General features: G+C 41.7%; 1 protein-coding gene and 1 pseudogene across 7 annotated transcripts; both read right to left on the reverse strand.

Moving 5' to 3' along the window:
• Window positions 1–8,790: 8,790 nt before the first annotated feature.
• NEK10 (NIMA related kinase 10) lies at window positions 8,791–119,847 on the reverse strand. Of its 7 annotated transcripts, XM_066627294.1 has the most exons (37): window positions 119,765–119,847; window positions 117,307–117,405; window positions 116,911–116,971; window positions 114,555–114,688; window positions 112,578–112,676; window positions 111,248–111,332; window positions 110,534–110,575; window positions 109,330–109,408; window positions 108,898–108,965; window positions 105,734–105,813; window positions 103,688–103,774; window positions 101,918–102,142; window positions 100,461–100,600; window positions 98,699–98,760; window positions 98,017–98,094; window positions 95,212–95,276; window positions 93,349–93,451; window positions 92,858–92,986; window positions 91,846–91,983; window positions 90,242–90,287; window positions 89,478–89,599; window positions 87,789–87,891; window positions 70,134–70,209; window positions 56,350–56,479; window positions 52,272–52,342; window positions 51,687–51,900; window positions 51,078–51,258; window positions 50,896–50,982; window positions 39,682–39,730; window positions 38,037–38,074; window positions 37,786–37,926; window positions 30,881–30,981; window positions 20,852–20,962; window positions 14,220–14,328; window positions 11,686–11,738; window positions 11,537–11,592; window positions 8,791–9,645 (listed from the first exon to the last, which is right to left on the reverse strand). In XM_066627294.1, exons 2-37 carry the CDS (start codon window positions 117,366–117,368, stop codon window positions 9,597–9,599), a joined length of 3,474 nt encoding a protein of 1,157 aa, XP_066483391.1. In that variant the 5' UTR covers window positions 117,369–117,405; window positions 119,765–119,847; the 3' UTR covers window positions 8,791–9,596. The 7 variants fall into 7 exon arrangements, with proteins under 7 accessions (XP_066483391.1, XP_066483394.1, XP_066483393.1 ...); XM_066627297.1 differs by lacking the exon at window positions 37,786–37,926; XM_066627296.1 differs by lacking the exon at window positions 20,852–20,962.
• On the reverse strand, window positions 39,865–39,981 carry LOC136654705 (5S ribosomal RNA; annotated as a pseudogene).
• Window positions 119,848–121,896: the final 2,049 nt, after the last annotated feature.

The raw sequence follows: 121,896 nt of genomic DNA on the forward strand, positions 1-121,896 counted from the left end.
AGACAATCTCACAGGAGATTTTCTGTATTGCTAGGGGTATTTTTTTGTGCGTGTGTGATTATTTTTCCCAAAATTCTTGATTAAAATAGCAAATAGCAGTGTTATGTGTTTTTATCCAAATTCTTATTCAAAACTGTACAAACAGCACAATAAAGCACAGTAAGCATTTCAACTGTGAGCTCTGTAGCATTTTAGACCTTTACTAAACATATATACCTACATACAAATTGGTTATCCAAGCTTCTCAGAAGTGCAGCGCCACATAGTGCCACGGTGCCAGAAGATTGGAGGATAGCAAATGTCATGCCTATCTTTAAAAAGGGAAAGAGGGGGGACCCGGGAAACTATAGGCCGGTCAGCCTAACATCCATACCGGGTAAGATGGTGGAATGCCTCATCAAAGATAGGATCTCAAAACACATAGATGAACAGGCCTTGCTGAGGGAGAGTCAGCATGGCTTCTGTAAGGGTAAGTCTTGCCTCACGAACCTTACAGAATTCTTTGAAAAGGTCAACAGGCATGTGGATGTGGGAGAACCCGTGAACATTATATATCTGGACTTTCAGAAGGCGTTTGACACGGTCCCTCACCAAAGGCTACTGAAAAAACTCAGGGAATTAGAGGACAGGTCCTCTCATGGATTGAGAACTGGTTGGAGGCCAGGAAGCAGAGAGTGGGTGTCAATGGGCAATTTTCACAATGGAGAGAAGTGAAAAGCGGTGTGCCCCAAGGATCTGTCCTGGGACCGGTGCTTTTCAACCTCTTCATAAATGACCTGGAGACAAGGTTGAGCAGTGAGGTGGCTAGGTTTGCAGAGGACACCAAACTTTTCCGAGTGGTGAAGACCAGAAGTGATTGTGAGGAGCTCCAGAAAGATCTCTCCAGACTGGCAGAATGGGCAGCAAAATGGCAGATGCACTTCAATGTCAGTAAGTGTAAAGTCATGCACATTGGGGCAAAAAATCAAAACTTTAGATATAGGCTAATGGGTTCTGAGCTGTCTGTGACAGATCAGGAGAGAGATCTTGGGGTGGTGGTGGACAGGTCGATGAAAGTGTCGACCCAATGTGCGGCAGCAGTGAAGAAGGCCAATTCTATGCTTGGGATCATTAGGAAGGGTATTGAGAACAAAATGGCTAATATTATAATGCCGTTGTACAAATCTATGGTAAGGCCACACCTGGAGTATTGTGTCCAGTTCTGGTCGCCACATCTCAATAAAGACATAGTGGAAATGGAAAAGGTGCAAAAGAGAGCGACTAAGGTGATTACAGGGCTGGGGCACTTTCCTTATGAGGAGAGGCTACGGCGTTTGGGTCTCTTCAGCCTAGAAAAGAGACGCCTGAGGGGGGACATGATTGAGACATACAAAATTATGCAGGGGATGGACAGAGTGGATAGGGAGATGCTCTTTACACTCTCACATAATACCAGAACCAGGGGACATCCACTAAAATTGAGTGTTGGGCGGGTTAGGACAGACAAAAGAAAATATTTCTTTACTCAGCGCGTGGTCGGTCTGTGGAACTCCTTGCCACAGGATGTGGTGCTGGCGTCTAGCCTAGACGCCTTCAAAAGGGGATTGGACAAGTTTCTGGAGGAAAAATCCATTACAGGGTACAAGCCATGATGTGTATGCGCAACCTCCTGATTTTAGAAATGGGTTATGTCAGAATGCCAGATGCAAGGGAGGGCACCAGGATGAGGTCTCTTGTTATCTGGTGTGCTCCCTGGGGCATTTGGTGGGCCGCTGTGAGATACAGGAAGCTGGACTAGATGGGCCTATGACCTGATCCAGTGGGGCTGTTCTTATGTTCTTATGTTCACAGACAAGTCCCAGAAAAGGCATTTACAGAGAGTGGCTTGGGGCAGAGGGGAGATCCAGACCCAAGCACATTCACCTGATCACGGATCACATACAGATCAGTTTAGAACTCAATCGCCTCACCTCCAGATTACAGTACAATGAAGTGAAGCAAAAAGAGAGCAAGGCACATTGGAACTGCAGGCTTAGTTATTCCTTCTCAGTGCCTCTGCTCAGACATTTCCTTTCTCCTCACCCACTCACACCCCCAGCTGCCACACATGCCCACACGCTCTAGCAGATACTTTTACTCAGCCGCTCCACCATTGGAAACGCTTCAGGGGCTTGCTGCCTTAGTGAAAGCTACTTGTATATTCCGTAAAAGTGGTGTTATTTCATTGAATGAGAGGTTTTTGTGTTTTGATCTTAGTATCATTTTATACTGTAATTTGAGCAGAAATTCTTATTTCGCATTCTGAGTTGGTCACAAAGAAAAACACCCCTATGTATTGCTGTTTTGGATACTGTCCTCTCTGAGGACCATTCTACAAATTGTGGAGCTACAGCCACTCCTAGCCTTCTAATGAGACACCTGTTTCCAAACACACGTGCCTCATTCACACATTACATTTTTGGATTATACACTTGAATGACTTAGGTGCACAGTACAAATGGAATGTACAAACTGGGCTCCAGTCTTCCTTATTTTGTACTCATCATGCCCTGCTCAGAGACTTCTGAAAGGCAAGTGGTTGATCATGGTTGGAAACAGGCTGCAGGACTAGGTGAACTCTTGGTCTTATCCAGCAAGACTTCTCTCATGTTCTTATGATGCCACCAGGTGACAGCATGCCATTCCTAGCCAAGTCAAATTTCAATCACTGCCAAAATATGTTTGTTGATTCCCCTCCTCCCTGCCAATTCATCTGGTATTCAAATTTCTAAATGAATGCCTGCTGCCAGGGGAGCAATGAATAAATCAAGGGGAGAAAAAGTTTCACTGGAGAGAAACCAAAATGCCTGAAAAATAATTTGCCCAGCCAAGTGAGCAAAAGGTGGCATTGGGTCAGCAGCAGCTCAGAAATCTTAGCCATTTTTGCAATTGATTACACAGTATAATGAATTCAAGTGGAAATTCTGGTAGCCTAATTAATCATGTGTGTCTAATTGGAAGCTCTGGCTGCCTTTTTCATGTGTTAAGAGTGCCTTCAGACCAGGGAGCAGTGTGGCAACAGACAAGGCAGGATATGGTTCTAGGAGGGAAAGAAGGACCTACTGAACCTTCATCCATCTCCTCTAACAGAGTTCTCTTTCATTAACCAGATACAATAAAGATTTCTCATTCTTTTCTTGCTCCCAGAATAAATGATCTGGGTACTGGTATTATGATCACACATCCATTCATTCTTGCAGCACTTGCTCCAGGCTTTCATTACATTAGTGAGTGGAAAAATGCCTTGTGAGTGTCGCAGCATTTCCATCGTGTAGTTGGTGCCTGGAGCTGCAACTCACAATTGTAAAACATTGACAAAATCTACTGTAACGTGATGTTTAAGCACTCTAGCTTTCTTTGGGCTGACAGACTCAGCCTCTCTCCATTCTTACAACAGAGGCAACCAATATGCAGTTTCATCACCTTTAAGAAAGAAGAATCTTGACAGTAGAACTGGGGGAACTTCACTACAAACCCATATAAAAATGAAGATTTCTGGCAAGAGGCAAATATGTTTTAAACATATTCAGAAAAGAAAAAAAAACACCACCATAACATGCTTGTGAGTGCCAGGCAGGTTTGCTAGACTGAATAACCTTGGAATAAACATCAGGTAAATGTCATATCTCCAGGATCAAGCTGGCTCCCTTTTTAAAATTCAGGTGGACAAAATTGCCTCAAGCAACAAACTGCAGATCCATCTCCATATTTTTAAACACCCCACTGTCCAGTGTGGCTGAGATCAGGTTTATTTCCAGCTTCCAGCTGCACTAAATGTTCCTAGCAAGAAAATGCATCCATGGAGAATCTCTAAAGAATGCTGCACACCAGCAAACCACACACTGTGTATCAGAGATTTTTGGCTGGTTGAGCGTGGATTGCATCTTCACCCCCAATCCATGCTGGTTTAGAGGGAATGCTTATGTCAGATTCCAAATGTCCCTTTGCAGTACTGGAACTCCATGGGGCAGTGACTAAGGTCATACACCAATGCAAGTCACAAAGAACTAATAGTCTTTTTTAAAAAATTCAGATTTTCAAGCAATGAACTGAGAAATTAACCCCATTTTCTCATGGATACAGAACTCTGAAATAAAAGCAACTTTCCCAGAGGCTGGTTCTTGATAGGATACAGGGATTATTTAGGGCCCAATCCTATCCAACCTTCCAGCTCCTGTGTAGCCACAATGCAGCCCATGTTCCCATACCTTAAGAAGATCCCAGTGACCTCCCGTCCACCACAGGATGCAGCGCACACCTCACTGGCACAACTGCGACAGTACTGGAAAATTGGATAGGATTGGGCCCTTAGATGGCTATCATTACAGTTCCACTCCTGCTAAAAGCGATTGCAGCAGGTAAACATGTAATCAAGGAAGTGATGCAATATTTTGGCAGCAACTGTGCAAATTTAATCTGCAACAGAGCCTAGGATCACAATGAACCACCTGCAGAGAGATGACTCATTTTTCAGATTAATGGGTGAAAAGCCTGCCAATTTATACAGGAAAAGGATGATTTGTAATGTGGAAATGGGTCATGCAGAATTTGCACAAATTCGGGAGAACACAGATTTATTTACAAGATTTATATTCCGCTTTTCCAATGCCAAAGCAAATACCTTGAACATTCTCTTTACAATCTAACAAAATTTCCCCCCCCCCGAAAGTAAAGTGTATGTTTAACAATGTAAACTAGAGACTAAACATTTTCACAAAACATTAATAGTTTAACAAAACAGAATAACATGCTTGTCTTTGTTTTGAACCAATGTTCAAGATTATACATGTACATGGAACCAACAGCAAGGTCCTCCAAGGCCAGTTTACTTGGGCTAACTGGCTATTTTTTCTCTTCACACAATCATCTGAAGCATAGATCATATAGAAAAATGTACACTGGGCCGTTCAAGGGCACAGCTTGCAGGGAAAACATCTCTCCTAGAACATATGCATGGTGCTCTCTTTTCACCATTCTCCTCTAAAACAATTTTTTTCTGTGTACTGTTGAAATTTATTGTACACTTCTTGGCCAGGGACCTATTCCTTTTGCTAATGCTATTCTTTGAAGCACCATGTAAATTGATGGTGTAATATCAACACAGTTACTGAATATTAACAACAAAAACCATTTCTGCTGCTGTGGTGTCTTTTTCCAGTTGCCAGTCACACAAATGACTCTAGACTGTAAACAAGCATATCGACATATTCCATGCAATCCCAAGAAGGAAATAAGCTGTTTTTAAGTGGTCTTAAAAGGTACCATCGGTACTCAGAATGGTCTACTGATAAGATCACAAATTCTTCTTCAGTATTGGGGAATTATTATATATATTGGCAACCTTCAGTCTCGAAAGACTATGGTATTGCGCTCTGAAAGGTGGTTCTGGCACAGCGTCTAGTGTGGCTGAAAAGGCCAATCCGGGAGTGACAATCCCTTCCACACTGGGAGCAAGTGCAATCTGTCCCTGGTCTGTCTCCCTGGCTATGTGCCTTCCTTCTTTGCCTCTATGCCTCAGTCTGTTGGCCAAGTGTCTCTTCAAACTGGGAAAGGCCATGCTGCACAGCCTGCCTCCAAGCGGGCCGCTCAGAGGCCAGGGTTTCCCACCTGTTGAGGTCCACTGCTAAGGCCTTCAGATCCCTCTTGCAGATGTCCTTGTATCGCAGCTGTGGTCTACCTGTAGGGCGCTTTCCTTGCATGAGTTCACCATAGAGGAGATCCTTTGGGATCCAGCCATCATCCATTCTCACGACATGACCGAGCCAACGCAGGTGTCTCTGTTTCAGCAGTGCATACATGCTAGGGATTCCAGCATGTTCCAGGACTGTGTTGTTAGGAACTTTGTCCTGCCAGGTGATGCCGAGAATGCGTCGGAGGCAGCGCATGTGGAAAGCGTTCAGTTTCCTCTCCTGTTGTGAGCGGAGAGTCCATGACTCGCTGCAGTACAGAAGTGTACTCAGGACGCAAGCTCTGTAGACCTGGATCTTGGTATGTTCCGTCAGCTTCTTGTTGGACCAGACTCTCTTTGTGAGTCTGGAAAACGTGGTAGCTGCTTTACCAACACGTTTGTTTAGCTTGGTATCGAGAGAAAGAGTGTCGGAGATCATTGAGCCAAGGTACACAAAGTCATGGACAACCTCCAGTTCATGCGCAGAGAATTATTATAAACAAATTGTATCATCATAACCATGTGCAGGACCATAACATATGTGAATCCTAGGTTTTCTAAAACATTGAATACAGCATAATAAAAAGAAGGCCCCTGATACAGCATCACAGCAAGTAATCAGATGTGTATTTATTTATTTTATACATTTATGTTTCATGCCTTCTCCTCCCATTAAGAAGGCACTCAGAATGGCTATCTGTGTCAAGTTTAAAAACAGTATATGCAGTGCCAGTTGAAACTCAGGCTAATAAGATAATAAAGACAGCAATACAATCCTCAAAGTCTGCTATCTGCTAATGACCATCACCCTCAACAGGTAAAACCTGTTCATCCCAGCTAGGCAAACATTGGGATACAATTAGCAATGGCCATGAGAATATTTACCAATAAAAATGCTTTCAGGTATCATCTGGCTTAATATATCACTCATAGCCCAATCCCCAAAATGGCTACCACTGCATTCGGGGGGGGGGGGGGTAGCAGAGGTCTCTACCAGGTAAGAAAGAGACCTCAACAGTGCAGAGGAATTTACTTGGGCCAGCACTAGTGAAATCACAGGTTTGTATGGACGCAGATCATGGGATCAGTTCCAGGAAGGACTCTAGAAAGCGTCAGCCACCGCTGATACCTTCCTAGAGCTGACCCACCCATCCGCTGCCCCATCGCCTCCCCCTTTCACCCTCCCCTGCCCCCTTTGCCACTTCATTCAACACTCCACCACCTGCCTAGGCAGGTCCTGATGGGGCTGCTGCAGTGTGCTAGACAGCTGCAGTCTTCCTGACAAGTTTCCAAGTGTCAGGGTGTCTTTCATGTCTGCCATAACACGGATGGAGCTTGCCATGTGCCAGCAATAAAGCCCAATAGGAATGGGCTGTCAAACTAAGCTAGGAAACTAATACCTCCACAATACTCTACTCAAAATGAAAATTAACAGTTCTAGAATAAGAGGTCGTCTTGTATTATTCCTTGCCAACTTCTGAAAACAAAATGGTAGTTAAGACTGTTAATAGCAAACTGCAAACAGATTTAGGGTGCAATCCAAAGGGCGCCTTATGCCGGCCCAAATCCCTTGGGCCGGCATAAGAGGGTTGCAAACGTGCCATAAAGCACGTTTGCACCTCCTTGCAGGGAAGCTAGGTTGGTGCTCCGAGAAGCGCCGGCCTGTGGAGGCTGGCATAAGCTTGTGCTGGCACAAGCAGCAAAGGTAGGTGTGGCGGGGCAGGGAGGAGGAGGGAAGGAGACGTTTCTGGGCAGGGGGAGGGTGGGCGATGGGCTGCCCCAGGGGCAGGTGCATGAGGAGCCGGAGGCGGGGCTGGGACCTGGCAGCCTGAAGCCTCTCCGCTCTCCTCAGACTTGCGCTACCTCCAGAGGTGGTGCAGGTCCGAGGAGACCCATTGGGGCCAGCAGCCCTTACCCAGGGGTAAGGGGAAGAGTTTCCACTTGCCTCTGGCTAAGCCACTGCTGCCCACAAACCCATGTTGGATACAGCCCAAGCCTCCCGGCTTGCCTGCTCCAGCACGGGTTTGGATTGCCCCCTTAGGCTTTTCCATTTCTTGCAAATACAAAGTAACAGTATTGAAGGGCAAAACTTGAAGAAGGATTTTATGGCCTTCTGTCTCTCTGACTGTCTTCCCTCCACTAGATGATACTTGAAATCAAAGCCATTACAAATGCAAATTTTTCTGCTCTCCAGTGATTGTGGTGTCTACTATTCTAAAAACAGTAAGATGCCATGATTACCCTAAAATTCCCAAGATGATGAATGCTGAGTTCTGAAGGCTGTTGGTATAATTACACACTTTTTCTTTTTCTTTTCAGCAATCAACGTACTTTATTATTTGCAATTTCAAAATGTGTAATCACACTTTGAAATGGTTCCTATTTCACAGGGCACTACAGATGGCACTGGAAGGTGGTACTGGCTTCGTTATAGAAGCCTTTGGCAACAAAAATTAATGGCAACAAAAATTGAAAGTGAAATGATACATATGTATAGGTTTCATGGAAATCTATGGCACCCCATACATTTTCTTGAGATGAGAGAATGATGAACTATGTTGTGGCATTTTTCAAAGAGCCGGAGGGGGCCTTCAAAGTCTTCTAGTTCGAGGAGCCTCAGGGGCATGCTGGGCTGGGAAAAGAGGGATAGGATTCTGGTGCATGTGACTGTAGCGGAGATCCACTCTTTCCTGCCCTCAAACCTCCCCACCCATCAGGCCCTGAATTGCTTACAACCCACCCCTGCAGTCACCTTAACTGCTTCAGTGCTGCCTGTGAGCCACTAGCAAGCACACAGGGCCCCTGGTCATTTGTGCTGATGCTATTGCAGCACACAACAATAGCACACCTTTCGCAGTGCCACACTAGGACTTATAGCAGCAGATTGCAAGATCTGCTGCCATAAGTTCCCAATAGGATTGGGCCATAAATCTACTCAATTGTCTACAGGGGTTATTCTAAAAATGATACTGTACATCTATTCAGAATTCAGTAGAAAAAAAATCTGAAAATATGGCTAAAAGTCTTAATAACAATGACTCAAGGAAGTGCACACTTTCGTACATAGTTCCAGAAATATGTTTATATTTTTTCCAAAGTGCATTAAGTGCGGCAAACATAACTAGCAATAAAAAAGTTACATTTAGCTATTTATTCCCTTCTAGTTCTACGTGCATGTATATAACATTGAATACAAATGTACACTTTAGAAGTTGCATATATACATATAAACACCACCATTTATCTTATAAAATCTAAACATACTTTAAGTTTTCCTTCTGAGATTATTTGAACTTGTGCCATAAATACTGTCTAATGTACCATACTTGCAGCAGAAATCCCAAATACCCAAAAGACTAGTGTGTGTGTGTGTGTGTATATATATATATCTAAAGCAACTCTTTTGGAAATATTCTTCTCTTCCAATGAATTTCAGGCAATGCTTAACTTTGATATACCAAAGATGTTAACTATCTCTCTCTCCCACCTTAAACAGTCCAATTTTTCTCTCCTTATAAAAAGTATTATTATAAAAGATAAATCTGATAGAAGCACATCTCTAAAACTTTAAAATATATTTCCAACAATCCTGAGTATTTTTCAGTTAATTCAAAAGGATATAAAAAGCAGCAAGAATTCACTGGGGAACATTGTGTCATCCTCTTAAGACAGGCACCTGGAAGAACTGTCACAAGCAGGCAAAAATGTATTGCAAATAACTATTGTCACAATTGCATGCTTGTGTTCTGTGAACTGGAGCACTCTTTGCAAACTACCCTAAATTTTTAAACATCATTTTCCTTCCTTGTTCTTTAAACAAAAAGTATCTTTGGCAATAAGACAATAATAGCTGGAGTCAAGGCAGTTAGACCTCATTAGCAAACTTGCCACTAGTCAGAATTACAGGTTCTCATCTTCTGGCTGGATGATTCCTTGTTCCCCATGGATAGAACTGATACCTGAAAAGATTAAAGAAGTTGTATTATGGAATGTGAAATTCTATTTTATTTATGGTACTGGATCTTGGTGCTCTCCAACTGGTACGTTTCAGAGATGTAACATTAGGGAAAAGAAGAAATGGAACCTCTTAAAACCGGCGAGGAGAATGAGACTGTCCACCTCCCAGTCTGTGGAACGTTTGCAGTCCCAAAACAGAGCAGCGAAATTCCAAGCTAAGTTCTAGGTGCCAATGCACGTTTAATGTATCTGTCACTGAAATTAACAGATGATTAGCACCTCTCAGAGATATTTTACTTGGGTTTTAAAGGGTTTATGCTGTTTCAGAAACTTTGAAAAGGTTTGTCTATGGCTAAAAAGCAGCATTCTGTCTCTATCCAAAATGCTTTGTTTCTTAAAGAAATGTGAGCTGTAGCCATATTGTATGTGTGAATATGGACAGGACAAACATTTGATTTTAATGTAAAATGTCAATTGGGGTACTTGTTTAATCTCCTTTTTCTGTTTTTCACTGGCTGGCTTGAATCCTCTTTAAACTGATGGATTTCGGGACATCCCATCAGTCCACTAAATGCACTCCAGCTGCTATTGAAAGGCCTGAAGGAACCACTAGGGTAGCAAAGGCTGGGAAGAGAAATAGATACTGAAATTAAAGTAGCAGCTCTGTAAGACATTGATGTAAGTTCTTTCAAATTCTTTCATTTATTTACTTATTTTAAATTGTTTGCTTCCTTATGCATCAATATCTGCTTGTCAGGCCCAGACCTCAGGTCATCTGCCTGTATAGATACCAAGGACAGTGCCTTTTCTGTGATGGTGCCAAATCTGTGAAATTCCCTTCATCAGGAAATCTATCAAATCTGATCAAACATCTGAGGAGTGTTCAATGGGCATTTTCATTTCACTTGGCTTTTAATTGCTAATTCTGCTTATTTTATGTTTGCTGTTTTATCTATGCTGTCATACTGCTGCATGCCCTGACAATATGTATTTTTGGTGAAGAAAAACAACACCCAACAACCCTTATAAAATACTTATAACAGGGTTTTGGGTGTTGTTTTTCTTCACCAAAAATACATATTGTCAGGGCATGCAGCAGTATGACAGCATAGATAAAACAGCAAACATAAAATAAGCAGAATTAGCAATTAAAAGCCAAGTGAAATGAAAATGCCCATTGAACACTCCTCAGATGTTTGATCAGATTTGATAGATTTCCTGATGAAGGGAATTTCACAGATTTGGCACCATCACAGAAAAGGCACTGTCCTTGGTATCTATACACCCAAAACCCTGTTTTGATCACTTCACGTGTTCACGGCCTTGTGAAGCACTTTGTGCTAACGTAAACAAGGTTGTTTACAATACTAATAATTCCCTTTGATGTTCACCCTTTTGTTCTACATCCAAACAATGCATCAACAAGACTAGTTTGCAGTCTTGAAATTCTTTATCAGTATTTGTTTTCTCATGACAGTTTTTGTAACATATTCCCACCCATCAAAGTGAATAGAATGGCGGTGCCTTTCATTTCAAAATGTGCTTTTACAGGAGGAGGGGTGGGAAATAATGAGAAGAACTGGCTATATAATCCATGCTGTTCTGTCAGGATGCAGCAGCTGTGGCCATCAAAATACTGACTCAGATGTTCTCTAGTAGTTGTATCCACCATAGGCCTATGCACTATAAAGCCAGGTACTGCATTAATGGAAAGCGAACAGCACAAGCTTATGCATGTCTACTCAGAAGTAAGCCTCATTTATTTTCATGGGACCTACACCCGGGAAAGTGTGGACAGGATTGCTGCCTAATGTTAGGAAACTGAATAAAAAGATATTTATCCCTAGTATGCTATATTGTAGCTTCTCTCTTTGAAATGAAACTCAGACTCACCTGTTTGAAGAGAAACTGTAATACCCACATTCCTCCAAAACTTCTTCAATCACCGTCTATGAAAGCAAAGGCCAATTTTTGTTATTTGCTATAAAAAAAACAACTAAAAGATTTGAACAAAACCTGCCAGAAACAATGCATTGCCTGACCTGCATTTGTTCATATGTCATTCCTTCGTCCATGTCAAAAGTGCTAGGGAGACCTACAAATAAATCATCATACCAGATAATGTTAGAAAACTGAATAGATTTTCCTGTTTTATAAACAGACCACTACAGAGCCGGTTCTTAAACAGAAAACACTGTCATCGTTTTAAGATATAGCGGACGATTGTTACGCGTTCATTACCAGGTTTATGGGTTAATAACTGATTTGCGCACATGATGAAAAACCTCCCTCACAACTCTTTTTCCTTTGTTTTAATCACACTTACAGTTAATTAAGGAGAATGCAAAAGGCAGAGAGCGATAGTGAGATAAAGGCAGCAACTACATCATATCCACAGATTTGTCCTGGGCTTGGAAGGTGCAACATGTACATTGGAGTTTCTATGGCAGGACCAACTTTCAGATTTATTTCAACAGAGCTTGAAACTGCATGTGAACTTGCTCTCTCCACTGCAGGTAGTGGGAATCCCTGCATGTACAAGAGACCAATATGCATGTTCGAGCACCTGTAGATGTCTCTGTCAAGACGACTGCTCTGTTTTCATGGTGATATTGAGAACCGGAAAGCAGAAATCTCATTAATGGCCTGATTCCAAGACTTTCAGCCCATTCCTATGGTTCCCCCCTCCTGCCAATGCAGCAACACTAAAATGGCTACTGCTGTATCCTGCAGGGAGGTGTTAATTCCCGTACTTGGTGGTAAGCCTTGTAGCCAAATGTACTTGAACCTGAGTTAGCGAAATTGCTGACACATATCTGAGTGGACCCAGGTTATGGGATCAGAACGCTTGTTCTACCAGTGCTAATGCCAAATAGGATTGGGCTGTTTCTCTGATAACACTGGCACTCATAGGTACTAGTATATTCTATGGTCTGTGCATCATCACACAGAAATGCTACCACTGGCAAGTACTGGGTTACTTGGCCATTTGGCAACAGATCACAATACGTTCATTCCAAAGGCCAGGACAAACAGCTTAATTTTCTCCTCACAGCCAAGCTACATATTAAGATAAATACATAATTTGGCCCGCTTGTGTTCTTGTTTTATCATTGCAAATAGCAATTAGAATGTTAAGAGGGCAATCAGCACTGGGAGTGCAGTGAACAAAGGGCTTTAATCCTTGCCCCTTGCACCTAGGTATCTCCCCAGAGCTCTTTGTCTCTAATAGACACCAATGGCAGACACATACCCCTTTGCTTTGGTTCTTTTTCATAGAGTGAAACTGTCAAAAAGACTACCAATGGCCTGACATTTTTGTTGTAGTATTCTAAATTGTAAATCACCTTGAGTGCATTGGCAGAGAGACAACCTAAATACAGCAATGAAACAAGCATGCTTCCCATGAGGAGTAACTAGGACCATTATTATAGCAATGAAAATTGCAAACCTGTGAAGCTAAATCAGTGTTTTGAATGACATTATACAAAAACCACAGCATACACCATTCTTTCAAAATTATCATTGGTTTGGCTAACATTCTTTATTTACCAGCTTACATGGGCTCAGTACAAAAGAAATAATCTCCTCCCAGCAGGCCTTCCCTCCTTCCATCTCTGCTCCTCTTCTGCCAATTCAGAATGTTCCTGCTAAAATAGTTTTTCCGGTTCTGCTGTGACCATGTCACTCTTTTTGATAAGGCTTTACACTGCTAGCTACTTATTCTAGGTATTTTGCATAAGCTCTCCGACTATATCTCATCTTTTATTCCCCTCAGAAGTGTAGCTGTTCTCCGTTTCCCCTGCTACCTTACTCCTATGTGGTCTTTTTTGTTTTGTTTTTTTTGCTGTGCTGCTAGTTGTGTTTGGGAAACCTCCCTCTATCAAGTGACCCTCATTTCCCCCATTTTAAACCTCCCTTTTTCTAGCCCTCCTATATAGTCCTCCTCCACCCCCACCCCAGTATATTTTAATATTATATTCTTCTTGATTACTCTTGCTAGAACTAGACTCTCAAAACTGATTATTATAAAACAATGTAGCATATCAAATTCTGACCTTGGGTTCAGCAGGGGGAGAGATGACCATCTCCATGAGGCCAAATGAGGTGGTCATCTCAAGTTAGCGGACTGGCAGGACAGGCCTGCCTCCATCCAGCTATTTCAACCATTCCTCATTTTCCTGCCCCCTGGATTGAAAATGAAGAGAGAAATGGTGCACAAGATGAAGTGCGGGGAAGAGGACAGTGGTAGAGTGTCAATGAAAGACTTATCACCTTTCCCCCATACTTCCTCTTCCACTCTATAAACATTTTTGAATCCCAGGAGCAACAGAGAAAGTAGTAAACCTTCTACTGGGTAAGGGAGAGCAGTGTTTGGTGCACTTCCTCACAGTCTTGGCCAGCCCTGATCTCCCCATGTAGTTAGAGTCACCATGTGGGAAAGGTTTAAGGAGAAACCATGCTGTAAGCAACTATAGATAAATATTAGCAGTTATTTGCCTTTTCTGAACATTGCCAGAGTCAAGAGCACAAGCTAATAGGAAAGGATGGAAATAATTTCTTTTGCTAGACTTACCTGGTCTGTCATCTGGGACCATGACATTTCCCCCTGAAGATTGAAGCAACAAGTGGCAATCTGCTGTGAAAAAGTTAGGCTCAATAAGCTCTGGAGAACCTTGGAGAAGCTGCAAAAAGGCAAAGCATGAATGTCAACCCCATTCTTCTCTACTGAATTATTTAGTCACAGATAAAAAGCTCTAAGCTAGAAGTCTAAAGTGGAGGAAGTGTCAAACCAGACTGAATACCTTGATCAGAATGAGGAACCCAACTGAGATCTCTGCTGAAGCGAAAGTCATAGTGGTTCACAGAGACAGAGAGAGTATATATTGGGGTCCTTGGAGAACCACAGAATACTCTGTGAAGGGGTATATGGTTCCAGGGATGAACAGAATCCTGATGCAGATGGAACTTTTCTCACCCTAGTAGCCATTGTGTTGAATGCCTGAGCTGAGGATGCAATGTGAATCAATGCAGATTCAATAGCTTGCCCCAATCATCTCAGTCTGATTTGGGAAGAACTACGGCATTGTTATAACGTCATTTCCCTGGGTATGTTATTAGGAGGGATTAATTATGTATCATTCTATTCTGACACCAACATTGGAGTAATATCCTCTCACATATACTCGTACAATATTACCTACAGGTTTCATACTGAATATAAAAAATTTTGATCCAGGGAATTGAAACATAAAAAATTGGGTTTGGATTCTGTTTGACTCCCTGCTTGATGTAGGTGATGTAATTTAAAAAAAAAATCACAAAATGATCTTACAAGTCAGGAGAAAAATGTTTGGACCTTTTTTAAAATGTGCAGTTCTATATCCATTATTCACCTACCACAAAGGGATTAATTTGTCTCTGAAATCATGAGTAAGAAAACACATCCGCTTTTCTTTCTTTAAAACAAATAAACTGGAAGTTGTCAAGATTTTCACAAGAGCCTTTAAACCTCATGAGCTAACCACCTCTCAGATCCTGTTCTATGCAGAGTCATGTACCAAATATGATCTGTCGCTAATGCTTTTTTGACATATCTCATGAGGACAGGGGAGAAAGATGTACCTCCAATTTACTAAACTAATGCAGTAAACTGAACTCTTATCATGCAGTAAACTGAATTCTTAGTATTAAGTCTGAGAATCTATCTGCAGGCACTGGCCCTATTTTCACTGCAGCAGAGTGCTTAGCAGCACCCACTGATGGGTCCTTCGATTTCAGCCATTTTGATCCCTCCAGGGTGCTCAGTCCTTTTGAAGTTGCTTGGAAAAAGTGACAACTGTCACATCAGATGAAATGAGGGAGAAATGTATAATCCTCAAAGTGTCAGGTACTCACCCAAGCACAGCTGGCCTTGGCCAGGTGAACGGATTTCAGTGAATTTAAATTATGGAAGGTTTTCATATTATACACTATCTGCTTCAATTTACAGTTACGAGTTCAAACCAGTCATCTGCCATTTACAGCCGCAGAAGTAAAAGTTCACAACTGAGATGCTGCTCTCTGGCTTCAACGCTACTTAGGGTTGGGTATTTAACCCAGGCAAGAGAGCAGATGCCCCTGCTGTTTCTTATGGATCACTCTTACACTTTCAGAAAAGCTTTTGCTCACTCCTATCAGATTTGTACAGCAGAATTTCCGGGCAACCATTTTTCATCACATTTAAAACCAGCCACACCAAAATGAGAATAATGAAAATAAGGGGTTGGATATTAGACAACCCAGAGGCGTAACTTGGATGGAACCTGAGGGGCACATGCCCCAGGTGCTGCACCACAGGGGTGCATGACTGCCCCCAGGCTCCGCCCAGTCTCCTCTGAGTTCTCCCCAAGGGCATGGCGCAGCTGGCTTTGCATGCCCCGCTCCAATTTCTGTGAAGGCTACCAGCCCCCACAGAAGCCAGAATGGGGCACACAAAAACAGCAGTGTCCGACCCTCCGGGGAGAACCCGGGACAGTGACATCACATGATGTTGCGATGCCACTGCCCAGGCACTGGGGCAATATGTTACATTACTGATTAGACCTAAAGATGTTGTTATTTCTATCAAGAACACAAACACTGTCTCCAACTTTTATCTAACTTCCTAGATAACATTTGTGCTACCCTCACTCTTCCCAGAGTTGGAGTATACATTTTATATAGGAAAATGTATCTTTTATGTGGTCTATCATCTCCTCCTACCTGATTCAGTCACTGGAAAGAAAAGTAAAATGCACAAAAGTTTCCAAATACATTCACTGAAAACATATTGGGTAGCAGATTGTTATGGATACTGGGAGACAATCCTTTGTTAGGCAGATGGCTGACTAATAGGCCAGGCTGATCTGCCTGGATGTTTCATCAATGGAAGTTAATGACAGAAGACAGTCTTCTGGTACCTGGAAATCTTTCTCCAGTTTTGGGATTCAATGATCCATCAGAGTTTAGGAAAACCTGTGGTTTAGGGTCAAGCTACATCTTATGTCTAAACACAGAGTTTGGTTCTTGCATCTTGGTTCTTGCATTTTTTTTTAAATAACTACAGGGAGTGGGGTGAGATGAGAGATGCCTGAATTGGATCAGGGTGGAGGGTTGCTTTCACCCATCTCCTCTGCTATAAGCCCGATATTTTCTTGAAAAGGGAGCCAGTCTGGAGCCAGTCTTGGAGCCAGTCTGGCAGTTTAAGCAAGAAGGAAGCAGACGCATAGAGCACTTGGCACTGTGAGTTGGCTGAAGATGAAGGAAGCAGGGTCTCCCTCTGGGAATCTGTTTCAAGACTAGCAGATCTAATGCCTGCTGTTGGAGCGTCTCTTTGTTTCTACTGAGGTCTGCTTGTATAGTTGTAAATCAAACAAAAGTTACAAAGATACCATAAGCTTTCAGTGCTCTCTCAGACTTAGAAAACAGCACTGCTCCTGGACTTCTCATCACATGGAAGAAGTGGAAGACACAAAACATTATTTTTTTAGAATCAGTGCTACAGCTCCAATCCAGAAATGGTCAAATGCAACAAAGGTAATGTTAATTGCTGTCAAGGGAAGATACACAAGATCACCCAAGCTATGGATGTCTGAGTTAGGGACATCTGCAGTGATTCTATTGCACAATGCTCCTGGGATGTCAGTGAATCTCCCTGGACCTGCAGGAGCAGGTAAGGCAATGGCGGGAGGGGGCAAAACTGGGCAGGGAGAAGGGACGAACGGGGCAGGGAGGCTGTGGGAGGGAGTGGATCTGGCAACAATGGTGCACTTCAGATTCTATCCTCCCTTTCCCCTTTCTCTCCGTGGACTTGTGCCAGCTAAAGAGCTGGTGCAGGTCCAAGGAGATTCGATGCAGAGCAGGAGGCTTAAAAGGATTTAAATCCCCTTTTCCCTCCAAAGTAATTCAATCCCCCACAATACAGCATGTGCCTTTTCAGTGTCTCTGCACCGGGGGGGGGGGAGGGTAGGATTAGTGTAAACCAATGATAGTGCACAAGACCTTCTTTATCAATCCTGTGTTGGGGTTACCTGGCAAAGGCCGTCATCACATGTTTATAAATGGATCCACAAAAACATCCAACAATTACCTAATCTAGTGACCACAGAAGACCTCGTGATCTGCTTTCTTTTTGTTGCACCAAGTAGGGCAATTCAGCAGGGGCTTGTATGTGCAGATCTCCTGCTACTGCCGTACACAAAAAGTGACAGGTGGATCCAGTTGCCTGCCTACTGATTCATGTAATAGGTTACACATCTGAAATATCTGTGACCAACCAGAAAAAATGCAGTCTAAAGCTGGACTTTCTGTTAATAATAAAGCAATGTAAGAAGTTTTATTCCAGCATAAGGTAGTTGGGGATAAATACAAGGTAAGGAAAATGTTGTGACTGTCTGGGTAGGTGGCACATGTTATTACTCCCCTTTAGCCTGGGTGATGGAAATAAAATAATGGAAGAAAATACATCTGAAGTTACCTCCATCTGTTGGGACAACTAGAAAGTGGCTGCTATACAATTTAATGTGCTGGTAGTGTGTTTTTGGACTTGTGCGCTAGTCTTTGAAGAAGAATTTTCAACAGTTTCCAAAATTATCCACAGATATACTTTCTGTACTGGACAGGATCCAAAATAGCATTTATAAACAGATGCACATCTTGCAGAGCTTGCAAGAATGCGATAGCTGAAAAGTACAGTTGAACCTCTTTAAGTTGACCACCCAAGGGACTGAAGGAAATTGGTCAACATAGGGAGGTGGTCAACATATGGAAAAAGGCATTTAAATATTATCATGTTTAGCTCCCAGGACAACAAATGCAAGGCCAAGTTATTATTTAGATTTGATTTTTTAAATGTTTTATTGCAAATACCAATGAAAATTGATCCTCTTGTGTTGCTTACTATTTATATCATCTATATCTATATCAAGAGACAGAGAATAAACAGCCCACAATCAGTGTTTAAAAAAAACCCTGAAAATTCATAAGCTTAAAAAAATTGTAAGTTAAAAAAAAATACTTGGTTTCATAGCAGACAGGCAGACCAATGCTATCCCTTGCCAGTCCATAGCATGTAGCATCTTACATAGCCCCAACAGCTAAAAAAAAACAAAACAAAAAACACTTTTTTACTTAGGCTGCCTGGCCTCCACTGGGTCTCCTCAGATTCACTAAATGCCAGAAGGTGTTTGATACGGTCCCTCACTAAAAGCTGTTGAGAAAACTCCACAGTCAGGGAATAAGAGGACAGGTCCTCTCATGGATTGGGAACTGGTTGAGGACCAGGAAACAGAGAGTGGGTGTCAATGGGCAATTGACAAAAAACGTGGAGAGAGGTGGAAAGTAGAGTGCCTCAAGGATCTGTCCTGGGACTGGTGCTTTTCAACATCTTCATAAATGACCTGGAAACAGGGATAAGCAGGGAGGTGGACAAGTTTGTGGATGACACTAAACTTTTCTGAGTGGTGAAGACCAGAAGGGATTGTGAAATGCTCCAGAAGGATCTATGCACAAGCAACCTCATGTCCCTCACAGCTTGGTACACGTCCAGGTACAATCGGCAGCCGGTGCAGGTCTGTTGGCTAAGTGCAGTGTGCCCACATATAAAAACCCTTTCGCACACACGCTAGCAGGCGTAGGGGAGGGATTGTCGCATGGCTTCTTGCTTTTCCAAGATGGGACAAACCAGACAAAACACAGGCCCACAGTATCATGTTTAGTGGGCAACTTACGGAGGGTAAATTAATACTCTGTGCATTGGTCTGTGCAATGGTCGAAGTGGTCAAGATACAACTTACGGAGGTGGTCATTATAGAGAGGCTGGTCTCCCATAGTGTATATGCAGTGTCTGTCCATACTGTGAAAATTAGGTCAACTTAAGGAGGTGATCATTATAGAGAGGTGGTCAACTTTGGAGGTTCTACTGTAATGATCTGAATTAAGGCCTGCTGGGCTATGTCAAGATTATCTGGCACTGAAATACATCTGAATGGTTTCAGTACTTTTTGGTCAGGTTGAGAAAAATGTTAATGGTTAAAGATCACAGCTCTCCCCCTCTTAATCTCTGAGCACATCTTTTTCTTTTAACTTTTGCACCCCTCTGGCTTCTCTGGTTGACCCAAGATCATGACCTGTTGTCTCTGGAGACAGACACCTGCTTCTATTCATATTAAGATGGGGCAATATTTAGAAGGCAAAAATAGATTTTTTCTAAAGTGACTGCTTACAATAAAAAGGATTTTATGTAAAGAAGAGTTTAGAATCATTTACATAAAATACTCAGAATTTTTCAGAACGATCTTTCAATGTTGAGGGTTTGTTCTCTCTTCAAGTTTTGTTTTTGATTCTGTGTAGCTCAATCCTATTCACTGATCTCCACCAGCAGAACATGTGTCCCTCCAGCAGAAGAGCCAGGATCCAGGTGGAAGTGCACATTAGCCAGTGGCAAAGACAGTCTGATCCACCAGCTCCAGGTGAGTTGGTTGCTGAGGTGGGTGGTGGGAAGGTCAGGGGAGGGAGTGGGAGGAAATGGGACATTCCTAGGCAGGGAGGGAATGCCACACCTTTGTCAAACTTCCCCACCCTTTCCTTGGATATAAGCCACCAAAATAGGTGGCATACGTCTGAAGAGAACCATTGGCAAACAGGCTGCCTACCAGGATGTAAGAACAAAATATTTTTACTTGCCTCCTGCAGGCTGTCTGATCACCCACGACTATCACCATAGGATGCAGTGTGCACCTTTCTGTGTGTGGCTGCATCAGCACTGGTGGCAGTGGATAGGATTGGGGCCATACTTTATATTAGAAATTAGGCTTAGAAATTTTGTTTCCTCATGACTGAAACATGAAAACAAAACTCCCATTGGTTATCCCCAAGTTTTTAATAGTTATTAAAATAAGGTCAGATTCATTTTCTGTTTAATTTCCTGTTATAAATACAAACATGCATTCAAATTAAATTCAAATCATTTTTAAAACAACTAGATTAATAGCTTTGGATGAGCTGTTGTCTGCAAGCATGCATTCTTCATGAAAAAAGATTAGTATGGGTAAACTAATGGGTATGGGCAAGCATCTTGCTTGCTCTTTAAAAATATGTCCCTATGCATCCTACCACCGAAATATATGGTTCACATTTCAAACAGAAGAAATCATGACACCCCTGGAAGTGACCTGCAGAATACCGCACCTTTTTGATTTCGGACTTCAAGTTACATGGATTGCTCTGCTGACTGAATAGGGATTTCTTGAATCTCTCAATGACTCTTCTTTTCAAGTTGCTGTGTAAAGTTGGTGGAAGCTGTTTGAGGGGGTAGAAATGGTTAGCTTGGGTGTTGGTGTTCTTCATATTGCAGATGGTGCTGTACAGAAATGGGAAATCATCAACAACTGACAACTAACTAGCAAAGTGGCAAGCAAATAGTAGGCAACAGTTTACATATAGGATAATGGTAGAAAATGTAGTTAGGATTTGCTCTTTTACCACCTTAGATAATACTGTTTGCATACATATAAATTCCCCATATTCTGAGCACAGAGATGCTATTCCTCCTTCAACAGCTAGAATTTGTATAGCACTTTAGAACATTCAAAGCACTTTCTACACATTATCTCAGACTTGTGTAATAGCTTAGTATTATTATCTCCATACTGCAGGTGAAGTGCTTAAACAGAGAGGCAGTGCCTTGACTAAGGGTAATCGAATAGCAGAAATCCAAGCTGGGGGATTCCTAGTTCACATTCTAAGTCATATCACTACACCATAATAGTAAATATGATATAAAAGAATGTGAAATACTGCTGTGGCCAAGTATGAGTACTTCAGAAATATTGAAATTTACTTTGTTAAAATGAATTTAAATCATAATGAAAACTTTCCACCTTCAAATTGCTGAGCATCTCCTTTATCCATTCTGTTACTTAAACCCCAATCCCAAGTATTCCGGCAGCTGAGGGGACTAGCAGTGCAAGGTCCTTTATGGTGGTGCTAAAGCCAGGCCAATGAGGTACACCGCTGGATTGCTGCCTTAAATAGCAAGAACTGCGGCATGTACAGCAGTGGCCCCGGGAGGCTCTACAGGCACTGGAAAATTAGCAGCAGGGGCAGGCCATGGGCAGGGATGGGAGGTAATGGGGCATTTGGAGGGAAGAACTAGGGCAGCATGCCAAGGGAGAAGGGGTAGATCTGGCAACAGTTGAGCACACCAGATCTTATCCCCCATTTTTCTGCTGGCCCTGCCCCTGTCTCTCCTCAGACTTGAGCCAGCTAGATAGCTGGCATAGGTCCGATGAAACCCATAGGTGATAGGACAGCCTACCAGCGGGTAAATAAATATATGTATACTTATATTTAGTGTATTGATTTATTAAGTAAATATTTTACTTACCTGTCTGATCTCTCCCCCCCCCCCCCCATAGCATGTGGCATGTGTTCTACTGGTGCATGCTATAATGTGGTGGGAAATAGGACGGGGCAGTAAGTGCTGACTTACAAAAATGGGTTCTTATTTTCTTTTCTTGTACATTTCTTACAAATATTCTCTCCATTGTTCATTGCTGCCTCTTTTGCCCAAAACTTCCTCATCCTGCCAAACACCTATGCACTGCTCCTTCTCTTAAATTGTTTCTGCAAGTCCATTCTCAAAACTCAACAGTGAGACTGTTGGCATACCCCCTTAGACTTCACCCCCAATTTCAACAGAAGCCCCTTACATAATTTCCTCATGTGTTCACACACAGGGTGTGACATCATGGAAACAGGCTCCATTCCCACCCTATATGCATTCCTCAAATTGTATGTAGGTTGCTCCATTTGTACAGCTCAATGTGCTGTCTCCACATAATGGGCTCTCTCCACATAATTAGGAATCCCTGAAAGTAGGATCCTTGATGACATGGAGATTATTTACAGATAAACAAATGTGCGTACATCAGGGTGGACACTTGTTTATGATAGCTATTCCTTATATGCACAAAGAAACAGCACCACCTTATGCTGCCCAGAGTGTGGGACTGCCACGGCACCAAAAATGGCTGCACTAATTGAGCACTAAAATGGCTGCATCTGAGCCGGGCAGCACCAGCGGCATCTTAGGAAAAGGGGACTTTCGTCCCCTTCCCCCGGGTAAGTCGAGTAGCCCTGCAATGGGGCTACTTGATTCCATGGCAACCCTTCGGTCGCTGTAGAATCAAGAGCCTCCATGTTGGGCGGCGAACCTGACATGGAGGCTCAGGATTCAGTGGAGCTGAGCTCCACTGGTTCTGCCTCCCTTCCGCTCTGCCCCCTCCCCCAGCATACCTCCTCCCCACCCTCTCCTCACCCTCTTCCTGCCTCAGAATGCCTCCTTCCCGCCTCCCCCCCAAGCCCCACCTACAGGCCTGGCCAGTGCTGAGCTAGTAATGGCACTTTATGGCATGTTTGTGACAGTGCGTGCCGGCAGTAAGCCCACGTGCACTGTTTAGGATAGGGCCCAAAGTCTGTAAGGGCTTTCATGTAAATGCATTTGCTCATGTTCATGTCTCCCTTATTTCTGCTAAAAATTTCGATTGTGAGCACATAGCGGCAGGGAAAGGATTTTATTTTTCAAAACTTATGTTTAATACACATTGGTGATACTGTATCAGTTATAATTTAAGAAGCTGCAGGCTGACTTCATTTGTTCAGTCTATTGATTATATATATCTTCACTTGCAGATTTTTAAATGGATGCCAGCTACTTGGGAAAGTCACAAACCTTGCAGAGCAGCTGTTTTTGCATGCCAAAAGCAGGGCCAGCCCAAGACCTCCTGGTACCTGAGGTAGTGTGCCAAATGCTGCTCCTATCCTTAACAGGTAATGTGGCAGCCTTCCCCGTGGTGGCAAGTAGGGGGTCAGAAATGGACTTCCCTCCACCAATCTGCTGCATGAGGAGAGCACGTCAGTTGACCTCATAGATGGGGCAGTCACATCCAAATGTATTCTTGCCACAGCAAAAGAAAATGGAGCACCCCCAAAAAATCCACTACCCTTCTTAGAATTAAGCTATTTTCATTTAGTTTTTACTTTGGAAATACTTTTTTCTTGCTTTCCACAAGAATCCATGATGCCAACACAATCTCATCTATTAAGTCTTTCTGAACAGGAAATAACAATGATGGTTACGCTGATTCACGTCTGCTTGTATCATTACAGGAGAATTATTCTTAGGGCTGCTTCACAAGTTAGGCAGCAGCAAACACATTTTTTATTATGTGTCCAAGCAGCAGAGAGTTACAGACAACTTCCATTCCCCAGCAACCCACACTTCTGTTTGGAACATGCTTCGAAACCCATTTTGCCTCACGTGCAACACCAAGTCTGTAACATTTTCAGCCATATATGTAGTACATATCAGAGATACATCCTAAAGACTTAAAACATGTGAAGCGGCCTTTAACCAGTACTAACAAACTGAAATCAGGATTGTAGCTTAATGTGAGCTCAGCCTAGGCATCTGTTCTCATTGACAGGGCTTTTAACTATGGAAATCTAAAGAAAAAAAGTATCAAACTGGCAGTGTTGGAAACTTGAGTCAGTGACTTGGACTTGAGTCACAAAATGTGTGATTTTGGGTGACTTGGCAACTTGTGAGTTACACGCGTGGAAGACACTAAAAAAGACTTGCGTCTGCCTGTGTCTGTGCTTGCTTACTGTTTCCATGGCATGGAAAATCACGTAGGGCCAGCATTCTGATCGGTGAGCAGCAGGGAGTTCCAACCGGGAGGCAGGAAAGGGTGAATGTGAGCAGGAGGGGGAGGCAGGACTGGGCACTCTTTTCCCATCTCTGATAGGAAGGAACGGATGATCATTGGATGGGCATTCTCATATTTCCATTGGCTGAGGGAGGGCAGGAGGAGGAGCCGCCAACATGGCTGGTGGGTGGGGGTGGGAGCTTCACTGAATGACCGGCTGCAGTGAGACTACTTCTGAGTATGGCTGCAAAGGAATGGGTTGTTCTGGTAAGCCTCCCAGTTGCTGCTTGTGACCCTCCTCCCTCTCACTGCTTTTGTCCCAGCTCTCACACAGCCCCTCCCACCCCCTCCTGCCCTGTTTACAGATGGAAGGGGGCAGCAGGGAAATAGTTAAAGGGAACTCCCACACACACACAGAACCTGACAGCAGCCCCATTTTTCCCAAGGCTGGCTTTTTAAAGGGGGCAACTCAGCCCAGGGAGAGAGAGGAGGCAGGGAAGGAGTTCATAGTGATCACGCTTTGCACAGCATAGCTCTGTTGTTAATTGGGAGGGGGACCCTCATTGAATGATCTGCGACAGAGGGACTACTTCTGAATAGAGCTGCAAGGATTGGGTGGTCCTGGTAAGCCTCGCAGCTGCTGCTCGTGACCCTTCTCCTCCTCCCTCTTGCCGCTTCCATTCCCACTCTCTCGCTGTCCCCTCCCACCCTGTTTACAGATGACATGGACAGCAGGGGAGTAAAGAGAACTCCGACACGCATGCACACACACCCCTTGGCAGCAGCCCTGTTTTTTTCCACGGTGGGTTTTTTAAAGGAGGGGAACTTGACTCAAGTCCATTAGTCACTAAAGGGTGACTTGGAGACTCAGAAAGTACCCTGTTATAACTCTTTTTTGAGTTGAGTTGCGGGGGTGGTGACTCGAGTCACGCTGGGTTTTCCCATTCTTGCAAACTGGTGTAGCAACATGGTCATTATAGAGTTAAAACCTAGAATCTCTGTTATGGGATGGAGGCAGACTCCACACTTAGACTTTTCTTTCTTCCTTTTAGTTTTTGGCTTATTTATTTTTTTGAAAAATTTATATCCTGCCTTTCCCATGCCAAAGCAAATGCCCATGGTGGCAGTTGTGTACTGCCCTACAGTAAAAAAGCATGTTTTCTTGCTTGGTGGCAATAGAGTAAACACTAAGAGCTATTCCTTCTGGATCATGAGGCCTTATACAAAAGTGGCTTTGAGCAAGAGCAGAATGCACTCATTTCACCACTGAGATAACTACACATAATTCTATACATCACAGATTAAGGGGAGCAGTTTCTAGATGGACTTGAACCAAACCTCTTGAGTCTTCTATTGTCTCACCTCTTTCCTGCACTCTATTCCAGAGTGCCTCCAAAATTTCTCCTCTCTTATTTCTTTAAATCCTTCCTCAGATCTACCTTTTATGTCAGGGGGTCAACAACGTTTTTCTTTAATGGGGCCAGACGTTTGGAGGTGATGTTATCATGTCAGCACCAAACTTGCAGGTTGCTGAGCACACTGAAGTGACCTGCATGGAGCTTGGCTTGGGAAGCTTGACTGCGCAAGTCTGCTGCGCATGAGATGGGGAATGGTGGAGCTGCCCAACCAGACTTGTGGAGTCCCTAAGTTGCTATGCCATTCCCCATCTGACGTACAGCAAACTGGGTGGGAGGCAAAGCCTCCCAAACTGAGCTCTGCATGGGGTGAACTTCAACAGGCAGGCTGAATAGCTGGTGAGCCAGATTCGTCCTGTGGGCCATAGGTTGACAACCCGTTTTATGTCATTCATTGGACCAATTCCCTAGTCTCTATATTCTATTGGAACAAGTCTTAGTATGTGCAAATTAAATAATCACATATTCTTCCTCAGGTACTTTCTACTCCCTCTCTTCCTCTGATGTCTCCTGTGGGTTGATTTCAAATTGTGAGCCCATTGGAATGGGCACCTGACCTCTCATTCTTTGGAAGGCAGTGTGCACACAGATGGACATAATAATAATAATACTGATGAAGACTCTTTTGCTTGGACAAGAGGCTGCCAACATATGTCATTTGTTTCAGGATGTTTCTCAACCAAACACGTTATGTTGGGATGATAAGTTGCCTGCATATACTAATGCCCTTGGTAACAAGTAAAGTGGGCTGGAAGGCCAAGTGCCTGTAAAAGAAATTGAACAAAGTTGTCTCAGCCACTGGCTTTTCATTCCTGCTTCAGTTTTCAGGGACTCGGATACCAGATGAGTGGAAATAAGGTAAGCGGCTTACATAATCGTTTTTAAAAAGCTTACATGATTTTTCTCAGATCCGAATGAAACCTGTTGCCATGGAAACTGAATGGGAAAGGCTGTTGGCAGCCAAGAACTAACAATGAGAACTCTCCCCTCTTGAACTTCAGCTTCTGCTCATTAGAGAAGATCTGCAAGTGATCGCTTTAAATAAAACATCCTACATATTTTAAAAGTGTCCCACTTCATATCGGCTAAGACCACATTAAGGGAGGTGACCACTAGAAGGTCTGGGGACCATGACAATGGACTGGTCAGTGAGTTTATGTACTTCTCAGTTCCTGTTTTAAAGCCAGCCAAGAATGAAAGTGCAAAGCATACTTCTTGCTTGAATGGGACGTTTGATGACCTGGGAATTAGTTTGGTGGGTACAACTCATAGTAGACAAGCCCACAAAAGTATTGATTATTATGTTGGAAGATAATGTGCTGGAAAGGGCTGCCCAAACATTCTGCCTCCCAAGGCCAAGAAAGATCAGCAAATCCAGGCCCTCTGATACATTCCATAAGGACTGTCATGGTGCATCACCATTTCTCCTTCAACAGTACATTTGACAGTTTTGATATTACACATGGAGGCCTGCAAAATGTGCAGATGTGGTGTGCTTTTCTTTTTTAAATATTACACTGTTCTTTTCTTTCATCTTTCCTAAATACACACTAACTCTTCAGAAGCTCATTTAGCACTCTGCCTAATGGTATATTAGAAACATCTGCATTCAGTTTTGAAGTTTTATTTATAAATCCCTGCAGCTTGTCTAAGCAATCTGAAATGTCCCCTGACAATATACACCTCTCATCAGATTTTAACACAGAATTTGAATGTTAATAGAGTATTTCACAAAGCACTGAATTATACTTAGCGATTTCAACTTAATCCCCAAATTCAACAAATCCCCAATAGCATTCTGAGTTATTTTACCCATCTGATGCTGAAATTTAGAAGATTCCTAGTTTTGGGCATGGAAACTGTTGGGGGGGGGGGCGATTTATATAAAGCTAAGTTGTGAACTAGACTTGGATTATATTTGGAAAAAAATCCTGTGATGTGGAGAGCAGAGTTATTTCACAGGTTTAGCAAAACAATCCATACAGGAGAAGATATAAATAGTTTTTAAATTCTGCAGTAGGCAGTGCCATTCAGTATGAAAGCTTGCCTTGTCAGCATGTTTCAAGACCTTTTCCCAAGCCTCGTGAACAAATTCCAAAACTTTTCCTAATTAGACTTTGGGTGCAACCACTCCCTTTGGTCACATTAATCCACAAAAACTAGCCAAGCACAACTCTAAACTGAAGGACACCAGGATATCAAAAATGTCTTCAGAGTATGTAAACAGTGACAAATTTCTCTTGCTTCAGACCAGGTGATAAGAGAGTCAATGCAGCCAGGTATGGTACTACTTTTTTTAATTTAGAAAGGATCAATGAAATTAATAATGAATATTAATTATAGGACAAGGAATATATTTTAGCAAAAATCTGCATAAATTAACTTAAGGCACAATCCTCACCCCTTATGTTATTACTTTCCAGCACTGGCACAGCGGTGCCAATGGGACGTGTGCTGCATCCTGCAGTTGGGGGGCAGTCATGGAGGCCTCCTCAAAGTAAGGAAATGTTTGTTCCCTTACCTTGGAGCTGCGTTGCCCTTAAGTCAGTGCTTTCCAGCACTGACATGAGGGGTTAGGATTGCACCCATAGTTTGCCAGTATGACTCTTGCTCTGGAAAAAAATGTTTCATCCATTCAAAAGGGGGAAGTTGGTAACCCCTGATAAAAGAATTAATAGGTTTAAGATACAAACAAGGGAAGTAAGAAATCTTACAGCATGTGATAACGCTGCCCTAGCAAAAATGAGGTCTCAAACAAAAGCAACATCAAGAACACTGAATCACAGGATGACCACAAGGCATAAAGGAAAGATGGCCAAATGAAAAGATGGCCAATGACAATGAGTGAACGTTGAGAAATGGGGGAGAGAGTAAGAGTTACAGTTATAAACTGGGCTGAGATATCAGTATACAGGTGTGTGCCACATAACGACGGGGATATGTTCTCCTATCCCTGTTGTTATGGGATTAGGTCATTAAGTGAACATTCAATCCAATCTATTGCCTTTGTTGCGTAAACAGACACTCCCTGCCAGACACTAGTGGGCTGCACAGGCTCCTGGAGATAGACTGCCTCTTCTTTGCATTAAGAGTCTCTCTGTTGTGTAAACAGACACCCTGCTATGGTTATGGGAGATACAACTGCCTCATTAAGAGCATCTTTATTGTGCTTTGACCACCATCATATATGTGATCCGTTGTTAAGAGAATGGTTGTTAAGTAGTGCATACCTTTATTCCAATGTTCATTCTGCATTTAGAAATTACCAGTTAGTCCTAGATATAGAAAGCTGTTTAGTAAGCATAGAATCCAGAGTTGCTTGCTCTAGAGAGCAAGGAAGGAATTCTTGCTTAGAAAGAGTAATTCTTGTTGCTGCCCGAAAAGCACAGGTGACAGAATGAGCAGGAATGTATATAGAGATCTGCCAAAGGATAGGAATTTCAAGACAAATTCATTAAGACTGAGAATGTGGTAGTGTGGTTATCCTCTTCCAACGCTCTTTTCTTCTCTGCTTCTTCTAACTCAACTTTGCACAATTTATGCTTAAGCATCCTATTATTACCATAAATATCTATATGATCTACGCAATATAAAAAGTCTCTCAATTCACCAATGTCCTTCCTTTGGCACAATCCATTTGAATCAAAACATCATGGAGCCTGAAATTGTCTTGAAGAGGAATTATTTCAAGGTGCATGTATTAATTTTGTGATCCTATTGAATACAAAAGCTGCATAAGGCTAAAATCATCCATCCAGCTTTCCAGAATCTGCTATCTTTGTTCTTGAACATATAAGCATACCAAAATCTATTATCTGCCCTCTGTTTGAACTTGGTACTTTGTTGGTACTCATGCTAACACTGTATCATCATATTAATAAAATTGGCTTCAAAAGAACCTGCAGATAACCCCGTGAAGTTTTGTGATGTCACTCTGTTTGATCCATAATGAAAGAGTCTTACCTGACACAGAGCCATCATTGCTCATGACTCTAAGTACTGCTTGTAACAACATCTGAAAGGCTGGAAGATATGCTGGCATTTGCATTACATATACAGTGGGGCCTCCTTAACTGTGGGTTTAGCACCTGCAAATTTGACCCAACGTGCCGACCCATGTTGGAGAGCCTCATGTGACCTCCCAGATGCAACCAGGATTTGTGAAAACTAAAAGTGCCTTTGAGACACCTCTGGCAGGCTTTCTAAGGCCCAGGGCACCTGTGCATGAATGGAAGGATTGTTCCACTCAAGTAAGGATTCCTTCTGCTTGGGCAGAGACACACAACATGAGCAGAACGCTTGTTTCTGTTCATGAAAGGACCTCCTGACAGTGGAAGTTCTTGTTGGGATGCTACTCATGGAAAGTTATTCATGGACTATAATTCAGAACAGAACATGGTTCCTACCTAGAGGAAATTACAACAGTAGTTAATCAACATACTATTTTATATTTCGGTTGATGTGCTTAACATTACATTGTCCCCTTGCCCCACCAAAACCTCTAATTTATGTTCTGCCCTGAAGTAGTCTACATCTGCTCAAAAAACCCCGTCTAAAGACTGGGAATATTTTACAAGGAAGATAACAATGGGTTGTATTTTAGGGTTTCCTTCTTCCAGAGGAAAAAAACTCCTTTAGGAAGAAGGAAATCTTAGGATGCAACCCAACCTAATTTGGAAAATCACCTGAAAACAGGGAGAAAGGTTTGCAAATTTGCTCATCACCTTATCAAAGTCGAGGGATTGTCTGTGGACTAGGACATATAAGAAGCAGCAGTACAGGCTGAATAGCAGAATGAACAGTTTTTTTTAAGGGCAAAATTATTTTTAAAAGGAAAACAAAAGCATACTTTGGAGAATGTGTCCATGGTTTTCAGATTGACAGAATCAAAGGCTGCAGTCCTTTGAGCACTTTCCTGGGAGTAAGTTCCACTGAACTCAGTGGAACTTGCTTCTGACTAGACATGCACAGGCTTGGCTGCAAGGCCATAACTAGTGAAAGCAAAAATAAATGGCTCCGTTGAGCATACAGAGCCATAGCAACTAACAGAAAAGGATGAGCTATAATATTAAAGCAAAACCGGCTACACGCACCTGGGTGATGTAGATAATCTTGTGCAGCTGGATTAGAATCTGCTGAATAGGATCACTGATCTGGCGCACCTTTCGTTGTGACACAGCAATCCCTGCAGATGCTGCAGATGATAAAGCAATGAAAACCCATTTTGGTGTTTCCAGCATCTCTCTCAAATATGCGAACAGATGTAGAAGGCAGACAAGGAAAGCAGCATTCAGATCTTGCCACTGAATCTACTGCTTCCTCCCTTCCTTCAGAAAACAGAAATATTTACAAAAATTTCAACTAAACTCTGAAATAAATTCTAAAAACACAGTCTCTTTCCAGCGTTCCACAGGAAATGTCCTTACCTAACAGCAAAATATGTAATAACTAATAACCACAAACACAAAATGAGAGTCCTTAAAGAGCAGAACATTTGATGCTGTTTCATAAAAGTTGTCAGATACCCATTTTTTGTGTGTCCTTTCAGCATTCTGGAAAAAAAGGCAAAATCTTTTTTCTAGTCTTTCAAAACTATACAAGATCATTTTATGTTCGCTTTGCAAGTAGATGTAAAAATCCATAAAAGCAATTCAACTTTATTCACAGAGTTGCCTAAAGCAGAGTAAATTGAATCATTCCATTTTCTTTCTGAGTCAGTACTAGTGTATGAAAAAAAACATGCAACAAGATTTTCTATTTTTTTGTTTGCTTGTTTCTAAGATCAATTAGAATGCTTTACATAAACAGGAGTTCCTGCACATGACTCTTGGGTTTAAAATACAAATGTAGCAACTAATAACACATGGGGTTTTCTGAGTCGGTACGCGTAGATCAGGTTAGCCTTTTCTCCGCTGCTATTTACTGTTAGAATCTGTCATGAAATTAATCCCCGATTCTTGCAGCCACTTTTTGTGACACAAAGGCACTACAAGATGATTTTCATTTATCAGTTTTTCATGACTAGCCTTTTTTGTGTTAGCACTACCACACAATTGAATGCAAAGTTACCACCAGATAAACCACTAATTCATACATTCACAAGTTAGGTGCAAAGTATCTCTCATCAAATTGTCATATTAATTTTTCTACAGATGTTAGAATTTCAGATAAGCAAAACCAGACATTTTTGTAGGTTAGATTATTGCAACATGCTCTATGTGGGGCTGCCCTTTGAAGATGGTCTGGAAACTGCAGCTAGTGCACAATGTGGTGACTTGTATGGTTGCTGGAGGTTTGCAGTTTGACTCTGTTGGACCGCTGCTTTGGCAACTGCACTGGCTGCTGTTTCCGGGCCCAATTTTAGTTTTGACCTGTAAAGCCATTTACGGCTTAGGACCAGCGTATTTGAGAGACTGCCTTCTTCCATACAATCTGGTTCATTCTCTTCAGTCATCAGAGGGCCCTGCTGGTTGTTTCACCATCAAGAAAGGTTAGAGGGATGGTGGCCAGAAATAGGGCCTTCTCGGTGGTAGCGTCTATACTGTAGAATTACCTCCCCTTTGAGTTGAGAACAGCTTCTTCACTACTAGCCTTGTGGCATGGCTTGAAGACTTTTTTATTTTGGAAAACTTTTGATGCCCAGTAGAGGATATGATGGCTACTTTTTTAGTAACTGTTTTTTAACTGATGGTTTTTATCACTGCTGCTGTTTCGCTTTTATTCTCTACTTTATAGTTTTATTTGTATTCTATAGTTTTTTATGCATATCTTTTATTTATTTTAATTGCTGTTAGCACCTTGGATGAGAAAGGCAGGTTACAAATCAAGTAAATAATAATAATAAAATAATATTATCCAAGCAGCCATTTAGACTTTTGGCCTATGCCTTTAACATTTATTATGAACCCAAGTCAATTACTGCCTTTTCTGATAACACTCTGGATTCTGAAGAAAATTGGTTATGGCACTTAGGGAAGGAAATTTTAAGAGTTCTATTCTGTCAGACTAAAAAACAGAAGTCATCTGGAGATGACTGAGGAATGGAAAGAAAGAAAAAAATTTGGAATGGGAGAGGACAGAACCCCGGTTTTAAAATCCCAGACGCAATACAAGCCACATCTAACCTGCTCCTGAATTTTGTCTTAGATCATAATGGCTTGGCACCAGCCCTTCTATCAGTCTACTTGCCTCCTCCCACATTTTCATGACTGCTCATGATCAAAGGAGCACCAAAAAGTCAAACAATTTTTTAAAAAAATTCATTCAGAGGGATGTTGAATGGATTTCACAATACAGAGAAGTATTGCAATACTGAAGAAGATTGCAAATACATGAGAAAATGTAAGTATTAAAAAGAAGGTAAGCATTATGCCTCTGTCCAAGGACACTCATTTTACACTGACATCTGCAAGTATTCTTATGTGACAAAGCTAAAATATCTTATCAAGGCAGATTATCAGGGTATGGCAGAGCTGCTCCACCTGACTGATCTGGAGATTTTTTTTTTTACCCTTTCAGCATTGATTCTACAGAAAGATACCATTACTAAGTCTTTTCTTGAAAAAATAAGTATTCCTTTCAATGTTTCTGAACCAAAAGTCTGTCCACTGATAGCCTAAACTCCTTTGTGACTTCTTTCAATAAGATTTCAGACTATGGTCCAGTATATGCAGCCTGAAAACAAGTGAATCACCTACCTAAGCAAACAAGTACTACAACAATTCAGCAGACAAAAGTATACTTACAGCCCAATCCTATTCCAGACTGTGCTGTCAGGGGCAGGCCATTATAATAGCAGAAGAGCCTTCTGCGATTGTTAAATGGCTGCTGATGGACCAAGCAGCGGAGTGCTCCTTGGCAGTCACCAGAACTTGCTGTGCCCACTGGAGAAGGTAAGGTAAAGCAGTGGCAGGGCTGGGTGGGGAGTGATAAAATCTAACAGAGAGGGGGGGAACGGGGGTGGAGCGCTGCGGGAGGGGTGAATCCAGCAGTGAAGGTATATGCTGGATCCTATCTACCCTTTTCACAGCCTCCCTGCCCCCTCTGTCTCTTTGGACTTGTGACAGTTACAAAGATGGCACAGGTCTGAGGAGACTCATTGCGGAACAAGACTTATGGAGCCGTAAGGGGAAATAATTCCCTTTTCTCCTCCAAAGACTCCTGATCCCCCCCCCCCCGTTGAATAGAGTGTGCTCCTTTTTGGTGTGGCTGCACCTGTGGGGGAAGGGGAAAGGATAGGGACTTTAAACAAACCACAGGTAGTGAAAGCATTGACAGATTTGCAAAATCTGCAATTGCACTTGCCTCTTGACCAAAAAAAAGAAAAGAAAAGCGCAATAACCCTGATCTTTATTAGGGAAGAAGCTGCCATTTAGCTGCCAATACAACCCATAACTATTAAGAACAGTAAAATGATAATTAAGCATCTATTTATACAACTAAAGATACTAGTTTACAAAAAGTGAATAGAAACACCTAGCAATTCAAGCATGAGGTAGGTCCTAATCCTTGCATCTGTTAACATCACTTTTATATCATACTTTTATACCATAAGAACAGCCCCACTGGATCAGGCCATAGGCCCACCTAGTCCAGCTTCCTGTATCTCACAGCGGCTCACCAAATGCCCCAGGGAGCACACCAGATAACAAGTGACCTGCATCCTGGTGTCCTCCCTTGCAACTGGCATTCTGACGTAGCCCATTTCTAAAATCAGGAGGTTGCACATATACATCATGTTTTGTAACCCGTAATGGATTTTTCCTCCAGAAACTTGTCCAATCCCCTTTTAAAGGCATCTAGGTCAGATGCCATCATCATATGCTGTGGCAAGGAGTTCCACAGACCAACAACATGCTGAGTAAATAAATATTTTCTTTTGTCTGTCCTAACCCTCCCAACACTCAATTTTAGTGGACGTCCCCTGGTTCTGGTGCTGTGTGAGAGGGTAAAGAGCATCTCTCTATACACTTTATCTCTCAATCATGTCCCCCCTCAGGCGCCTCTTTTCTAGGTTGAAGAGGCCCAAACGCTGTAGCCTTTCCTCATAAGGAAGGTGCCCCAGCCCAGTAATCATCTTAGTCACTCTCTTTTGCAACTTTTCCATTTCCACTATGTCCTTTTTGGAGATACCAAAAGTGTATCTGTGATGGTCGCTTCAAGCAGCAAACTAGCAGGGAGACTGCCCACCTCCAAATGCTGACTCATCCCCACTGTGCCTCCTCCTCTTCCTCCCTGGATTGGAAAAACACAAGGGGGATGAAGCAGGAGGAGAGTGTTGGACTGATGCTCTGGTACACCACTCCACTTCCTCTTTCACTGTTCCCTTCTTCCAATCTAGGTAGTGGGAATGGCACAGAGGCTGGTACAAGGAGTTACACTTTCCCTACATTTAGATCTTTAATGTTTTGAGGAATTATTCTTACATGTGAAAAAAATCCAACTACCCCACTTTTCAGGGATGGGAACTCGAGTCAGGTGACTCGAGTTCAAGTTGCAAAAATCAGTGTTTTTCATTGTCTTGTGTACACTTGAGTCACATGTGTTGAAGACTCAACAAAACACTCGAGTCAAGGGCTCCTTGACTTAGCACTCATCCTCACACATGCAGACTCAAGTCTGTCTTTGTCTGGATGTGCTTGCTTACTTTTTTCGTGGCATGAAAGACCTTGTGGGGCCATCATTCAGACCAAGTGAGCAGTAGGCACGTCCTAGCCAGGTAGCAGGGAAGGGTTAATGTTTTGCTTTTGCATAGAGTGGGGGGCGGTGGGAGTGGGCTCTCTTGCTTATCTATGTAGGAACTGATGGTCAATGGATGAAGGATGGGCGGTCTGATTTGTTTCTTTGTATGAGGGAGAGCAGGAGGAGGTGCCCAAGGGGGTTCTTGGCTTGGAAGCCCAGGGAAAAAGGAGGCAGGGAAGTGGGAGGGGGAGGTTCGGAGAGATCACATTTTCCAATCGCGTGACTGCTGTGAGCTCCATTGTTACTTGGGAGAAGGAAGCCCCATTGTATGACCAGCGCAAATGGGACAACTTCTCAGTAGAGCTGCAAGGGATTGAGTCATCCCGGTAAGCCTCGCAGCTGCTGCATGTGACCCTCCTCCTGCTTCTGTCTCTGCTCTCTCGCCGTCTGTCCCACCCCCTCCTGCTCTGTTTACAGATGGGATGGGGCAGTAGGGGAGTGTTTAAAGAGAGCTCCAGCACACATACACAGCCTGGCAGCAGGTCCATTTTTTCTGCGCCTGACAAGTGTATCAAAAAGACTTGTGACTCAAATTCTGGGCTCTGGGCAACTCGGAAAGTGCCCCTGTTAGGACTCACCTTCGAGCTGTCGCAGGGGCAGAGACTTGTGACGAGTCAAGCCATGCTGGATTTGCCCATCCCTGCTGCTTCTTTGAAATGTGTTCATATGTGAAGAGGGAGGCAATATTGTAACAGAAAAGCAGTAAGTGAAGTGAGATCCCTTGGCTGATTATTAGCTGACAATTATGCCTCCCAATCATTGTTTTTAAAGAATTGCTGTATTGGTTGTTGGAGGTTTTCTTTACATGTGATTATGTGTAATATGTAGTTTGGATTTGACAGAGCCTACGTCACTGTTTTTATTAAACAGAGCTTTTATTAAAAAGCTCTTAGCTTTTTAAGATCTTTTTTCTATTTTTCTTGCAACACGCCAATATGGTCAATGTCATAAACCAAGAGTAATGCCTGGCTCTTTTGAATCACATACAAATCATAGAATACATCTGGTCAGTTTTTTTTCCTCAGAGAGCCCTTCCTGGTTACTTCCAGAAATGAAGTTGGTGGTGATGGGGAAGAAGGATTTTCAGCTGTGATGCCTTGATTGTGAAATATTCTCCCTAGAGTGGCTAGCCTGGTGCAGAATTCAATGTCTTTTCAGTTCGAGGTGAAAATTCTTTTGTCTATACCGTTTAGACTTGTTTGAACTTTTTTTACACTGTTGTTCCACTGAGGCCTTTTGTTGTTCATTTTCATTCATTTTATTTAACTTACGGTTATTGTTTTTAACTGCTTGTTACCACTCTGGAATACTCAAGAGCAGGATATTTACTTATTATAATACATGCATATGCACCTACCTACTTATGTGCTATTCTTTCCTTGGCCTAGCCCATCCCCACTTCCCTTATCCTTTCCTTCCTTGAACTACCCAAATATATAGCTAGTGAAATCAAATTGGCATCCCTCCCCTTATTTCCTCTTTGTATTATATTGTAATGTGTCAAAGTTTTTAACTTAACCCATTTCTGTGCAGCCCACAGGTGTACAAATTTGATCCCTGTTGCATATATGCAACATTGGGCAGAAATGACTTAAGTGAAAAACTTTTAAAGCAAAGATTCTAAATTGAAACTACCAAATTCCTATTCAAATAAAGTTCTTTTTTTTGCCAAGAAAACATCTACACCAGTGTTTCTCAAAGCGGTGGGTCGCAACTCACCACAGGAAGAGAACGGGTGCCCCAACAACATTGCAGTAATCATGGCACCGCGAGACCCAGGGGTATGTAGACATATCTGAAGGAGTAGCGAAGCCCCCCAGAGGGTCCTTGAGGCTCGTAGCCACCTTTGCAAGCCTCCCCTCTGCAGCAGTGAGCTCCATTTTGCAACTGGAGCTCACTTCCGGTTTTTGATCGGAGCTCCGACTGAAAACCGGCATGAGCTCCAATCGCAAAACAGAGCTAACTGCAGCAGAGGGGATGCTTGCGGAGGGGGCTGTAAGCCCCCAGGACCCTCAATGGGGCTTCCCAACCCCACCCCAGTGTGTCTACATAACCCTGGGTCCCCACAGTGCTGCAACTGCTGTGGCACCATCAAGACACACTCCCCTCCCAGTCCCCACCCCAGCCAAAACTTACCAGAGGTTCTCAAACTCCTGGAGAGTTTGAAAACCACTGATCTACACTATAACTAATGTAGCTTTCATTCTGTGTTGTCTTACAACTAGTTTGAGTGCAAAATTATACTATTAAGTACTACCATGATCTTTCAGATTGCGGAGAATCACTGCTGGAAGGCTATGAGATTTCCACCCTGTCACTAACGAGTCCTCTATTTTCATAACGTGGGGCCTGAACATGAACGAAGGAGCTTTCAGAAGCAGATCAAGAGGCAGCAAAGCTGAAGAAATAAAAGAAGAAACTGTATATGAAACTATAAAAAGTATTTCTTAAAGGTTAGAAATGGTAAGATGAGTTCACATTCAAGTCTAGTTGCAGCTGTGAAATTACCTGGTCTTGGTCTGGATCCTGGAATACCAATATACTCTCTAAAAAAGAGGAGAGAGTTTTGATAAGAAAGTTGTTCCAAAGTGAGACGAACAACCTCATGCAAGAAATTCAGTCCACCAGCCTTGTGGCCGTCTGCAAATATGAAAAGAGGAAGACTCCATGGCACCAAATCTTAACCACTGCCGCAAGCGTAACAAAAATAATCATAGGCAGTGGAAGAATTTTCATCCTGGCTCTTTAAGATACTATGAGACTCTCTAAGTTGCACAAAAGAGGAAGGGCATCAAAAACAAAGTAAAGGTGCTCTCTCTCTCTTTTTATTTAAATGAAAAAGGTTTAGTTTACCAATGTTGCACAATGGTTGTTACTCTAAAACAGGGGTGCCCAAACCCCTCAAGCCCTGGCCCTGGGGCCACTTGCAGCCTCAAAGACTCCTAATCTGGCCCTCAGGGAGCCCTCAGTCTCCAATGAGCCACTGGCCCTCCAGAGATTTGCTGGAGCCCACACTGGCCTGATGCAACTGCTCTCAGCGCAACAGTCAACTCTTGCATGAGCTGTGGGACGAGGGCCCCCTCCACTGCTTGCCATTTCAAATCTGTGATGCAGCAGTGGCAGCAAAGGAAAGGCTGGCCTTGCTTTGTGCAAGGCCTTTTACAGGCCTTGAGCTATTGCAAGACCTCCATTCAGTCATACAAGTTCCATCTCTAATATAATCATTTATGTAAATTTATTCAAATTTGAAATGTAAATTAATTCATTTTTTCCCAGCCCCTGACACAGTGTCAGAGAGAAGATGTGGCCATCCTGCCAAAAAGTTTGGACACCCGTGCTCTAAAATAAGCATGCATAGAATTGTAGCCCTGTAGCCACATCCTCTAGTGGATTACTCAGAAGTAAGTAAACCCAGGTAACTGTACAAAAGATTGTAGTCCAAGGTAACTGTGTTTATTGAACTAAAATACACACTTGCATTTGATTTTGCAGCAAATAGCAACTTATGCGGATTTTTGGCAAGAAAACAGCATCTCCCCAAGCGCCAAAGTTTCAAACCAGATTGGGCCTCCACAGCTGCTTTTTGACAGAAAAGGGATACTTCTAGAATACTTGTTTTAAGCCTACTGCTTAAGAACAGGCTGAATGTAATATGTAATAATATGTAATGTGTTGTAATTATGAGTTTATACCAAGTATTTTTTTCCTCACAATGGCTTTGAATGAAATCACTACCTCTCACTGTTTTCTACTATTAATTCTTATTAAGGACCATATTGAGAGTCAAAGTAATGATGCATATTAATTCAATATGTATACTGACAAAAATGACAATGAAAGATTCTATATATTTATTTCATGCCAATAAAAAAAAACCCAGAAAAAACAACAAATTTGGCTGGGAGGAACTTGGTGTGAACTTATTATTATTTTTTTAATGTATGTTAAATTAAATTTTGTCCCTTTTGTTCATGACTTGAGAACTATCTGACATCATGTTGAATTGCAAGCTTGCTATTCAGACCACTGGAAAAATATTGCGCCATTTCACGCTTTTCAAAGTTACTGTGCACTATATTCTCACCATGTGGCAGAAGTGAGTAAAAGAACCAAATATTTGACATTTTTCATTAATTTTACATTTCAGACTTGCCTTGCTTGAGGTTGTCTTTCAGAAGCGCTAAAGCTTCGTTTTATAATACCTGTAACAAAAGCACAATGGGTATATTCTTAGTGCTGAAAATATTTTAAATGTCTGAAATAGATGCAGTCTCCCAACATTTTGGTCCTGTCACAGCATGGTTGGCAACCTTCAGTCTTGAAAGACTATGGTATAAGCCTACAGCACCCGGTATTCCCAGGCGGTCTCCCATCCAAGTACTAACCAGACCTGACCCTGCTTAGCTTCCGAGATCAGACGAAATCGGGCATGTGCAGGGTAACAGTTGCAAGCTTTAAAAGAAACTGGTAATAAAAGTCAGTACTAAATATAATACGTATAGCATTGTAAGTAGTGCATGACCCCAAATATCACATTTTAATCAATTTGCAACTTTAAACAGAACGTTCTACCAACCTGCCATAAGATCTTGAATGAATTATTATTAAATGCATTTCTACTCTACCTTTTGAGCCCTCAGTACCTTCAGGGAAGCTCAGAAATGTGTAAGGGAAAAATGTAAAAAGAACAACTGTCACCTGGTTAATCTTTTCTTATTTCAAGGCATGTATGGAATATTTATGTGCAAATGTGTATTTGGTGCTGAGTGCCTGTTGGGAAAGCACAGACCAGGCCAGTAATGTGATTTTTCATGGATTGATAGTGAGGCTTCAGATCCACAGGTGAAAAGAAAGTCCATATTTTTAATTAGCTGACCAATCACTCTCCTGTTCTGTCTAGCTGCCTCAGATGGAGATTGCCTGCTCCAAAAATCAAATTACGCAACTGCACTTTGCTGGTGCAGCTGCGGCCACCACCTCTTAGGGGGTTCCTGGTTTGGAAAAAATAAGCTGTTAACAAAATCAAAAGGAGTATACCCAACTTTAGCTATCCATGGCAATTAAGGAGGTACATTAATGAACCAAGGACCTGGTCACTGCACCCTCAGCCAGGTGCAAAAACAAACATCCATCAAAGACCCTCAACTAACAAAGAAATGTCCCTTGATGAGTTCACCTCACAAAGGATCTCATTGGATTCTGTGGGTGAAAAACCTAAAGATACCTTGGTTGCTAGACCTTTGTGATTGAATTGTTGTTTCTTGGTCCTTAACTGATTTTTCACCCTACCTTACATCTAGTCTGTGGAGTGTTTAACCAAACCCTTGTGCTGAGTGGCACCACCCCAATTCCAATCACAAACTAAGGACCATGGTTCCAGATGACACCCAGGATTGGTAACTCCTATTCCCCCCTTTTCTTTCCACTCTTTCTCCCTGAGTGCAACTGAAGCTGCTATGCCAGTGCAGATGGACAGTTAACCTTTTTGGGCCACTTTCCAACATGCCCATTTTCATCCAGGAAACCAGCTCTGGCTCTCTTGCTCCCCTTCCTTTGTTTAAAGCTTCTTCCTAAGTGTTTTGGACTTGCTTCACAAACCTTTTTATGCTTTTAACCCCCTCTTTAGTTAGTGGATTCTCTTGGCAACCTTGCCCCACAAATTCTTGCAATGCATCACACTCAGGCTGCAATCCTAACCACACTTTCCTGAGAGTAAGCCCCACTGAACAACATAGGACTTACTTCTGAGTAGACCTGGTTAGGATTGTGCCCTCAGACTCACACATACAGAACATCAACCTTGGTTGTTGGTGAGGCCTTGTTACCAATCCCAAAACTCCCCTCTAACTTTCAGTATCTGTCTTGTCTGTAATCAAACTGAAGACATCCTTGGTGCCTGCGATATTCCTTCTCTCTGTGTCAATGTTGCATGTGAGTGTTCATTATAGTTTCAAACTGCTTTGGGGAGGCCCATGATCTCAGGCTGCCATCAAACAAATCCCCTTAATCAAGAATGATAAGGTCAAGGAAAATTCTATCCTCCAATTCTTTTGAGAGGCATGAGACATCGGTTAAGAGGAGATATTCATTGGGATAGACTAGCTCCCCCAGTGCAAGTGGGTGAAGTGGCTTCATTGCTTGCCTCAGGGCTCATGCCTTGCCTATAGCCCTTCGTTCAGGCTACTGAGAGTAGCTCTCCAGCCATGGTTCTTCACTATCCAAAATGCAGGGAAATTTCCCTTTTCTCTGGCCCTTAATCTCCTGATTTCCTCTCCTTCCTTCCTTCATCTCTTGAGTTCCCCATTTTCCTAATTCTGGATCTCTCTGAAGAGTGTGTTGGCATACTTCAGTCTCGGAAGACTATGGTGTCACGCTCTGAATGGTGGTTCTGGAACAGAATGTCCTCTCCAGTGTGCGAAGCCTGGGTAAAGTAGGTATGGAGGATAGGCTGTTACCCATGCAGCAAATCCCCCCTCTCCACGTCGCTAAAATGGTCCAATGGAAAGGCAGAGGCCAATACGGTTGGTTCCAGCGGCGTCGCAGGAGTTGCCAGAACGTGACTGTGTTCAGCCATGAACTGCCTCAGGGACTCCAGCTACGGATTTTGCCTCGAGGTTGACTCCTGAAGCCTTTTCCATAACTGGATGTAGCCACAAGGCAGTAGAGGTTTGGGACCAGAGTTTTGCTTCTCTCAGATGAGCTGCCTTCCCAGGCTGACGAGTCCCATGTACCCGGTGGCTGTTTAGTTGCCTCTTACGACAAGTACAGCCAAACTGAGGGCCTATTCTTATCCCCAGCCCCCAGGGGAAGAAGTTCTCTGAAGAACACTCATAATTTCTCTATGTTCTTTTACCCATTTCTTTCCCACTCTTCACACTCATGCTGCTATGTATCCCTTTTTATCTTTATGGATTTCTTTTTTCCTCCCCCCTAATCCCCCCAACAAATGTTTAAACTTAGGGTCTAACAGCAAATGAATGTTTAGGACTAGTTAGGCATATTACATTGCTCAGTTAGCTTGAATGAATGGGCAAGTTTAACTAGACATTGTTTAATTTCCCCTCCCCATTATTTTTAACTATCACAAAAAATTAGTTTTGTTGCCCCTTTTACTCTCATTTCCGTCATTTGCCAAACCACAGAACTGTGCAATTAGCCACAATGAAGGATCCCTGCATGTGCATGTTATGTACATTTAAAAAGCACATTCAGTAACACAATATAAGTTATAACACTTATTAGCAATTCCCATTACTTTCTGGCCCCTTCAGAAAAAGCTTCTAGCCTTCTAGCAGTTAGGTCTTCTAGCCTAACCATTGATGTTACAAAACTGTAGTGCTAATGTGAAGTACGTAGCAAACTTCTTTTGTCCATTTTCAAATTCTGTACAGTACCCAGATTTGGATTCTAAACTAGTCTTGAATGATCAGAATGCATTTCTGTTTGTGCAAATCATTCCCACCCTGGTTTGCACCAATTTCTCCATTCTCCATCAGTTACAGCTGCTATCAGTTGTAATATTCAGGCAGGTAGACACAATTTGGGCTGAAGAAATTTGATGCCTTTGGTGAATGTACTATATCCTAAAATAACTCAGTGTGAAGCATTCTGTAGTTCCTGATCTGAGTACCAAGCAAAATAAGGGATATGGCGTGCACCACCATTATGTACAGACTAGTAAAAGACTTGTGAGATCATTTAAGAGATGCACAGCTCCTGCAATGATACTTTTGAAAGTATACAAACATTGTCATGAGAGAGGAGCTGCACTAAAAACTACTAGATTGGAAATACTGCACAAACCCATTGCTCTTATTTTGAAACAGGTGAGTCCAGTAAGAATAATCTTGCTTCCATTCTTATTAGGTTTTTAAAATGTTTTCTATTTGTTCCTCCTGCACAGGCTTTGCACAATGCCTTTAAAGCCTCATTTCAGTGTGAATTTGCAAATCAGGATGTGATAGACTGTACACAGATAGTATATGGCTAACATCAAGGTAGTGCAATTACTAACACCTTCAAAGAATAAAGAAAATGAAAGTAAAGCTCTATATTCACAGATATTTTATGTCAAGAAACTAGGGCACAAAACTGAGCTCATTTGTGTCCTGTTGACTGCTTGCTTAAGGTAAAGTAGGGCACATTGAATACAAACAATTTCATAGAGGAGAAAGAAAGATCAGGTGGGGAAAAATACCTAGAACCTTTCTTTCCCTTTGTTGTTTGGAAATCCTCACAGTTGATGTCGTCTCTGGAGGGTTTTCTGAGTCCAGCAGAAGGTATGCGCATTCACCCTCCACTGTGCTCATGACTGTAATAAAAGAAAAACGGCTACTTCTGCATTTTCATAAAAACCAGAAATAATATTTTTAATGCCTTATAAAGCACAGGGAGGCCCAGGGAAGCCTGAATTAGCTATTTTTTCACTATTTTTTACAGTCATTCTGATTCTAGAAGCAGCTGCAGGTGGACACATGCGGCCTCTGCTGGGCTCAGAAAACCATCCGGAGGGGAGGGGAGCAAAGCTTCCCTCTGGAGAGGGTGCATGGGGGGCCCGTGGACCTGATCCATGGTTAACTGAAACTGAAGCCTGCATGTTAGGGGGGTAAGAAGCAGAACATTAACAGGAAGCAGAAAGCGTGCAGGCTGCCTGCCTGCTTGCCACATTCCTGTTCTAGCAACTGTAAAAGAAAGAAACATGCCTGCTTGCTAATGAAGAAAAGAGAAGGTAATGAATGGGGGTGCAGGGGGCTGTGGAGAACCACAGATATTTGAATCTGTGGATACTGAATATGCAGATATGGGAGGACACTTGTATTTTAATATAGCTCTTCAACAAAAAAGCAAAGGTGCAGAAAAATAAATTTAAAAAAGTTTTCTGTCCCAAAAGGACTCACAGTCTTAAAATGATACAAGGGGCACACCAGCAAACAGCTCCTGAAAATAAATGCTTTCCTGGAATGAATAGAGAATCTGCTCTCCCTTTGTCAAATATAAGAGAACCACCACCAAAAGGTGGCTCTTTACCCAGTTAGCAGGGGTTCTTAGGGGCATCTAGGTCCCAATGGGCATATAAGAGACCTAGAGACCTGTCTGTTTCTACTGTGTCTCTCCTGGCATGAATTGAGCCCAATCTGTCTATCCCATCTCCAGTCACATCCAAGGCACACAAGGTCATCATCTGAAAAGACCTAGGAATCAGTCCCATTCATAATTAATTTGGGAACACTGGATTCATTTGCAGATTCCCACAAAAAGTTCCAGTCTTCCTGGATTAATCACACATTAGACCAGACTGTCAGGAAGTCTTCCCATCTTCTAATGCAGGGTTGTCCAACATAAGACCTGCAAGCCGGTTACGGACCCAGGAAGGTCTATATTTGCCCCCTGTCACAATTGGGCTCTCCCAAGTCGCTCTTTCAGTGGTGTCGCTTCTGCCGAGACTCTGGGAGGGAGAAGACCTCAGAAGGCAAGGAATGCTATGTGGAAAGGGACAGACCAAGAGGGGTGAGAGAGGGAATAATGGCCTGCATGATAATTGGGCTCTCTCATATCTTGAAAATATGATCAAGATTTGCACGTTTTCTCTTCTATTACTTGCAGCTAAAAGTTTCTATGTGAGAACTAAGTGCTTATTTCTGGCCATCATCTGCTTGGCAATATCATTTCCTGCTAATGAGGTCACTTCTGGCAATCAGCAGGCACCACAAATGCTATTCAGCACACTCTTTGAAATGTGTTTGACAGTCCTGCTCTAATGTGTCTTGGTGCATGTGTGGAAGATCACAATTTAACATTCGAGGCTCTCTGAATGTGGCATTAAACTCCCATCTCATCCCTAGACAGTTTAGGTTGCAAGATGCTAAAAAATCATGTTATGGCACGCAAGTAGCAATGTGTTTTTTCAAGGTCTAATTTAATGTTTATTTAGTGCTGCTAATGTGCCAGATGCTCTGGTAAATACAGAGATGATACTACTTGTTGTCCATTAGGTTTTCAATCTAAACAAAACTGAAGACACACAATTTTAAAAGATGAGATGGAAGATGGTTTCTTAGTTGCAGAAAGCCCAAGAAAATCAAATGAGGTTATAATAGGAAAGTTTTTGAGTATCCCTCCCCTGCCATAACATACTCTTACGGCCCAATCCTATTCAACTTTGCAGCACAGATGCAGATGCAATGCAGCCCTAAAGTAAGGGAACAAATGTTCCCTTACCTTGAGGAGGCTTCTATGATTGCCCCTTCATTGCAGATTGAAGCGCACACCCTGTTGGAACAGCTGCAGCAGTTTTGGGAAGTTGCATAGGATTGGTATCTTAGTAAGATCCATCAATACTTCAGCCTCAAGCTAAAGCTACAGTTCAACTAAAATGTGTGACTTTCTATCATTATTTTCTTAATCCTGCAGTGCTACCATTTTAGAAATGCTGATTAAAATTAATGAGTTTATAGGCAATGCGTTTATAGGCATAAGAACATAAAAACATAAGAACAGCCCCACTGGATCAGGCCATAGGCCCATCTAGTCCAGCTTCCTGTATCTCACAGCGGCCTACCAAATGCCCCAGGGAGCACACCAGATAACAAGAGACCTCATCCTGGTACCCTCCCTTGCATATGGCATTCTGACATAACCCATTTCTAAAATCAGGAGGTTGCGCATACACATCATGGCTGGTACCCCAAAATGGATTTTTCCTCCAGAAACTTGTCCAATCCCCTTTTAAAGGCGTCCAGGCTAGACGTCAGCACCACATCCTGTGGCAAGGAGTTCCACAGACCGACCACACGCTGAGTAAAGAAATATTTTCTTTTGTCTGTCCTAACCCGCCCAACACTCAATTTTAGTGGATGTCCCCTGGTTCTGGTATTATGTGAGAGTGTAAAGAGCATCTCCCTATCCACTCTGTCCATCCCCTGCATAATTTTGTATGTCTCAATCATGTCCCCCCTCAGGCGTCTCTTTTCTAGGCTGAAGAGGCCCAAATGCCGTAGCCTTTCCTCATAAGGAAAGTGCTCCAGCCCCGTAATCATCTTAGTCGCTCTCTTTTGCACCTTTTCCATTTCCACTATGTCTTTTTTGAGATGCAGCGACCAGAACTGGACACAATACTCCAGGTGTGGCCTTACCATCGATTTGTACAACGGCATTATAATACTAGCCGTTTTGTTCTCAATACCCTTCCTAATGATCCCAAGCATAGAATTGGCCTTCTTCACTGCTGCCGCACATTGGGTCGACACTTGCATCGACCTGTCCACCACCACCCAAAGATCTCTCTCCTGATCTGTCACAGACAGCTCAGAACCCATTAGCCTATATCTAAAGTTTTGATTTTTTGCCCCAATGTGCATGACTTTACACTTACTAACATTGAAGCGCATCTGCCATTTTGCTGCCCATTCTGCCAGTCTGGAGAGATCCTTCTGGAGCTCCTCACAATCACTTCTGGTCTTTACCACTCGGAAAAGTTTGGTGTCGTCTGCAAACTTAGCCACTTCACTTCTCAACCCTGTCTCCAGGTCATTTATGAAGAGGTTGAAAAGCACCGGTTCCAGGACAGATCCTTGGGGCACACCGCTTTTCACCTCTCTTCATTGTGAAAATTGCCCATTGACACCCATTGACATTGCCCATTGACATTGACACTCTCTGCTTCCTGGCCTCCAACCAGTTCTTAATCCATGAGAGGACTTGTCCTCTAATTCCCTGACTGTGGAGTTTTTTCAGTAACCTTTGGTGAGGGACCGTGTCAAACGTCTTCTGAAAGTCCAGATATATAATGTCCACAGGTTCTCCCACATCCACATGCCTGTTGACCTTTTCAAAGAATTCTATAAGGTTCATGAGGCAAGACTTACCCTTACAGAATCCATGCTGACTCTCCCTCAGCAAGGCCTGTTCGTCTATGTGTTTTGAGATCCTATCTTTGATGAGGCATTCCACCATCTTACCCGGTATGGATGTTAGGCTGACCGGCCTATAGTTTCCCGGGTCCCCCCTCTTTCCCTTTTTAAAAATAGGCGTAACATTTGCTATCCTCCAATCTTCTGGCACCGTGGCCGTTTTGAGGGACAAGTTGCATACCTTAGTCAAGAGATCTGCAACTTCATTCTTCAATTCCTTAATAACTCTTGGTTGGATGCCATCAGGGCCTGGTGACTTATTGATCTTTAATTTATCAATGAGGTCTGAAACATCTTCTCTTTTAACCTCTATCTGACTTAACTCCTCGGTTAGGAGGGGCCGTTCGGGCAGCGGTATCTGCCCGAGGTCTTCTGCCGTGAAGACAGATGCAAAGAACTCATTTAATTTCTCTGCCATCTCTAAGTCTCCTTTTATCTTCCCTTTCCCTCCCTCACCATCCAGAGGGTCAACCGCTTCTCTGGCGGGTTTCCTGCTTCTAACATATTTGAAGAAGCTTTTATTATTCCCCTTAATGTTGCTGGCCATGCGTTCCTCATAGTCTCGCTTGGCCTCCCATATCACCTTCTTACATTTCTTTTGCCAAAGTTTATGTTCCTTTTTATTCTCCTCATTAGGGCAAGACTTCCATTTACGGAAGGAAGCTTCCTTGCCCTTCACAGCCTCTCTAACTTGGCTGGTTAGCCATGTGGGCACCCTCCTGGATTTAGTGGAACATATTAGGTTTGTCAGTGGAAGCAAAGTGTTTCCACAAAAGCAAAATATGGCTATCAAATTAAAAATACTAATCAATGCTACAATTAAAACTGCATTAAAAAAAATCACAATAGGGATTGAACCAACTTGATAGCATCTGGCATGAGAGTTGATAGCTTCAAAAGGAGATGCTACTTCCTCCAAAACTTTGCTACAAAATTTTAAGACTTTTTATTGTCTTTTAAAAAAAAATACCAATTCCTTCTAGTTTAGTAGGGGAGATAGTGAAGTCATCAAAACTGTCAATCACTTGGCACTTTAAGAAAAAAGGAAGGAAAGCAAGAGACAAGACAATACATACTTCCGCAAGTTGTCTTTCTTACATTAAAAAAGGGGGAGGATCCCACAGAGTGGTCAGCCCTCAGTATGCCTCAGCAGGGACACATGCAAACATTTTTACCTAAGGGAGGAATTTAAATTAAACAGGTATTTCTATACTGCCTTTCTTGGTCCTCAGATTTCTCCTCGGACTTTATTCAAGGCAGTTTACATAGGTAGGCTAATTAAATCCTTGTAGGGATTTTTACAATTTGAAAGAAGGTTCTATCTTTCAAGAAACCACAACATTCAGATGTTTCTTTCTGATCTGGTCGCAACATTCTGGCCTCCTTCCTCCCACGCTCAGAGCAGATGGAATAACTCAGCTCAGTTTGCCAGCTGCTTCAAGGTCGCACGGTGCCGGTGGCCTCGAACTGGCGACCTGTGGATGTTATCTTCAGGCAAATGGAGGCTCTACCCTCTAGACCAGAGCTCCTGCCCAAGGATAATAATTTCCCAAGGTCATTATCATTTTACAAATCCTAGAATCTGGTTTTCAACACAGAATTTGTGGCTCCCACAGAATTTCACCTTTTATATTTAAAAAAAACAAACACAACTATTTTTGCTTTTACAACGGTGGATAAAAATAAGTAAAATGTGACGGTTCAGAAACCCACATAGCAAAGGATTCAGAGCTCCTGCATCTCTCACTGTGACCTTCCAATGTGAATCCTAGACCCTGTTTTTACAATACTTTTGCCTGCCAATGCACTATATTAGCATTTCTCAATGCTGGTCCCCCACCCTACCACTTCTCATGGTCCACCTATTGGAAGTACCACCGAAAGTAACTGGTGATGATGTTTTCTCCAGTTCCATCCAAATTGGAAGGCCAGATGCAACATGACAAACACCAGTAAGAGGTTCAGGGCAGATGAGAGGGCTTTTTCAAGTGCATGAAAAGTTCTGCCCAATGAGCTGAGCTTCCTACTGCAGCTTGTCATGTTGCTTAGCTGGTCATATTGTGGGGTCTTGGGGTCCCAAGCACACCATCGGACACCACCTCAAGTACCACTGGGAGTATGAGTACCACTGGTTGAGAAACATACTGCTCTATTATCTCACACTGTTTTCTCTGTATTATTCAAGTTTCTTTTTCTCACAAAAACGTTTTTCAAAATGCGACTAACTATGCCCTAGCCACAAAATGTATAACAATATGATCTGGATTTATTGGTCTAGAATATTTTTAGGGCTGAATTAAAAACTTTCCAAATATAAATCTTCTCTGTGCCACTGTACCACAATCCACAGGGGAGAGAGATGTGGAACTCAGTTTCCTCCAGTCTATTCAGCATTCAGATCTTAAACTGTACTTCAACTTGAAATCACTATTCATAAGAAAAGAGGTGTCATTTGTTTACCTAATCATGTACCTCTCTGTGATATTGCAAAACAGAGTGACATACAGACGGATAATTCAATGAACAATGGATCTAGTATGACAAGTTTTACCATATGCACAATTCACAAAGGTTTCTCCCTGTCCTAACAGTGATCAGAGGCTCCCTCCACCATGTTATAAAATGTGTTTGCAGTCCTCAGGCTAAAGACTCATTAAATCAACAACCAAATTCTGTTCAACATTAATGACATTGATATGAATCTGACACCACACACCTTCCACCTTAAAAAACAACAACCTAAGTTCTGGTATACAAGTATTAAAGTTCCAACATCTAACTACCATAACTTCGTCAAACAGCACACACTTAAATAATGGTTCCATGTCATCTTTATCTTCTGTTACATGATATACAACTCTTTCTCTTCAATTTCTTTGGCAGTAGCCTTATACTTCAAAAGAAGGGGAAAAAAGTATTTTTACCAGCTTACTTTTGCCATTTTTAAAAAATAGAAAACTGAGGAAATATGCGACATCATTTGTAATAAATGTTGATTGAACATTGTGATTTTGTGTTTTGCTAGGACAAATCAGGGCTGTGAATCAGGGCTCATTCCTCAAATCACATCCCATTGCATTTAGGCTGGATTGCTGGGAGTCACGCTATCTCTGCTGTTCCCTGTTTTGATTGGAGCTCTGATTAGAAGAGGATGCTGCCAGAATGACAGCAGTTCAGTACTGGAACACTTTGCAATCTGCTTCACATAGAAAGTTTCGTGCCAGGTCTGGCTGCCTGGTATTGGAATCTGATGAACTGTTCACTCGGTTTGAGTGTCATGACTGGATCTTTGAAAACCAAACCCTGAAAAATTCTGGATCAGCTCCCAAAATGCCACCTAAGACCCATAACCTGTTGTTTCAACACCTGCTCTAGTGAATACATCACAGTTTGTTCAACACCAACAGATGAACTTCCAATAACACTGAAGGCTGGAAATGCTGTGCAAAGAAGCTTACCAAATGCTGAATCTTTGAGAGGACTTGAACTAGAGCTGCTGGAATTATCTGACATATCCAGCTCATCATCTAACTCTGAGAAGACATCTGTGTATAAAAAGAAATACAGAAATGAACTTTTCTATCCAACTATGATTAGCATGCTAAAAATACTAATGTTTTACTTGCTTGTTCATGACCACCTTTTTCCAAGTTTTCCAAAGTGCAGTTATCATCTGACAGGGTTTCATCACCAGTTTTGTCTTCATCTTTTCCAGAGGGTGGATGAAAGTTTTCAGACAGATCAGTATTTTCAGAAAATTCACTTTTTATACTGGCTGCTCCGCTACTACTGCTGCTGAGGCTTGACTTCTCATATTGTTCCTACAAATGAAAATGGAGACATTAACAGGGCAGCTCTCAAAAATGCATTTTCAATGTTATTGAGCTGTTGCCTAGCCATATTGGCATAGCAAGGGGTCACCATTTTCAAAGTTATTGAGCTGCTGGGTTGTCTCCAAGTGGCTACTGTTGTTTGTTTGCTGGTATCTTCAGAGATCTGCCTGCTTCAAAGCCCTGACCAAGCATGTCTGTAAACATGACATCTGTAAATCAAGGAGCTTCTGTAATCTGCATCATATGTACCTATATATTTTTGGAAACCTGCAGTAAATGTTACATCACAGGCAGGTGTCAGGTATGGGACTAGGCCAATGCTCCACCATATCCACATTTCCAACTGGCTGAATTAGTTCAATGACAATTGAGATTTGCATAACAGGGGTTAATAAAGTGACAAAATATATACTCACATGAGATAATTTAGCAAGCTGAGGGTGACACGTCACTGCGCTCCTATTGGCCTCCATGAAATATCTCTGGGTACGCTTTCTCTCACGTTCCAATTTCCGCTCTAAGACAAGCTGGGAGACTGATAAACCATCCAAATACTTCATCATAGCATCTGATAGCATTGAGCTGACCTCTACTATATCAGGACGACTCTCTGCATCAGGGGTCAAGCACCTACCAAAAAAACCTCCATTAGTGACACAATCTACACAGTAACGATAATCTAAACTGACATGGATTTAAGCAAGTCCCACTATAACAGTAACAGCCCACTCCAATGCATGTCTACTCAGAAGTAACTTCCACTGACTTCAATAAGATCTACTCCCAGGTAAGTGTGTACAGGTGTGCATCGCTTAGCGATGTTCCAATCAATGACCATCTGCATATGTGTAGGATACAGCAGCCATTGCACCAGTGGCCCTATGCCCTGTACACTGCTGTGGGATAGGATTGAGTAAGTTGATTTGTCAACTGTGTTTATAAAAAACGAACAGATGCTACGATTTGGGAACATACAAACCTAAAAACAATTACTTACTTACCTTTTAATGATATCTGATAATTTTTCAGAATAGGCACCTTCAGGAATTGGCTCATAAGCAGCCTCTACTATCTGCAAAATAATTTTTTTTGTCAAAAGTCAAACAATATTGTGTTATGTATAACTAATTTTCCCCTTCTAATAGCATGGCAGGCAGCAAACAGCCACTCTTAACATAAAATGCAACACAGACACTCATCATACCATTGCATGCAAGGAACTTGCTATACAAAAGTAATACTCATATGGGAAATTCATCAATAGCATTTTATCAATTATCCTATTTTTTTTTAACCAGACATGTAAGATACACACATGGGCAAAAACTAATTTGTGTGTAGGGATCCTGTGTAGAGGCCAATGTGCCAGTCTGATAGTTTGACAGGAAGTGGAAGGTAAACTTAAAAGGTATAACAAAAACTTTATTGTGGGAATAGTTGAACAATAATAGGGAAAGGGGAATCAAAATTAAGTAATGCAATGTATATTGACATTCATGCACAAGACCTAAGTTGCTATAAAGGCAGAGAAACCAGAAGAGAAGAGAAAAGAAGGGGAAGGGGAAAGGGCTACATAACAGAAGGGGAAAGAGCTGCATAATAGTACAAGCATATAGAATGGATTTACAGGTCCAGCCTATTTATACACGATTTGACTCAACAGGAATGGCTCCTGCAAATGAGAAGGAATGTGCTGATCCCTGGAGAAGGGGAAAAATGCATCCCTTTAAAATGAGTTTGAAAAACTGAACAGTCCTTTAACAGTGGCCTCCTTAATGAGACAGAGAGAGAGGGCAGCTGGCTGACAATCCAGCAATCCTTCTCTCTCCAGGCGACCCCTCCCTTCCCCCTGAGCATGTGAAAGAAAGATACTTTGCATTGGTGGAGTCGGAGTGAAGCCTTTCTAAACACTTTGAGAGAGACCCGTCTTAATGACTCTATCTTAACATCACAAAGGTCAGCAAGGCTGTTTTTAAATCACCGGAGTTGTTTTTTAAATGGATTTGCTATAGTGCTATATAGTGCTATAGTTTTTTGCCATCCACTTGAGTGCTTGGAACAAAACCCAGGAGAATAACAAGGATCAACCTGTACTCACTTCCATTCAGCACTCACACAAAACTAAGGAAAACCCCAAACACTAAGCTTGTCACCAATCTGATGGCACATGAGAAGCTAGAAAGATAGTGGGGAGTTTATAGATCAATCACAAGGCTGCACCAACAATAAAGTATAGCTGTCCATATCTGCTGGATTGAGTGAGATATATTGAAGGAGCTGCAGTGCGTGGAAGCTAAGACTGGGTGAATCTCCTGATTAAAGCAGGGTAAAAAGGGAGAAAGGGTTTTGAAGCAAGCCTTAAAAACTAGGCAGCATCCTCGGTCTGATGAAGGGAAATAGGGCAAGATACTTGGAGCTACTTTCCCAGAAAGAAGGGGCATGTTGAGAGGCAGCACACAAAGGTTGGCTGTTCAGCCTACACTGGCACAGGGGCTTCATTTGCACTCAGGGAGGGAAGCGGAGAGAAAGGCTGAAAAGGAAAGGGAACTGGCAGTTACAAATCCTGGGTGCTGGCTTGGCACTGCGGTTCACATGAATTGTGACTGGAACAAGGGTGGCTTCAGGCAGCCTCAACAGGTCAGACAGATTGACTACAAAACAGGACAAAGCATAGTTTATGACTATGTTAGGCTAAACTGCCCTGGCTGGCTGGGAACGGGCCCTTCCTAGGTTCTTACCCTCCTAATTCAGTTCTCTTAGGCTGAACTGTTTTTTAACCTCAAGCTGCTTTTTATTTGAGTTCAAACTGCACTGGTTTAAGAGTTTTTTGGGCTTGGCAGAACTTACACACTAAAGGTTTAAATCCTGTTTTGCCCTGTTTATAAAATAGACACCAAGTGTACTTTCTCCCCCATTACCCTCTTCTTTGTTTAGTTTGGACTCTAGCTTCCTATCTAAATTATACCTCCTGCTTTTATTAAGTGTGCACCTTTATTTAAATTATTTATTTATTTTTTGCTCTCACCTAGATCCTGTGTCCCAATTTACTGAACCTTTAGATTATGTTCTAACTTGGATTAAGTTTAACTTGGGTTAAGTATAAAGTTAATTTAAACAAAGTAGAAAAACTTGCTTTCTACTTTGTCCTCCTATGTTTTATTCACTTTTCCAAGTGCCTGTATCTTGGGCCCTTACTCACGAGTAGGACTCTGCTCCTGCTCAGAGTAGACCTATGTACTCACTCACGTATATATTTTTATTGCCCTCACCTAGCTGCTGTGCCCCAACTTGCTGGACCTTAAACTCCCTCCCTCTGGTTAGATTAGGTGCTAACTTAGGTAAAGCTTAGGTAAAGCTAAGCTAAAGGTAAGCTAAATTTCCATGTTGATTTAAGGTTAGAAGACAAGAGTTAGAAAGAATACGCTTAGCTTCTCCTCCTCCTCTCCTCTTCACAACTCAGAGTCCTCCCTCTCCTTCTCCAAAAACTCAGAGGTCTACTTGCCTTCTCCCTCTCTTTGCACTGGGGCTAAACTCGCGGTGCCTTACCTGGCACTTTGTTCCCGAGGCACTTGGTGCCCCAGAGGCCACGTGTGCTTCTGCAGAAACAGAAGCATCTACAAGCTTCCTATCCCAAGAGTCTTTATTTCCAAAAAAAGTTACTACTTCCTTTTTTTCAAAGTTTTGCTTTGGGATTAGAATTTTGCTTGGTTTTGCATTTTCTAAGAAACCTTTCAAGAAATTTGCTAGATTTACACATCCTTATTGCAGAATTACATTTTAAGTGCTGTAACAGAATGACTCTTGCAAAAAAACTGTGGCTATTTTACTAGCCCATAAAGACTAACTGCTTAGTAATAGTAACAGATCTAATTGACAGATGTATATCTGAACTGAAGGAGCCTCAAAAAATGCAGGCATGAAAAGGACACGGCAATTAAGTCACTGGAAATGGAAGGGAGAATGGGAAGAGAGAAAGAGTAAAATAGAGAGAGCCAAGAAAACAGTGAGAATACAAAAACTGGCAAGAGAGGAATTATACTGGCAACTGAGATTGGAAAACTGGGCACATGAGAAGCAGGAACATATGTGGAAGTAATGAGGAGGAGGAAGAGTTAGTATGTTAGCAGCAAACAAGCAGGTGTGCAGTGTATTTACTTGGAGGGCAATGGGATAACACGTTCCCTCCATTTCAGCAGCATATTATAGTGTCCAAGTTCCATCTATCTACAATTCAGAGCCTCATTTGCAAATTCAAGGTTTCCATTTGCTCATGTCTAAATACAAATTACATTAAGCATATAGTTTGGCCCTATGCTTTTCATTTAAACTGCAGCTGTGTGTGTGGAGGGGGGGAATAGAGATGCTGCACTGCATGGGGAGTGCTGGGGGCTAACCCTTTTCCCTTGTACCACAGTCCAAATGAAAATCCACCCCCAACTGATGTTTGACAGGGAATCCCATGCCAATGACACCTTGCTGCTATGGCAAATAACTTTGGCACAATTTCTGTCAAGGCCATGGTACAAAGGGAAAGGTTTAAACCCCCCCCCCCCCATTTTTCATGAGCTGTGGTCCTGATCTCAAAGCCGGTAGGTGGGTTTTTAAACTGGAGTGGGAATATATGCACAGTCGCAATATGCATTCACTGTAATGAATGCTTGGCCCTGAGAGAGACTATACTGCAGCAGGAGTGCCTCCTGGAAACAGCACAAACCAGAAGGCTTTTGAACTATTATGCAGAGCACACATTGCAGTGGACTGGCAAATTCTAAAAAATGAAAATGAATGCTGAGACAAGTACAGACACAACTCTAGTAGAACATAGGATGTGGTGTTTAACTTAAAAAGTCAACACAAAAAGGTCCTTCATTGCACCTGATCCAGCCCATCAGGCTCATGACACCTGAATCAGGCCCATCCCATCAGCAGCGCTTCCCTGGAATGGCTGCAATGTATCTTTGTGGCACAGGATCATTGCATGAAGAGGACCGACACAGCAAAAATACGAGGAAGGGGGCATCCATAAAAGCCTATTTCTGCAAAGGCAAAAGTGCAGTTTCATCTAGCAAACCTGCATACTTTAGTTGCTAAGGAGAGCATGTTGGTGCTGTAAAAAGGAGGGTTGAGAGTTGCCATCTGATAGAGGACACATCCGGCAGCCCAGACATCAGCCTTCTCTCCATACGGCTCACTCTTCACAACTTCAGGGCTAGGTAAACACAAGCAAATATTCAAGAATCCATAAAGGAGAAGAAAAGGTCACAGAAACTTCTTAGCAGAAAAACAGAAAGGATGCAAGCAACTATATTACAAAGCCGTCTTTGGGGGTGGGGGGAGAGAGGCAATTCAGAGTTTGTAATGAAATAACATCTGCCCATCAGATTGGCTACGCTTGTAAAAACACAGACAGTGCAATCTAATGCAAATCTACACAGAAGTAAGTCCTGGGCAGTTTTAGGGGATTTAATGTCAGGTAAGTGCATATAGGATTGCAGCCAAATTGTGGTCATTGTAGATCAGACTGTGGTGAATTTGTGTATTAATATCTATCTAAATAGAGACATCTGCCTAAATAGATTTAATCAGATGGGCCTATGACATCATCAATCCTATAAAAAAAATTTAAGGTCATACACAAAAATGCTTATGGCTTTTGTCTATTTTTGGAGAACAACTGCAATTTAGCAAAAGGGGCTCAACCACTCACTTGCTGCACTGAGTAAGAACCAGGACCATGAAAGAGCACAAATGCCTAGAATAGGGACAATATTTGGTTAGCCCTGTCTGGGAATTTACTTACTTTACCATTTGCATCTTTGCTAATCCTTTGCTAACCACCCTTCTTTTTGCATTTCCCACCCGCTTTTATTTCCTTTGTTCATTCGGCCTTTAATATTTCTTACTGATTTACCTGCCTGGTCCCAGTTCAGGTGGGAGGAAGGTTGTCCTCTTGTATAGGAACCCTTGGTTAACTTGGCTTTTCCCAAAGCAGCTTCTTTCTGTTTGGGCTTCCTATTATTGGGGTGTGGCATCAATAAGACCATCAATTTCCTAGTAACCCATCTGACCCCCTAGTAACCCACTCTTCCCAGCAGGAAGAGTGAAGTGAAGAACAAAAGAGAAAGCACTATTGCTAACTACTAGGAAGTTTGTGCCCATTTTGCCCTCCATCCCCTTCTCTTTCTTTCAGATAGGGACTTTTCAGTGAGATGATACCAGATTTATTTTTTTTCAGTCAAGAGAAAATGCAATCTATCCTTTTCTTCCCCTCAGACAAATGTAATTTAATCAACTCAAGTTACAGTTCATCCATTCTTTTCCCCCTGACCTACATCTTTAAATCAATTATTAAAGATTTATTCATCTCTCCTTCTAAAAATGCTCAATTTTCATCAAATTATCAACCATTCAATTTCTTCCCTCACCATTTTTAAATAGCTTGAGATTTTAGAAAGTTCTTGTAGATCCCAGTAGCATACCTACCTGTCATAACTGCTAAAATAGTTTTGCCTTCTTTCCCTTCCCCCACAGAAAAGATTCAGGAGGCAGATAAGACAGAGAATGTACTGCTACCTGTGCTGGTAAACTGAGGAGAATCAGTCACCAAGGTGGCTTAATTTTTTTCAAGGAGCAAGTGCCAATTAGATGGAACACATCCTTACAAAAATATACACAAGAGAGAGGATCTTCTTTAATGCAGTAATGTGGGAAAGTCACTAAAAACTTGTAAAGATTTAGATTTTGAACTGCAGACTGGAAACTATGTGTGTTGAGTAGTTCAAATTATCACATTTCCCCAGATTCAGGCAGAAGCATCCCCCCCCCCCCCCCGGCCATACTTTTCATACAGTTATACTCATGGGTTTCCCATAGTAAGGGAAACTACTACTACTAAGGGAAACATACTACTTCTGCGAAGATGAAATTTTTCTAGAACATCACTGAGTGTGGTTGCCTCATGATTCAAACAGTGTGCCGAAGTTAGGAATAGGATACACAATGACAACCCAACTATACACATCCAACAGCAACTCAGTGGCCTTATCCATAAAGGGTGCTGTTAAATATCCAACACCTTGTCCATATGTTAATTGAATTTTGCAAACGTTCACAGTAATCACTTTGATTTGCTTTTAAGCTTTCAAGTCACAATTCAATCCAACATCTTGCATTTAAACAGAAAGACCCCCTCCTTCACCAGTATTCTGGTTGCGACAGATTAGTATATCCTCTGCTAAACAAATTGTTACACCAAGAGTAAAGCCAGATTAGCCGAACATTTTTCAAAGCTAAACAGAGCCATGTTCTGTGTTTTCTCTGAAAGGATTCAGCATCTGTTCCTCTTATTCAGAAATCATTTTTTAAAATTTAATAACAAATCTTGCATGCTAAACTCACTCTTAAAAGGAGTGTGACAGTTGAGCAAAAAGTACAGCAGCACAGAAGATAATTTAATCTTCCAAGCATTTGTTAGGATGTTCAAATTTGTGAAAATGACTCTGAACACAATGTAAATAGATATAAAAATTAAAGAACAGGCAGAAAGAGGTTGATCTCACTGGAAAATTATGTCATTATCCTATTTATAGAAGAGCCCTTGTTCTTAATTCATTTTCAATGACACCTTCATGATTCTTTGTATTTAAATCATTTCCAATTTTATTCTATTTTATTACAATATTTACATAATTTTAATAAGGATGTGGAAACAGATTTTTTTCCCAAAGTTGAATTTTGATGAACTGATATAGAATTCTACTTGTTTTTAGACTGCCTTACAGGAGATGATCAGCAGTACAAAATGAGCATATACAAATATTAGTTTTCGAAGAATGATACTCAGTGCAAAGGTCATAATAAAAGAAGGGTATTGTTTGACTAATATATTAGAGTTTAGTATAGCAAAAAATATTAAAGGCTATAAGAAATTGAGCCCAGATCTAGCACCCATGTTACAGATAGTTCAACTTACTAAACAAGTGTTTCCTATTAGGCTGCATCCGTTGGGACTCAAATGCCAAGAATGCATAAGACTTGGGAAGTACGTATACTTGTTCTGAACCTTTAAAATCCCTCTCTTCTGGCATTTTCCATAAGTATACAATGGTATGTTGAGCAAGTGATAACACAGGCCAACACATATTTTGCTTCCTTAAACATTACACCAATTCCTGGGTATATTAGGGGTGCCGATTCCAAAAATGGCATCTGTTTTGCCCTATCACGTCTAGTTTTGGAGACATGGCATAGCCTCTTTAGTGAATGGTTCAAGCAGCTTCCTCATGAGGAAGCCTACACCGTGTCTGGCCTTCCAGATATTATGTTGGTTGATTTTAATATTCATTACTATCTTGTTGCCAATATGTCTTCTCAGTGTTTATCTTTCTCCCAATAGTTCAGAGATGTCAAACCTAAAACCCACGCGCTGAAGGCACCCCCCTGAAGCAATTTATCTGGCCCCTATTATAATTGGGCTCTTCCAGTGTTATAATTGGGCTCTCTCATATCTTGAGAATATGAACAAGATTTGCACATTTTCTCTTCTGTCACTTGCAGCTGAGTTTCTATGTGACAACAAAATGCTGATTTCTGGCCATCATTGGCTTAATGATGTCACTTTCTGTTAAATGATGTCACTTCCAGCCCTCAGCAGACAGCATAAATGTTAACTTCAGCCCTCTGTATGAAACCAGTTTGTCAACCCTGCTCTAGCTCTTTTAGCACGATTCTCTGAAGCTCCTAGTCACTCCCCATATCTTATTATTATTACATCATTTTGTTCTATGTCTCAGTTATCCCATTTCTCCTATTTTACTAATTTCTTCTTCCTATTCACCTTCTGTCCTCCTCTGTAAGTTCTTTTGTTATCAGTCAAAATGTAGTCCTTTTCTTCCCATATTACTTCTCTCTTTGCCCCTAGTCTGTTGGCTCATGGTCTGTTCTTGCTTCTTTTTCTCCTCTTCTTCCCTATGCCGAAAGTTTTCTCTGGTCAGTCTTCCTCTCTATTATTTTCTTCACTTACTCTTTTTTTATGACCTTGATCAGTTTCTATCTTCTTCCAAACCAATAACTCTCACACTTGATCTGATTTCAACTGGAGTTCTTGAGACTCTGCATCAAGCCCTTGTCTCTTTACCTCCTTCCTTTTGGTCTTATTGTTCACAAACAGGTCAGATTTGCCAATGTCAACAGGATATCTCCACAATGCCTGCTCTCTTCAAGGGAGAAAAGATCAATTGGAGAACACCCAACTGCAAATTGGGATACTGGACATCTGAGGATCTGATCTTTATGAGAGGGAGGCCCATGCCATCAGAGTGACTCTTTTGCCTTTCTTATATTCCAGTTAATGCTTCTATGCTTTCTTCCCCTTTCCTCTTCTTGTATTTACACTACTGCAAACATTTGCTGCTTTCAATTTTTTAATATTCATTCATTTTTCTTCCTTTTTAAAAATCTTCCCACTTCTGATTCAACAGTTACTGCAATTGTCTTCTATTAGATGGACTCTTTCTGAAAGCCATCCTCTCACTTCCATTCTCAATTCTGCTACCCATCTCATTTTTCAATATCTTGTTTGCCAATGTCTTTCCTTTATTACATTCTATGTACTGGCTCCTATTTCTTTACCAGATTTAAGTTAAAGTTATTTCTTTTTGTTTTTAAATGTCTTTTTTTCCTCAGGCTCCTCTTCATTTAGTACAGGGGTGTCAAGTACAAGGCCCAAGGGCCAAATGTAACCCTCTGAAGCAATTTATCCAATCTCCATTATAATTGGGCTCTCATATCTTGAAAATATGAACAAAATTTGCACAGGTTTTCTTCTGTCATTTGGAGCTAACGAATTACTATGTGAGAACAAAATGCTTATTTCTGACCATCAGCTATTTTATGATGGTCACTTTTTGACTGAGTAATGGTCACTTCTGGCCCTCGTCAGGCACCATGGATACTAGCTTTGGTGCTCTGCATGAAATGAGTTTGACATCCCTGGTTTAGTATCTTCCTTATGTATCTTGTTGAGTTTTTCCCCTTTTTCCCCTCTAAGTTTTGGGTTACACCTGGGTTTCTCAAACTAGTGCGTCACGACATCCTAGCCTGAGGGCCCTGGCTTCTGCTCCTTAAGGGGCGGGGGCACGGGGGAGACAGCAACACGATCCCCAGGATCGTGTTGCAAAAGGGGGCGCAGGGACGACCCTCTGCAGGGCTCCCTGAAGCTTAAAAGTGAAAGAGGAGCAAACATCTTCCACTCCTGGTTTTGCGGAGGCGGAGCGCAATCGCTCCGCTTTCACTTTCTAAGCTTCGGGGAGCTCTGCGAACTGTCGTGCAGGGCTCCCCGCACCCTCCAGAGACTGCTGCAGGGACAGGTAAGTAAATTCTAGTCCCTGTGCCCCCCCCTTAGCGATGTGGTCCTGGGGATCGCGTCGCATGGGTTTACTGTGGTTCAAACTCTCCCAGAGAGTTTGATAACCACTGGGTTATACCTATCTATTTTTTCTGTCCTTTGTTAAGTGTCTGTAAATAGCCTCTAAAATTGCCCCCGCAGTGTCTCAAGCAACTCTTAGCTGATACTTCAACTTCCTTCCTCTTAGGTGAAAGATCCATGGCACCAAGTCAATAATAAGCCTGGTTGTACACTACTGAAGTGGTCTCCCTCCCCAAGTTTTTATGTTCCCGCATACCCTAAGGATACCATAACCTTAAACATCATTATCAAATGCTAAGGTGACTAAATTAAGGATGCAAATTGTCTTGAGGGAATACAAATATAGAGCGTTCCACTTCATTTCTTATTACCCATGAACCAGATGGCCTGTTCTGTAACACTTTATAAATAAATGCTCAGCCTACAGAATGTCATTCCTCTGGATCAAAGGAAAGCAATGTTATGAGAAACAGAGATGCTGACTATTCCGTTTTCCACTGAATCCCAGAAAGAAATAAACACAAACCAATAAAATATATCTTTGTACCAGAACATGTAACCATTTTTCTTTACATCATTTTCTGCAAACTTCAAATATGCATATGAAGGTTGTTATGTATCTTGTGCACTGATAGGTTTTACACCATGCTTCAATGGAACACAGAGAAGCATTACCCATGCTGATCTCAAAGAATGTTATGGAGGCTGGTGCTCTCTGAAATCAACTATGCTCATAGCCCAATCCTATGTGTGTCTATTCAGAAGCCCCACTGAATTCAATGGGAACTACTCTCAGGTGAGCATGTATTGCAGGGTTTCTCAAACTGTGAGTCGCGAAGCTATAGTTGGTAAGCTATGGCTGAGAAGGCATGGAGCTCAATGGAAAGTGAAACTAAGCCACATTGCACACTTACTCATGAGTAGGTGAGTTTGGCCTAGTTCATTGAAAAAGGCAGGCTGAGAGGAATCCAACGACGTAATATTATTATTATTATTATTATTATTATTATTAATAATACAGGTATTTATATACCATCTTTCTTGGTCGTCAGATTTCTCCTCAGACTTTAATTCAAGGCGGTTTACATAGGCAGGCTGTTTAAATGCCCGTAGGGATTTTTACAATTAAAGAAAGGTTCTATCTTTCAAGAACCACATAACATTTCAGATGGAACTTTTGCGGTCTGTTATCACTTTCTGGCCTCCTCCCACACAGGCTGACAAGCAGCTCCTTCCAAAGAGCAGGTGGAATAACTCGGCTCAGCTTGCTTCAAGGTCTCGCCATTCATGGTGCTGGTGGCCTCGAACTGGCAACCTTTGGATGTTAACCCTCTAGACCAGACCTCCTGCCCTCATGAAGACATGAGAATGGTCCGATGAATACAGATGCCCAAAAACACCCAAGAAGGAAGTCCCTCCTTCCAAGCTGACAAATGTATTAAACCTTATGGAAAGCAAAACTAAGCTACACCATGACATTTACTCATGAGCAAGCAAACATGCCTTGGCTCATGGTCAGGTCAGGCTAAGAAGAATGCAAGACCACCAGAATGGTCCCAATCAGATGAAAGTGGTGCTCAACAAATGCTCCAGATGACAGCCCCCCCCCCTAAAAAGAATAAAACAAAGGCTTGAGCTGAAAAGGTGATCTTTTTTTCTTTTTTAAGACTTCTAAAGCTAGGTGGACCCTTATGGTAATATGGTTTAAATATAAGAACTTAAATTGAACTGGACACTGGGTAGGGCTGAAAATCTTACTGATATTTTTTTGGGGGGTGGGGGGGGGGTTTGCCAGCAGACTACAGAGAAAATTCACTTGCTGGAACAGGGCTGGCTTCTCCTTATTTATTTTACTTTTAATTATTTATTTTAAGTTGCTTGATGATATCACTTCTGCCCATGACATCTGGTGGGTCCTGGACAGATTGTCATTCTAAAAAGTGGGTCCTGGTGCTAAAAGTCTGAGAACCACTGAAGTAAAAGATTGCAGTCTCAGTTTGTTTGGGAGTTTAAAAATAATAGCCATACCTAACACTGGTCTCAGAGGCTAACAGTGATTACATTTCTGGTAGCTTTTTGGTTAGACCATCAAGTAGGCCACTGTATTCTATGCTGACTGAAGCTTCTGAACGATCTTCAGAATGCCCCCATGTAGAATGCATTACAATAATCCAGTGAGGCCTTGGTATCACAGTTTCATAACTACCAGGGCTGGGCACTCAAGTTGTGACGACTCAACTCGAGTTATGAAAACAGCGATTTTTTTCACGTTGTGTCATCTTGAACAGGGCCTCTGAGAGAAATTTTATCAGTTTCTTTTGGGCCCCTTTGCAAAGGGGGAGGGGTGAAAAAGTGGGGGAGGGTGGTGACGGGCAAGCAGAATGGGGGCAGGGGGGATGAAGCAGGGTGAGGGAGGGTAGAGACAGCTGAAAAAGTCTTCGGCGCCCAGGTCTATCCACCCATGTAGCATCAGTAGTGTCCCTAGCATCCCCAGTCATGGTAGTGTCCCCAGCATTCCATATGGGCAACAAGTCTGAGTAGATAGGAAAATGTCAGATTCCAGGAAATTTCTGGGCCCCCTCCATTGGCTCCTGAGCCCCCCTTTTGACCCTGGGCCTGGGTACAAATTACCCCCTTTACCCCCCTCTCCTAGGCCCTGATCTTGAGTCATAGATGTCACCAACTTGGACCCAACTTGTGACTTGGGACCTGTGACACAGAAACGAGTCATGACTCGAATTGACTCAAGTGATGACTCACTTTTTGGGCGTGTTTGCAATTCTGGTTTTTTGTGTACATGACGTTGCTTGCTTTTTCATCAGTTTTGCATCACAGCAATGAGCTTGTGGGTATGGAAGCTGGCATTCAGAAGGACAATAGCAGCAGACATGGTGGGAGAAGGGTAAGTTGGTTCCAGGAGCTGGAAGGGGAGGGGAGGAGTAAGGCTTAAGTTTTGTGTGTGTGTGTGTTGGATGCACGAGGCTGGGGGAGGAACCAGAAGGCAGGGACAACCCAGACACAGGGGAGGGGGCTCTCTTGGTGATCTAGCAATGGGCAATTGGACTAACAGATGACCTTTTTTTTTCTGGATGAGGAAGGGGAGCAAGAGAAGTAGTGATGTGAACGTGGGAGGTCTTCACTAGAGTTCATATGTAACCAATTGGTTTTCTGCACTGCTACACTCACTCAAATAAAAGCACAGCTTTTGCTTACATAAATAAAATGAAAATGGTGGTTGAAATGAAAGACTTCAACACATTGCTGACAGCAGATGGGATGGAAACATCAGGGAAGTGTTAAATGAGAACTCATGCGTGCGCATGCGCATGCATACACACACACCCTACCAAAACCTCCGTTTTTTTCTGTGGAGTTGTGTCTGACTCATGCCTTGACTTGTTACTCGTAATGATTTGCGTCAAAATGACTCTATAAGCTGCTCAGATCAAGTGGTGATGGCTGTCCGTTATGACTCGTAAATGGAGTCGGGGGGGTTAGAGAGACACGATGTGACTCAGTCACAGTGACTGCAGCTCATTCCCAATGCTGGACATTCCTTACTATTAAAAACAGTTATACAAAAGAAACAAGTCACAGTACTGACAAACTGAATGAAGAGGTTCATGGATGTTGCTGGATTCCTTCCTTCAACCCATCATAAGCCTTATGGCAACAACTCTTTCTACTCCTGCAGTGAGGACATGGCTGTAAAATTTTAGCCATACACTGGAGATCCTGACTTTGCCAATCTTTCACTTTAAAAACCCAAAACCAAATCTGTATATCAAGAAATTCAATATCTGTTTTGCATCAAGCTCTGCAATTTCCATGTGTTTGTTTTCCAATACGTAGACTATTTCAACAATTTTATTTTACTACCCTAACTCAATAAATATTTCTTACTGCTCCTGAAAACAGAACGCTTATAAACCAAACATCTAGAGCCTATAAAAAGTAATTATCTCACTTCTATGAAGCTTTATGTACCCAACTGCAATCTACTGGATCTATAGGTATAGTTCAGGCTGATAAATAATCCCTGCATAAAAATTACCATGATGATCATACTGGGAGAACAAAGTCATCTTCACATTCAGTGGGCCTAAACTAAACAAGCCTAAACTAGCCATTCTAACTCATACTGAAATAGTAGCACAATTATTTCCAGGTGCCCCAAAAACTTTTTTCTAGTGTTTCTTGAACATCAGCTCTTGCTTTGCTAGGAGATGCTGAATGGCAACCCCACTTCATGTGTTTCTCTTTCAGATGCTGTTCTTTCACAGATACTGTTCAATAACAACTTTGACTGGATCATACTTATTGTCTCTATGTTAGTAAAGTCTCTTTGTTAGGTATCTTTTGACCCTCTCTGCTTTGCTCAAAAAGGTATTCCTTGGATGCATGTCAGTGGGATAAGGGGAACTGAATTCTTGGAGTAGAGATTCCTAGCAGTTCTCCCTAGCTGATGATGCCACAGTAGCTCGTGTAGAGAGTGAGACTGCTGTGGTATCCTAATGTCATGCTGTGTATATGGGGTGCCCTTGGGGCATCTCCCCATGAAGTGGTGCCTGTTGCTGTGTTTTTCATTCGTCAGAGCTGGCAGGGGGCATCCCCCCCATGATGGCCAGTCATTTGGCCATTCCCCTTTCTTGGTTCATTTTCTGTGCTCCCCCTGCCCCCCAACATTGGTGCTGGGTACATGTGGCAATTGTCTCCTTGAACCTTGCACCAACAATGCACTGACATCGCAGCAATGTTAGAATGCTGATCCATGGAAAAAGGGTTGTGTTGGACATGAAGGGTTTCCATAGATACTGTTGGCATTACTGAAGAAGGCAGCACCAGGTGATAGTTGCCTGGATGGGTTTAGGATGTGACAGTCATTGCTCTGGTGGTGTTGTGCCATCAGTGCAGCATCTGAAGAGGACTGCGCCATACAGCTACCTAGTCAGAGGACACTTGCATACCAAAGTTTCCCTTGCTACTTCCTAGGTTTTTGTGCATTTTGCATTTCCTACAATTCCTTCTAGCACCCAGGATACGGGTGAGAAATTAACAAAGTTTCAAGGAAGCATGTTGAAAGCACATCAAAAAACGGAAATGCTTTTCAATAATAGCAAAACTGAAAATGAAACTTAAAGAAAAACACCTTTGAGTGCTATACCACCTCATGTGGCTTTGTTAAAAATGGTACTGCAAGGTGAAACTTTAATTGAGCTTTTCCAGTTGCTTCATAGAACTCATTCCTCCAGAAACTCGTCACCAAATACAACATTCCACATGACAAGAAAAATGCTACGATTATCTAATTATCAGTATCTCATGCTCATGCATGAGTTTTCATATTCCTAAATATTCAAAATTATTGAAATTCTAAGTGATGCACAAAGGCAAATGTCACCAAAGCACACTTTAATAGTCTAGTGTCTCTTACAGTAAGCTGCCTTTGGCAGAAGCAGAAATGATGTGTGAAAGAGCCACTTACACCAAGAACTACTTACATCTCCAATTTCATCAGGGATGCAGTGCTAAAACAGCCCTAGCAGAAGAGACACATTAGCTGGAACTGATGCTCTTTATTATAAGGATTTGCCCTATATTTGAGATCATAACTTTATTAAACATCATTCATAAAATTCAGCCAATACGAGAGTCGGAAGATGGCTATAAAAATGGGGGGGGGGGGGAATCAGGTATGTGAGGTGACAATCATGATCAGAAAACCAATTCATTTCTAAATTTTATTGCCTGTCCAAGGCAAATACAATCATTTCCTCTAGTTCATAACAGGGTACATATATCAAAGATTAAGATATGGTAGATCACAACTGAGCAAGCAAGTAATGTGATTTTTGGTAGACATGAAGGAATGAAACCATACGACCATGTAGTAAGGAATGTATTTTCCCCGTATGGATTCATTTATACAGTTTTATCACAATTCTCAAAAACTAAGCTATTACTTCATCAGCCAGAAAAACCTGCATTTCTTTTCATCTATATTTAATACAACTGAAACATCCAACTTCAACTTTTCTGCCTCCTTTTCTGTCCAAATCCCAGTTCAACAAATCTACCATAATAAAGAGAAAAAAGGAAAAGGAAGAAAAAAAAAACACCACCCATAAGAACAGGAGCATCCTTGGCTTCATGGGCAGGAGTTCATCCCCTCAACTAGTTGTATATAGATGGAGTGCCATTCCCTTCCTTGGTGGTATTAAGAGTTAATGCAACCACCACCCACTAAAGTCATTAGAAACCAAGAGACCAGATCCCTTCAGTTCAAACTTGTCATTTGCATCCTTGCAATTTTGATAGAACATATTTCATGTTCACATGAGATTACATTTGGATATCTCTGAAGCTGTCATTTCCCAAGGAATTCACAAAAGTGGCCTGTCATCTGAACAGTCAATCTTAAAAGTGCTTCTTGGAACTGGATCCTAGTTCTAAGATCTTCGATGACCCACTTAATTTTATATCTATTCAACTGCCCTTGAATAGCCTGTTTCAGTTTTGAGGAGGAAGAGCAAGATTTCATCCTTGTAAAATAATATCTTAAATAATTTGTTCTATACTCCGGATCAGATCAGACGAAGGGATTGTCACTCCCGAATCGGCCTTTTCAGCCACACTAGATGCTGTTCCAGAACCACCATTCAGAGCGTGATACCATAATCTTTCGAGACTGAAGGTTGCCAACACCAATGTTCTATACTCACATTCTGAAGCTATAATCCTATCTGTACACACTTCTTTGGAAATAAGCCAGGAGTAAGTCACTGGGACAATTCTGAGTAGACATGCCTAGGATTGTGCTATAAACTACTTGGATTCTTAGGTGCTATCTAATAGTGCAGGACAATGGCTCCACTGCTAAATCAAACAAGTCTCCCATAATAGTTACAATTGTGAGGGGAAAAGTTATGACCATATTTTACTGTTTGTGTTCACACTGATTTGTTGTGAAATATCAATAAAATTTAACTGAACAAATCAAACAGCATGAGTAACAGCAGGCTATCCCGAAGCATGTAGCTTTGCTGACAATATGGCAGGCAGAATCTGTTTTGTTAGCACTGTGGATTTTAGGGCTTCATATGACACATGAATCCTCTACAGGATCTTCTAAAGGAATTGTGTCTAGCCTGCACCCGCATGGCCTGGCAAACCCCATCTGTTCCTCATGTAACATCTAGGATAAATAGGTTAAATCAGGTTTCACCCTGATTGTCCAAATAGTGGTTATTGGAGCAATACAATTTAAAAGTTTATGGGCCTATAGATTGTTGGGTTCAGAGGGTTTTTAGTTGGTTTAACGAAGAAAGAGGAATAAAATATATAGGCTAAAACAGACATAAATCCACTCCGCCTCCCAACAGGCACATCATTGTCCCTCCCAATCTCATCAGGCCAATAATAATTCAGAGCACAATCCTAACTGCTGCCCAAGCAAGCACAGCTGTCCCTGCATCCAGTGGCATAGCTAAGGGGGTGCATGGGGTAGCAACCGCACTGGGTAACAAGCTTTGGGAGGACAACAACCTGAACTTGACAGCAGTAGCCAAAATTGTGAAAACTTTTGGTATTTTCAGATAATACCATCATGTTATATACCATTCGATGCACAATTTAATGCAGAATACAATGAAACAAACTGCGTCAAAATATCTATTCTATCAAAAGTTATAGCCAAACAACCAGAAAATAAAAACTGCAATATGTAACCAAAAAATGTGCTACAAAAAAACAAAAAATGGGTTTTCTTATATCAAAACTGGCTAATTAGATTAATAATTCTGAGAGCCAATTAGGTGTTATTATGATACAGCAGGGAACCAATAAGGTAATATGGGGGAGCTGGGGGGGAGGAGGCAGAGCAAGTGAGCGGCAAGCTGCTGGGGGGGAGGAGGCAGATTTTCCCCCCATTTTCACTTTTTTAAAAGCCGGGCATGATGTCACTTCCAGGGCATCTTTTTGAGCTTGGTACCAGGCTACAGGATCATTAGCTACACCACTGCCTCAGCTCAAGCCCATTTTTAACTATGGGGTGGTGGGAACTACGTTCTGCAGCATTTGTTGAGCTCCAAGTTTATTGGATCAAAACCATTCCGGTGGCCTTGGTTGCCATTAGGCTGATGCTTGATTCATAAATGCCAAGGGGTGTGGGCTATAATGGTGAATGGGCAGCAGTGCTCTGCCCCAAGTAGCAAGTTGTTTAACCCTTGATGTACATAGCCTAATCTGCCCTGTCAGTTTCACGACTCATCAAAAATTGGGTTGCGACCTACCGGTGGATTCACTGTTTAGATACCACTGTTGTATTTATATTAGGTCTTTCATAGCAATAAAAAACAACTTCCCATACAGTCATAAAAACCTGCTATGCTTTGAAAAAAAAGTGTACCTCTAAACTCTAGAATTAATATTCTCTTACCAGGAATAAAGAATTGTTCCAACAACTGAAGTAAGCTTGTTATTTTCTTGCTTTTGCTTTGCAAGGCCAAAATCAGCTGAAATAAGGGAGAAAAAGCTAGCAAGTTAATTTTCCTGTGAAAACTTCAACTGTTAATTATTTTAAGCATGACAATTAGTAGAAAACTATAATTGAAAATGTTAACTTTCACATTTTTAAAAACAATGTAAGGCAAAGTACCATACTATTTGCTCAGCATCCACAATTGCCTTTGCTCTCAATTAATGACAAATAGTTCAACCAGATCTAACAGTTTTTAGGCAACAGTCCATCACAATACCAATATAATTCCTATGCATTGTGTTAATTTTGATGTTCTATTGCCACCAGCGCCAAAATGCATTTTAAATATATATCAAAATCCATTTATGAAGATTGGAACTGAGTAGATGCCAAGCCTAATAACATACTAACTATGGAAACACTTACTTAAGCACTTTGACTTTAATCTAAACTATATCAGCTACTGTTCTTGGCAGTGGCTGAAAAGCAATAATTCCCTGAAGTCAAATCCTAGGGTAATGGAGCAAGTGTGATCTTTGAAAAGGTCACTTAAAAATCTTTTAATTGTCAGAAGACTATTATGTTTCAACTCTTACCTCAAGGCAAAAGTATTACATCAGCTCTGTCATGACTCAGAGAAAGGCTGAGAAATCAAGAAGTCACTTCTTAGCTGATGAGGATTTCTCTCCCCACCACAATCTGCTGGGCTGTTGGACATCCTAGCTTTGAGGTTTGGAGTGAAGGGGCATGGCTAATACTGCCTGAAGGCTTCTGCCTCCAGTACCTACATTTAGCACAGCAACAGCCAAGTTCTCTACCCCTTTGCAACAGTGGAAGTGCAACTAAAAAATGCACACTTTTATTTCACATTTAACCCCAGAAACAACCGTGTGTTCTTGTCTCCACAGTCCAGTCTCGAAGATAATTTTAAAAATTCTCTTCCAGAACGTTCCACATTTTAAGATGGAAGTTCATCATGCTTCTTCGTTAAAAATGCGTGCATGGGATCCAAACAGAAGAAGCTCCATTTGGGAACAGAAGAAAAGTTGAAATATGAAACTGCCAAATCAGAACACTGGTCAATCTAGATCAGGCAGCCCAATCCTATATAACTCCCCATGCGGTGATGCAGGCACACCAAGAGGCATGCACTGCATCCCACAGGGGAATTTCAGTTTGCAAAAGCCTCCTTGGGGTAAGGGAACATTTGTTCCCTCGTCCGAAAGTAAGCCCTCACTGCCCCACTGGATCTACTCAGACCTGCGCCAGCTATATAGACAGCCCAAGTCCGAGTGAACCTGGGAAGGTGAATTGAGGCTAGGAAGGGGGATAGTATATCGGTGGTGCCACTGACACTGATACCACACCTTCCCAGTCTCAATTTGTCCTCCTCATCCCATTCTGTCCCCTTCCTGCCCCATTCTGTCCACCCCCACATCCCTCTTACCCCCAGAAGGAAGTCAGGCCTCTTATAAGTGTCTTATAAGCGTCAGGCCTCCTTCCTGGTCTGCTGGCATGGGGACCTGGTCACTTGCTCCTTGTGGAAGTAGCCAGGCAACACTGAATGTCATGCCCAGTTTGCAAAAGCCATAAAGCACTTTACACTGCCAGAACACTACTTCTGGCAGCATAAGATCTTACTAGGATTGGGCCATAAGTAGAAGCATTTGTTATGGTTAAAAATACATAGAAACGCTGCATTTTGGTGCTAAGATATTCTCCATAAATTAAAATAGCTAATTTTTTCCGTGTTTGAAATAATGTGGCTGCATCTGCTGACACTATATCACCTGCCTAGTACACGTTTAAAGTGTTTAAAATTAATAAAAATGAGAACTTGGAAAAAAAACACATAACATCCCTTTCTGCCTTTTTCAAATCATGAAATATGCAAAAAAAAAAAAAAAATTTCAAAAATCCCTAGCCATAACATGGAAAGCTACCTAATAAGGGTAGCATGCAATCTTCTTTTCTCATTTTTTGAAACTCCCCCCACCCCCAATATCTTTCTTAGCACTACCTAGAGATGCCAGAGATGGAACAGGGATCTTCTACGTGCAAAACATGTATTGAGCTACAACCTGGCCCTTAACTGTTCCAAGTATTTTCACATGCAACTCTCAATATATGAAACAGCAATTCTGTGTACATTTATCAGGAATAGGTCCCATTGAAAACACTAGACCTTAGTTCTGAGTAAACAGGCATAGGATCAGGCTAAACAAGAAGGAAACATGATCTGTAATACTGGCCAAGTCATTCAACAATTCTTCCATTTAGGTCAACTTAAGTAGCAGTGACCAATCAGTTAATCCAAATACCAAACTTATTAAAAGGTCATTTTACACTGAACCATGCTTAGTGCCAGGTTTATTCAGTTCTGAAAAGCTGAAGTGACAGTCCTGGGGCTCATTTTTCTTTTCAGTGACACACAGAGATAGAAACTGGAAAAGGGTGCCACCTCTGGAAGTTTGCTGTCAGAAGCAACTGTTCCATGTTTTATCATGCTAAGGATAACAAGCCTGGCAATTCCTACAGCAGAATCAAAGTAAAATTGTCATTCTATTTTATCCTTATGTTTCTCTTTTCTGCTTCATTGTTTTCTCTAATTGTATGTACATAACAGTAATAGCATAACTTACATTTTCAACAGTGCTGTAGAAGCTTCCTATGCTGAGAAAATTCTCAAACTAATTAATTGCTTGTTTGTGCCTTAGAATTTATTTCTACGCATATCTGCTTGTCATATATTACGATCAAATACACACTATTCTCTCACCTTCTGGAAAGCATCTACCCTAATCCCTTTGAAATTAAACAAAGCGTAGACTTGTGTCATAATAAAAAAATATGTAGAAGTGAAATTCACTCTGCCAGATAGCCACTAGATAAAATTAAAGGATTTCCAAAATCATCTAGCGGAGAAAGCAAGAGCGACACCACTGTCTTGCTATCTATTTTACTCTGTGCTAATGGTTCTCGAGCTATTTTGGGCATACAGCGAATGCTATTTCAATTCTCTATTGGAAAAGGTTAAATGAGCCACAAGATCCCTAATACAAGAGCACCATGCAGTGGCTGTATGCTTTAGTGCAGCTTAGCGCCTGCTTTACTGCTTTTCTAGGAAGGATTACAGTATTCCATGTGTGTGTGTGGGGGGGGGGGGTTTCATTCAAAGAAAATGAATCCTGACTAAGCATCACTGAAATCAATGAAGACAAATGAATCATGACTAACTTGGGTCCCATTGATTTCAGTGGTGCTTAGTCAGGATTCATTTTCTTTGGATACAGCCACTGTCTTTGGACAGTGAAAATACCTGCAGTCCTGGGCAAATGAAATGTAGGCAATAGAACATTCAGTCAGGGAAGTGAGATGAGATGAAAGAGAATGGGAACAGTCACAATGACCTGATGAAAATTCAGTTTGGGGAAGAGGATATATTAGCCATTGGAGGGATAGAAAAAGTTCCAATGTATCTAGGATAGGATTTATCAGAGTGTATTTCTAGGAACCCTAGGATCACTAACAGCCCAATCTATGCTTCCCAGCACCTGGACGACAAGGGGAAGCCACCAAAAATCACCTCAGGGGAAGGAGTCTTTTGTCCCCTTCCCCCAAGGAAAGCCCCAGGCCGCAGAATAGGCTTCCTCAAGTCTACTTTGCTGGTGCAGACTTGAGAATCTCTCTGTTGGACTTTTCAGTCCAATACGGAGGATAAGAACCAGCAGAGGAGGCTACCACCAGTCCCACCCCCCACATGGGCTGGTTCCTCCTCCTCCCCCGCCCTCCCCCCACTCTGGAACATCTTCCCCCACCCCAAAAGGCCACTGCCTGGTAGCCTGACATCTCCGGCAGCCATGCAGCTTCCTCCTGGTGCTGGGCCCAGTGCCAACTAGTGCTGGGCCAACGCAGGCACTCCTTACTCTCCTAGTGCCTTAAACATGCTTTACAGCACGTTTACAACACCTAGCACCAGCACTGGAGTTCAGCACCAGCACTAAAGCCCAATAGCATTGGATTCATAGAGTCCCTAAAGGGGTCTTAGAGTAAGTGGCTACCATCTGCTCTGTGCTGCCCTACTCCATGTAAGTTCCATTTAGAACTACTCCCCAAGATTCCATTTAGAGTAAAGAGCTCTGAATAACAAAACATTTGAGAACCTCTCATCTGGGAAATTCTTCTAGACTGGAAGACAGGATAGAAATTTAAAAAAAATGCATTCACAAACATACTTCAAGCAATGACTAATACAACTGTTTTCTTTCACTTAAGCTTCATGTTTCAATGTCAAATCTTTGGTAGAGGTAACAGAAATGAAACTAACTGTGATCCATGCTTTATAATATATATGCAGACACTGGCCCATGATGTTTTTGAAATGTCTAGTAAGAAAATTGGAGTATTTCCTTGTATCAGTCAGCCATAGGAGCACACTATATTAAAATTTGGAACAGCCATGTTGGGCAATCAAGGCTGTGGCAACTCAGTCTTCTACTAAGATATGGATTGTGCAATTTCTGCTACCATCTATGAGCAACCATATTCTATCTGTTGCAAGGCAAATGGGTAACCTGGAATGTCAACAAAGTCGCATTATGCTTTTCCCTGATTATGCTGAGCCTGAAGTTGCTCAGCAAAGACACAAATTCAGAAAGCCCATCTCATGGCGAGAGACCTCAAGATAAAATACTTCACAAAATACCCTGCAACTCTCTGCATTGAAACCAAAGAAGGCATCAAACAGTTCAGAATCCCAGAATCAGCCGAATCCTTTCTCACTGGTCTACGTCAGGATATGCAAAAAGATAACTGAGTCTCTTCCATGATGAGCCACTGGATAATTCCCCCCCTCCTTTTTCCCATTGTTTGGAACTTAGCACTACTGTCCTATTATGGCTGTTGTGTTAGTTTTATCTCTTTTTCTGCTGTGTTAATAATATTCTGGGCGTTTTGCCAAGAAGACACTTCAGGAATCCTGAAGGCCACAGACCCTTTTTTCCTTTTTCTCCCTTTACTCATTCTAGCTTTTATATTTTTTTAATAGGTAGATGACCATTCAAGGTAGTTGGTTTAGAGCACAACAAAACACACAGCATGTAATAACCTAATTTGGGGTTTTTTAGGTTACGTTATTAGCAGTTTTTATTTCTTATTTTTGTTAAGTAGCCCTCATACTTCTCCCTTTCTCCTCTGTCCAACAGAGGTGATGCCACCTGTGCATGCCTGTACAGGCGCCTCACACAGAACACTTCCACATTAGTTTTTTCTTTCCTTCTTTTTTCTTTTTCCATATTGGGTGGTGGTGCATTATTGGGTTTTATTTTTTGGGTTTTTCTTCTACTTTTTTTATACACACATGGGTTTTTCCTTTTTGTTACATTTTTCATATGAAGTTTATTATAGTGATCAGAGTAATTTGCAGGTTCTTTTTTTTTTGGAATAGTATATTTTCATGCAGGCCTAGATATTAACTTTGTATGTACCAATATGAATGAGGGCAATTTTTAAAAATCATTATTATACAATAATACTAGGGGCAACTCCAAGATAGATTATATCAATGATATTATAATACTTAGGTATGTTTAAAATGATCTCATGGAACGTGAAGGGCATTAGAGATACACATAAATGTAGGAAAGTACTTTCCAGGCTTGGGGAAATGAAACCAGGAATTGTGTTACTCCAAGAGACACATCTTTTGCCTGGAGAGGAAAACCTCTTAACTCACAAATGGGTGGATGAGGCTTATCTTGCAGGTGACTCTATAAGCTCAAGAGGTGTGGCTATTTTGATTCATCGATGTGTAACACTTCAAGTCTTTCAGGTCATAGCAAATGCAGAAGGTAGGTATATAATATTAGTGGTCAAGTGGCACGGTGTAACATTCACTATTATCAATGTATATGGTTATAATCAAGATAATCTGCAGGTGTTTCATAATTGTTCTAGTCACCTGATCAATATAGATTATCATCACGTGATATGTGCTGGAGATTTTAATGAAGTCACAGATCCTTATCTTGACAGAAGCTCCGCCTCTTCTAGAATAAATACTAAAGTTAGGTCAACACTTAAAATATATATGGAAGATTTAGGTCTGATTGACCCATGGCATGCATTGCATCCTTTAGATAGAGAATATACATTTGTTTCGCTGGTCCACCATACCTGTTCTAGAATAGATTATTTTTTGGTTTCCAAATCCTTTCTATCTAAGATTACGCAAACTGATATTGACCTTGCTGTTTTATCAGACCACTCCCCAGTTTTGATATCCTTCACAATTTCGGGTGAAACTAAGGTATTTAAACCATGGCGTTTAGATATATCCTCCTTAAATGATGAAAGCTTCAAATGTATGATAAATAATGAAACTAAAGAATTTTTTGAATTTAATGAAGGAAGTGTTTCATCACAAGTTTCTTTGTGGGAGGCATATAAGATAACATTGAGAGGTAAAATTGTTTCTTATTCATCCTATAAGAAAAAATTAAAGGCAATGCGAGAGGAGACATTAAAAAGCAAATTGCAATATCTAATTCGCCAGTTGGCTATACTGCCTTCACCTGATACTTATGGTCAATTACAAAAAGTGAAAATTGAATTGGAGGAGATAATTTCTGAGAAGGTGGAACATGCAATGATTTGTTTACGTCAGACATATTGGGAGAGTGGTGAGAGATCTGGTAAGATTTTATCTCATTGACTAAAGCAGCAAAGTCTTAACAAACATATTCCTGTTATAAAGGATGAGGGTGGTAATCTTTGTTCTAATCCTAAAGGAATAAATGAACAATTTTTCAAATTCTATTCTAAGTTATATGGATGTGACAGGGAAACTTTGAATAAGGATATAGAATCCTTCTTTCTAGACGTGAAGTTGCCTGGGTTAAGTGTGGACCAACAACAAATCTTGGCTGAACCAATTAAGTTGGCGGAAATTAACATTTTTGGTAATATTTCTGGTTACACTATTCATTGGAGCAAATCTGAAGTATTGCCTCTTGGAGACAGTATTTTGCAAGATATATTTAGTGTATGGAATTTTAGGTGGTGTCCTGACTTTATTAGGTATTTGGGAATTCTTACTCCCAGAGATATCAAGCAGATGATTAAATTGAATTTTGATAAGCTGATACTTGATATCTCATTGGATCTTGATAAATGGACATCCCTAAATCTGTCTCTATGGGGAAAAGTGAATACTTAAAAAATGAATATTATTCCTCGTATTATATAGGTATTTTTAAAATTACCACGAAGTTATTTTAATAAGTTTTATATTTTGTTTAGCAAGTTTTTATGGGGTTCTGCAACATCAAGGATTTCATTAAAACGGATGCAATTGTCACATAAGGCGGGAGGGTTTGGACTTCCCAACCTTAATCTGTACCATCTTGCATACTTGCTGACTTTCTGCAATAGATAGAATAATCAGCAGAGTGAGATACCATCATGCGTGTTGTTAGAAATGTCTGTGTTAGCTCCATTGTGTAAATGGGTAGCACTGGGGTCTAAACACATTAATACTCGACAAGTAACTGTGACAGTAATCTCAGCTAGGTATATTTGGAATATGATGGCACGGAAGTTTGAATTTGATCCCTATTCCCACTATAGATTAATGTTATGGATGAATCCAACTTTAGAGATTAATAGGGAATCTTTTTTTATGGAGGAGCTGAACTAATAGGGCAATTTTTACATTAGATCAACATTGATCAGGATTTTTTTTTTCATTTGATAGACTTAGTGAACAGTATCACCTTCCAAAGTCTGCTAGCTGGCAATATTTACAGTTGCAACATTTATTAGTTTCTAAATTTGGTCCCTCTGCATTATCTGCTTCACAAACTCCCCCACTCCTAGACGTACTTATGCAGTCTGTTGATATGAAGAAACCAGTAATATTTGTTTATAAATATCTAATGTCATGTACTAAGTTTGATACACATTTACTTCGAATTAAATGGAATTCTGAATTGGAATGTCCTATCCTGGGTGAGCAATGGGCTGTGGCACTTAAGAATATACAGGCAATATCTAGAGATCTTAAATTACGCCTAATACAGCAAAAAATACTCTTTAGAATATATTGGACACCACAGAGGCTACTTCTTAAAGGACTTAGCAAGGAACCTAGATGTTGGAGATCTGATCTGGAATTGAGTTTGAATGCTACACTTACACATATGTTGTGGTCATGTCCTGTTATTGTAACCTTTTGGAATGAAATAATTAATATTATAAAGATAGTGCTACAGCAACCTTTAATTTTTACGGGTATGTATGTAATTCTTAATTATCTACCCGTTATCTGGAGACTCACACCTGGACAGTTCAAGTGGACTCTCTGTGCCCTCACGGTAGCAAAAAGACTTATATTACTTCATTGGAAGGAGAGATGCCCACCTACATATGCCCAATGGACGAACAATAAGAACATAAGAACATAAGAACAGCCCCACTGGATCAGGCCATAGGCCCTTCTAGTCCAGCTTCCTGTATCTCACAGCGGCCCACCAAATGCCCCAGGGAGCACACCAGATAACAAGAGACCTCATCCTGGTGCCCTCCCCTACATCTGGCATTCTGACTTAACCCATTTCTAAAATCAGGAGGTTGCGCATACACATCATGGCTTGTACCCCAAAATGGATTTTTCCTCCAGAAACGCGTCCAATCCCCTTTTAAAGGTGTCTAGGCTAGACACCAGCACCACATCCTGTGGCAAGGAGTTCCACAGACCGACCACACGCTGAGTAAAGAAATATTTTCTTTTGTCTGTCCTAACCCGCCCAACACTCAATTTTAGTGGATGTCCCCTGGTTCTGGTATTATGTGAGAGTGTAAAGAGCATCTCCCTATCCACTCTGTCCATTCCCTGCATAATTTTGTATGTCTCAATCATGTCCCCCCTCAAGCATCTCTTTTCTAGGCTGAAGAGGCCCAAACGCCGTAGACTTTCCTCATAAGGAAGGTGCCCCAGCCCCGTAATCATCTTAGTCGCTCCCTTTTGCACCTTTTCCATTTCCACTATGTCTTTTTTGAGATGCGGCGACCAGAACTGGACACAGTACTCCAGGTGTGGCCTTACCATCGATTTGTACAACGGCATTATAATAGTAGCCGTTTTGTTCTCAATACCCTTCCTAATGATCCCAAGCATAGAATTGGCCTTCTTCACTGCCGCCGCACATTGGGTCGACACTTGCATCGACCTGTCCACCACCACCCCAAGATCTCTCTCCTGATCTGTCACAGACAGCTCAGAACCCATCAGCCTATATCTAAAGTTTTGATTTTTTGCCCCAATGTGCATGACTTTACACTTACTGACATTGAAGCGCATCTGCCATTTTGCTGCCCATTCTGCCAGTCTGGAGAGATCCTTCTGGAGCTCCTCACAATCACTTCTGGTCTTTACCACACGGAAAAGTTTGGTGTCGTCTGCAAACTTAGCCACTTCACTGCTCAACCCTGTCTCCAGGTCATTTATGAAGAAGTTGAAAAGCACCGGTCCCAGGACAGATCCTTGGGGCACACCGCTTTTCACCTCTCTCCATTGTGAAAATTGCCCATTGACACCCACTCTCTGCTTCCTGGCCTCCAACCAGTTCTCAATCCACGAGAAGACCTGTCCTCTAATTCCCTGACTGTGGAGTTTTTTCAGTAGCCTTTGGTGAGGGACCGTGTCAAACGCCTTCTGAAAGTCCAGATATATAATGTCCACGGGTTCTCCTGCATCCAAATGCCTGTTGACCTTTTCAAAGAATTCTATAAGGTTCGTGAGGCAAGACTTACCCTTACAGAAGCCATGCTGACTCTCCCTCAGCAAGGCCTGTTCGTCTATGTGTTTTGAGATCCTATCTTTGATGAGGCATTCCACCATCTTACCCGGTATGGATGTTAGGCTGACCGGCCTATAGTTTCCCAGGTCCCCCCTCTTTCCCTTTTTAAAAATAGGCATGACATTTGCTATCCTCCAATCTTCTGGCACCATGGCCGTTTTGAGGGACAAGTTGCATACCTTAGTCAAGAGATCTGCAACTTCATTCTTCAATTCCTTAATAACCCTTGGGTGGATGCCATCAGGGCCCGGTGACTTATTGATCTTTAATTTATCAATGAGGTCTGAAACATCTTCTCTTTTAACCTCTATCTGACTTAACTCCTCGGTTAGGAGGGGCCGTTCGGGCAGTGGTATCTGCTCGAGGTCTTCTGCCGTGAAGACAGATGCAAAGAACTCATTTAATTTCTCTGCCATCTCTAAGTCTCCTTTTATCTCCCCTTTCCCTCCCTCACCATCCAGAGGGCCAACCGCTTCTCTGGCGGGTTTCCTGCTTCTAACATATTTGAAGAAGCTTTTATTATTCCCCTTAATGTTGCTGGCCATGCGTTCCTCATAGTCTCTCTTGGCCTCCCATATCACCTTCTAAAATATTAAATATTTTACATTTATCAGTATTCGATTGAATGGCCTATTGGCGTCAACTACGTATGGATTTATTTGAGGATATCTGGAGGCCTTTCCTTAACATAATAACATAAGCCGCATGAAGTGTTGATATGTAGATACTCTGGTCATGTATATGTATAAATATTTTTCTCTTTTTTAAAAAGTAATTCATAAGCATGTGTCGATGTTATATTCTCTTTTTCTTTTTGTTCTGTTTATGTAAAATAATAAAATTTAAGGGAAAAAAATTGGAACAGTAGAATAGCCAGAGAGGTATTACAACAGTAAGCACTGACGGTGTCACAATGAATGATGTAATCAACTCTTTCCCCTCCCCACCAGAGCCACCACCAGTGGGCTCTCACTGCCTGGTATGGCTCAGCTGGTGAGGAGGAGGAGCCAATTACACTACGCACTGCAGTTCCGTCAAAACTTACTGTTGTGACACCTCTCTGGCTACACTACTGATCTGGAATATTATATGTATTCAGAACCAGAAGAGTGCTCTTCTTTGGGGAGATTGGGAAGATTCCTGTGAATTATATACACACCATTTCAAAGTAGCATCTACTATATGAACATGAACAGAATTCACCTACTCAAGTTTGAACATTAAAAGTTAGAAGGGAATTCCTTGTACAATAAGAACATGAAAGATGTTTAAAATAGAATAAAGATGCTGCAAGTGGGATGTTCTAGTTAGGGTGAAATCCTAACCAACTTTCCAGCACTGACATAGCTGTGCCATTGTGGCATGCACTGCAGCCTGCAGTGGGGAGGCAGTCAAGGGGGCCTCCTCAAGGTAAGAGCAGGTTTGTTACCTTACTTTGGGGCTGCATTGCAGCTAGGTCAGTGCTAGAAACTTGGTTAGGATTGCGCCCTTAGTTGCTAAGCTAGTACTCGCCTGCAACTAAGCTATTCTGGCATTTCTGATTTACATTCAGCCTCATTTTTTTCCCTAGACTAGCAGTTTAGGTTACTCATTTAATTTTGTTGTTGTTTTCCCCCACTCCCTCTGTCTTCTCCAGATCATCACAGGATTGGAGGGAGGTATGATAGGCAAAGTTTAATCACAGTAATTTCCCCAGGTTGCACCCTGGAGTTATTGTTCAAATCATATCCTCCCCAACATGGAGGGAGGAAACATGTATCAATTTATTTAATGTAGATTTACAGCCCAATACTAATTAGTGCTAGAGCAGCAGACCTGCCTTGCTCACAATGTATTTAGTGCTGAGGAGAAGGTTGGAGATCTACTTAAGTAAGGGAGCATTTGTCTCCTTATCCCAAGTAAGGCCCCAGTCTGTGCAATGGGACTACTAGGATCTGTGCGAGCAAAATTGCTGGCATAAGTCCAAGCAGCCTTGTGTCGGGCTTCCAAGCCCCGAAGGAAGAGGAAGAGGATTCAGCATGCACCAGTGCACCAATCCCACACCCCTCCCGGGCCTGATCCACACTGTCTCCAACTTCCCCTACCCTTTACACTTTTCCTGCCCTCCCCCGGCCCCCGAGCCACCTTGCAGGAGCTTATCTGCTCCATCGGGCGTGCCTTCTGGATCCAGCACCTGCGGGGCAGTGACGGCCTTTCCGCCAACGCTGCTTACTCCCAGGGTGTTATGGAATGCTTAATGGTGCTTTTGCAACACACTAGGTAGGCACAGTGGTTGCTGTGCCAGTGCTACTCAGGACCAGTATTGCGCTGTTAAAAACTCTTATCTCCACTTATGACCCAAGGACCCTTAAAGCAGCTTACTCTAAAAACAATAATCAAACTGTAACTCATAATGAAAACAATAACCATATTTAAATGTTTAATCAAAAATTATAATTTTAAAACTCAAACAAAGGCAGGAGCAATATAACTAGGAGCCAGTGCTTATAGACTGTTTCACTGGGATTCAGATCATTCAGTCATGAAGTTCAGTGGGTCAGCTTTCATCAGTCAGTCTTTCTTTCTGTCCCAAATACCTCAGAGTTTTTATTTAGGATAAAAGTTCCATACAAAACCCTGAGTCCCTTGGCAGACAGGTTAGAAAAAATGGAATGCACATCAGTTTGGTAACTGGATTGCCAGCCACAAAATAAGCAGCTATCTGCATGTGCTAACCTGCTAATACACTCCAGAAATATCACCTATAGAAATAAGCACTGCTTCAGAGAATTCCAAAGTGCATTCTACAAGCACAGGGCACTTGCACTATTAAGATGAGATTGACAAAACAACTTGCTATTAAAAGCCCTTAATATTCAATTGGTTGTAAAATCTGAACCCTCTATCTCAACACCCCTAAATTTGGCAGAGTAACTAGGTCACTGTCTCAGCAACCCCTCAAATTTGGTGCAAATCTGTTCAGAAGTTACAGATAGTAGCTTGAAATCTTAACTAAATCTTGAGCCTCTCAAACACACCCCGTTTTTGGGAACTTTTCTTTGCCAAGGATAACTTTCTGGGGTTTGCATCCTTGAAATTGTTCAAAAATTTACACTTGTTTGGAAGTAGGTTCTATTGTTGACAAAAATACATAAAGTAGTGGAGCACAGTTCAACATTTTCAAGTTCACCCCCAAAGCAGGTTGACTGTTCTGATATTTAGGGGAAGAAATGTATTCCCACAAATGCCGAGGCAACCTGGGGACATTCCCCATCTCTTTGTTCTGCACTGGCATGTAGTAAAGCAGAGGACAGGAAGCAAAGATTTGGAAATTGGTTATCTTTCCTCCAGGTTGAGGACTAAGATGGTTCTTACTGTGCCATCAGTCTAAATCAGGGGTGGCCAACCTTTCAATTTAGGGCTCCTGGACCTTTAACAATTGTGTAGAGGAGGGAATTTCAGCAAGTGCAGCTTGTCATCTGTGAGCCGACAAGCTGCACCTGCTGAAACTCCCACCTCTGTACAATTGTTAAAGGTCCAGGAGCCCTAAACAGAAAGGTTGGCCACCTCTGGTCTAAATGGAGGGAGAAAACAGGTTTCCTGAAAAAGTGGAAGCAGCTAAAAACTGCTGTAGCCAGGGCCTCTGAGAGGAATTTTATCAGGGGATACAAAGTCTCTTTTGGGCCCCTTCCCAAAGAGGGAGGGGTGAAAAAGGGGGGTGGCAATGGGGGTGGGCAGAATGGGGGCAGAACAGGCAGGAGGAAAGTGGCAACAACCAGAAAAGTCTTTGGAGCCTAGGTCTACCAATCTTCCCAATGCAGAGTTCAGGTCTACGTGCCTGCTTGGCATTGGCAGTTAGATACAGTAATACAGAAAACCAAACACACTCCTCAGTCTCTCTAAAATCTTTCAATATAGAAAATCATTGCATGAGATGCAATGGGGAATGTCCCCAGGTTGCCTTGGCATTTGTGGGAATACATTTCTTCCCCCAAATATCAAAACAGTCAGCCTGCTTTGGGGGTGAACTTGAAAATGAATGAAGTGGAGTGAAGCAGGGCTATGTTCTTGCGCTGACCTTGTTTGGGATTTCAGCAGCTGTCCTGCTGAAGCAGGCCTTTGGAACTGCAACAGAAGGCATCTATCTCCAGACCAGATCAGATGGAAAGCTCTTCAACCTTTCCAGACTGAGAGCAAAGTCCAAAGTCCAGCTGAAATGTCTGCGTGACTTCCTCTTTGCTGACGATGCAGCTGTCACCGCCCACTCTGCCAAAGATCTCCAGCAGCTCATGAATTGTTTTACCAAGGCCTGCCAAGACTTTGGACTGACAATCAGCCTGAAGAAAACACAGGTCATGGTTCAGGATGTGGACTCACGTCCCTGCATTACAGTCTCTGCTCATGAACTGGAGGTTGTCCATGACTTTGTGTACCTTGGCTCAGCTATCTCCGACACTCTCTCTCTCGATACTGAGCTAAACAAACACATCAGTAAAGCAGCTACCATGTTTTCCAGACTCACAAAGAGAGTCTGGTCCAACAAGAAGCTGACAGAACATACCAAGATCCAGGTCTACAGAGCTTGCATCTTGAGTACACTCTGTACTGCAGTGAGTCATGGACTCTTCACACAAGACAGGAGAGGAAGCTGAACGCTTTCCACATGTGCTGCCTCCAACATATCCTCAGTATCACCTGGCAGGGCAAAGTTCCAAACATAGTCCTGGAACAAGGTGGAATCCCTAGCACATATGCACTGCTGAAACAAAGATACCTGCGTTGGCTTGGTCATGTTGTGAGAAAGGATGGTGGCCGGATCCCAAAGGATCTCCTCTATGGAGAACTCGTACAGGAAAAGCACCCTACAGGTAGACCAAAGCTGCGATATAAGGATATCTGCAAGTGGGATCTGAAGGCCTTAGGAATGGACCTCAACAGATGGGAAACCTTGGCCTCTGAGCGTCCCGCTTGGAGGCAGGCTGTGCAGCATGGCCTCTTCCAGTTTGAAAAGACACTTGGCCAACAGATCGAGGCAAGGAGCCAAAGAAGGAAGGCCCGTAGCCAGGGAGACAGACCAGGGACAGACTACACTTGCTTCCAGTGTGGAAGGGATTGTCACTCCTGAATTAGCCCTTTCAGGCACACTAGACGCTGTTCTAGAACCACTTTTCAGAGTGCGATACCATAGTCTTCCGAGACTGAAGGATGCCAATGAGATTAGCATCATTGTGTTTAGGCTCACACTAGAATGGAAAGTGTCCTGTGTACACCAAAACTGACTTTTGCAGCAGCTGTAGTCCCGCAGCTGTGTCCCTCAGCTCCTATACATTCCTTCACGGGAAGTGAATCCACAAGCAAAGAGCAACTGTAGCAGGTTTGTTTCCTCCCAGATGTGATACTGTTAAGGAATGTACACATTCCTGGGCCTGGTGTGTATGGCTTGTGGCAGTAGTTGTTACCACATGGGCAGTGAGTTTGGGTGAGATTGGAAAATGGAAGATCCCAGGAAATTTCTGTGCTCCCTCCTTTGGCTCCTGGGCCCCCTTTCTGACCCTGGGCCTGGGTACAAATTACCCCCTTTACCCCCCTCTGCTAGGCCCTGGCTGTAGCATTTCTGCCTGGACATTTACTGTAGTAGTAGGTGACATTTTGGAGAAGCACTATACCTTGTAGATAGGCACCAGGAAGACATTCATCAGGTATATTGCTAACTGAAGTAAATGGGTAAGCTTCACCTGTTGAATTTCTGCCTGAATGCATCCCTCCATAGCACAAGTGTGAGCCCAAGGTAAAGAGTGAGCATATGGAGCCTAATTTGAAAAGTCAGCATAATACAGAAGACCATACAAAGTCTTTACCGTTTACACGGTGTGGAAATCAAAGTGACAATTTCCAATTTCCCGTTCTTTTACAAAGATGTGGAAAACTGTAAGCACCTTAATTTTTACTAATCTTAAACTGAAAGGATTCTTAAATATTTGAATCCAATGTGTGTACACGTAAAAAGTCTGCTATCTAAGAAGGGAATAGATGAGTCCTGAATGTTCCTTGGCATCTCAATGTAATAGTTATAGTAGTTACATAGCTTGCTATCCCTAAAACAATATAATTACGTCTAAATTCAGCTTACTGGGTTTTATGTCCCTTTACATCTTCTGAAGATATAGAAGGCAAGACAAACCATTCCACAAACAGTTCAATTCCACTTTAAGGTATTTAGAGGTGAGATAAAGCCTTAAGACTATCTTTCAAACTGTTTTGTAGTAAGTGCACAGTTACTTAAAACACATGCTCAAAAGTTTATGATCACAATCTTTAATTATTCATGAAATCTAAATGAAAAATCAGAACATTAAGAAAGCTCTTCTGCCCCAAAGGAAATAGATATAATATTCCCTTCCCCCTAGTGCTTATTTGTTCTTCATTTAAGACATTATTATAGCAGTAATCTAAATTGAATTGTGATACCATCTTTTAGGGATACACGACCAACTCCAAACAACAAATTAATTGAATGAAGAATTATTAAGTTCCATACATTGCAAGAGTCGTGAGAATCACCCTAGTCTTGTTCATTCTGCTTAGTAAAATACAATAAGATGGCCTCCCACATGGTAGTTTCAGGCAGCGAATATCTGTTGAATGAATGAGTATGGGCTCAGTTGTATGCCACTTGTATTCATGAGGGACATGTCAAAAAGATATGAAAATGCACTCAACTGGAGCCCAAAAATTTTGGTTGGCCTTGGTAGCCACCCCTAATTTAGTATTATGATGTAAACTGCCCTTCCAAGTGGAGGCCTTGCTGCAAGATCATACTGAGCATTGGAAAGAATAAAAAAGTAGTGCGTCCTCAACATTATGATCTGAGGGATCCTCTGCTCTTCCTTCTGAGCCAGAATAACAGCAGGGGAATATACTGTTTTTTGAAAGAAGCATACTCCAGAATTAAAAAGGCATTCACCAGTGATAATGTGCTCATTTTTGAACTCTGGGCTTAGAATAATGGGTGGCTGCCAGAAATTATGCTATATTTTGATAGCGATCACCCACAATGATCTATTGCCTGCCCCATTTCCAATTAGCAACTGTCAGTCATATACTTAACAGAAAGAACTGGCTTTAATCTGACTGGATTTTGGACAGCCTTGGTTGTTTGAAAGTAATATCAAATACCAGATGAAAGAAGTAAAACACTAAGTGAATTCAGATGATGTTTTCCCCATTTACAAGAGAGCAAAATCGCACCCTTCTGCCCCACCCAAATTCTCCCAACATTAACACGGGCAGAACATTAGGATAAAGCATATGCATGTAGCCCCAAGACATGCAGTCTATTTCTGCTTCCTGAGAATTATGAAAAGTAACAGCAACACAATTTATATACCACACTGATGCTTTGAAAAATGTATTATTTTCCATATATAGTACAAGGAAATTAACACAGTAAGCATACCAACATGGGGACGGATCTGTGGCAGAGTACATGCTTTACATGCAAAAGATCCCAGGTTCAACCCCTGACATCTCCAGTTAGGGCTGGGAAAGACCCATCTGAAACCCTGGACCATTACTGCATCCATTGCGGAAAGCACTGATTCAGGATAAGGCAGTTTCCTATTTAACTTATGTATGTAGGGCACCCATTGAAAATAAAAGGCTTCAGTGTTGGATATGCATTACAAATAGTTGTCATTGATTTTGAATTAATTTACAAGACTTTACTAAGAAAGAACTTCCAGCAGAAACCTGCTAATGTTACAAAATTAGAACTTACTGATAGTTACTTTATCCTTATCTCCCAGCATGATATTGTTTGGCGTGAGGTCTCTGTGGACAATCCTCTTCTCTTTGTGCAAATACCGAAGAGCTAAACACAGCTTTATGATGAAGAAAAGGTCTTACTGCACATGCAAAGCCATCTATATTAGCACTTAACAAATGGTAGTTTAGAACGTGGCACCAAAATAAAAGGCATCTTGTGTGTGGGTTAAACAGAGACTTTGGAGGAGAAAAAGTTAGTGGAAGGAGTCATAGGGCAAGTCCTGGGTGAGACAAAATTGAGGGTCTGCATGTGTGTTCTTTAAGGTTCGTTAGCACACATCCCATTACCCATCACATTAGTGAATAGCAGGGGTCTCCAAACCCCGGCCCGGGGGCCAGATGCGGCCCGTGGCAAGCCTCTATCTGGCCCGGAGCCAGCCTCTTGTCCCCTAAAAGCCTCTGGCCCACTCAACTGAATATGACCAGTGCGGTGCTCTGGTTGTGTCTGGAGGGTGTTCTGAGGGCCAGAGAAGTTGAATGAACGAACCTATCCATTCATTTATTCACTCATCTAAGTTCCATCTCTTATTTATTTAAATTTTATATTTAAATTTTTTTTCCAGCCCTCAGCACCACGCCAAATATTTGATGCAGCCCTCTGACCAAAAAGTTTGGACACCCCTGGTGTATAGTATAGTTCTTCCACAAGGCCCCCATTGCATATATCTGGATATAAACTGTAGCATGACATCTCTGCTCCAGAAAACATAACCTTGGTTTCAAGAGGGTTAGATATATACTTCTGCACTGGAAAATGGTAGCGCCACTTTGTCCTCAAATGTGCAGAAAGCCCAACAAAGGCTGGAATCCTATGCACACTTTCCTGGGAGTAGGTTCCAGTCCATACAATGGAACATACTTCTCGATAAACATGCATAGGATAGTACTGAAAGTCTCACAGGAAAATCTGGAGAACCTCTTCAGTTTTGCCAGAAAGTTGGGACCAAATTCACCTTGGAGATCTCTTCAGGCTCTGCCTCAATATTTCACTTGGACTCCCTGAAAGCTAGGATATCACAGCATTACATTCAAGGTGGAATTTGGTGGAGAATTTGTAATTCTGAACCAAAAAGGCTGGAACATGGACTTACTGCAATCTAGCAGGTTCACCTATGGATTTGGAATTCTTCTCTGACACTATTAGCTATGTACACAGAAACCCCTTATGCCACTATGCCACGTTTGGGGAATGGACACCCTTCAAACCCTTGCATAAAATTAAAAGAAAAAGTCTCCCTGAGCTAACATGGCTCAGGGAGCTTCTGCATGTTTGGGAAGAAGCATGTCCTTTGTCATGCAACAGATAACTGCAACATCTGCCAAACATATTCCACAAAACAATTGTGCAATTATTATTGGAGCAAGGAGTGGAGCAGCAAATTTCCAGCACTAAACACTGCAGTTTAAATGGTGGGAAGACACAACATTCTCACAACCAAAATTGAAGGAAAATGACTGCATGCTTTTGTAGAAAAACAGTAACAACTGCACCCATGCAATGATAAATGTTCTTAGTCAAATGTTTCAGGATCAGTGCCATATAGTTCTGATCTCATCTTGGGCAGAGTAAGCATCAGTGAATTACTACCCCAGGGTGAGAAACTACATGTAGAAAAATAGAGAAATAAATGCAGGGTCTTACTTGAATAAATATGTTCCATATTCTATCTTCTGTAAATAATTGTTGCTTTTCCTTCAAAGAATGAAAGTGTTCTCCCAGTGGTGCTCCTTCTATGAGCTCCATTACTATGTACAGCCTGTCATCTATGAAAAACAAAATGAAATTGTAGGAGCAAAACTATATGAGTATCTGCATCCAATGATTGGCCAGAAAACATCAAACTGATATATCTCCTGAAAGTTTTAGAAATCAATAAATGAATCAAATTGAGTAAATTCCACCATTATGCTGATAGGAACGTAACAGCATAGGCATCTATGGCCTGCAGAGGAAATGATTAAACTGTTACAGTGGTGTTCACTAAAACCAAAGCACCTTGTTCCAGCCTACTGCAAAACATTAAATCTAACATGCCCATGACATCACTTGTTAAACATCATCCACCAGAGACTCATGATAATTAAAAAGACCAAAGGATCCTGAACTGGCTTCAACATTTATAATGAAGTCACCATACATATCTGAGCTAGAACTTTGAAGATTGGCTCCTCGTCTTCTTCTTTGAAACCCAATGAAATACTAACATCCAATTAAATTATCTTCTAATACAAAATCCTTAACTAGCAGGACCACAAACTTTTGATGATCCCTCTCTCTCTCTCTCTCTCTCTCTCTCACACACACACACGTTGAGGACCACTACTTTTTGTTTTTTATTAAATATCTTACAATGGTAATACAGTACACTAGTCTTAGAATGTAGTCCAGCAAGTTTAAATACTTACTTTCTAAGAAGGTTCTGTAATATCGTACAACATTAGGATGATACAGCTACAATAAATATAGACAGAGTTAGAACTTCCATTTTAGTAATATTTACAGAATGTTCTGTATACAATAGTTTTGTCGAGTAAATGCTAGAATAACAAGCACTAGCATCAAGTCATGACTTTTCAGCCTACTAGATTAGTGGTTCCCAAACTGGTGGTTACAACCCACCAGGAGAACCAGAAGAGGGCCATTCCCCCTTCAGGGGAGTGGCCCAGAAGTGAGTGCCCCAATGGCACTGCAGTGACTGCAGTGGTACAGGGAGCAAAGAACTTTTAAACTTACCTGGAGGGCAACCCCGGCCTTCTAAAGGGTCCAGGAGAATCACAGCTCCCACTGCGGGCCTCTGTGCCACTGCAAACAGTGCTTATCTCCTACTAGAAGCCGCTTCTGGCTTTCACATAGGCCAGGGTGCCTTGCTCTGAATTAGTTCCAAACTTCCAACACTATTATATTGAAACCAATTTTTCAGTGTATTTTCATCTGTTACCTTCTGACTCCAGAAATCACATTGTAGAATTTAGGCTACTGGTCTCAGAAATTGATCAGTTGCAAATTCTTGCATTTAAATTGTTTAACCATCGTTTTCCTATTGAATCTTTATATGCATGCATCCTAGTCCAGATCCTCAGGAGCACTCTAACATGCATTTTTAAGTAAAGGGTGCAGACTTTTCCATTATCTTCAACAGTGGGGCCATTTGCATGTGCATATCCTTTTCACACAAGTTGCAGCTCCCTTCGAAGAAACAATCAGGATAGTTCTTACTGGCAGGGAAGTGCCTTGTGCAAATAGGACCCTTTATATCCACAATGAATAATTACACCTGAAACTTATATTAAAAATCCATAGAAAACAATGAAACTTAAGCATGGTGCATGTTAAGTTCCACTGATTTCAACTTTCTTTGAGTTGGCTCACAGTTGCTAAATTACTGACACTCATTTAGTTTAAGGACTGGTTAACTACCTGGAGATGGCTACCATTGTGAGGGTTTTTTAATGCTATGTAACACAAAGACTACAAAGCTAAAAACCACAAGGAGGAAATTCTTACTAGTAGGATTCTTAACATCTTTTAAATCAGAGCTCTCTAGACTCTGACCTGTGGGCTGGATCCAGCGCCCTTCCTAAGCCCTCCCCTGCATGAACAGCGTTTACCATTTCATGGGGGAGCCTCCACAAAGTGCCTCCATGCACTCCCATTCTTTATCGCGTCCAGCCGCTTCCAGCCTCCAATGCCCCAGTAGCTTTGTGCCCGGATTTCTGGGCAGAAGCAGCTGAATGCGGCAAAGAATAGGAGCACATGGAGGAGCTTTGCAGAGTCTCCCTGGCAGAATGGGAAGTGCCATTCGTGCCGGGGAAACCTTTGCTGGCACTCAGTGAGATTGATGCTTTAAATCAATAACCTTATTGCAGAGAGGGTATTTAAAACATGTTTTTAAAGCATCACAAGCATACATAAACATCATTTTGACTGGCACACAACTCTTAAACACATTTATTTCCAAGGAAGCCCTACTGGATCCCCTGAAAAAATAGCATCACCACCTAGGACTCACCTGTTCTTTAATTATGGTCAATTCAGAGACGATGTTTTTCACACTGCTGTCTCTGTCCTTTTTATCCTTTCCAAAGGCTGGATTGTGTAAATTGATTTCTTTCATTGCTAAAAGATTTTGGCCAATGTGTTTTCTAACCTAGGGCAGATAAAAAAACCATTGTGGATCTGAACACTGACCAGGAGCAGAATGGTAGTATGCATTATTACATTATTGTATTTCATTGAAACTAACTGCATTCTGTCTTTTCTAAAACACTCTTTTTCCCCAGAATCTAATATTCAACCTGAAAGCACTGGTGTTCCCATGGTGCAATGAGAGATACTGTTACATGAAACACCTAGGCTTTGAAATGATGGCAGATCACAAACTGGAGCTTTTCCAAGGCATTGTCACATAGTGGTTGAAAAATACTGAACATTTCTATATGATCTCAATAATCCTTACAACACCCCTGTAAAATAGCCCAATTATTAAAAACATTTTGCAGGTTTGAGGACACAGATAGGAACTGCAGGGTAACAGCTGGCCTAAAAGTTATCTAGTGAGTTCATGGCTGAAGAAATATGTGAAGAAGAGACTTTCTGGATCATACTCTTACATTGCAATCCTATGCACGCCTACTCAGAAGTAAGTTCTGTTGTGTTCAATAGGACTTACTCCCAAGAGAACGTGTACAAGATTGCAGTCTTACAGCCCAATCCTATCCACACTTTCCTGGGAGTAAGCCCCATTGACTCTAACGGAACTTACTTCTGAGTATACATGCATAGAATTGGGATGCTAGCCATTACGTTATACCAGCTCTCTCAAGTTTGGCTATTTATAGGGAAAAACAAAACAGGAACACAATTACTGACAGGGACTCTACTAATTCAAGCCAACATAAGGTCCATTGTTATAGGAAGAAAATGGGTGGAATACATTTGCAACAACATCCTACATGCCTGAAGAAGAGAGGATAACAAATGCAAGGAAACATCAAAAGGTATCTCTCAAAAGGAAAATTTACCTTGTAAACGCTTCCAAAAGCTCCACTGCCAAGATGGTCTAATATTGCATAATTGCCTATGTATTTCGTAGGTGCTTTGTTCTGATTAATGTTCTCAATATTTTCGGCAATTTGCTTAACTTCATCCTCCTAGTTGTGAAAGACATTAAAAGCCTTACTTTGATGTTATGTTTTGATAATTGTTCTGACTTACTAACAGCTCAGTCCTAATTTCTTGGGCCTTATATACCCTCTCCCATCACAATTTTTCACGCCAACCCAACCAACCACCCCAATTATTCCATCCATGAAGTTCAGATAGAACAGGCACAAGAAAAGAACTTTGGTTTTTTCATTTGTCTGTTTTGAATTGTCCTATAGTTAGATGACTCTTTTCCTGGAGACCGAAGCCCAAGTATGTTTTTGAAAACTATTATTTTTAGACTGATATTTTTGAAGGACTGCAAAATACAGTTTTAATCTGAATAAGCAAGCAAATATTTACGACTTACCAGTAAAGAATTTAGCTTTGATACCAGCTCTTCATAAACACTGATCTCACGAACGTAATGCCCAATGTCAATGAAACTCTCAAATAAGTCTGTAGGGAAGAGTCTACAAAAATGTAGGTTTGTATCCTTGTGGATTGCTAAATAAAATTCACACCCAATTCAGTGCCCCCTGCTAAAAAAATAAAGGCTAAATTTTCCCACAATGAACAAGTCTTCATGTTTGGTCAGTTTTCTTTATACAAAATAGCGTTATGAAGAAATGATACACAAGACAGCAACATACTAGACCTCTTCAGCCCAGGGAAACTGGTGTGATTCCCTTCAAATAATAGATTTTTTAAAATAACAAACTCTGTGTTGAGATATACACATTACATGCTTATAGTACATTGCAATAATATTCTTTCCGTATAAATATGTGGCAAATAATGAGAAACACCGAATCATTAAATGGTTCATTTTAGTGGCTCACTAGAAGAAGTTTCCAAATTGCCAGATAGAAACTTCATATATCTTTATTTGTGCTTCTGCCTTAGAAGAATTCTACAAATCCAATATAAACAGAGATAGCAACTTGTATCTATGGGTTATTCTGACATTATTGCACCTATGTCACAGACAGATGGAAACACTTCTCTATGGTGGAGGTTCCATGAAGAGTCCTCATGGAACATGCTAACAACACATGCTACACCTCGAGTACATAAGGAGTCTTCATAATGCACCCACGTGAAGCATTATTAGGGTTATAGAGAAATCGCCATAGCTAAGATTCATTTTTGTCAATTAACTGTTTAATTTTGAATTAAACTGCATATGAGTAAAGCAATATATTTTGAAGCAAAAAGAATGCTATCCTTCTTAAATAAATGCATATATGTGCTAACAGATATCAAAGAAGAGGCATTTTCTCACATGAAAGAAAAGGGACAATGCCTCTTAAGGTATTTGCCATCTGCAATTTTTATAAGTGTCATACAAATGTAATACTATCTTTGACCCATACTATGTGTCATAGTATGTGTCATACTGTAGTATATATCATACTATATATAAGTGTCATACTATCATAGAAATGTGTACTCTGAAGCAAGTTCCACTGAGTTTAATGGAATTTAATCTCTTATAAATGTGCTGAAGATGGCAGCCTAAACCTTGCATCCTTAAATATTATAAGTAAAGCATAGCCATATAATTATTTTTGAAATTCCTTGAATTACTTTATTGCAATTTTTCCTGGCTTTTTTCTGGATTAAAATCTGGAGGTTTTAAAATCTGAAGTGCATTTCATTTTGCACTCAATACATATTTATTTCTTGAACAACTTCATGAATAATACCTGCGTATTGATGAAGAGAGGGAACGACCCATGCTATACAGGCCTCTTCACTCTAACCAGCAAGGATGATAACAATTTTTTCAAGATTCATTTCCACTCCTCTTGGAGCAAACTGTTGGGGAATCACTGCTTTAAGCCATTTCTGCCCAACGCTGCATATATGCAAAAGAGACCAAATGCGTACACCTGTGGGCCAGGCGGAAATGGGTTAAACCAACTGAATAGGCCAAGGCTGAGATACTAATTTTTTTAAATGGAGATATACAATAGTAATGCAGAAATGTTCCTAGAGGACTCTGTAGCAGGCTGACATTTGAATTAGCCTTAAAGTTTTCTATTTTTCTTTGAAGAGACATCTATGGACACTGTCATAATTTGTCACACCATCTCATTTTAAGTTCTTTCAGCCACAAATCAATGAACACAACCAAGACTTAATTCTAATGCTAACCTGCAGGGCTTCTTATGGTAACTCAAGAGAATATTTTTAGGGTATAATCTCTCCTAATATTCCATTTGCATACCTTTTGAAGAGATGTCTGTTCCTTTCCATACTGAAAAGAAATCTCAGGGCTCTGAAGGCGTAACACTTGAGTGGGGAAAATGCATATATTAAAGATAATTCCATGCAGAAGCATTACTAAATGTATTCAATTTCTTTTGTCTAAATAGTCTATACAAGTAGCATACTAAGGACCCAATCCTATCCAATTTTCCAGTGCTGGTGCAGCTGTGACAATGGGGCATGCACTGCATCCTGTAGTGGGGAGGCAGTCACAGAGGCCTTGTTAAAGGATGGGAACATTTGTTCCCTTATCTTAGGGCTGCATTGTGGCTACACCAGTGCTGGAAAATTGGATAGGATTGGGCCCTAAGTAAGCAATTGTTTGCAGCAAAGGTAAGTGGCTGAAAAATTGGGGTTTTTTAAGTAGTGAAAGAGAAATATAATACTAGAAGTTAGAATGGCATCCATTTAAGCTTCAACTTAGTGCACGGTGATAAAAAGTTGCTAGTATTACCTATGGGTTTTTTTGGACCTTCCAGGGCTAGATTTCCTGGCTCACATTTTAAAACTTCCTTTAAGCAAACAGCATTTTTAAAAAATTTAAAAAGACTAGCTGCTTTGTAATGTTAAAAGAACAAATCTGTTTACAAGGCACATGACTTTGGAGAAAATGCAGGAGTTTTGCTAGACATGTGTTGGGTTTAAATAATTACCCAATTTATGCCTGCATTATTTGTGCATTTAAGGGCGCAATCCTAACCTTCTTTCCAGCACTGACATAAAGGCAATGCAGCTCCGAGGTAAGGAAACAAATATTCCCTTACTTTGAGGAGGCCTCCGTGAGTGCCATCCAATTGCAGGATGCAGCCCACATCCCACTGGCACTGTTATGACAGTGTTGGAAAGCTGGTTAGGATTTGGGTCCAATTTTATATCCTGATTTTCTGCAAATTCAACTAAAGTATCCAACAAAAATCAAACACACACAGAAAATTAAAATATTAAAGCAATTGCAAATCAATACGAACTACCACAATTCATAATAAAACAATTAGCAGATAATATTAAAAAGCATTAAAAATACACTTAATACCTGCAGAAATAAAAACGTTTTCAAAACCCACCAAAAAGTGGGCAAAGAAGTAGGCTGATGGATCTCCTGTGGGAATTTCATAACTACAGCACCACTGTTAAGAGACCTCAGGGCGTACACTAGTTGCGTGGGGCCCTAGAGCAAAAGAAGATCTGGGGACCCTGCACATGGGCACAGTGCCCCCCCAAAGGTTTCTCCCTTTTCTTCCCTTCCTCCTTTCCTCATTTACCAGGTTTGGTTTGGCTTAGTTGGTGGGAAGGAACAGCTCTTCTCTCTCCCTAGTTCTAGGGCTGTCTCCCACATCCCCTGTGATAATGATAGGGCTTGCTCTAATGGCCTCTTGCAACTGATACGTGGACAGAGAAGGAAAAGCCAGCATGAGCTGTCATTACTTCCTCCACCCAGCAACCGACTGAGCTGCGTGCATAAAATTCCTGGGGAGCAAGCCTGATTGGCCAGGAGATGAGGGAAAAGAAAGAGCTCATGAAGAGCTTCAAGAAGTTACTTGAATGTGAGCATGGGCAGAGTTCTGCAAAAGATAACTGTACAACATTTCTACTAGCTATTGGTACCAGCCACTGGAAGGTCTCTAAAAAGGCCTCTAAAAAGCAGGTGTACTTCTTCAAGGCCAGAAAGGCACCAAGGCAAAGAGGTTCTTTGATCAACAAAAGACGGGCTTATCAAAATTCAAGGCTAAGTGAAGGGGGGTAGCAGGAATGTGATTCTGTGTACTACACAATTTGAGGAGGCAAGATGGAGTGGAAATTTCTAAATAAACTTCCAGGAGATGAAGAGTGAATGACATATATGGCCCCTTCATGACGAAATGCAGCAAGACAAAAATGGAAATAAATAAGAGTGCAGAAGCCAGAAGTCTGTGCCACTGAACCTCTCTCTAGTGACAACCCTTAATGAATTTTGGCCAGTTGAAAGGAGGAAGAGCTCTACCACAATGTGCTTTCCCATCATAAGTGCAATGTACAATTTTTTTCCCACGTGTGTGGGAATGCAGGCAATTCATAATATGGCTTGTAGTAATCAATAAAGCTGTTATTAACTAGATTTCACTAGCAAGACTGGTCTCTTCCCAAGTGAGGAAAAAGATTCTGCTACAGGGATTGGAACTGAGGAAGGTTATTCACCTTTCCCATCCCTCCTCCCAGTGAGGTAGGCCACTTTGACCTAGGTCTACATTTTCGGTCCCTAGAGATCCTCCTCTCTATCCCACCAGTCAATATAGTTTGCTTCACATCATCCCAGGGATCTAGGGTGTTGTGGCTCTCATAACACCCTAGAAATGTTCATTAAATATCATATGTATACAGAGCTAGAAAACAGAGAGTTGCAGTGCAACTGAATACTTGCTTAATGAACAGTTCTAGGCTGCTAAGATTTGCCTGGCAATTCCCCATAAGTAAGACATGTCTAGTGGGCCACTTGTATGGACATGGGCCCACAGTCTTGAAAGAACCTGTCACTGATGCCCACCAACAGAATTTTCTGTAAGTATAGGCCAGAGAGCCGGGCCCCTGAAACTGATAATAAGGCTTGGGCAGCAACACATACGTAAAGACAGTTCTTAAGATCACCTGGTCCGAAATAATTTAGGACTGTAAAGGCTAATAGCACTTTAAATTGAGTTGAATCACCAATATACAATAAACCATCATCTGTTTCTTTAAGATGCTGTCACTAGTTGAAAGAGTTTGGAAATAAAGAATAAAGGAGTACCTGTAATAAATTAGCTTTTGTTATATTCCTCTGCTTATTTGGTAAAATTAGCTTTGCTATTGTGTAGACTCCATTTTCCTGAGAAAGTAAATATTAAAGAAGACAAATTCAAAGTGTAGTCAAATATAAACAATAATTGACACATTAACAAAGTAATGGTAAAATAAAATTAAGTCAAATTTCTTGCTTGAAGTCAGCTGAAAGCAGCCAAAGGCAGCTTACAAGACACATTAAAACAATATCATACATGTATAGAGGTCAAACATGAGTCACTCTCTCCCTCTCTCTCTCTCTCTCTCTCACACACACACACAGGCCCTCTTCACCCCAGCAGTGTCTTTTCTAGTGGCTGTCTGCTAGTGTTTTGCATCTTTTAGATTGTGAGCCCTTTTGGGACAGGGGGCCATTAGTTATTTGATTTTTCTCTGTAAACCACTTTGTGAACTTTTTGTTGAAAAGCGGTATATAAATACTGTTGTTGTTATTATTATATTATTATAATAATAATAATAATATATATTATAATATAATAATATATATTATAATATAATATAATATATATAATAATAATAATAATATATTATTATAATAATAATAATAATCTACAGCCAAATAAGAGCACATGAGGAAATTAAATAGAGATGAAAAAGTGTGCCACTAAATGTATTCAAAAATCTTTTACCTGAACTACCTGGTGAGCATTTGTATCATTAAGGACCAATTCAGTAATTGCAGCACAACAAGCTAGAATAAAACATCACATATATTAATCGTATATCACTTTAGAGGAGAATGATAGGTTAAGCAACAGTTGCTACATGTATCCATTGTTGGTAGAAATAATCAAATCTGGCTTTTTCATTTTCATTTTAAGTCATGCACCATAGCGTCTCTTCACGCATTTTGGTTTTCTGGCATACACCTAAGATGTTTAAGTGTCGACCTGAAAATGCAAAGTGTGACTGCGACAAATACTTGTTTGCAAACATGTATATCAGGTACACTTATCAGGGAACATGACTTGGCTGCAGTTCCCTTCCCAGCGTACACTTTGTGGCAAAACTTGATTAGCCTCTGTGTAATGTGTGAAAGGGTCCTAAATAATCCCATAAGGAAAGAACAAGTCTGCTTTACATACTCCATAACACTTGTTGGGTTTGAACACTATTCAGAACTTGTAGCTTTAAGGACTCCCTTCACTACAAAAATAACTGGGCTGCATCCTGAGCATAATTCGATCTAAGTCTACTCAGAAGAAAGTTCAATGGAGTACAATGGAATTTAATCCTGTGTAAATATATAGGAATGCAGTCCATGTTTGATTAATCATTACTAAGGCTCACTGAAATCAATGGAAGTCATTAGTAACTTGTTCAGCTATGACTAACAAAACTTAGGATACTACCTTTTGTTCAAAAAATGACAGCAAAATGGTTGCATCTGAATCCAAGTTAAGAATGTGATCATGGGTGTGGGCATTGATGGAAATATGGAAAAATGGAGGACAGAAGAAAGCATGGCAGAGTCTTAGTAAAGCATCTAGTTCATGCAGGAAACAGTGTGACACTTATGGCATTCTCTCCCACTCTGAAAAACACTACCACCATCACTTACAGGGTAATGAATGTCTCTGAACAAGTAAGCCCCACTGAGTATAATGGAGCTTACTTCCTGGTAAATATTCTAGGATTGTAGCCTAATGGCCCAATCCTAGCATCCCATTTATGGGAGCAGGACACTACTCTGCTGCCATAAATTGCCTGCTGATGACATGTGGAGCATGCCTCTGGTGGCTGTTTTTATTTGCTGCCGCAAAGCAGCAGCAGCAGCAGCAGCAGCAGCAGCAGCATCAGTGTTGCAGCCAGTGACTATACTGCTGCATAGCACAGAGGGCAGTTCATGGACAGGAAGGGAGAGTTAACGGGGTGTCTTGGAAGAAGGAGCATGTCGGGGGACAGGAGGGGTAGATCTGGCAGCAGAGCTACATGCTATAGCATGGCAAGAGATCTATAGCATGATGGGAGATAGGTTTGGGCTTTTCTACTCTCACTATAGTTATATCATTCCTAAACACAGATTAATTTTTAAACACTATCCATCTAAAAAATTACTTACTACACTGATAGTTTATTCTCTGCAAAGAGAAGTATTACGTCTGTCAGTTATTTTCAATCACTATGCTGTGGCACATTAGTGTGCCGTGAGTGGTCCACAGACGTGCCACAGGAATTTGGGGGAAGGTCATTTTTTAGTAGGGTCAATGGGGGATGTGAGCCCCCACTGGCAGCATGGCGTGCCTTGTCAATTGTCAAAGATCTGGTGGTGTGCCTTGACAATTTTAGTGCCATATCAGTGTGCCCTGAGATGAAAAAGATTGAAAATTACTGCTGTACCGGAATGTTCTATATTAGTCAGGCACAGAATAATGTACAGATGCAAAGTACCTGCTTGAAGGGAGAGAGTATTTTCTTGTATCTCATGTGGGCTGAGATCTTCTGACAAGTAAAGCTGCTGGATTCTCCCTGCTGCATTTGCACTAGATAAACTCCCAATGGAAGAACGATCAGAAAATAGATTTCGCTCCCTAGAAAAGTAAAATTTAACATAGGGAATACTTTGGATGTATCTGTTGATCAAGTTGGTAATTAGAAACTATTTACTTCTAAATTAAGAATATCAATGTTCTATCTATCTTGAGCACACTACTGAAAAATAATACCTGTACACTGGGTGCAACAATCAAATAACAATGTAAAAGCCTGATATAAAAACACTTTTCAGCTAATCTTTAGTCTACAGCTAGAAATATGAGAATAATTCCTAGTTGTTAATCAGATCTTTCTCATAAGATAAATGGTTTAACGGGCAGATCTGGAATATGGAACAACAGTGGAATGCAAGAACTTGGAAAGAGTAGATTAAAATTCTGATCAACCTATTTTGTTTTAAGAAAAATAATTTATAGAAAGTCTTGGCTATCTAAAGCTACATAAATACAATACACACTGACCTGCGAATAATTCTCACTGAAATCAGTGGGTCGCGTTTCTTAGTAGATATACACTGGATTATGTTGTAAATAAATTATAAAAATAGACTTGAAGAATGTAGTGAGATACAGGCACGCCCCAGTATCCATGGAGGTTTCATTCTGGAACCCTCTGCAGTCACCTGAAACGGCAGATACTGGGGATGCCCCTGCCCTCCGGAGGCTCTTCTGAGCTCAGCAGAGGTTGTGCATGATCACCCATGGTCTCTGCAGGGCTCAGAATGGCCATTTAGGTCAAAAAAAGTAAATTCCAGCAAAACTGGAAATGACGTTTTTATGCCTTTAAAAGGAATTACAAGGGATGGGGAAGCCATTGAAGGAATCTGCCAATACAGCCCCCTTGTACTTATTATAAAGCACTGTATTTTAACAATGCAGTATATTTAGGAAAACTTATTTTTCTAAAACTTAAAACATTATGCAAGTTGAAAGATCAAATGCTTGTAAATTAGAACTGCTTTTTTTTTAGTGTACAGCCATATTCATTTTGTACATAAATATGAAACACTTGAATTGTGTACATTGCTACAGATAAATAGAATCCATTGAATCTTTTGCATGTTTTGATCAACAATCTATTTTCCCCATAGGAACTAGTATGTTTACATGTTTTACTCAACTTAACTTTCCTATTATGATTTAAAACTCGAATAATCTTCCAGTAAAACCTTATGGTTAGAAAGGAAAAGCTTTGCCTTAATGAGAGCCAATTTTCACATGAAGTTGAACAGATTAATCGGAGAATAAATGTTTTTAAGAATATGCCTGTGACTGAAGTGGCAGTATGACGTTCATACACAAATCTGAAATTGCCTGTAGAGAACCTCACTACTGGCAGCCTCAGAAACATACCCCTGTAAAATATGAAGGAGTTGTTTGATACCACCCCAAATACGGATTTCCACACTGGTGTCAGGATCTTCGCACACCTGGACCAGAATCCAGACTACACTCCACAGCAGCTTGAGATGATCTGAATGGAGCAAACTGAGCAAAATGGGAACTCCTTCATACATTTTGACTTGCTCTTTGACTTGGGACTCTACACAAAGGAGGCGCAGCAACTCTGCTGTTAATCTGAAAGGAAATATCCAAAAAATGACCACCATCTCAGCAGTTTTTTAAAAAAATCAGTTTGCTGTTAAATAGTTCACATATCACTGCATTTATTCGTTTCAACACTCATTAAGGACGCAATCCTAATCCCTTACGTCAGTGCTTTCCAGCACTGACATAAGGGCAATGCAGCTCCAAGGTAAGGGAACAAACATTCCTTTACTTTGAGGAGGCCTCCATGAGTGACACCCAACTACAGGATGCAGCACATGTCCCATTGGCACTGCTATGCCAGTGCTGGAAAGCACTGACATAAGGGGTTAGGATTGTGCCCTAATAGAACTTTTGCAATTTATTTAGAGCATTTACACCACTTCCCCCCCCCCCAAAAAAAAAACTACTGACACCCTTACAACAAGATAATTAAAACATGAAAGCATTACCCAAAGCATAATAATAGCAAAAAACAAGGGGCAGAAAATCAAACAAGCTAAGAACAGCAAAGACAGTCAGCTGGAAAAGTGTGTCTTCGCGTTTGGTCAAACATTGGCTATCACTGGCCTAGTCTATTTCCCGAAGGAGGTTCAGCACACGTGCTGTTGCTGAAAAAAAAACTGGTCTCATATCCCAGTGAACTGCTTTCCCACAGGCAAGAAGATACAGAGTGAGCCAAGAGGATACAGAGTAAGCGCCTGATGAAGATCACAGTCAACACACAGATTCATATACCCAGTTCTTTCACTTCAGGTAAGCAGATCTCCTGACATAAAGGGCTTAAAATTTTAAGACCAGCATCAACAGGTGCACACACTCAGAATGAGGGGAATACCACACCAGACACCTCAACAGAGAAACTGAATCATGATAGCTCACTCTATCCCCACTCTAGCCCACTGCTGAACTTGAACATCTAGAGGACAAAGCAGGGAGAGATTAACCCCTTCCACCTCATTCAATCCTACTCCACCCCACACGTGCCACTCCAAAAAGTTATGACAATGGTTGAAGTCTGAAATACAAGTGAAGAGGGAAGCTCTATTGCTTCATGTGGTGGCATTTTAAGATTTTTGGGTGTGTTTACATGCAAGACTTAACTTGCCTTTACACCTTCATCACATGATTGCTCTTAACATCCAAGCAGTCTTCATTGCAGAAGGAAAAACAGAGAAAAGGCAATGGTAACATGAATTAGCTTCCTGGCCAATGCAGAAAGCTGACTGAAGCAAGAACAGCTCTTGTGTGAAAACACCCTGAGCCTGTTCCTGGCATTCACCAGAAAAATGCAAACACACATCACACTGAACATGCAAAAGCACACATCATCTGGCTTATTCAATGCACAGGCCAAACAACCTTTGTCTGCCCTCATCTTTAATCTCATACACATTGTATGTGTACAGGAAAAGAGGATGTTGTCTAATTAAAGTGTCAGATTTGGAAATTTAACGTATTTTATCAAGGCGTACAAAAAGAACAACAAAGTGAATAGTTGATGAGAATACATGGCATGAATATCAGCAAAGTGGCTGCAAACCTCAACACTATTAACTCAAGAAAGTGTCCTACCTTTTAGAGAGTAAGTCATATTCATGAAGTATCACCAACAAATTCTCAACAACGTTTAGCTCACTTATTTTCTCTCGGCACTCAGGACTAAAACAGAAAAACATTATGTGTTGTTCTTTGAAATTGCACTGAACAGCCACAATACTTCTCTGACAAGAAGTACTCTGAAGTATTTGAATTAATACTATTTCACTAAGTATGAAAAAATATTTTGCATGATGCAGTCACTTAAAAGAATGGAAGTCTCAATTCCAAACATATAAAATAATGAAAAACAATTTCTGAAACCAGACTGTTTAATCAGCCACCAAAAATGAGCCCAAAGAAAATAAACTTGCAATGTTTCCTGAGATGGCAGCCTTGGCCACTGACTAATCTCTAGGAAAAATGTGCTGTGCAAATCTAGAGCAGCTGCTCTCCACATGCTCTCAACATTCAAACGTGGCGAATCAGTGATATTGTTAAGAGGGCATTCTCAGCCATTTGCAGGGCTTAAAAACATTAAAATCAGAATCTTGAGCTATGTTTGGAAGGCAACTAGGAATCCTAACTAAGGGGAAACAATGGAATGTGCCTCTGATAGGTTAATGTCCCCTGTTTATTACATAGGCATTGAATGCAAGGTGTTACGCATGCAGCAGAATGAAGTCATAGAATGGACTACAGCACTTTCAACTGCAAGGGAGTAATCACATTTGGGAATGTTCCCCTACATTAAAAGTTCCCTACAAACAGAAAACCAGCGCAGTCGGCAAAAGGCTGAGACAGAAACTCTCCTCCTGTTGCTGGAAGGGATTTTTAAAATCAGGAACAGCATTCAAAACTGGAATCCTCCCACTTGCAGTTGGACACAGTGCAGCCTATTCTACCCCCTCATCCTGCTGCATATCTTTGTGTATTAGAGAGGCCCCCATACTCTGTAGCCATCAAATGGATCTGAGGCTGCTTATAAGGTTCAAATCATACATTTCTATAAAAGGTATAAAAAGAACTGCAAAGGAACAGATTCACATTGTCCAAATTCCAGAAAAATAGCAGACAGTCTATGGCTGCAGAAAAAAAAGGCAAAACAACCCCCTCTACACACACGTATGCTCTCACAATTTTTGAGCTTTCCAGCATGATCACAGAACACATGCCACAACTTCGTCTTAGCTGTTCCACAATACTCCTGTAATTATTATTATGATTTATAAAGTGTACATGATATTTTACATACAGTGAAAGGACAGGTCCCTGCGGGGCTTATAATCCAATTTAATATGGTTCAAACTGATTTCATGATAAACATACATTTCCCATCTTTAAATGGTTACTGAAGGCATTTCTATTTTTCAAGGTCTATTCATTGTGTCCTTGTGATCTAATTGTGGCCATTTTATGGTGCTGCTTTTATGTTGTCACTTTATTGTTCAGGTAACGTTGCTTTGTCAGCCACCCTTTTAATGTTGCTTTGTAGCCTGCCTCACTTTATGAGGAAGGACAGGATATAAATCATATAGGAAAAGTACACCTTTATTCCAAAGACTTGAAAGAGAAAAGCTTAAAAGTTAAAAAAAATTGAAAAAGAAGATAAATGAAACTAAACTACTGCTAAAGACAGATGGTGCTGTGGGGAAAGGTTCCGTTGTAGCTCAGTACTTGAATAATAAATATAATTTTAAAATGTATATGGCTAGAAGTTAAGTTGTGGCATACAAAATCTCAAGAGAATGTTTTTTTAAAAAGTATAAAACAATAGGTTCAAAAATTGCAAGGACAAATGGTGAGAGGAGGTGGTCACTCCACCCTAATTGTGCCCTAATATCCAATATAGAAAAGATGTATGTGACTCTCACAAACAACATTTACACTTCAGTCACAACAATAAAAGATAAGCTACTCTGGAAGTGTCAATGGCCAACTGAATGGAAATATAAGCATATCATATGCCTTAATGCTTGAAGGCTTGGAGAAATTAAGATTATCAATATTTTGTTCCAATTAATACATATTTTTCAACCACCAAGATTAGCTGCACACTGCAGCATATCAGACTGAACTCACCTTTCTGCTAAGCTAGTGAGAGCAAGCAATGCACCTAGCAGGACATTATTGTCTCTGGATCCAAGTAAATTTACCAAAGTCTGCAAAAATAAGAATTAAGTTAAAAGAGATAAAACATCCGTTTGGCAATCATAATGCTTGACCTCTTTTTAAAAATGCATATTTAGCATACTTATAGGCTATACAAGATCAGAAGTGGAAAAGTACTCTAAATTGTCCCATAGTTAGCACTGGTGTATGTAACTCGAAATATTTTTTTTCTCCTTTGCTAATTTACCGTGCAGATGCCTGATCTTGTCTGATCTCAGAAGCTAAGCAGGGTCAGGCCTGATTAGTACTTGGATGGGAGACCACCTGGGAATATCAGGGGCTGTAGGCTTATATCATAGTCTTTCGAGACTGAAGGTTGCCAACCATTAAATGAGGCAAATGCATGTCTCCCATTAACTGCAGGTGATAAGGAAATAGTTCATGTAACAGAGCAATGTGAAGGCAACTTGGAAGTGTGTGCTCTTCACACTTGAACAGCAGTGACTGGGAACTCTGAAGCTTCTTCCCACATCTTTCTGAGACTGAATACAAGAACCATGTGGACAAGTCAACTCGATCATCCTCACCTAAACGCTGCACTCCCTCTCAGTGCAGCAATGATCAGGTGTGAAGATGTTATGCAACTGGTCCCACCTATTTGCTTCCTGCATACAAACCAGCTTAGAATTCTACAGCACTTTTAGAAACCATGGAAGCACCAGCATGGACTTGCTAGGCTCTTGTTTTTCCCTCCCCTTTTGAGCTAGATGAGCTTAGGATATGATGGATGTTGTGCTGATAGTGCAATAGTGTCAGTGCAACTTTGGCACAGGATTGCATCACAGGAGAAGCAATATACAGTAGAACCTCTTTAAGTTGACTACCCAAGGGACTGGAGGAATTGGACAACATAGGGAGGTGGTCAACATACGGGGAAAAAGGCATTTAAAGATTATCATGTTTAGCTCCCAGGACAACAAATGCAAGGTCAAGTTATTATTTAGACTTGATTTTTTAAAAGTTTTATTGCAAAACTTGGTTTCATAGCAGACAGGCAGACCAATGCTATCCCTTGCCAGTCCATAGCATGTAGCATGTTACATAGCCCCAACAGCTAAAAAACAAAAAACAAAAAACACTTTTTTACTTAGGCTGCCTGGCCTCCACTGGGTCTCCTCAGATTCACTAAATGCCTAAAGGTGTTTGATATGGTCCCTCACTAAAAGCTGTTGAGAAAACTCCACAGTCAGGGAATAAGAGGACAGGTTCTCTCATGGATTGGGAACTGGTTGAGGACCAGGAAACAGAGAGTGGGTGTCAATGGGCAACTGACAAAAAAAGTGGAGAGAGGTGGAAAGTGGAGTGCCTCAAGGATCTGTCCTAGGACTGGTGCTTTTCAACATCTTCATAAATGACCTGGAAACAGGGATAAGCAGGGAGGTGGACGAGTTTGTGGATGACACTAAACTTTTCTGAGTTGTGAAGACCACAAGGGATTGTGAAGTGCTCCAGAAGGATCTCTCCAAACCGGGAGAATACACAGCAAAATAGCAGTTGTGTTTCAATATAAGTGTAAAGTAATGCACTGGTAATTGGAACCAAAGTGAAAAGACAGTGGCTTCACTATGCACAAGCAACCTCATGTCCCTCACAACTTGGTACATATCCAGGTACAATAGCCAGCCAGCACAGGTCTGTCGGCTATGTGCAGTGTGCCCACCTATAAAAACCCCTTCGCACACGCGCTAGCAGGTATAGGGGAGGGATTGTCGCATGGCTTCTTGTTTTTCCAAGATAGGACAAACCAGATAAAACAGAGGCCCACAGTATCGCGTTCAGTGGGCAACTTACGGAGGGTAAATTAATACTCTGTGCAATGGTTGAAGTGGTCAAGATACAACTTACAGAGGTGGTCAATATAGAGCGGCTGGTCTCCCATAGTGTATATGCAGTGTCTGCCCATACTGTGAAAATTAGGTCAACTTAAGGGGGTGGTCAATATAGAGAGGTGGTCAACTTTGGAGGTTCTACTGTACTAATAATGTATAAACTTTGCATAATATTTGTATCTTGTTCCAAGAAAATCATCATGATAAACACTGGAATAATACTGTCTTAGGGCCCAGTCCTATCCAACTTTACAGCACTGATGCAGCTGTGCCAATGGGAGCATGCGCTGCATCCTGCAGTGGGGGGGGGGGGAGAGAGTCATGGATACTTCCTCAGTTCAGTTTAGAACCTTTATAGGCACAAGCAAACAATACAGTATGGTACAATATATATACAACAATGTGGAGAATAAAACCATCCGGCCCCCAAAATAAAAACCTGTATATATACTAACATTGGAACGATACAAAAAAGATTGGCATAGTATGGATACCTGCTCAAAGTAAGGGAATATTTGAAAAGTTGGATAGGATTGGGCCCTTCATCTTGTTTGCAAATAGTTAACTCAAAAGGAGATAACACATAAATTGGTCCCCACTATAATATCCTGGTTGAATAACTAATAAGGACACATCACGGCCAGCCCATCCATGATGCAAACAAACATTCTTAGCAGACGAAAGTGGCCACCCTACTGACCCCTGCCTACACGCAATCCTTAAATCAAAGCAGGAAATGCAGGAAGCAGGCACTGCATAAAGCATCCAGACAGAGGATGACTGCATTACAGTCCTTGGAAGACAGCAATCTGACTCCCTCACCTTCTTCCACTGGGTGCTTTAAAAGAGTGAATGGGGGAAGAAGGAGCAAGATCATTCTTTCCTCTGTGAAGGTTCTTTAAACCAGGGAGGAAATGTAGAGTACTCTGGGAGTGATCCCAGTGATTCACATTTCCTGCTTTGATTAAAGAGTCTGCACTGAAGAAGTAAAGAGGAGCAGCAGAGTTATGTGCTGCCTCAGGCAGCCTAATAGCTTCAGTTAGCCCTGGGATGCATTATTAACCACTGCAACAATCATATAAAAATGCATTACCTCAGTTAATTTACCAGTAAATTAATTACTTTTAGCCCTAGCCATAATTTACATTGTACGGAAATTTTCAGATGGGAGGTAATTTTGTCATTTTAAAAAGCATAAAGTAGTCATTAAAAGAAGTGTATAATAAGAAAAGAATGCTCACTTACTTTGTGTGCCCCACTGGCCATGACCCATTCCCTTTGATCTTTAACAGCAGATAGTTTTTGAAAAATATCTGCAGAGTGAAGAAAATTGAACAATTGCTGCCTTTACCAACTTTTTAAAAAGCACAGGACCAAAATAGCAACTTTGTTCATAAATTAGTTGGTTCTGGGACATGATTGAAGATTCACAAGGCAAAATATCTGAAGATGCAAGGAAGTGTTAACTCTGGGATTCAAAATCAGAAATACATCAGAATGAGGAGAGCCATTCTAAGCTTTTTAAATCTGTTTATGCAGTGTTACTTCCTGTGTGAGAACTGCAAAATGTCACAATTCTGAAACATTTGGACAAGCACTTCCAAGTGACTTTGAAATAACTTGGCCTGTTAGCCACAGAAGGAAGGGATATAAACGAATTTGTCAATCAAAACTCACATGTCATGTTGACCAATTTGTCTACATTATGCTGCTCTTCTCCGTAACCCAGATAGTCTTTTGCTACAGATTCCAAATACTGTATGGGCAAAACCAGTGAAAAAGTATTATTACATCAGAAAGTTGTAGGATCTAGTTTAAAACATAGATGCAGGTGACCAGTAGAGGGCAGACTAGTTTCACAATGTAAAGTATTGCAGACGTAATTGCGAAATAAACAAATTAAACTATAGCACAGGGGTGCTCAAAGTTTTTGGCAGGAGGGCCATAACATCTCTCTGACACTGTGTTGGGGGTCAGAAAAAAAAGAATTAATTTACATTTCAAATTTAAATAAATTTACATAAATGAATTGCCAACCATAGAGACCGAAAATGAATGAATGAATTCCATCCAGTTTATGATCCCATCCACCCTAGTAAGGGGGGGGGGGGGTCTTCATGCCAGCTTATGATCCCATCCACCCTAGTAAGGGAGGGGGTCTTCATGCCAGCTTATGATCCCATCCACCCTAGTAAGGGGGGGGGGTCTTCATGCCAGCTTATGATCCCATCCACCCTAGTAAGGGGGGGATCTTCATGCCAGTTTATGATCGCATTCACACACACACACACACACACACACACACACACACACACACACACACGGAGGGGGGGATCTTCCACACTTTCACATACCCGCCTGCTCACCTGCCCCCTCGCCCTCCCCTCCTTCGTTTGCCTGGGCTGCCTACCTGCCTGCCCATGTGCTGCTGCTGCTGCTGTCTGCCTGCCTGGCCGGCCAGCCAACCAGCCCTCCCTTGCTCCGGAGGGAGACGCTGCGAGCTGGGCTGGGTTCCCCTCCCTCATGATCTCTCTCTCTCCCCTGGCTCAGGTTGCAGGAGGGAAGGAGAGGGGAGGGGAGCTGAGCCAAACGGAGCAGAGCCCAGCCCCTGGGCAAGAAAGGAGGCAGTCCTTTCACCTTTTTCATGAAGGAAGTCACTTAGCACTTAATCAAACTAGGAAGGCAGTCACTGGGGGTATTCAGCTGAACAGCAATGAGCATTGTTTTATGGGCCCTTGGAAACTGAAAATATCATATTTGCTTACACAGGACTGTATAGTTTTCTCTTTAAAAAAATGTTTTACACTAACTTGAGTAACTATTTTTTTTTAAATCCTAATCAATATGTAACAAAATATTCTGAGCAAACAGAGAACTTTACCTGTGCTAAACTGTCAATCCCACCCAGATTGTGGAGCGCTTCCTATTTAAAAAGAAAAAAAAATCAAGAAAGCAAACAAAGTATGTAAATATCAAAAACAGTGTTAGCAGCTGCACTCCAATTCAGGTTCAGCAATGTTGAAAAGATCCAGTTACTTTAACTAGCAGGTTCAACCCAACTGTAACCACAATGACACCAAAGTTCCACTGAACTGAATACCTCATTGAAAGCATGTGTAAAATCTCACAGCCTTCATTATTCAACCTACCTGAACCCTGAACATGCTATACCAGCAAGTCAACAGTTAGAATGGGAGGGGGGGTGTTAATAACTACTTTATTAATACTACTACTACTATGCTATTTTTAAACAAATATTGCAGGCAAATTTTATACCAACAAAATTCAGGAAGATGCATTAGTTCACAGATATGTAACTTGAGCTATAATTGTATATTCTCTGTCATCAGAGGCAGACCAGAATAGTTACTTATGTGTTCATACCTAAACCTCTGTTAAAACTGTATGTCCAGAATCCACCCAACAGGGGGCAGAAGTGCAACATGTTGGGAGCAAATGACACAAGCATAAGTTTAGCATTAACAACAACAGTTTTGCGGTTTTAGGATTTAAACAGCCAGTTACAGGTCCAGTAGTGAAAATAGTGCTATACTATTATGTTATGATTCTAAAGGAAGACCGTAAGTAAACCAACCTGATAGCATGGATCCCTCATTAATAGCCTTATACAAATCAAAACTCTCAGAAAGTGGACAGATGAGGCTCGGTTAACCCATTCCCTGCAAAAATAAGAAATAAAAATAAAAATAAAAAAAGGAAAGAGTGAATTAACTCTATGAAAATAGACTCTATGCAAATTAGCAACTCTGCAAATAAACTAGTGTTTATTCAACACATCATTTTGATGCTTCATTCAAGTATGATGGAAGTAAATGTAAAAGTGGATTGGAACCTCAATATAAGTACATATGTTAAGAAGTGCTGTTTTTAATTGTAGAAAGTCTAATACACCACTTTGTTCACTACGGTAGATGAATATCCATATTTGTGTGCAACCACGTAAATATAGCCACATACACGCAATTTGTGTACATTTTCACTTCTCCCATTCCCTCCTAGAAATAGATATGGTTGATTAGTGTGACAGTTCAGTTCCATGCCGGGAATCAAGCCAATGGCTAAAAATAATATGATAAAAATAAAGACTGTGCTGCAATGAACGCACGTAGACTCCCAAGAATGGAGTTATGTGGAGCAATCTCTCTCGACCAAAATCTCATCATAGCCAATGGCTTTTTTCCAGGTTCCCACCACAGCTGCCTCTCTACAAAGAATGGTAGTCTATTTTGGGTGGATTGATTCCAACCACCTAGAGAAAAGGACTGATTTAAGTAACCATTGATTATAAAAAAGTGTTCATTTAATTCTAAATGATAATGTCACATCCCCACTGTGTCCTTAGAGATTCAGGCAAACTATCCATATTGTGCTCAAAAAGAGGCTATTGGTTGTTTTTTTTTTTAAAGAACATTAGAAAAGCAGGGTCTAATCCAACACCCCGTTCAGTGTAGGCAATTACCACAGCATCCCTGAGAGGGGGCTGTTCAGCCTCTGTTGGAAAATATCCAAGGAGGGCGAGTCCATTACTGTACATGGCAATATTGTACAGCTGCTACAGTTAGGACATTCTGCCCCTGGTCCAACCTAAATCTTCTTCCTAATATTTTCAATGTATTGATTTTAGACCTGCACTCAGGGGCCACAGAATCAGTGTCTTCCACAAGACAGTCTGCATACATTTGAAGAATGCTATCATATCACCCCTTAGTTTCCTCCAGGGGAAACATACCAACTTCTTTCAATTATTGCTCAAAGGGCTTGCTTTCCAGGCAACTCATCATTTTTGTTATTCTCTTCTGAACTCATTCTAACTTGCCAACCACATTCTTAAAATGAGTACCCCAGAAATGGGTGCAACCTTCCAAGTGAGGTCTGACTACAGCAGAATAGCTCATGTTTCTTACCTGCAAATAAGCCGGTTTTTAACCAAGGTCATGAAGATGTCTTGAAACAACTTGTGTTGTGGATGTTTGCTAAAATTTCTCTCATTCTTGTAATTCATACTAGGGAACAACAGGAAAAAGCAGAACTGGAAAAGGCACAAATACTATTTTTCACAGTAACAACCATAGAAGTTGGAGATTGTTGATGATGCAGAAAACAGACACTTCAATTTCAACTTGTCACCCAAAGTTAATGCAAGCAGTATAATTACAGCAATTACAGTCCAGTCGCATCCAATGTGAGATTCTGGAGTTGGTATGTATGAGAAAAATCACATATAGTTGAAACTATCAAAAAATAAAAAATAAAATCACACTATGAGAGGCATAGTGAACTGAACTGAAACAATTGAGGGAACAGCAGATTCATCATCCCATCTCACACTCTCTCTGGGGCATATACTTGGTGGATGGAATAGCAGGTGGAATCGCCTGCACTATTTAAACTGTTGTTCTCTCTTTTTTAATTTTGTTGCTGAGTGCATATACTTGAATTCACGCAGGTAAAAAGCATCTATGATGCAACCTGACTATACCTGGTTGCAATCAATGTGGCCAAATGCTCAGCGTATGGATTTATACCAGGGAGAACCTAGTTCAAACCCTTCTGAGACATGAACTCACTGTCAATCCAGGGAAAGACTCAAAAGCACTTTTCTTACAAATGTCTTCCCACATTTAATAAATGTAGAGAGGAGGACCATACCCACTGGTCCTTTCCCCTGACACCACGATACTCACTGGTCACACTTCTAGATGTCACACATTTGGTATTTATAAGCAAGAGAATATTCCAGCATACTCAAAACCAGTGGAATCCTTGCTGGCAAAAGCATACAGATACACCCTTTTGCTCACAAATGTGCAACTGCTGAGGTGTCTGGAATCAGCATGACGCACAGTGAGGGAGCATAGCTATCAGGCATGTTCCAACCCCCCCCCCCCAAGTTCAGTGAACACAGTGAGAATTAAATGAGAGGTTAGCTTATATTTCCGTTTCCTGCATGTATTGGATTAAATAGCAATTTTCTCCCTCAAAGGTCTATAGGAGATATCAATAATAAATAAAAGCTCATTTAAAGAGACTTAAGAGGTGGGGAGAGGTAGAACTCCCACCCTCTTTTCTGAATGCTGCAGCAGTCACTACTGTCTTAACATCATCTAGGGAACTGGAGTAACCAAACTGAAGAGTGTCCTACTAGAATATGAACACCAATCCTCTCTGACTCCTTCCAAGCCAAGGTCAACCAAATGGCATGTGTACCAGTCTCAGGATGGCCAGGCACAGGGGAAAGGAAGGCTTTCTTATCTAGCCCATCTCTGTCCACTACAAACGAAGTAAAGATAATGACAGGCCTGCTATTTTCTTGCTCAGAACAGTGAGCTGGAACAGGAGCTCTAGGAGGGGGTTCCTCCTTCTACCTGTGCCTGTTATCCTAAAAATGGCATGTGCTGCATTTAGTCAACTTCTTCAGATGGGTTTCTCTGACAGCTCCTCCTCACTAAAAAAACCCATCCGAAACCTTCAACCCTTGACCACGGTGACAGGAGCACGCTGAAAGTTTAGCATGGTCAACAGACTGAAGATCAAAATCGCCTTTCGTACACAGGGTACCACTTAAAGATTGATAAAACTGGAGCCCAGTAAATGGTTTACACATACCAGGTGCAGTAGCTGGGGCTAAGGAGGTGTGAACCTGATCAGCAGTGTGGAAGGGAGAACTTCAAGTGAAAGCAGAATATTCAAAACATATATTTTAAAAATGTTCATAGTTAGGGTTTAACTTTCTTCACTGTCTTGTAAAGTGATTCTGCAAAGTGCTAATACATTCTTGATCGTAAGGGAAAAAAATGCAGGACAGGGTTTAGATCTTCAAAAAATATTATAAACTCTTCAAAAAATATTATAAACTTTAATTTACTTTAAACGCATCATACCTAAAGTGCTCAAGTTCAACAGCTTCAGTTGATTCTTGCCATTGACCTCTACATCTCTCTCCACAAGTGTTGCTGGAGTACTGTTCAGTCTTGGCCATGCTATTTTTAGCACTTTCAAAGTTAAGAGCTGGCAGCTGCGAATGCAAGGACAATTTAATATAAGGCAAAAGATATGTCATAATTAACTAGATTAGAAGAACATCAGTGATTATTACTGGGATATTGGATACATAAAAAATAAAGTTCAGGTAATAAAATACAAATATTCCAAAATACAGAGCAGTTATACTACATTTTGGGAACCTTTTCATTTGTCTATTGCCTTTTCTTCATAGCTGTGCTTTCACCCTAAAGTGATATGGATTGAGAATTGAGCAGAAAAAGACATGAAAGCCCATTAGGCATTCTGAGAATGGCAGCTGAGTTCAAGTGACTCAAGAAAGTTCTGAGCAACAATGGATGTTCAGCATTGTTGAGATCCTTAATCAAAACAGGAAATACCTGCATCTTTATTTCACAGAGTAAGACATGAATCTCCAGAAAAATCAAACTCGAGTATGATGAAGACACTCTTTAAGCCTAGTCAAACATGTCTCTAACCATGCAAAAGGGACCATTGGATGGGTTGTTAAATAGCATCCCTGGGGGTGTGGGAGAAGAACCACAGCATATAGTCTGCGAGGGGGGGGGAGGGGTAGGAGTTGCTATTTCACTCCGGATCTCACCTCCCTACATATTCTCAATATGTAGGGAATTGCTTTGAATAATATAGGTTTCTTGCACAGAAAAAAACAACTATTTGCAATTAGGGCATTATTTAGCCAAATACTGCTGCTTTCCTATGCTTTTCATAAATTTGCAAAGGAAAACTAAAGACCACAGTGAGATCTGCAAAACATAACACCCTTCCGCTGCTTTACAAGTTGCCCTGTCTGTCCACCTCACAATTTATCTAACTATTTGGATACAAAGGAATCAGGAATTCTGGAGTAACTTGACCAGTTTCCTAGTCTCAATTGGATGTCAAACTTACCACTCTTTGTATTGTATTGTATTGGCAACCTTCAGTCTCGAAAGACTATGGCATCGCGCTCTGAAAGGTGGTTCTGGCACAGCGTCTAGTGTGGCTGAAAAGGCCAATCCGGGAGTGACAATCCCTTCCACACCGGGAACAAGTGCAGTCTGTCCCTGGTCTGTCTCCCTGGCTATGGGCCTTCCTTCTTTGCCTCTTAGCCTCAGACTGTTGGCAAAGTGTCTCTTCAAACTGGGAAAGGCCATGCTGCACAGCCTGCCTCCAAGCGGGCCGCTCAGAGGCCAGGGTTTCCCACTTGTTGAGGTCCATCCCTAAGGCCTTCAGATCCCTCTTGCAGATGTCCTTGTATCGCAGCTGTGGTCTACCTGTGGTGACCACTCTTTATGGATCTACTTATATCCTGTGCATTATTTCAAAATATAATTACTGGATATAATACAATACAGACAGTACCCCATCAGGAAACAGACACTGAAGGAGACAACTTTTTAAGTTTTTCAGGTGGACCACAGATGTTGACAGCAATTAGAAATGGAAAATACATTTTAAAACAATAAATGTTTTAAAAAATACATAAGTTGAAACATAAGAACAGACTCAGGGTTGTTGTTTTTTTTTCTATCTGCCCCCTTTCCATACCTAAAAGGGATTCTCCCCCCTCCCCTCATTTACAGCCACAAAGTGTTTGAAACAAGGGGTTGTATCCAGACAGTTAACCATGACCAACGGCCCAATCCTATCCCACCTTCCAGTGCTGATGCAGCTGCAATGCAGACCCAAAGTAAGAGAACAAACATTCCCTTAATTGAGAAGGCCTCTGTAACTGTCGCCACACCAAAGGATATAGCACATCCTGTCAGTGCCACATCAGCACTGGAAAGTTGGATAGGATTGGCTCTTAGTGTCATTGAAATAAATGAGATGCGTTAGATGTGTTCCATTAACTTAACTTAGCCTTTGTCATGACTAATTTTCTTTAGATAAAACCCAGTGAAATTTACCAGGCAGAAGTGGAGCTGGGAGGGAGGGCACAGTGTGTAAGTACGGCACATTCCACAACGTGCCATGTAAGCGGCCCCTCCCTCTTGGCATTGGATCAATTCAGGGCAGCGATGGTGCATTGCTGTCACTGCCCCAATGGCTCCAATGCCAAGGGGAAGGGGATGCTTACACAGCATATTGCAAGCGTGCCATACTTACAGTGCCACGGTCTGTCTAGCTCTACTTCTGTTACCAGGCAAATATTAATTCCAAATAGTTACAAAATGAAATTAAAATTATAGCCTCTTCTATAAAACTGCTATAATAGCTATTGCAACATACCTGCTGTTTACTTGACTGGACATTGAGAAGTGCCAGAAGCCTTTTAAGATCAGAATAATCCCTAGAAGACAATATGAATTACATACCTATTAATACCACACGACCTTCTTTCATCATTACGTAATGTAAATGAAGTCACATTTTATTATGATCTGTCTGGGGAATGGAAACTTTCTGGTAAGGTCTCAGCAGCCTCCTTTCCCTCCTCACCCCCTGCAATTTGTATAGTCTTCTTAACCACCAATTGTTTCCAACAAAATGAAAAGGTTTCAATAAACTTGGTGACCAAAGTAACTGTTACCATGTACACATGGCATTTCAGATTGTACTGTTCAGTTTGCCAGCTGGTGCAAATTCCAGAGAGTCACTGCTGACATTTACTGTAAAGCACCGTACCCTTGAGGTTTGGTATCTGTTGCATTCCCTGTAGTCTTCACCTTCTTATGTTGATCAGGCATTGTATAACATCAGGGAATCAGGATTAACGCATCGTGTCTTTAAAGAGAAAAAAATGTCAACAAATCTAGTGATTTTATTATTCTTTTTTTGTGAACAAGTGCAGGGCACTAGCAATAGACAAGGTGAACAACTTTCAGAATGAGATACCTATAACCCAAAAGAGAATATACAGAAACAATGGAAAAGATTTTTTAAAGGGTGAGCCATTTAGGAAGATAGGAAGTTGCCTTATATCAGGGGTGACCAAACTTGCTTAACATAATAGCCACATATGATAAACTTCAGTCTGAAAGCCGCAAGACATATGTTTGACAACTGCAATATTAAAGAATTTAAACTCTTAAATATATCTATCTACTCATCATAAACATTAAAGTTAGATTTTAATCTAGTGGGCTCTCAGTTTATACCTGATAAATAATTATTAAGCTTGAAAATTTCTTATTTACCTTTTGTATTAATTGCAATGCAAAAAGGACTTCAGTCAACATATTTCTGAGAGCCACACATCATATGTAAAAAATCGGGAGCATGTGGCTCTCAAGCTGCTGCTTGGCCATCCCTGCTTATACAGTCAAAGTATTAGGCCAGGGGTATCAAAATATAAGGTCCACAGGCTGGATACAGCCCACAGACACTTTTTAACTGGCCTGCATGATAACTGGACTCTCTCAGTACCACTATTGGCTGCTTTCAGCTGCTGAACTGCAAAGTGATGCCTTGACAAAAGTAGTGCTGCTAAGAGGGTGGCCCATGTGATAATTTGGCTCATGCATATGCTGGTCATTCTGCCATAGCCATGATAACACTGCCTGGACTCAAAGGCCAGGGTGAGGGAAGAAAACAGAACTTAAACCACCTGCAAAAAACCAGTCACGAACTAGATTTTTGATTTTACCACAGCATGATGCTTCAATGTGTTGGTAAAAATAGAAAACCATATTACCCATGACCCTCTCTGCATGCTAAGAAACACCACAAAGAGGAAAAGCAACATCTAAAATTGCTCATGCAAAACCACCCTCACAAAATGTTAGACATGTTATAAAGGAGAGTGAGGTGAATCCAACCTGATCTAGACCAAAAGGCACACCAGTAGCTCTGGAAATCTTAATCCTAGATTAGCTGGAGATGGTTGTGATTACACATTAAATTAAGAGAGATAGAATGGATTTGCAGAAACAATAGTAATATCAATTATAGCATAAGTTTTCAAGGTCTAAAGCCCACTTCAGCAGATGCAAGAAGTCATATCCTCAGTGGCAAATGATTATATATGGATACAGGGAATCCTATACAAGGCTGCAAACCTAAGTACATTTACCTGGGAGAAAGTCCTGTTACTCAGTGGTACTTACATCTGAGTAGACATACAAAGGACTGCACCAGTGGTTCTCAAACTCTCTGGGAGAGTTTGAGAGCCACTATGTACTTTTGTGGGTGGGGGAGGGAGGCAGTGGGGGCGGGGGAAATGCAGCGGCATGATCCCCAGAATCGCACTTACTCAAGCTTCCTGCAGCCTCCCCAGGCCTCCGGCTAAAGCGGAAGTGAAGTGCAATCGCTCTGCATTTACTTTCACTGCTGCGGGGAGCCCTGCTGCAGGTCACGCTGGGCTTCCCGCAGCCTGGGGAGGCTGCAGGAGGCTTGGGTAAGTGCACCCAAGCCCCTGCAGGCTCCCTGCGCGGCGCAATCCTGGGGATCGTGCCACTGCCTCCTCCCTGCCTCCAGGCTGCCCCCGCCCCTTAAGGGGGCAAAGGCCAGGGCTCACAGGCTGGGGTGTCGCGACGCCCCAGTTTGAAAAGCCCTGGACTACACTGTTGGTTCATAGCAAAAACAAAACCCAGTTAACAATATGGCCAAAAGGGCACAAAATGCAAGATATTGGGATGAGGCTAGACATTGGTTAGGTTGGGAGCTAACCGAGGGCCCATGCCCAAAAGAGCATCCACCTAACCACGTCAGCTCCTGAATCTTCATCATGGTCATTTGCTCACATGCACACAGTCATTTGAGCTCTGTAGCAAGAGGCAACAGTCATTTGAGCTCTGTAAAACAGATGTCACAGACTGTACCTCTTAAATTTCACCACCTTTTGCATCCACTACGTGCAGTTTATCTCTGTACCATGTTGATATGTAACCACCTGCTGAGAATACCAATACGGCATGCATCTAATAAAGTGAGCTCTAGATCAGTGTCTCTCAACGTTATCCCTCGCCACACCACTTCGCACAGTCCACCTATGGGAAGTGCCACCGGAAGTAACTGCTGATTATCATGTCATCACCAGTTACTTCCGGATTGGGAGGTTTGATGCGATGAGACAAAACACCAGGAAGAAGTGCAGGGTGGACAGGAGAGATTTTTCGAAGCGCATGCTGGAGCTGAGCCGAACCTCCTACTGCCGCTGCTTTCACTGCCAGGTGGTAGGGGTCTCGGGGTCCCACAGATACCACCAGACACCACCTCAAGTGCTACTGGGCACCACCTCAAGTGCCACCAGTTGAGAAACACAGTTAGATTGGGAGCCTTTCAGGCAGGGATCCCCACTGGTTGGTTGGTTTGAAGTTCTCATGAAGCACGTGGGTGCACTTTCAGAACTAACAACAAACAAACAAACATGCATTCAGGTTTTCAAAGTGACAGGACAAAAAGACTGTTGCTTTTTCCGCTGCATGCCACAGCCACACTCTGCACGTGCTCAGAGGCCCCCTTGTCTCCAGACTAAACCAAGACACTGAAGACCAGGGACCTGCGGTGGGGGGAAGCAGGTGACGCAGAGGCTCCCTACCGTAGACCTTCGAAAAGCAGCGCCGCCACCTTGTGAGGTTCCCAAGCACTCTTAACCCACGTGCTCCTCACAGGGCGGCGGCGCTGCTTTTCGAAGGACTACGGTAGGGAGCCTCTGCCTCACCTGCCTCCCCCCACCGCAGGTCCCTGCAAAGAGACCGAGGAGGGGGTCAGCCCAGGAGGCTCTCCAGGGGGCTCTGCGCCTGTCCAGCCAATCACGAAAGAAAGGAGGGACCACTGCCTGAACCTTGGCGCCCCTCTCCATGCCCCTCCCCCCTCTACTCACTTCACGGAAGGGGGGAAGGGTCGCCGCTGCACAGCCTACTCGCCCCGCCCCCGCTTGGAGCTCCAGCTCCACTCTCACCTCAGCACTCCGGTTTCCTTCCCCTCACCCCTCACACACACACCCCTGAGTGCTCCCAACTGACAAATCCCGTAACCAATCAAGGCGCAGCTTCTTGAGAAAGGTGCGACGCCCCAGCCAATCGGGACGCTCCGTGTTGACCGGCGCGAGCGCTCCAGGGAGACGGGTAACGCCACCGCCGTTGCCATGAGAACGGGAAGCCGCTGGGGGGAACGAGGCGGGGAGAAAACGACTTCTCGGAAGGCAGGACTAGGAGGGGTGACGTCATCTGACAGGCAGCTGGGGCCGTTCCCCTGATTGGCTAAGGTAGCCCCTGCTGTCATCATCTGGAACGAAGGAGGGAAGACTGAAGCATCCCAGAGAAGGGCAAAGGGGCGTGTCGTGGGCGCCATCTTGTCGTTTGGCTGACGTCAGCATGGTGAGGGCAGGAAGTTGAAGTCCAAGCCTATGCATGTCTACTAAGAAGTAAGTCCCATTCTAGTCAATGAGGGTTACTCCCAAGTAAGTGTGGCTAGGATGGGAGCCTTAGAACCGAATCCCATACATGTCTACTCAGACGTAAGTCCCATTATAGTCAATCAGGCTTACTCCCAAGTAAGTGTGGCTAGGATTTTCAGCCTGAGAACCCAATCCTATGCATGTCTACTCAGAAGTAAGTACCATTATAGTCAATGGGGCTTACTCCCGGGTGTGACTAGGATTGCAGCTCTACTGAGCCGCAACCAGATGCTTTTGTTTAGTATGTTTTGAAATAAACTCTCCCAGCCCTTTATATTCACGTTTGGTTGCAAACAATGAAATAGTGTTTTTTCTAAGAAATGTTCAGGCTTATTAGCCATGGTCTATGGCAGTGTTTCTCAACCAGTGGTACTTGAGGAGGTATCTGTTGGTACTTGTGGTAGCCCCAGACCCCTGGCAGCAAGAACAGCAATGCAATCTCGTAAGCGGCAGTAGAAGGTTCGGCTTAGCAGGCAGAGCTTCAGCATGGCTTCAGAAAAAACCCTCCTGACCACCCTGAACTGGTGGTTACATTGCTGGTGTTTGTCACATTGCATCTGGCCTCCTATTACAGTTGTAGCTGGCTATGACATAATCACCAGTTACTTCCAGTGGTACTTCCAATAGGTAGACCATGCGAAGTGGTACAGTGGGGAACAAATGCTGAGAAACACTGGTCTGTGAAGATTTTTTTCCCCTAACTTTTCACTCACAACTATGATGGGCATTTTCAGAGGACCAGAGGTGAGAACCTCTGTTCATCTCTCCCCCCACCACCATCTACTGATCTTGTTCACTGTGTGTTCCTTAAAGGGCTATGCCACACTACAGTGGTTGAAAACCACTGCGGGAATGAGCACTAGACCAGTGTTTGT

The sequence above is a fragment of the Tiliqua scincoides genome, chromosome 5 (genome assembly GCF_035046505.1).
Source record: "Tiliqua scincoides isolate rTilSci1 chromosome 5, rTilSci1.hap2, whole genome shotgun sequence".
In the NCBI taxonomy this organism is placed as follows: Eukaryota; Metazoa; Chordata; class Lepidosauria; order Squamata; family Scincidae; genus Tiliqua; species Tiliqua scincoides.

What these genes read in the sequence shown, in the direction of transcription:
- NEK10 (XM_066627294.1), bottom strand. Translation starts at nt 117,368, where the DNA reads ATGCCTGATCAACATAAGAAGGTGAAGACTACAGGGAATGCAACAGAT. An exon ending in TGGCCAGTGGGGCACACAAA is followed by an intron (nt 105,814 to 108,897) that starts GTAAGTGAGCAT and finishes TTATTTTTGCAG; the next exon opens with ACTTTGGTAAATTTACTTGG. An exon ending in AACAGACATCTCTTCAAAAG is followed by an intron (nt 93,452 to 95,211) that starts GTATGCAAATGG and finishes ACATTTTTGTAG; the next exon opens with ACTCTTCCCTACAGACTTAT.